This window comes from Cyanistes caeruleus, chromosome 3 (genome assembly GCF_971803275.1).
Source record: "Cyanistes caeruleus chromosome 3, bCyaCae1.hap1.1, whole genome shotgun sequence".
Lineage (NCBI taxonomy): Eukaryota > Metazoa > Chordata > Aves > Passeriformes > Paridae > Cyanistes > Cyanistes caeruleus.
Window position 1 is genome coordinate 71653429 of NC_141703.1, and position 112516 is coordinate 71765944.

Consider the following 112516-nt stretch of genomic DNA (forward strand, 5'->3'; position numbering starts at 1 on the left):
ACAAACCATTAGTTAGAACTCTAAAGAACAGCAATAAAGTTATTAATTAAAGTGATCTTTTCAAGGCATTATACTTCACAAACCATTAGAAACGTTGTAGCAACAGATCATAGTCCATTACCAAGCAAATGTACTTTCTGGTTGCTCTGGTGAGCAAGTGATGTATTAAACAGATCTAATACTTAACAAATGTGAACTATGCCTCTGTTTTTATTCCACACTAAAAGCTCAGGCTAGAACTCTGTATTTTAAAATCATACCATTCCTTTATTTCCTCCAAGGAGGAATTCACATCTTCTTCATGTTCCATGTCCCCATGGCTCAGAGTTAGTGAGATTTATTTCTCCTTGCTTATTACACAACCCTTTTGTACCATCCTGCTTCTCCCCTGCCGTAAATCCACCCCTCTGTGGCCAGTAGCAGATGTCAGCTCTACCCGTGGGACAGCAAAGGAGCACATGGGACAGCAAAGAAGCACGCTTCATAGAGACTAAAAACATAGAGGGATCAACTGTGCAGCTCCCAACATGAGTCAAATCTGCCTCTGTGCCTGTTTGGCTTTGAAGAAAGAATATATATGCTGTTGAGTGCATATTTGCTCCACCTGGGCATCTCCTGCTGCCAGTACAAGCCCTACTTTTCATTGCCATGGAGCCCAAGTCCTTTCACCATGTTATTGTTTGGTTATGGTTTTTGATGTTTCTGGGCTTACAGCACCTTCTGTCCTTCCCATGTGAATTGCAGAAGGAGGAGAATCACTGTCCCTGACTTGCGGAGGCTGCAAGAACTGGGCCTAAAACTCTCATGGCATTACACAAAAATTAAACTTGTACTTTGTTTTTTAAATCATATTTTCTTCCCTTGACTTACATTTCTGTTTAATTATCTATATTTTCCTTTCTTCTTGCAAACTTCTCTCTCCTCTTTTGATCTAGTTTGGACTTTATCAGTGTGTCTGATCACTGTGGGTGCTGGGGAATATGGCTGTAGTCATGACTTAATTTTGATTAAGTAATGCAGAGCTATAGGGCTTTGTCACTAATATATGGATAATAATTACAACAACAACAATAACAACAATAATAATATAGTTCAGGTTTCATTGCCATAGACTTGTTTTGTTCATCCCCAGAACTAAAAGGCCCTGTAATTGTTTTTATCACAGCTGTGATTAGCTCTCAAACACTTGCAGTAACATCCCCAATTCTCTGAATCCATTTGTAGATCTGCAATGGCTTTTTTCTCTTGGTCTATTGCTGATGACAAATAAGGTATAAATACAAGTCTCAGGAGGTCAAAGACTATTAAAATAACTGATAAGTACTTCTAAATGGAAGTGATGGTAAAGTTGTTCTGAAGACCATTTTTCTCAAGCCCAGGTGACATTACTTTCATGTTCTAGGAACTTACAATTTTTTTCTTTGAAGTAAAAACCTGAGTTCACAAAGTAAGTATATATTGTTCGCTTCAGTTATGCTCTGGCTATACAAAGGTATTTGTGTTTAGAACGTGTGCCAAGTCATGCCATTTTGAATTAGTCTTCAAAGAAGCAAAATTGGTACTTGCTATAACCTTATGATGCTGCTTTCTATAGCAGCCTACACAAGCTCTGAGCAGCAGAACTGGTACAGCATCTGATACTCTTCTGTCCCACTGCCTTAAATCTTCCCATGGCCCAGTTTACTGCCATTTTGCTCTGCTAGCTGGCATATCTCAGGTTACATGGGTGGTGTTAAGGTCAAGAAGCCAAAGAGATAATAGTCTGGTTTTCTGCCTGCTATCTCGAGCAGTCTTCATGAAACCTTTAGGAATATATAATTTTGTCTTCTCCATCTCGTTGTTGAATGTGATTGGAATTAGCAAATTCCAATTTGAAGATGAACAGATGAACCAAAATTATTATGTTGGTCGTATTTTGTTTATTTATTTATTTATTTATTTTGAAAGTAGAAGAAATTACAAGCTGAACAAAATTTCAAACGATAGCCAAACAAAGGTTCACTGAACTCCATCAGTAACTATCAAACCTTTATTCTGGGATCAAATTCATTGCTTTTCGACTGTTTGAAGTTTTTTGCAGAAAGACAAGAAAACTTAAAAGTATTTCTTGGATATTTCAAGAGTACAGTAATACACTCTTTGGTATTAATTAAGCATTTAAAATGTTACGTTTTCTCTCCGTGCTCGGGGAGCGGCGGGGGCGGGACCCGGGGGCTGCGGCCGTGGGAGCCGCCCCGGCCCCGCCCCCGCCCCGCCCCTGCCGCGGTCAGGCCCCGCCCCCAGTCCAGCCCAGGCCCCGCCCCCAGCCCAGCCCAGGCCCCGCCCTCAGGGAGGCGGCGGCCGCGGAGCCAATGGGCGGCCGTGACATGGCGGGAGCCGCGGGCGGGGCGGGTCCGCACAGGGCAGAGGTGGCTGATCCCGCTGCCCATCCCGCATCTGCCGGTCGCGGCCCCCGCAGCCATGGAGCCCTCGCAGGTTGCCATCATCGGCAGGTAAAGCCTCTGGTCGCCCGCGGGCGGGGGCAGAGCCCCAGGGAGGAGGTGCCAGCCCGGCGCGGCGCCTGTAGGACGGATGCCCGCGGCGTGCGAAGGGGCTTGGGCGCCGTCTCCCGGCTCGGCCCGGCCTGCGGGGAGGGGGTTTGGGGACTCGGTGTCGGACACGGCCCTGCCTCAGCTGTCGCCACTGCTGCAGCCGTCGGAGGTGTCAGCGAGCTGCTGGCTCGGGGCAGGCGATGGGTTTTGTCCAGCTGCGGGGGCTCGCTGCTGCTGGATCTCGGGAAGTGGGGGGGATGCACCTGCTTGGCTCTAGAGTGCCTTTGTTTAAGCCCCTGACAGCTCTGTGCTGCTTTAAAACAAACAGCAAACAAACATCTTTACCGAAGTATGTCACCCTTTAGGGCTGAAAGACTGCTGTCCCTTTTCATTGCACTGCATTGCTCTGTGTAAGTGCAGGAGGAGTGGAGAAATACAAGCACAGTTTAATGTCCTGTTCGGCAGCTGTGTCGGGAAACTCCTAAGTTAGTCTTGGACACTCCTGAAGTAATACTGACTTGCCACAAAAGTCAGCAGTATTTCTGGCTTGCGTGGGAATGCATGGTTTCGTCCTCTCATTGAGCTTACCCTAAAGCTCTTTGCTTAAACAAGAATCTGGAGGGGAGAGAAAATATGTGCCAGATAGTACCAGTCCCTTGTGCACCACTGTACCTTGGTGCTGCAAGTGTGGGCTGCAGCAAACTCTGTTAGCAAGACTGCTTGAAGCCTCAGGATGGGAGTTTCAGTGCTGCTGTGTGACACTGACCAAACTGGCTCCTGCTGCTGCTACTCAGAGAAATTTTACTAACACTAGGTGTGTCTGAAGGGTCTGGAGAGTTGGGCTCCTGCCTGCTGTGGCTTCTGTGTGTTATAAATACATGTTATAATATTGGCTTTTGGCAAGTATTAAGATGAATGCTATATGTGTAATGTTAAAATGGCTTTGCTGTAATAGTTGATATATGTGTGTTTGAAATGGCTGCTTAGTTAGGATAACCTCCAGTGAACAGATGATGGGGACCCTGCTGATTATCAACACTCACCTGTAGAAAGAAAGAGCCAAGGCTGAAATTAAAAGGTGATAAGAAGAAAATTAAAGCCACAAGGCAAGAAACATGCATGCTCTAAAAAGGTGGACCCAAGGAGTGGCCATGCCTAAAAGTTCCTGGAAAATATAAACTAGTTAATAGAAAAGTTTGAATATGCATAAAATCTGTGAATATGCATCAAGTTGATGCATATAAGCGCCACAGATTGCATATAGATTTCTATTGATGCAATAGAAATGGTATATGAAGGATGTTTCCAAAATACCTGGTGTGCTCTTGGCAGAGTGCCAAGCACTCAGCTATTTTAACCCTTTGCTTTATTGTCGTTGTCTCCTATTGTCCTTTTTTCTTTTTTTTTATTAAACCTTTTAAAATTTACCAGAACACTGAACATAGTTTTTCACATGTGGCATTACTGCAGGTTTTGCTAGCACCTGCAGAAGTGAGCAGATCTGGTTGTTAATACTTTATCTATCACTGGGCCAAAATGACAGCGTGTCAAAAAGCACTGTCTTGGGGTCAAATATGCCAACATCAGGTTGTAATGATGCTGTCATGTACAATGCAGTAATGGTGCAGGCCTGATACCTACCATGGACTTTGTGTGCTCTGTGGTTCAAAAGAAAAACCCCACAATCCTAAAAACCTGTATTAAAGTGAGAAATTTTTTTGTGCACTTTAAGGAAATTTAATTTAAAAGTGCAGTTTAGAGGGGTTATGCTACTTTGTAAAGATACTGGTGGCTCAGATATGCTTATGTCAGATTGGAGTGATTCAAACGCTTTTATTTTATAAATGCTTGTTAGCCAGGAGGCTACAGTAGCTAGCAAACCTTGACCATTCCTATTCTGTAAGTTTGTTCTGTTGCTTGCCTCAGAACTGATGAATTCTGGGCTTACTACAGAGTAGTTGTTTATTTTTACTTTTAAATGGTAGGTTTTGAGTGAGACCTTACTGTCTGCTTAACAGCACTAAATGCAAAGGTTCACTTTTTTTTGTCCCAGTTATTTCCACTGATTCCTGCTATTTCCTGAAACTTCCTGTTTTAATCATTTTTAAAAATATGTAGTTCAACCAAAGGCTGAGCATGTTCCTGTTTTTTTCTTCCTTCTTTTCTCATCTGCCCTATTACTTTATCTCTGACTTTTGCTCCCCTTTTAATCTTTTATTGATGCCCTAATGGTCTTGAGTTTTTCAGTTGCCAGAGATCAGTAAAGTTTAATGCTGCAAATACAGACCTTGGAAGTGAGAGGAAATGCAAATTTGTAATGTTATGCCATGTAATTATCAAAACCCCCACTGTAGCTGTCATGGATATGGAGTTCTGGTCTTGTCTCTGTTAGGATTTTTTTTCCTAATGTTTTTTGTGATTTCAGGTTATTTAATCTTGTGATACTATGCCTTGGTGCTTCCATTTGAAAAGATTGCTGCCTGCTACACATCTAATGAAGTTAAAACCTGCATTGCTTTAAGAGAGATTATAAAATTGTCCGTTACTACAGATTTCCTCCATGTATTGCTCAGTAATATGATTTCACCGAAAGATGTAGGCAGGCTGTTCCTGTGTATATCCAGCATGATGAAACGCTTCATCTAAAAATAAAGGTAGTGCTAGAGATGCCTAGGTGGAAAAATAGTATCAAAACCAATGCTCAGTTGAGGTTGTTCTTTCCCTTTTCATGTGCTTGTGGTACTTTCTGAATTGCTGAGGACCTGTGACTTCAGTAACTGGGTCCTGGGTTTTTGATCACCTGTGAAGCAGGATCCTGCGCTCTGGGATCAGAGGACTGCTGCCTGTCTTCAGTCTATGAACCAAACAAAAACTTTTTTTTTTTCAATCTCTTTAATATAAATGCATTAACCAACTCCAGGTTAAGATTGTGGCTGACAAAACTGTTGGTGATCAAGTCCAATATGCCAAAGTAATGGTTCCTCCTATTTGAATTCTGCTCTCCTTTTTCTGTTTTGTTTTGAGTTTTTTCTTCCTCATTATTATCAAATATCAAAGAGTCCATGCTCTGGTTTGGTTTTTGCAATGCTTTCAAGATCTCCTTCTCCCTGTTAAATGCTGGTTTATTAATTGGCTGTTTTGGGTGTTTTTTTCCAGTGGACTGATTGGTCGCAGCTGGGCCATGGTGTTTGCTGCTGGAGGCTTCAAAGTGAAACTTTATGATATTGCACAACAGCAGCTAACAAGTGCACTGGAAAATATTCGGTAGGTAACCTGACTGGAAATACCTGGGGTTGGAATGAAACTGTGGGATTTTTGTAATTATGAATGAATAGCCATATCTTGTTATTTCAGGGAGCATAGATTTTAGGCTTTGAAGAAGGCTTTAAATCAGAAGTACAGGTTAAGATCAGAAGATGTTTGCTTCCAAGTGTCACTGACACTTCTAAAGAGAAATTTAATTTTAATTTATTCAGGATCTTAAGTTTTTGGTTTTTTTTTTTAAATAATGCATATCACCTTTCCTAGATAATATCATATCACCTAGGTTATTTATAGGTTGGGTTTAGAGTATATGAACGTAAGAGTTTTTGCACAGAAAGGCAACAAAGACCCTTTCAAAGTGGAGGTAGGTTAAGATGGATTGCTGAGAAGCCCTGCTACAATTCTTAGCATTTTATAATTAGTTTTTAATCTCTTAAACTGGTGTTTTCGAGTCCTAGAAGAACAAGTTGCTAGTGTCATTGATCAGTTATAGTTGAGGTAGGAAACATCTTTAGAAGGAGTGCCAGTTTGAGGGTGTGATCGTGACATCACTCGCACCAGTTGAGTCCAGGAGGCCTCCAGCCCTCTTCTGTTGCTCATGGCACGGTGGCTAAAGCCTCATGCTTCTGGTACTTGGTACTACAAGAGCTACAAGTTCAAGTCTTGCCTGTCTGCTCCCTTCCCCCAGCCTTCTGTGCCAACAAGTTAATTATCTGTTCAGTCACTCTTAACTGGATTTCTTCCAGTATTTCTCTAACCTTCCCTTGAACTGATATAAATCCTTCTGCGGCTTCCTTACCAAAGGACTTTGTGTTGTGCAGATTTACTGCTCACTGTGTGAGGAGCCATTCCCTTGTGTTTGTTTTCAACCTGGCTCCTAAGTAACTTTGATTGACCCCTAGTTCTTGTGTTAGAAGGAACATGTCCTCTTGGTCCTATGCACCCTCTTCTTTCTGGGCCTGAAAATACATCTTTTATCGGCATTTAATGCTGGACTTCAGATGACTTCACAATTAGCATCAACCTAAATGCATCACCTCTCCCTTCATGATGCCTTGGAGTGATATAATGTCAGCTTTTGTGTCAGCTGTATGGGGTGTAAGGTGCACCTGAAAAAAGGTTGTGTGTTGCATCCCAATTGCTTTCTGTAACAAGCCTTAAAGCAAACAAGAGTGACTTCAGGAACCCCTTGTAGATTGATTCAGTTGTTAAGAGTTCAGAAGTTAAACAATATGTGATGTGTAGTGAGATCTGCTTAAAAAGACTTGGTAACAAAAGAGTGGGAAAATCTATCTCCTCTTATTTTTCTTTTCAGCTAGATGTTAGACCAAGTATCTCTGTTGCATCACCTAGATGACACAAACTTCTGCTTTTTTTCAGTTTCTTGGTCTTGGTAGCCACTATGAAATTCTGGATTATTAGGTGGCAGTTTTGTGGTGTTCATTACTAAAGCCATCACTTGCCCCAGATTTTTTCTAAAGCAGGATGAGGATGTTAGCCTTCCAAGGTTTTCAGCTTGAGAACATGAAGCATAGAATGTCACATGTAATAGGATAAAGTGCTATTTGAGTGGGTCTGTACTGTCATGTGCCTGCATGTGTTCTCCTGTAGTAGTTCACCGAATCACTGAATGGGTAGTGTTGGAAGGGAGCACTGGAGATCATCCCATCCAACCTCCCTGCTCAAGCAGCATTTTCTAAAGCTCCTTGTATCTAGGCAGCTTTTGAATAGCCCCAGGAAAGAGACCCTACAATCTCTCTGGGCAAGCTGTTCCAGTGTTTAGTTACTCTCACAGTAAAGAAGCTCTTCCTCTTGTTCAGGTGGAACTTGCTGTCTTCCGGTTTCTGCCTGTTGCCTCATCCTATTGCTTGGCACCACTGAGAAGAGCCTGGATATATTTGTTGAAACCCACCTTTCAGATGCTTATTAGACATTGTTGAGGTCCCCTGTGTTGTCTCTTCTCAAGGCTGAACAGGCCCAACTCCATCAGCCTTTTCTTGTAGGAGAGATGCTCTGGCACCTTAATCATCTTCATAACCCTCTGCTGGACCCCCTCCAGGAGCTCTGTGTCTTTGTCCATGTACTGAGGAGCCCAGAACTGGACACAGCACTCCAGATGTGGCCTCACCAGGGCAGAGTAGAAGATCAGGATCTCCTCCCTCAGCCCGCTGGCACTGCTCTTCCTAGTGCACCTCAGGATCCCACTGGCCTTGGTCACATGGACACTGCTGGCTCATGGACAGCTTGCTGTCCACCAGGCCCCTCAGGTCCTTCTCTGCAGAGCAGCTTTGCAGCAGGTCAGCCCCAGCCTGTGCTGGTGCCTGGGGTTATTCCTCCTCAGAGCAGAACTCCACATTTGCCTTTGTTGAATTCCAGTTCTTCTCTGCCCATCTCTCCAGCCATCGAGGTCCTTCTGAAGGGCTGCACTGACCTCTGGTATCGGCCATTCCTCCCAGTTTAGTATCATCAGTGAAGTTGCTGAGGAGGCACCTGCTCCTTCATCCAAGTCATTGATAAGTTCAAGGCAAGTTCAGCTGAGTTCAAGGCAGGTTTTGCCTTTTACATAAGATGTTCTTAACTTATAATTAACTTGTGTATTTTGGTTATTGTAACACTAGTTAAAAAGCCTAGTTTCAGGAAAACAGTTTTTATGACAAGAATATAAGCTACACAGTTTCTTCAACCACTATTTTAATGAGTGTATCTATCAAAATATGATCAAACTTCTCTGCACTCATTTCATAGCACACAACCTGCAGTAAATCACAAGGAGTTATTGATGTGATACTTATGTAAGAAGAGTTGGAGCTTGAGCAGGTAATGTGTGTGCACAAGAGAGCAGCAAGGGAATGATTGTCTGATAGCTGGTGAATGGTTCTGTAAATTTGATGTGGTTTGCTTTCCTTTTTCCCTCCAAATAGCAAATATTTTTAGGGAAGTTTTTAGACTTAGGGGTTTTGTGGTTTACTTTGTCGTAGTATTGGAACATATTTATTCCACTCTAGTCTGCAGCCCACAAACTTCTAGTGTATGGAGGTACTACTTATTAGGGAGAAACTAAAGTGTACAGATGACCATTTGCAGTTCCCTTTTCCAATTAAAACTGGGATTTGAGTAGTAAGCAACTCACTTTACTTCTAAAGGAGATGATACTTCTTTGATGGCAGATATGAATCTTAATTATGTTGTTGCTCTTTAATCTGTTGATCTATAACTCATTGCCTTTTATATAAATTCAGAATATCTCAGAGTCTGCTCTAATGGAACAACATTTTGTTCTGCTGAAGACACAAACTGATGAACACCCTTATTCCACACTGGACCTGCTGAATGGATGCTTTAGTAGCCTGCCTTGGGAAATGTAATTTTTCATATCCAGCATGCTTTTTTTCTGCATCGGTGTGATTCTGGTTTGAATGCAAGGTTGCTAAATTTTGAAACTACGAGACTTAGAAAAACAAGTAGTATCCTATTCCTCAAAGTAGTCCTAAAACATAGGATGCAGAAATGCTTTAGTGCATGCCCCTCTGCCAAAAAATAATTTTTTTCTTGTAATATGTAAACTTTTCCAAGTATACAATACTGTGCTGTTGTTCTCAACATAATTATTTTGCTGATAAAGATTGATTAATTACCTAGCTTACTGGCTTAGTCTTCTGGTCTGTCTTATGTACTGCTTTGTTGTATTGGTACTGTATATATCAAGGGCAAAATGCAGCTTGGCTTAGTCATTCTTTGATAGTTTTATGTATCTCCTTTGAGGGGAGAACTTCTAACTAGATGATTCTTTTCAGAACACAGTTCCATATTGAGTTCCTTAATATCTCCACAGTGAGATATTAAGTTTGTGCTAAATTGTCGGCTTGATTCTACCTTTTATATCTGCCCGCCCACCATGCCCAAAAATTAACTGCAATTAAGTAACCAGGCAAAACTGCTTTACTTGCAGAACTAACTAGAGAACATATTGATAGGCTTTGGAAGGGGATAGACTCCACCTTTACAAAGGTTCTGTCTGACTGAGTTGAAAACATCTCCAAAAGGAAATGTTGTCTTTTCACCTCATTCCTCTGTGGTAGCCAGTCCCCTGGGCAGCTGGAATATACGATTTCAATAAGGGTGGTTTGTGTAATTACTAAGGTTGTGTTTTGAGGACAGTTATGGTGCTCACATTTGTTTGGTATGCAGAGTAACAGGTTGTCTGTCCAAGGGTTTGATGAGATCTCCTTTCCTGAAAACTTTCAAGCTAGGCCACACAAAACCTACTTGGTCTGTTCTGACTCAGGCTAAATATATGGGACTGGCAATGCTTTGGTTTGTTGGTTTGTTTTTGCCATGCCAACTACCCTTTCCTTTATCAGATAGCATTAGATGGTAGTGCTTTGACTGGTGAATAGTTCTAGTCTTTGTGCAACAGCAGCTGGCTGAACTTGTGAAGAACAGGGCTGGTGTTTTCTTCTCTTCCTTCCCTTCTTGTTAGTGTGGGCAATATAGTAATGATTAAGCAGTCTTAATTCTAGTAAGTATTTGCTGGTTGTAATAGTATCTGCTGAATACAACTGCTAAGTAGTGGCTGTGGATAAAGGTAAAGCAAGTGGGGTGTGAACAAGATGAGTTAAGTGTTAGCATTGCTTTCAGGATCCTTCTGTAAAGACTTTTAGAGTAGGTTTTCCTGCTCTAAAAGTCCCATAGATTGGATACCTTATCCTGAAGCAAATACTAGTCCAGTTCCCAGAATAGTGCAGACAGGTTCAACAGTAAAAATCTGGAGGTATGTGAAGCATAAGCTGAAAGAGGAAGTAGTATTTTCTTATGGATGTAAGTTCTTCATTCTTCAAAGACCTTACAGGTATTGAGTGGAACTCTCTGCACTACGCACACAATGCAGCTGCAGAGTGAAGCTGTGGACATGGCTGCAATGATTGCAGCGTCATCCTAGGGTCATCCTAGGGATGATCCCCTAAAAATTTAAACTGTCTTCATTAAAAAGTCATCCAGTAGAGGTCAGTGGTGCACTGCTGTATGTACAAACCTTTGTGTCTTAACGCAAGGTAGGTATCAGGGAGCGCTGGTTTCCCACAGTTCTGTAGCAATCTAATACGCCGTGGGAATATAAAGATAGTTTAGCGTTTAAAAGACTAAAATTTATTTATGGAACAAAACAACCAGAATGGCAATAAGTAGATTGGCAAAAGGTGCAAAAAATGAAAATTTCCCAGGAGGGAAAGCCAAAATTAAGGTAAGGCAAATATTTCCTACTCCCATGTTTTAACTGACTTAAATGCATGGGTAACATGAAGATTGGTTATGTTAAAAAGAATGGTTTTTGTTTAGGAGAAAAAAAAAAAAAATCAATCCAGCCTCAAATTCCAAAGATGAAGATGGTGGTTTTGAAGGTTAACTAAGAAATGGTATTCTGAGTGCACAGTGTATTGTTAGTGGTTTATGACAAAAAAGCAGAAATGTGGGATGGTTGTCAATGGCAGAGGAGAAAAGATATGAAATAGGAAGTGGATGCTGCAAGCTTCTGTAAGAGCTTGGGGAAGAAAAATAGAAGCTAGATCTGTTAGTCTATGACTCTAGCTTTCTTTGAATCCCTCAGTCACCAGTTATGTACTGTAATTTTGGATGACCTGGGAGGATGAAACAAATGTAGTGTTGCAATGAGAGTGAACAAGAACTTCACCCTCTTCTTCAAAGAAGGAAGTAATTCCCATATGATCTCTTCAAATGTAACTTTTTTGTTGTTTTTGTTTTGTGTGTGTTTTTAGTTTGGTTTGCGGTTTTTTAAGCATATGAGCAAGAGTATGTTGGATCTGGGCAAGAGCAGCTGGGAAATGAACTTCTAATGAATGGATAGTAAAGACCTTTTGAAATATTCATCTTGCCTCACAGGGGGTGAGGGAGCCAAAAGTTTTGATTCTCTGGCTTAGGGCACCTGTTTCTTTCCACCTTTTTAGTGCTAGGCACCATAAGTGTTGGATGAAGTTTCTGCCTAGCACGCTGTATATTCCTTGGGAGAGGAAGATCCCTGTTTCCTATTCTTTGCCATAAATTGCTTAAGAAGTAGAAGTCTGTGCTTTTCAGCCATCCATTTGGTGTGTCCTTAATTAAGCTGTTAGGAAGAATAAAGGATTTTTTTTTTCCCCTGCTGCTATTCATTAGGTCAATTTCCTCATGTCTTAACAAGGATGAGCAGTTTTTTCTGAATAATAACCAAAGGCTCAGAAGAGTTCTGTCTTGATGAAACTGATGAAAACTGAACCAATTTAACCATGATAAGGACTACATCAAAGAGCTTCAGGTTGATTATGATCAGACAGTTAAATTCCACCTAATTTCTGTGGCCATCGTTCCTCTAAGTGGCTTATAATGGTTTTGAAAAATGGCTTTCTTGTTCTGTATGTTTGAGGACTTCGAACTGGAGAGAACTTTTCTGAAGAAGTCCAATCCCAGCCATTCATTTTAAGTTTAGTAACTATTTGAATTTTTTGACACTTGTTCTATAGTCATTAAGAAAAACCCAAAATGTAGTGGCATGGTTTTTAGAAAGGACTCTTGTCTGTATCAAATGTATTTATTTATTTATTTCTATACTGGTAAAGAGGTGCTCCTACAGTGAGGCTTTGTAGCAAAAGAGCTGTTTGTAAAACTAGATTAAATATATTAAAGGGACCTTGCTTCCCATTAAATATGAGCAAAAAAAACCTCTTTCTGGTTGTACACCAGTTAAAACAAATTTGAAGTGGTGACAATCTTGCATTTAGGCATAGATCTTGGAGCTGTCTGTGCTTGAAGAGAGGCAAAACCTTTGATAAGATGGGGAGGAAGGAGAAATGACTGAAATTAACCTTTATATTTTTGAATATAAATATGTGCAGTGGCATGAGCAATAGTATAGTACATGGTTTGTTAAGAAGGGTTTTTTAAAAATTGATAGTGGCTTAACAATGATAAAGTGTTTAAATGTGTCTATGTTGTTTCTGTCAGCAAACAAATGAAAGAGATGGAGAAGTCGGGAGTCCTGAAAGGAGCTTTGAGTGCAGAACAGCAGCTGGCTCTCATTAGCGTTTGTACAGACCTGAAGGCAGCAGTAGAGGGTGCTACTTTCATTCAGGTAAGCAAAGATTTGCCAACTCCTAGCAAACGGTTCAGAAAGGTGATTAAAAGCTGTGCTATGCAGTAGGTGGGCACTGGAGAGTTCAACATCCTGACCCCATAAGGATATAGTCATGCTTGTTAAAGTTCTTTCTAGCCTGGTATCCTGATGAGGGAGATCATGCCTCTTTGCAGAATTTCCTACACTAGAGTCCTTGCAAGTTTATTCTGAGTTATAGGGGGAGAGACTGGCAGGTAAGCTGAGAGGGAATTGCTGACCTCCATGTTTAAAAAGGACACATTTGAAAGATGAATGTGAGCTGAAGGTTGGCAGGAGATTTTTGGGGGACAGATTATCTCTTAGGGAATGCCACACATTCTAGAGTTGGGTCTAAAATGTGTTTTTTCCTCTCCAGGTACCTACTGAAGGCAGGGATGACATATGGGGGGACTATTCTCACTGTGAGGGAGTGCTGTAGCCAAACACAACTATCCCAGAGTGTTGGATTATTAAAACCTGGGTTGATACATATGTTTGAAATCTGTTTTGCTAAAATTGGAATGGGGAACAAGCTGAACTACTAGATCTGATAGTTTGTGGCTGCTTAGTTACTAATATGCTTGCTTATTTGGACATAGTTATTAATATGCACTTATTAATATTAATACCACTGGATTGGACATAGTGCAAAGAATGGGCTAATCTGGGACCATTTCTGGGATAGAGGATAAATGAGTTTTCATTAGGATTGGCATCTTCTACCCTATATGGCTCCCCAGTATTATTCCAATGTTGTACCATTAGCTGTCTCTACATGTATTTTGTGCTGCACTTGAGTTTACGTCTTACACTGTTTCAGGCTGTAAATTCCCAGCTGATCAGCTGCAGCACAACCCTCATAACAAATTGCACTGAAGGAGCACAGACTTCCAGACCTTTTATTCCTCCCAATCTGGTCTAGGAGGAGAGAGTGGGAGGCAGGGTGAAACCTCACACAGAAGTCAAGGTGTGGATGTACTTTAGATTTTTACAGTGGTATACTGTTTTGTGTTCACTTTTTTTCTTCATAGCATGAAACTATATATTGTCACCCCCAGTATCTTACTCTTTCATCACTAATGAGCTTGGAACTTGTTAGTTCATGGTATTGTGTTCATGCATGTATTGCCTTCTACTGAGTTTAATTTGCAAATTTATTGTCTAATCACTCAGTCTTGTAAAGTCCTTCTGCAAATGTTTGTGGTTGTAATAATGATGGCCAATTTAAATTTCATGAGCTAACTTTCAGGTCATTTATGAATGGATGTAACAGGGGACACAGCTATCTGTGAAACAGCACTGGCCAGCCTATTCCAGTGAGTAAGAACTGACTGTATTTCCTACCTTCTGCTTGTGAAAGCTGCTTTCTTGTTTCCAGTATTCTCATAGTTCTTGTTTTCTTTTGCTGTTTCAACCATTCCTTACCACCTGGTATATTTGTATAGTGTCCTTACTTTGTCCCTATGCTACTTGCAAGGATCTGATCCTTCTTAGTTCCAGCTTTGTATCTCTTTAGCATTCTGACTTCTATTTTACCATCTTCTTTTGAAGCTGAGCATAGCTGTGATGGAGTTCTTGGGCCTTGTTGCTCTGGCAGGGATGTTGAGTTTTGGTATGCTATCGGTCCCATGAGAGAGGATTTTTGGCAAAATCTCAAGATTTTTGAGAAAGGTCTTGTATGCCAAGTCTGATTAAATCAAGGGCTGCATCCTTCCCCACCACTATCAGTTCATTTACAAAATGGGCATTGGGCAAATGTTGCAAAATCAAAGTAATTTTCTGTTAGGAGGAACCTGTGGAAGTCATCTGGCCCAACCCATTGCAGGACGAACTTGCATCAACTTGCACAGAATTTGTGCAGTTGAGTTTTGGATAAACATTTCTTTTCTCTTTGGATAACTTGTTAAAATGTTTGCTGTCATTGTGCAACTTTTCCCTATCATCAAACTGGAAGTTTCTTCTTGCAACTTCAGTCTCTTACCTCCTGTCCTACCAGCCTGCGCCTCAGAGAACCTGTTCCTTTCAGATAGCTGAAGACAGTGGTGTTGTATTGGTAGTCTCCAAACAGCAACAGTGTACCTGGGGTAACTCCAGCTTTCTGGCACTGTTTTATGTTCCCTTAACCCTCTTGGTGTCTCTGAACATGTAGTTGTTTAGTGTATCAATAATAATAAGCTAAATAGCTGAAGTATGCTCATGGATAACAAGTCATTTGTGTGAAACACAGTTGACACTATTTGTGTCAGCTCTCCAACCTATAGCATTAAAGTTGTTTGATTCAAAGAGTTAACAAATGCATAGTGGAATTGGGGAGGCGACTTATTTGAAATAGAGCTTAATTTTCTCTTGAAGGAGGGTGGTGGAATAGAATGAGACAGTGTAGGCTCACAGCTTTATTCCAGCAGTGAGCAGACTACTTTGTAACTGAACCATATTAAATTTAAGAAATGCTGCTTAGTGCAGCTTTGAATGTGGAAAGACAAAATGTACAAATTGTAATTTATGAGCAAAAGTGTTCTGACTTTTAGTTACTTAAAAAATAAAATATTGATTGCATTAATCTTAGTAGAATAGAGAGGACTCAATTTTCGTGCTGAATGATATAACCTACTAATTAGTTTATTTCAAAATTTTCATGAGAACTGCATTTCTTTACCCTGGATTTTAGTTGGTTACATTTTAACTTCTTTTCAAATCTGGTCTTTGTAGAATAAATTCACTTAAAGCTTTAAAAAACTTCTTGATGTTTGCCCTCTGTGAGTAAATTCTTCAGACAATTGCCTTCTCTGTAGTTTTCATAGGACATAATAAAACAGATGGGATAAAGTAGTAAAAAATGGAACTTCCTAAGTTATATCAGTGAAGATACAAAAGGGAAAAAGATGCAAGAGACAATTAGAAGGATTGAGAAGAAAATTTATAACAGTAATGTCTTGAACCTTTTAAAAGGTTATATATTCTCTCTCCTGAGCATTTTCATGAAGTAACTTGTGATTAGTGTGCTTTATATCAACTTCAGAAGGAAATCAGTCCATGTTTTGCTCTCAACCTGAGTTTTCACACAAGTTGACTTCTTAGAACTTTCCTATGCTACTTGGAATAAGTGCATGTAGGTAAATGTACACTGCAAGTTTTTGTATCACTAAAAGCTTTAATTCTGAACTAACTTCTCCATTAGCTGAAAACTCCATGGAGATAAATTAATGCATATGTTTGTTCTATAATGTTCCTGGCATGGAACTCTCATAGGTGAATTAAATGTTTCTTACTTTTGTGGTCTTGGCTTTCCTGCATAAATGCATGATGACTTTTGTCTTCTGTCTTTATGAGACTGTTGGATATTGAACATCTTAGTATTCCCTTGAATATTAAACCCAGATTTTAGTGGATATGTGTGTAGTTCATAAATAATACAAATTGAACAGAAATCAGTGCAGCACTTGTATGATCTCTTCCCACAACACTTGTAAAACAAAACCAAAGATTTTAAATTGAACAATTTACTAACTGAACAATAAGGTTTACTAGCTTTCAGAGGAAGAGAAAATGGCTGACTATTGCTAAGATCTTATTCTTGACATCTGAGCTGCTGTGTATTTTGGTGATTTGTCAGGGCTGTCTGGGCTGGTTGAAGACGGACACAAAAGGTGATTGAGAGGTGATCTCTGAACCCATCTGATCTTCTGTGGCATTGAACAGAGCAGACTGAGCAAGGGGATGAAGTTAAGCTTTTAACTTACACCTTATGTTCTTGAAATATTTATCATTTTTACTTTTAAAAGAGCTCTGCCTAAAAGCCTTAGAACAGTATCTTCATTTCCTGCCCACCCCTTTAAAAAGAGAGGGTGTTCTGCCCCCTCTCCTACTCCCCCCCCATTACACCTGCACAGACTGTTGAGCTGGTGATAACGACACTAAAAGATTTTCAACCTGGTATCTTTCAGATCTTGCTGGTTCCTTCATCTTTTCCAGTTAGACATATTTTTAAAAAACAGTGTTAACAGCTTTCAAAAAGCCTGGTGGTGCCTTCAGGGTGCAAAACCAGCATTGGCTTTGGAGCTTTGACAACAGGTGTCTTGTGTCTCTGGTCATAAAAAATAGTTTTTGACTGTCTCTTACCAGTTTGTACTCGTAGCTTTTGTTTGACTTTCCTAATGGCTTTCAAGAACCCTTTTACTTCTGGGGATGAGGGAATGTCTGCAGACAGTGGGTGAAGATATCTTCAGCTGCCCTGAGCTCATAGGCTGGAGGACCATACCGTTTTGGAGGCTCTGTTAGTCACAGACCTCTGTGAAAACAAAACTGCTGGCAGGCAGAGTGTGCAAGCATTGCAGTACCATGGTTTCTCCTGAACTGAGCCCTGGATGGACAAACATCAGTATGTTTGTTCTCAGCTAGGCAAATATAACCTTAGGCCTAACCTCTGTAGGTTAAGCCTGCAGAGCTTAAACACTGGCCTGAGGCACCAGAAGTTGCATTTTGGCTTTTGAGGGAACAGGTTTTAGGCATGGGACCCGACTTGCTGTCTTTGTAGAAGTTTTGAGAAAATTCTTTCCAATTTTAAGGATTGAAATGATCAGATCTTAAAGACTTGCTGCAAAACATTTTATGAAGTCAGTGTCTGAGTTGAACTGAAAGATGTTTAGGTAAACAGCTTGCCAGTGTCACTGCAGTGGTGCTGCTGCTGAATGGATTTAACCAAATGTTTAAACATTTCTAATGTCCTTCCAAATTTTCTAACATTTATTTCCCATCTATTCAGTCCATAAAACAGCTGGTGTAATCAACCATTATAGTCTTGAATATGGTTTTGGTCCCTGTTTCAGGAGGTTGTCATTGCCAAAACTGTCATCCTGCCTGATACCCCTGGTCCCTTTTCTGGGGTGGTATTGTGTTTCCATTGCCTTTCCTAGATCACTTTCCCTATTTTTCAGGGTGGATGAGATCAGGGTAGAGGAAAACAGGGAAAAACTTGTACTTTGGGAGAAGAGGTAGGGAGGAGGATGTCAATCAACTAGTTTGAGGTCTTATTGTCCTTTCCTGAGGGAGCAAAAAAGATCTTCATCTGTAGCAGCCTGATCAGCTTGTCTGTCTTTTGAAAGTTTTGTAGGACATGTGAACATCATGGAAAATGCTGGAACTTTTCATGCCATGATGCTCACAGGACAAGAAGCAAACTTGTCTTCATTTGCTGTATTTGTTTTAAACAACAAAAAAGAAAACAGCCAAAAAAGTCCCTCACAGAACCCCTCAAGTCTCAAATTTGCAAGTCTGATTTTAGAAAATGTGATTCTGAAAACTAGTGCCTCTGCAAATCCTGTTTTTTTCTACTAAAGGTTGAAAGTACACTTGTATTTCAGTCATTTATTCTGAACAGTGTGGCAGTAATTTGATATTTTTATTGGTCAGATTCTTTAACAGAGTATGTTTATGAAACGTAGGAAAGTACAAAATGTTTCCATGCAAGTGCTGGATTTCACCTCAGTGTTGTTTAATTGAATAGTATCTTGCAGTTAACAGTCTTTTATGTCACTCAAGTGGTAGTGATTTATGAAGCATCAGATTTCACACTTGTATGAGCTCATATGTTCAAGGAAAATAAGAAATTATCACTCTAGATCTAAAGTGATTTATAACGCTAAATTATCTTTTAAGATTAGATTAGCCTGAAAGTGCTGGTGCTCTACCCGATCTTTTATGACAGCTTTTACAATAAGCTTCTTTATCTAGTGATGACACCAAAGGCAGGCAGGATCAGTCATACCTAGACAACTCTGTGAAAAATATGTTAGCCTGTTCTTAAAATTCTCTTGTGCTGTGATTCCTTCTCCTCCCATGTTTAGCATTTTGCTCCAGTGAATACATAACCCATAGAAAGTCTATAACTGAAGCCCTGGGATGTGAAACTCACATGCCTGTACTTTTTTCATATTTTTTTTAATTGTGTCACATGGTGATAATGTGCCCTCCCATTCCTAACAAACAGCCACTCTGCTTTTCTGTTAAAGGAGCTGCTGCCCTTATTATGCCTTTTTTACCCTTATTATGCCTTTTTACCCTTGGCTTACTACCCTTAGTAAGATAGTTCAGGTCCAAAATAAAAGTCTTGACTGCCAAGGTTGTGTGCCTTGTTTCGGACTAAATAGAGTTGGTTTACACCTAAGATGGATTTTGTTGCAAACAATATTTTTTGTTAATGATTTAGTTTTTGTTCACGAGCTTGAAACCATCTTGGAAGGAAGTTGTGTACCCATTTAGTGGAATGAGTATCTGCTGTGGGAAAGGGGCAGACAGTCTGATGAGCTCCTCTTCCCTGTGCGTATCCCACTGGGTTGGGCTTCTGACTCAGGGTTTTTGTGGTGGTTTGTTTCGGGGTTTTTTTCCTCCTTCTACCTCATTTTAACTGATCAGAATCCTGACACTGCACTGAAAGGTGTGCAACAGCCTGGTGTGTGTGTGTCTCATCCCAAAGCCATGCAGAAGTGTGTGTGCCTCCTACCCAGCTGCTGGCCCTGCCTTTGTCCTCAAGGAGGAGAGCAACACTTTACAAAAAGAGACTGAAGTTAATGTGCTATCCCCTTGCCATCTTTGAAATAATGAATTTTTGTTTGTCACCTTGTCTTGATAATGTCTTGGTATACTGTTAGATGCACATATTATCCATCTCTAAAGTGCCTCAAAATATGCATCTTAAACTATTTTTGAGGGGAACTTAGATGGAAAAGTCCAAAATACTTGAAGTCAAGTATTTACATTTGAATATGTAATGGTTTTGAATTTTGTGAAATTACCAAACCTATTCAGTGTATGAAAAAATAGGTATTTGAGCTAAGTTCTATTGGTTAACATAATATCAGAAGCAAAATTGATACTCTGATTTAATAATTTGTTCTGATATTAAATGTCTCTGCTTGTTTCACTAGCTGAACTCCCAGCCTCTGCAGTCAAAATGTCACATTTTTTAATTGCAGATGGCGTAGTTCCCCAGGTTCATATGTGTGACTCTTGTCTACTGACTAGAGTGCACTTTAGTGTCTGACATGGAAAACAATAGAAAAAACCTGAAGCTTCCTTAATAGAAGGTGCATCTTCAGTCTTCCAGAATGGAAATACACACATGAGCCCTGCAGGAACGGAACAAACCAGCATGTCAACACAAAAGCCTAAATAGAAATTATAATAATTAGGACTGAAATACTAATGATAGTAGTGCACATTTTAAACACTCTTTTGCTTAAAATATAATTTGATGTGGATTCAATGAAATGGTGACTGAAACACAGCAGTCTATATGCAAGATGGAGCAAATAGATGGAATTTTGCTTTGGTAACTTCAGCAACCTGCAGTTTTCCAGTGATGTTGGGAGAAACAGAACTGTTTGTCAAATGGCAGGGTTTAATTTGCAGACAGCTTATTTTAGCATATATATTTTTTTCAAAGAGGCTTTTACAAGAATCCTTTATAATATTATTTAGATGTGGTAAAATTCTATGGAATAATTGTATTTGACTGTACAGTTGCTATCTATAGATGGTGATTTGAAATCTCTTATTTCATTAAATTTCCAGGTCTCCTTTTCAGGTATTTTTAATGTCTGTCTTAAACAGCATTCAGGTTATGTGTATAAAAATTCGCAGGCCAAAACTTTTTGTAGGTTTGTATTAATCAGGGTTTGTTTTAGAAAGAAAACATTCTCAAGTGACTTGTTAGATTGAAAGTAAAACAATTATGGCTGTCTTTTCTGTGAAGTTCTTTTTCTAGTGGATTCTAACTATAAAATATAATGGAAGTATTTGTAGAAATGTATTAGGCACCAAGCTTTCAGAAAAGCTAATTTTCTGACATGCAGAACTCTTTGTCTCTCAATCCTGTGAAGTTCTTTATATTCCCACAAAAAGCTGGACATAATGTGGTTCCTGTTGCAGGAGTGCTGACAGTCTGCGTCCAACTTGTGGGATAGTTCTGTGCTTTGAAAGCTGCTGCTATGGCCTCATTCTGTGAGAGGAGAGGATTGCTGTCACTTGACTCTGGGAACTGTTCTACAGGAGTGCCTTAAAAATGTCAGCTAAATCACAGCACTGACAAGCTGAGGCTTCTTAAAATGCTGTTAAGTTTTATATGTGTGTAAATAGAACAGGGGCTTGTGGCACGTTTGGAGATCCTCACTTAACTGCAGAAGATGGGGAACATTCTTGTTGCAGTCAAAGTGGTCATGGCTTCTAAACAATCTACCAGCTGCTTAAAATCTTACTGAATTTACTGGGAAAGGGGAAGCTGCAGAACTCTAGAAAATAATTTTCTACCTTAGTTACGGCTGGGCAAGGACACAGGGTGCTCTTGCTATAGCAGCTGTGGCATGGCAGTGAAATGCAACTCTTGGGAGTTAGGTGGTACAAGACAAAGGTGAATAGTTGTAGAGGAAAATAGCTGTGGGAGAGGAATAGGGTGTTTCTTGCTCTCCCTTGATATGATTGAGGAGCCAGTTGAGAAAGTATGGGTCAAGATTAGCAGGACCACCAATATGGGTGATGTTGTGGCAGATGTCTGCTACGGGCCACTTGATCAGGAAGAAAAGGCCTTCTTCAGAAGCCCCACATTCTTCATACACAGAAGCGTATGTCTTCATGGTGGGGCTTCAACCCACCATGAAGACATGGTGGAGGGACAGCACAGGAGAGCACAAAGAATTCAGAAAGATTGTGGAATGCATTCATGGTAACTTTAACACAGTTGGCTGAGGATTTGAAGAGAGGACGTGTTGTGCTGGACCTCACAAACAATGTAAAACTGGTTGGAGATGTGAAGGTCAGGAGGAAGTCTTGGCTGTAGTGACCATGAGATGGTGAAGTTGAGGATCTGAGAAGAGGAGCAAGACAAAAACTGGGATTACAGCCCTAAACTTCAGGAGGGACAACTTTGGTCTGTTGGGCCAAAATCTACTTAGAAGAATCCCATGCTATGCGATACACTCCTTCCGTGAAGATGGGTCTAGGAGAGCTCAGGACAGATCTATCTTCACTTGCAGGAATGTATATATTATCATAAACCTTCATATTAAGATTGCCAGGGAAAAAACATGTTCTTGTTTATGTTTTGATTTTGCAGCAGACAGCATCTAGTCAGCAGGTAGGAATTCACTGTTGTGCAGCTGTAGCTTTCAAACTTCCTTATTCAGCAGTTCCTAATGCTGGTGACTACCATCAGACTCCACACTTGTTATTGGGAAGGCTTGATGCTGCTCCCTGTGACAGCATCTCCAGATGATCTTACAGAAAGTGGCTTGCTTGTTGCTGAGTGGTTGCTAATCTAATTCTGCAAGCTAGTTTAAATATCTGGCTTTCATCTTATACTGCTTGTGTAGGATGTTTACTTATTTTAGGACCATACCACTGTGTTGCAGGGCTTTGCTTCAGGCCATATGTTGTTTATTTTGCCTTCCAGTACTAATAAATTGCTCAGCAGCAATTATCATTGATAGTATAAAGAAAAGGTATTTTGTAAGATAGTGTTTTGGGGAGTGTTTTTCTAGAAGTTAGAAAGGAGTTGCTACCTTGGCATATTTGAGGCTGGATGGGAAGAACCTGGGGAGATGCCAGTATTTAAATACAGAAAAATGAAATTGTGCATTTAGATGAGTTGGATGTATGTGGGAGAACAGATGGTGGATGGCATGGTGAGAAAGGCCTATACAAAAACACAGAGACACTGGATTTAAACAGGTAAAACTCACTGGCTTTCTATGTACTGGCGCTTCAGGGGTTGTGTCATGTCAGCTTCTTAATTAGGGGCAACTAGACCTCAATCATCATGTGATGTATCAGTTAGCTAGGGAGGGAGTCTAGCATGTGTTTATCTTTGTGTAGGTCTTTAAGAGTTCATAAACTGGTTCAAATAGCTGCTGCATGTTCTGTGAACACGTATTTGAATAATGTAATCCCTATTACATCTAAGCCTTTGATTCCATACAACACTTCCAGGAGATGGGTTTTAAAAATTAACAGCTGTCATGTTCTGATCAGGCTCTTAAGAGATGTCTAATTAAGTTTAAATTGGAAGCCAGATTTGTAGCAACCTTGTTTAGGTGACTAGGTCTTGAAATAAAGGTTTACTGTTCACTGCAAATGAGAAGCATGATCTTCCCTAAGAAAAGGGCACAGAAATATACAGTGTCACTTAAAATGCATAGTGGTGCGTGCTAACCTTTTTGCACTGGTTCTTTGAGAGAAACTGTGGTAGCTTTAAACCCGTATCTTATCTGCTCTCTGTTTGATCTTCTCTTTCTCATGGCAAATAGAATAGCTTCAGACCTCTCCAGGCTCCATAACTGACAGCAAGTGAGGTTCCTGTTCAATGGATTGTTTAGAGCTTAATTTTCCCCCTGTTCTTCAGGGAGTTGGTGTCTCTGAGAAAATAATTGCATACTTGAGAACAGAAACTTTATTGCAGTGGTCCAACTACCTGAATACAATTGTGACACTATACAAGAAACTCCAAGCAAATGGCCCATTCAGAAACCTTACGTAACCATGGCAGGTTTGAGTTTCCAGCAGATTTGAGTTTGCCTTTTTGATTATCATCTGATGTGAGAGCAGGCTTAGAGTTTCAAGTTCACAAACCTATTCAGAGCAGCTCTTTTATTAGCTTGAACAGTATCTGCAGAGTTCTCGTCATCTTTGGCTTCACTAAAAGAAACTATTTAAACTTAACCAACAAGCAGGGATTCTGAACTATGAGCAGAGTATCATTTTGTTTTGATAAGGCTGCCTAATACTTTGGGCTCTATCTGGAGTTCTTAAATGACCCTGTTTATCTCTTTTGGATCATGGAACTTTTAGTACTGTTCCATGCAACTTATTTTTTAAGACTTCAAATTACTTTTAACCCATTTTTTGGTTTAAAAACTCTGGCCCTGGGCATTCTTGCCACAGACTCTGTCTGAAGCAGCAGATGTTAAATGTAATTTTTTGATTATGTCAAATGTGTAGCCTTTTCCCCTAACCTTGCCATGTGTAATTGAGCATAACAGAAAGGACAGAATGAAGTACTGACAGGTGAGAGAAGGTTAGAGTTGGAAAAGAGCAGTTCTTTTCTGTGTGTTTTGAGGGCAAAGGCTGAGGTTTTGCAAAATTTGGGTCCTGTTTGGATTTTTTTAAACTCTTCCAAAAGCCCTTGAAAACAGGCTGGCCTTCTTCCTCCATTTTCTTCTCGTAGGCTGAAGACTTTTCTGTTGCTTGTGGGATCCACTGTAGCTGTTATTCCAAATCCTTCTCCTCCCAGACTAGTGGATCTTTGCATGCTCTCCTTCAGGCATCTCCTGGAGATAACTTTGGAAGTCTAGTGACTGTGGGTTGTGGCTCTTGGCTCACACATGAAGTTTGCCACAGTAGTGTAGAGCTGAATACACTCAGTAGCTTTGGGAGAAGTTTTGGTAGCATTCATTCTACTTCAGACGGCCTTCAGAAGTCTTTCTCAGTGACCCTCACACTTAAAATGCTCAAGTATCTTTATTAATTTCAACTCTAGGAATTATTTACAGAGCTGTACCTTGGAATCTCCTGCCATAGTTCTGGAGAAAGTAATTTTGTCTTCTTTTGAGACACACCTGTTCATTTCCATCTTGTCTGAGAGAGAATATTGACTTCTATCATGTGAGATTCTCTTAAAAAAATAGTAGAGACCAGGTCTTAGTCCTCTGTATTGCATTATCTCCCTGTGTGAGTTAAAGTCTCTATTTTAGACAAAGCAAAATATTTTCTTTTGCACTAAATCTCCTGTAGGATGTGGTGGTCCATCTTCTGCTGTACATAAACTCTTGGGTTTTCCATTTCTTTAACTGTGGTAAAGTTGTAGTGACTCACTGGTATATCCAGCTGATTAAAATAGATGGTCTGTGCTGAATTCCTAGGTGTTAACCTAGGATGGGATCAGTGAAGTCTGAGATGTATGGATAGATACACTATTGAACTACATGACTTCTAATACTGTTTTTTGGTTTTATTCTAGGAATGTACTCCAGAGAACCTGGAACTGAAAAAGAAGATTTTCAGTCAGTTGGATCTTATTGTGGGTGACAATGTTATCTTGAGCAGCTCGACCTCTTGTCTCTTACCCAGCAAATTGTTCACTGGCCTTAAACGTGTTAAGCAGTGCATTGTGTCACATCCTGTAAGTACGATGGCATGTATCCTTTTTGTGTAAACTGCATCCCAAACTCCTTCCTGCAGACTGAAAGACTCAGAATGGTGTTTGGGGCTCTTGTGTGCCATTGTTAGGCCAAACTTTCCCAAAAAGCTGTAGTTTGGTTATTCTGTGGGCGGCAGCACTAATCTATGAAATTGAGAGGATGTAGCATGTTATTGCTGCATACTGTTAGCTCAAGATATGTTCTGTGTGAGCTGTTGTGCTCATATTGTGTGTTTTTCAATCTACTAGCTTTCAAAATGTAAGAATTCTATGTTCTAGGTGCAAACTCGTAACATTGCTACTTTCTTCTTGTGTCATTGTTAGTCTTTTCTAGGATCCTTTTTTAGCTTCTGTTGGGTAACAGGAAGAATCCAAACACTGAGCTGCATGTGCTTGTCAGTCTATATTGATAAAAGATGGGAAATTTAGACACCAGTTTCTTCCGACATGTGATGCAGAAGCAGTATTCCTTAATTCCTGAAAGATTATATGTGATTATATGGAGCAAATGGGACTTGGAGCTGAATTTGCATGCTTCTTGACCGACTGGGACAGGGCAGTGACGCAAAAATGGAGTGACTAAAGGTTGCAGCAGAACCTCAAAATGGTCAAAGGCACTTGTGAGCTTCTGTAGGTGTTTGTTTGGAGCTGCCAGACAGCAGTTTACCGCATCCTCAGCATGGAAGAGCGTTTTATCTTGATCATCACTGGGATTCTTACTGCTTCTGTATTCCACTATTCAAATGAATTTGTTAAGCCAATGTTAGTCTGGTGGTCAGCTGATCAGTTAAGAGGACTGCTGTCATGAAGAAAGGTGCTGCCCTGGTCTCTGCAGTTTGGTAACTACATGGTGTCTCTCCAGAGCATCCCTCAGAGTGTAAAGTAAATGTCAATTCTCTGGGCATGCTCAAGAGTACAACAATACAGCACTGCTTTTCTGTAGTGTCTCTACAGCTACCTGTAGCCCAGTGCTGTAGCGTCAAAGCATTTGGTCAGTGCCTTTCTGACTCCACTACTGCCATTGTGCCTTGGGGTGCCTGGGTGGCAAGGGAAACAAAAGGCTTGGTTTGGTTTGTTTTGTATAATAAGTTTTCAATCCCTTTTAATTATTAAAAAAGTAACATTTCAAAATATCTATCTGTGCCTAGATCTAGCCTTTCTCCAGTCTAAAATTCAATAGTTCCTTATCTCTTATTTCCAGGGTTGTAATTTTTTCTAGTGCAAGAGAAGAGATAATGCCTCTTTAACATTTCTATATTAAGTAACTATACAATTTCTTTTTTTTTTTTTTTTTTAACCAGTTTATGGCTGCCTGACTGTTTGTCAGTCTTTGATTTTACTGTACTCTTTCTTACTGTTTTCCCGAGTTGGTCTGTACCAGTTGACTTTATTTAGTCTGAACTGCAGTCTTCATAGGAGCCACTCCTGAAACGAGGTTTTATCAGATCTGGAAGAGTAGTTAGCCTCTGCATAAACATTTTCTACATTTCTGTTGTAAGGATATGTATTTTGTCAAAGCGAATGCTCTGTAGTACCTTAAAATGTCTTATAGTTCCCAAATGGCTTTGCAGTCCAAATGAGACTGTTTTCTTAGTAATCTCAGCTTTACTGAGTGTACCAAAGAAGCTGTAAACCAGTGTACTCTTCCAGGGGCCTTTCTGCATCAGGAAACATGCTTGCTTTGTAGTAGTCGTTGGCTTTGGGTGTTTTCTTTTGTTTTGTTTTATTTTTGACAAAGATCTTGAACAAAATGGTAGGATTTGGTGGCTGCAGGAAGCAAACAGCTCTGCAAGACACTAAAAACAAGTGTGGAATTTGATATACCAGGAAAATTAAAAGCTAAAGTTGTAGAGCCTCTGGCATGCATGAGGGTGTTGAGCTTAAATGAAATGAAGTGCCCAAAGGGCAAAAGCAGCTCATCCCTTTGCTTAACATGGTTCAGTAATTAAAATAAAATAAAATAAAAATCCCACAGCACAGCTGTATGATAGAAATGCACACAATACTTATGTTATGATACAAAACAGGTACAGCTGTTCTCTGAAAGCAGTTCCAGGCAGTGGGTCAGTAGAGGTGTGGTTCTCTTCTCATGTCCTGTATATGCCTGCTAGGTCACACAACTAGAAATACAGGGCTAGAGGAGACTGTGCCATTGAGTGAAGTCCCCTGTTGCACAGGAAACCCTGCAATCAACTTGAAAACTGCATTAAACTCTCTCAGATTTATTTCTTTAATTCCACTACTTCCGTTAGAAATTGTTTGTGTCTTCTAATTTTTGTTCCAATCTTACTACTGGTCCATTAAAATTAATATTTATGTTTGTTGACAGCTTTTGTGTAACTTAATTCTTTTCAGTGTTTTCTTTGTCATCTCCTTTCTTAGCTGTCACTTCGTTAACTAAGGTGACCTTCTGTTCCCTGAAATACTTCTCATTTTTAGAAACTTTCCCCCATTCCCTATTTCATCTATGTTCTACCACTTTCAGTTTTTACCAATATTTGCTATCTCACTTCTGAAAAATTGTCTTCCTGTGTCTCCTGAATGTGCTCCTGAACACACCCATATGCTCTCTGTGCCAAGTTCATGAAATGGAATACTTCAGTAAGATCACTGTCAACACTAATCTTCAAAGAAATTTTTCATAGCCTTAGTCTCTCTCAACAATTAACTTGTCCTCTTTCTAATTGGAACCTGTGATACACTTAAGGGTTAGAAAAGCCTCAGAGAATGTCTTGATGCTTGTAGTGTTTTGGGTCTTGCTCAATTGCCTGGCAGCACTGGACAGTGTCCATCCACCACACCACAGCACTGGTGGTGACACTGCCAAAGATACAGATGTGAGAGAGGCCATGTTGGGACACAAGGCCCTCAAAAAGGAATGAAGTATGTTACATCAGTAGTTAGAGCAGATGTCAGACCCTGCAGGAAAGGGAACTGTGTAAATACTGAAAAGAACGAACATGCGTGGAGGAAAGGCACACAGCACGTTCCTGTGACTAAATCCTGTACTTGCATTTACAGGAGCACAGTTAAGAGTAGCTGGCTATAACGGAGCATGATGAAAGAATCAGTACTTAATTTCCATCCTCTAAATGTCAGTGTTATTCCTGGTAGTAATATTTTATATGTTAGCTCCTTCTATTGCCTGGAACTAGATGGAGAGCTAAATTTAACACCTTTTAGAGTACAGCTGAAGGACTGTTACTTTGGAAAGAGCATTCATGCAGTGTTACTGTCTGTTACACTATGACCTGAAGAACTTTTAGCTGTTTCCAGGATGTTCTTTAGGATTTTTTATTTTTTAACTTCAAAAATACATAACACAAAGGTCTTGACTTGATGAGAAACTGCATTTGGGAAGAGTCAGGGAGAGGTAATTTATTTTTTTCTAAATACAGTGTTTGAAGGTAACCTGTTCTGCAACATTTTCAAAGTATGTTTTATGTGATCTGTTACTGTATTTAGCATGTATTTACAGGCTGGGGCCAGTAGCTGCTTATCTGTTAAGTGTTGCATCTTACAGGTAGTGTTTTGCAATACTTTTGTTATAAAGTTCCTGACTGTCTAAAAGGAAATGTGTTGCTTCACTTCTAAAGACAGGTGGTGACCATATATCTTACAACAACAAGCAGCCTGAATATTGAGCAAACAGTTCCTCAAGTCAGAATAAAGTCTTCTAGTATTGTTTGAGTGCTGTCATCTCTGGTGTAGCCCCATTAATTTTGCTGGGGTTAAACAGAGTTTGATTTAGTGCAAGTTTAATTATTTATTTTATTTTTAATTAATGCACCAGCTTTTATTGGATTGGTGGAGTCTTTCAGGGTCTGAATGTCAGGCTTGCTGTGTTCGCTGGAAATTATCCAAGCTAGTGCCAGCTATAAAGATGCTTTATATTAACTTGTTCTGTTGGTGACTAATGATCTTCTTTTGTTTCTTCTTGAGGTAAATCCACCTTACTTTGTGCCGTTGGTTGAAATTGTTCCTCATCCAGAAACAGATCCTTCTACGACAGAGAGAACATACGCCCTGATGAAGAAGATTGGTCAGTCTCCTGTCAAACTAAACAGAGAAATTGAGGGGTTTGTTCTGAATCGACTACAGTATGCAGTGATAAGTGAAGCTTGGAGACTTGTGGGTGTATGTATATCCTTTTCTTCAGTACTTGGTCAGTAGATGTGATAAGTGAGATTGTATATTTAAGCTTCCTTTAAATTTGTGTCATCTTAGTTCAGCTGTCCCTTATGAACATAAAATGTATATTTAAATGTAAATTAACCCCAGTTAGAAGTGATGTCGGTTATAAAAAGCAAAGACTGACAAAAACAAGGTGTTCTGCAATGGTAAAAATTATTCTTTATCCTGCTTTCTTTTTTCAGAATACTGTTATTTTAAGGGCAATCAAAAGAATAATTTTAAAAGCACAGGAATCAAAATACCAATTTTTCCTTTTGTAGGCTTCTCATCATTTCCTGTTAGGTTTTTTGTAGTGTTCTTGGCCTGCTGTACAGTGGTCATGAAAATATTCTAAATGGTTTTCTCTTTGGCCTTTCAGGAGCTGCACTTGTAGGTTTAACTGCTACTTGATACTTGTAGGTAAAGACAGATTTCTCCTCCTCCTGCCCATTCAGACTTCTAGCTGAGAATCATTTGTTTGTGTGCCTTCAGCTTTTCCCACAGTTAACTGTTCTGTGCTGAAAAGTCTGATCTTTCATCAGCAGGAGCTATGAGTCTGTTGCTATTCTCTTGAGAAGAGTTTCAACTGGGATTTAATAGGACTTTTTTTTTGTGGACTGTTTTGATTTTTCAAGCTGTTTAAAACAACCATGCACACAAATACAGGTGAAAGATCTTAAAACTAAGGTAATATTACTGTAAACAAAGCAAATATTTTTACAAATAAGTATTTAAATGTAGTTGCTGAACTGATTTTGCTTACCTGTGGCTGGCTTTCTCTAGCAACATAATACAACAATATAAAGGAGGTGGTGAATAACAGTAAGCAAAACAGTGTTGTGAGGAAGGAACTGATCTACTACTGGAGATGTTTATTTAAATTTTTTAAATGGCTTCTGTTGTTAAACCTTTAATACAAAGTCTCAAGTTTATGATAGGCAAAACACCTTCAGAAAGCTATAGTCGTGTTGGAAAACATAGGATAGAAAAGACAGTAACATACAATCACAGAATAGTTTGGGTTGGAAGGGACATCTGGAGATCATCTAGTCCCACCCCCCTACTACAGTAGGTTGCACCAGGATCATGTCTAGCTTATTTCTATAAAGAAACTAGTGGAAGTTTCTCTGGTAGAGCTGCTAATGTCCTGTTAAAGTCATTGGTGATAGGACAGACATGCAGTACAGCTGTACATACAACATTTATCTTGAATACTTTATAATAAGTAGGCTGAGTAGTTTGCAGGATATGTTTTAGTTCCCACATCTATCTGGGAAACTGACAACCTGCCAGTCTTTCTCTTTTCTTTAGCAGTTCTGTGTTGGGATGGATGAGACATGGGTGAGTAATCGTGATGGGAGAAAGGCTCTGGTACAGAGCATGGAAGTAAAGATGCAGCTGTGTAGAAAGAAATGTGGTAAAGATACTGTTTGCTGAATGTTTTGTGGAGCTCGCTGACTTCTGCTGTGTGGATCCAAGAGCAGGACACACTTTTAACACAGCCAGAAATCTGAGATAAGGCTCTGCCAGCACATTGGGTGCAGGCTCAAGACTCCACATGGTGCTCAAATTGCATGTGGCATGGATGCCAGAACACAGAGAGAAGCATAATTCAGGGCAAAGAGATTAAAGGAGCAATGAGAAACCTGAGTATTCGCATAAGTTTGTCTTTGCCAAATGTGCTGGGGTCCCCAGCTGCGCACACAGGGAGGCTGGGATTTTACAGCTGGGCACAAAACGAGCGCTGTGAATGCCGGACTAGACTGAATGTGGGAGTGGGAAGTGTGGTGGTAAAGTGGTAAAAAATTAATAGGCTTGCAAATTCAGATCCAGTTTGTAGGAAAGTAGGAGAAAGAAAACTCATTTGGAGATGTACAGTTTAATGCTGAGAACTTTTGCTTATGTGGATAATTAAGAAAGTAGATTACAGAATGCAGGAGTTTGACTTTACAAGAACTTATAAGCAAAGACCATTTATGTAGTTTGAGCAAGTGCTTCTCTTTGAGGCAAGAGTGCTACGAAGAGATGTTTGATTTTGGGTCTGAGTAAGTCTTTTTGTGACAAGATGTTTTTTCAAAGATTGCTTTGACTTGCAAGTCACAAGCATTTGGGCAATGCAGGTGTTTGTGGCAGGAAATTTTTGTATCAGTTATCTCTGTCTCCTTGTGCTTCATATTTATTCCATGGTAAAGCAGATACTGGGAGCACTCCTGTCTGTCTCGTTTAAGATCATGTGTCTGAGAACTTTCTGTAGGACCTCATAGCCTGTCTGAGACTGGCATTCATGTAGGTTTCTTACTTATGTATTCAGTTGTTACAGCTCTGGTAGAAATGTTTCAAAGGTGATAATGATGAGAGAAAAGTACTGTGAGATGTTGAGGCCGAAGATCCTTATTCCTCTCTTATCAACCCTAAATTTTTATATTACCAATTTGGAATCATTAGAATAAACATTAGCCAGTAACAGGAAAAATACCTCAAACTGCTTACTCTGTTATTCTCTGCTACCATTTATTTACTGTCTTACATCTCCACTGACAGTGGTTACTGGTGTGTCTGATTTAGTTCATAACTCCTGGAGCAGAAGCTTACTGCCTTTATTTGCCTGAGAAGCACACTATGCACTGTAGACATCATTACTTCTGTACTTTTACTGGCCAATACATTTTAGAGTAGTTTAGGATTATGTTGCAAAGGGTATTAATTAAATAGCTTGATTTTATCTTGTTCTGAAAGTAAAATTTTTGTTAACATAATCCAGAAAATAACAACCAAACAGTTTCACCAACACTTCAGTTCAGAAGTCTCAAGTCTTACTCCGAGTAGCTATGATTGTCATTTAACTGTGGATCACTGAGTGAAATCTTACCTTTTTGAAATATTTTCCTAAGCATCACCTAGAATTTGCAAGGAGTTCATAAAATACAGCAGCAGAGGTAGCAAGTGGAGCATGACAGTTTTTTAATCTTGATATAATTTAGGAGTTTCAGCTGCATTTAGGAACATATTGAAACTATTACAGGATAGTTTGTATAAGTACTGTACTTACCTCTGTAAAAGATTTTAATACTGTCTTAATGTGGTTTTTTTTTTCTTTAAAAGTGGATTTTCTTTTATGTTAAAGTCATTGTAAAACATGAGAAGAATGGGCAGCTCTTCAATTTTTATTAATCTTTTGGAAAATAAAGTCATGGTTTGGCTGTGTCCATTTTAGCTTGTTTTTGTGGCAATCAGGTGCATTGGCTTCAGTCATTAATTTATGCACCTCTCCCTTCTCAAGTGACTAGGTTAGCAGACTTTAAATGCTAGCAAGACTTTTGAAGTTCAAATTCCTTACTATTATTTATATTACAGTGTTATTCAGAGGACTTTTCCAAAAGATAGAAGATAAGGTATAGGATTAAGCATTTAGTTACAGTGCCCCATAAAAGGGGGAATATAATAAAAAGAGATTTTAAAGGCACAGGAAGAAAAATGGTATTGATACTAGGTGTTTCTTACAGGGTGAGGTGAATGAGAGTGCCATGGAAGAAGGAAGATAAAGGCCAGCAAAGCAAGAAGATGTGAAGTGTGTAGGACAACAAGTTTCTTAAACATTATGAAATGAAAAGATGTGGAGGGATATAGGAGAGAAGTCATATGCTCAAAATCACAGGACTGGAAAAAGATCCCATCAGGGTGTGGAGGGAAGGGACTTGATTGAAGTGATAGCGAAGAGGAGGGTGTAACAAGTACTGCTGAGACAGAATGCATATATTAATGGCAATCGGGAAAAAAAAAAAAAGAATACTGGATTTGGGAAATCCAGAGGATGAAGTGGCAGATTTGGAAACAGAAGGTATGTGGTCCAGGAGGCAGTAAAGTCCAAAATAACTCTATTATGGACTGGAATGAATAGGAGAGCATGATGAATTGGTGGAATCAGAAAGATTGTGATGTTTTTTGGCCATTACACAAACTAAGTCTGTGACAGAAGTTGCAATGTGGGTGTGACTCAGAGATGGGAAGAAAGACTGCTGATTAAAACCAAGCAGGTTGGGTCAGAGTGTAGTGCTGGAGACTGCAGAACCACCACAGATTTCTGGAAAGGTGAAAAGGGTCCCTGCATAGGGGGAAGCCCTAATAAAGTACCAAAGGCTCATTAGGATAATGCTGTGATGTCACTGGAGTTTAAAATGTCTACGAAAATTAAATTGTGATATATAAATGTTGTCATAAGAAATGTGGAGGATTCTGAGATAGTCTAGATTTTGAAATTTGACTGGCCATTGGGATCACTGAGGATTTTGGTGGAGTTTATTTAAAATCTTAATTCTGTAGTTGTCAGAGCTTCTAGTGAACTCTTAACATACTTCCTCTTCCCTCTGACAAGTGCTGGAGGCAGAGGCTTACCAGAAGGGTAATCCAAGATGAAAAATCCCCTTGGGAAGATTAATTCACACCTACACTTCGTGAAACCGGATAGGAGCTCTTTCTTGTTTAGTTCATAGCATAAACACCAATCCTTGTGGAAGACACCTTGCAGACCTTGCAGCGTGGTGAATCATCCCACCAATTTATGATCTCCTTATCATAAATGGGAGTAGGGTTATTCCCTAGGGTAGGAAGGTCTAACTTGTTTATCATTTTTGTGTTTTTAATTTATGAAGAGAAGAAGTAAAAAGCTTTTCTTCAGGAGGGTCTTTTTGACAGGGAGAAGCTGAACTCATTTGTTTAGAACACTGTATACCTCAGCTGAAGGGATCTGTCATGGTTTCCTTCTGGTAGCAACAATTTTTGCCTTTTAGCATCTGTAAACATCAAATTGCAGCTATAGTCAAAAGGCCAAGAGCAAAGCACTCATCTCATGATTCTGAGGGCACCTGGTCTTCAACTATCAGTATAATAGCTGAGGACTATGATATGCAAAGAAAGTAAGCTATTAATTTGGAAATTAATTTGCGATGATTCTGAAGTGCTTCAAGAGCTTGTTAACTCTTCTAACATTGTTTACAGGTTTCAACTGCTGCTGTGGTTCAAATGCTTGTCTGGACTTTGTGGTTAGTCTTTTGTCCACAAATCCATGTCAAGCAGGGGGGGCAGGGGGGAGCCACTCATCAAGCACAGCTTTACCAGCACAACTCATTGTTTGGATGAAGCACTCCCAACAGAGGAACACTTTTGTTGACTTTGCTGATGTTGTTCAGAGAAGTTGTGTTGCCATGTCAGGGGAAAAATCTTGCACAGAACGTATGGTGCCTGTGTTAGTTACTCTGATGCTGGTCTGTAATCTGAATTCTGTCTGAATTTCTGTCTTTTTGTTTAGTCCTGTCTTTATGCAGACTTTTCTGTCTGCCTCTAGGAGTTACTTTAACATGTCTATGCTTTACCTTTAATTTGAAGAAAATAATGCTTTCTTATCCCTGCCATTGTATGGCTAATTGTTAGGAGAACTGTGCGTTCCATATGTGGTACACAGATCTTAATTATTCTCTCAGTGTTTCCTTTTCAATGTAGAGTTCTGCAACAGGGATTCAGACAGGCTTGGTTTTGATAGGAACAAAGCCTACTAACAGGTTGAGTCTTGAGGTTGTCTTATAAAAGTCTCAGTTTAAGCCTGAGATGATGAAACTCAATGTCTGTGGCTAGCTGTAGAAGTTATGTTGATTTGTGTCTTTTAAGTTTCTTTTAAAGTAGCAGTGGATGATGTAAATGATGGACACAGGAAGACACTGTGGGTGAGATTCAGCTCATTTAAGATGGGATATAGAAAATGAAGACAGTGATATCTGAGCTTCTTATTCATCTTTTAATCAGTGAGAATTAGGGCCTTTTAGGACACAACTCATCTTACGTACTCTAGATGCCTTCTTTAGGATGCTGATTTACTTTTTCTCCCTGGTGATTATAAGGAGAGTCTAGATGTCTAGCTCAGATGTCAAAGTCTACTACAGATCAGAAGAGCTGTCCTGTGTGCCCGTAACTCTAGCCCACGGCTGCACAATACAAAGGGACATTCAGACAGGGCCCTGCAAGAGAGAAGTTTAACAGAAAATTAAGGGATTTGTGAAAGCAGATGAGTATATGACTGTGAGTATTCTGAAGCTTAAAGGTGCATGTTAAGGAAAGGGCACTGAGTAGGCTGAGCTCCTCAGAGTGGGGTGAAAAGAAAAATTAGAATCAGTTCAGCATCTCTTCCACCTTCATACCCAGAAGGAAATGTTTTCATGTCTCTGGGAATAAAGAGGACAAGTTCCTGGAACCAAGCTTTATCTGATGAAAGTGGTTAGAACAAGTCTTCATTAATTCATGTCTTTCTAGTAGGTGGAAAACAACCTCATGTAATAAATAGTATTCTTCTCAAGTAAATCTGTTCAGGTAAAGAGCTATAAATCCTTTTTTACAAGCCTTTCTGTGCTTGCCCCAACCCGATGGAGGCATTGACTTTCTTGTAAGTGCTACAGGTGGGTGGAATAGCAATGCTCAACTTTTAACATGAGAAATGCTTGTTTTGCTTGCTCCATATTCTGCCAGCTCTAGAGATGTGAGTCTGGCAAAGATCTTGAGAACCCTGGGCAGGTTGAGGCTGGGTAGGTTGAAATTTTGGTGAGTTTTGTGGGAGGGAGTGGCAACTGCATTGCCTACATGTTAGGCCTCAGCCTTTTTGCAGGTGGTCTCAGGAGCAGTGCCCACTGGTGCACCACCATTCTGCTAATTGGGATTCTGCCCAAAAATTCAGAACTAAGAGACTATGAAGGTGGATGTAGCATTTAGCCAAAATTCCTGTATTTAAAAGGGTTGGTATAGTACTTGAATTTGATATAAACTCTTCTGGCCTTGTGCTATTAAGAGTGTCATGCTTGCTTTCCGATTCTCAGTTTCTGGGACTATGAAATACAGTCCTAGAGATATGAATGACTGCTTATGCTGAACCATAGGAAGGCTTGCATAATAGATGGACATTTCTGGCAAACAGTTGTGTTTTTCTCTTTGCAATTTCAACTGTTATTTCTAGCCTTAGTTTTTATTACTGCCCTAATTCTTTAATTATATACAAAAAAATGTGAAATTCTGCATTAAAAGCAAACATTCACCAGTCTTCCTTCCTGTTGTACTTTTGCTGCTTAGGAAGGAGTAATATCTCCTACTGATCTAGACCTTGTGATGTCTGATGGATTGGGAATGCGATACGCATTTATTGGACCTCTGGAAACCATGCATCTTAATGCAGAAGGTAGGTAGTGTAAAATGTTATGAATATGAAGGGAAAGCTTGCTTTGCACAAAACTCTGGAAAATGTTATGTAACAAACCAGGTTAGGATTTCTGCAACTGTGACTTGTCTCTTTTTTTAATGTAACGGTAAGGAAAACGTATTTAAAACGTGAGGTCAATGGAAGGAAAGGGATATTGATTATCCTGTTACAAATGATCACATGAAAGATGACAAGTTATTAAAACTCCACCCGTGTAATAATTTTTTTCCAAGGTTCATCCCATCATACTTAGATAAGATTGCTGTAGCCATAGTTCAGAACTGAGTGTCAGGTGAAAAAACTGTTGAAAAAGTTTAGCTGATAATGCAGTCTCAACAGAAAATCACTTTCCATAGATGAGTACCCCCTGCTGCTGAATTTGTAGCAAAACCACCATATAAACATCCCTGGAGTTGCTATGCTTTGAGCTTATATCCTGGGTGAAACAAAATTCCTTTTGTCAGCAAAATCCTGTGCATACAAAGCTGACTTGACAAAGCAGTCAAGTAACAGTTTGACATCTGTCTTGCGTAATTAATACAGATTTTTAGATGTTTTTGGAATAGTATATGTGAATCCCAAGTAAATAAAAAGTGAATTGTGTAAAATGAAGTAAAACTTATGGATCAGCATCACAAAGGTTTGAGCAAAGACTTTAAGAAAACACAAAAACTTCAAAAAGTTAAGATCAACTAAATGCTAGCCCTTTATATTATGGGCTGTGTCTTCATTTTGCTTTTGTACTGTCCCTTACATGGTAGGCTCCTGCTCTGCTGCTGGATCTTTTAGGCAATGCTGCAGTACACTTGTGCACTGAACTACTTCTACAACAGCACCTTGTTGGTTCAGTAATTTGGATTACGAGAAGTATTGCCTCACGCCTGCACTTGCAGATACATTGTCTCTGAATCAGAATCTCTGAATCAGTTTAAGTCAAAATTGCTGATGTCAGGACATGTGATGGCTTATGTTCGTAGTTCCATGCCAGTGCCAATATCTCTTTGGTTGCCCAGTGTTGCTTCATATAACATGGAATAATATGGACCTTCTCTTCATTGCCAAGGATTTGCTTGACTAACCTGATCTCCTTCTAAAGCAAGATGATCTGCTTAGTGGATGAGGAAAAAGATATTGTCTACCTGGATTTCAGTTAAGCCTTTGGAACGTTGTCCGCAGCATTCTCCTAGAGAAACAGGCTGCTCACTGGGTAAAAGACTGTCTGGATGGCTGGGCCCAGAGAGTGGTGAGGAGTGGAATTACATTCAGCTGGGGGCTGATCACAAGTGATTTCCCCCAGGGTTCAGTGTTGGCCCAATCCTGTTTAATATCTTCATTGATGATCTGGATGAAGGGATCAAGTGTGCCCTTACTAAATTTGCGGATGACACCAAGTTGGGTGGGAGTGTTGATTTGCTGGAGGGCAGGAGGGCTCTGCAGAGGGATCTGGACAGGCTGGATTGATGGGTCAAGACCAATTGTATGAGGTTCAACGAGGCCAAGAGCCAGGTCCTGCCCTAGGGTCACAACAACCCCGGGCAGTGCCACAGGCTGGGGGCAGTGACTGGAAAGCTGCCTGGTGGAAAAGGACCTGGGGGTGCTGGTGACAGCAGCTGAACGTGATCCAGCAGTGCCCAGGTGGCCAAGAAGGCCGATGGCATCCTGGCCTGGATCAGCAGTGGTGTGGCCAGCAGGAGCAGGGCAGTGACCGTCCCCCTGGACTCGGCACTGCTGAGGCCACACCTCAAATGCTGTGCTCAGTTCTGGGCCCCTCAGTGCAAGAAAGACATTGAGGGGCTGGAGCGTGTCCAGAGAAGGGCAGCGGAGCTGGGGAAGGCTCTGGGGCACAAGTGCTGTGAGGAGCAGCTGAGGGAGCTGGGGGTGTTTAGCCTGGAGAAAAGGAGCCTCAGGGGGGACCTCATCACTCTCTGGAACTGCCTGAAAGGAGGGTGCAGCCAGGTGGGGTTGGCCTCTTCTTAGAGGTAACAAGTGATAGGACAAGATGGCCTCAAGATGCACCAGGGGAGGTTTAGATTGAATATTAGGGAAAAATTCTTCATGGAAGGGGTTGTTAAGCATTGGAACAGTTTGCCTAGGGAAGTGGTTATGTCACTATCCCTGGAGATATTGAAAAGACTTGTAGATGTGACAGTTAGGGACATAGTTTGGTGGTGAACTTGGCAGTGCTGGGTTAACAGATTTGATCTTAGAAGTCTTTTCCAACCTAAACAACTTTATGATTCTATGACAGCCATCTCTGATGCATTGTACTAATACTGTGGGGTTTTTTATTAGTGGAAGGAAGTGGAGGTAGATACAAGAAACTGCCTCTATCCTTTTCATTAGCCTAACAGCTTCACCAGCTTCACAGCAGCTGCCTTTTTGTACAGCTGTAAGATATTAGTTGCCCATAGTCATAAACTCTTTTTTAATCAGTGAGGAAGGATGAAGGAAACACATGAGAGAAAATAGTGTTATTTGTGGGAGAGTCTTTTGTTTTATTTTGTTTTGGTGATGTGACATTGTTTGGATTTGAATAAATTTATTCCAATTATTTTTTCTGAGATCAGTGTTTCTTCTTTCCCTGTGGGATATATACATCAAGATCTTCCCATCAACTTCCTATGGGCTAATGTCACTTTTTGCCTCTGTTAGTTCTTACATCCTTTCCTCCATATTCATAAATGATCCTATCAAACCTATTATCTAAGCCACTTTAGGTTACCATTTAATCAATGCATGAATATTAGGAATGCTGACTATATGGCAGTGAGCCAACAGCCTTGAACATGGAATAAAATGACAGTATCAAGTCATTAGAAGAAGCAGAGACAACAACAGTGTGAGGACTGAATTGCAAGAGACAGGAAGGAAACTGCTTTGGGGAGGAAAAAAGCATATCCAAATTGCACAATAATATAAAATTGATTGTTGATTTCAGCAAATAAAATTAATGTTGATATCTGTTTCAGATTTTGAGTTTGTCCTCTTATGATTTCACATACCAGCATCACAACAAATGCTGTTAAGTCTTTTACAAGGAAGATCAGTAGACTTCACTACAGTCACTTTGCCTGTTTACTATTGTGAGATTATGTTAGCAGACACAACATCCCACCTGTGCGTGTACTGGGCCGTATGTGAGTATAGTGAAGATGGTCCAGCCTCAGTGAGGTTGTACCTCCTAATCTCTTGTTTCTTGAGAAATCTAGTTTCCTCTCTTTTTTAAAGCCCTGGCAAGCAAGCATCTGCAGAAGCAGAGGCTGGGCTATCATATCCTGTGTTTTAAAGTTTGCAGCAAAAGTTCTTCATATGTATTTCACAATTGGCTCAGATCAGTTATTTTATTAGTAGGTTATTTAGTGACCTATAATTAGAATTTGATCTAAACTGACAGTATTAGTGGAAGAACTGGATGGGGGGAAGTTGAAGGATCTTTGTCTGTCACTCACTGAGGTGTATATATACAGGTGTCTATAGGTGTTAGGTTGAAATTAGGGCTGATGTACTTTATGATCCCCATAAAGTACAAATATCCGGTAAGCTAGAAATGAGTCTTCGTGATCAAAATTGTGTTTCTCTTACAGAAACTGGGAATACTTGCTCATCTTAGAAGCACCTGCTAGGTGAATTGGTTTTGGATTATAGGAGCAGAATGATTGTGCTGTGTGAAAAGCACAAAATATGGAAAGAGTGAAGAATCATAAGTAATAGTTCAAAGGGAGGAAATTTTACTTGTTTTGTTGAGCAAGACATAGCCAAATGTGGTTTCTAAGAATTACTCTAAACAGATATGCTGGCTGGTTCAAGATTAGAGATTATTTCCATTGCTATGGCCACTACTTCAGTGCTGCTGTACAGGGAGCAAACCAAGCTTTAACCCAGTTCAGGAGCTTTTGTACTGCAAGCTGGTCAGCAGGTGTGAGAACCTCTAAGGTAGTAACATCTAAGAAAAGGAAGATTGCCTTCTTTTCTGTCCAGTCTATGTCTTATGTTTTAGGATAATAAAGTACCTCTACCCAATTCAGGATACTTGTAAGAGGGTACTACTGAGATGAGGTATCACAGTAGTATATAAAAGTAGTATATAATCATACAAACCCTTTTAATTTTCATAAACCTACCATATGTTTCATACATGTTTACATGCATTCAGTTCCCTTCCCAATAGGCTGAAAAAGCAGTTTACAGCCCTTCTAGAACTGCTGTTTGCCTCTGTGGAGCTGCAGGGCTTTTCTGTATAAAAGTGTTTATATGCAGTAAGTCAAGATGTGAATTTTTCAGGATACTGGCTGCTATGCACCAGTTTATTTCTACGATCTCTTAGGTGTAAAGTAGTTCCCTCTGCTTTCTGAAAGGAACACATGGCTTTGCACAGGAATTCTTTATGCTTTATTCCTCAAGTCATTATAGATGGTTCCCAAAGAACACATCCCATTGCATTAATGAAAGAATGTGTATGATCACCAAGTGGCTCAGATTGAGGAGTTCACAAGTTTGAAATTGATGTAACAAAACAAGCAGTTCATAATGACACAGTTTAATTCCTTAATCCAGTTTACAGCAGGTCTGCAAAAATACTTACGTGTTGCTGTTGAGATGGTAACACTGGCACAACGAGAATAAAACTTTTTTTGGTGCTACCACTGTTTCACTGTAGTTCCAAGTATTTGTGTGACTAGAGCCATAAGTGAATTCATAAGGCAATTAATGTAGTGTACAAAACATGCAGTGAATTCACACCCTAACTCAGAGCATGCATCTGTGTTGAGACACACCCTTGATGAAGATAGGATTACATTTAGAAAGTTGCCCTTGGAGCTGTAATGTCTAGAAATGTAATCCCTCTATCATTAAAAAAGTTTGACATTTATTTCTCTGAATATAATCAAAACATGTCAGATTCCTCCATGACATTCCCTTTTTTCTGTTAAAATATGCCTTTTTTTCTGTTGCCATCCATACTTATCTTTCACTACAGTCTCTTCTTAGGTTTTGTGTGCTAAAGCCAACCCCACCCCAGTCTTTTCAAGTTGTTGATGCTATTGCATCAGAGGCTTGACCATCGTGTCTCCTCTCTTTGAGTCATTACAGTATCTTAATATGCTGCTCATCAGGTTGAAAGACATCAGGTTAATACTCAGTATGGTGGAGCACCCTCTCTTTGGCATGTTCCCTGTCCATTCCAGTGACACTTGCTCCTGACTCTCATTCTCTCTCACAAGTGTCTCAGTGCCTTGCCAGGCTGGTTTGCCAAGTTTGCTTGCTTGTATCACTCAGCCCTCATGCCAGTTGTCTTTCTTGTGAAGAGACACAAGAAGCTGATACTTTAAGATGCTTACAAACTATAATGTCTTAATATACATTTTATACTGTTGTGTTTTCACTTCTCTGTTCCTACTACTACACTCATTGTCCTCTTCATGAACTTCACTTGTGTCTTCTCTCATGGCACATGAGAAACATGCCTGTTGCCAAGCTAAATATCTGTCCTGAGTTCCTTTTCCTTTATCAATACTGTGTTCATCATGGTGATGCAACTAGAGTCATTGCAGCAGTAACCATGTTTGCACCACACCAGTGCAAGTTTTCAGGTAAGGATCTGCAAACCTTAAGTGTGTTTATTAGAACAAATTCTTGTGGGACAGTTCATTAGCCGTTTTGGAAACTCCCTGGACTCTCATCAAAACTATATAAGTAGCAGCTTATTCCATTATTGGAGTCTTGTGTGTCCTGGATACATATGGGCAGCTGAAAGGCCTTGAATCAATGCCTTTGTCTAGCTTGTGGTAACATTTTCTTGTAACTAGACTGTAGAAGTCAGCAATGCTGAAAGAGATTGGGATTTTCAAGGAAGATAGAATATTCCCCTTTTCAACTCTATAATCTTGCATATACTGCCCCCTTAGAACTTTTTGTAACTCATTCCTCTTCTTTCACTCCATGCCATAGCTGTGACTAAGTGGTGGAAGGAAGATTCAGGAAACTCCTACCTTCCCTGGAGGTGTTGCTGTTTTGTGTCCATAGTTCTTAGTTGGCTGCTGCAACATCTGCCTCCTCCCATGGCCTCTTTCCTCCAACATTGACAGAGTGAGTGTGTGCAAGAAAGGTGAAGCTTTAGACAGGAGCCAGCAAACCACACAGACAAGAGGAAGCTATCATCCTCTTCCTCCCTTGCAGATGTATCTTGTGTCATTCTTGTTCTCCAGTTGGAGATAGCGAGGCACAGCATGGACACAGCAGTGACACACAGAGATGGTTGTTTTTATCAACCCCATTTACCATCTAGTTGTTTTTCCATCTCCCAGGTGCTCTTGTCTGTTTCACACTGTTTGCCAGTGCTAATTCTTCAGGTTTAAGCTGCTCCCTGGGTAGTATCAACAAGGATTAAAGAGATTCTATCATATTTGTTTTCGTTCTTGTCCCTGTGCTCCAGCCAAGGGTGCTTCTCATCCATCTTTGCAATAGCCCTGATCCTTGAACCAAAGGACTCCTAAGTCTAAAGGCCTGGAGTCAAATATTTGCTGTGAGTTAGCAGCTGAAAAGCAAAGTGATTTTTTCAGCAATATTCCCCATTGCTCAAGTGCCAGCTTCAAGAAGGCATTCAATCACTTGATTCTGATTACTGGAATCAAGTTAAAATTGCATTTCACACTGGGAGAACCATCTTGAGTTATTAATTTTGAACTATTGATTTTTTTAATCCTTGAATGAGATTGTGTGTGTATTCTAACTTTTGGTCTATTGACTTCACTTGAGACTTGAAAGATTTTTCAGTGCCCACTCCCTGCTTGGCATGCAACATATGTGCCTGCATGTAACCATGTCAGCCACTGTTGAGATCAGCTGTACTAATGTTACTGCTCTTTTCTAGACCCCTAACTCTTTTTTCACTTTTTCCTGTTTTGCTGACATTTTGTAAGGCTTCTTTTTATTCATACATTACACGCAGTGGGTGAATTGTGTTACCCAGCCTGCATTTGGCACGTCTCTGCTGCATTGATGAGCTACACCCACCCAGAAATTGTTCTGATTCATTCAAGCAGTAGGTGAACTGCGAGTAGGAGCTTGATTTCCAGGTCTAGCTGGCTGAGTGAGCCTTAAATGCCATGTCCAGCTCAGGAATTCATACTCAGCAGGTAAATGGTTTAGCCATATCCAAGCAGTCAGCTTTCCCAAGATACTAATGCACTTTAGGCTTGTGGAAAAGATTTCTGGTGCACAGTCCTCTGTTGTATCTTCTCATGACTGCCACAATCAAAACTACTCAGATCTATGGTATTATTGCACAAGCTTGCAATAATGTTTGAAAGGTTCCAGATGACTTTTGGAAAAGCACCAAATCTAAACTCTTTGGTCTAGGTGTCATAGACCTGTGTCAGCTGGGTAAACACCAGAATAACTGGTAACTGACACTGCTTAGTTTACCATTCCTTCTGTTGCCAGTTGCTCATGGGGATTTGCTTGAATTGCTTGAATTGCTATATTCAACTGAGTTGCCTTTTCTATTTTGTCATTGTCCAACTGGCAACAGCTGCTGGCAGAATAGATCTGCACTCTTCAGCCTCATCATTTCTATTTCTGCATCTGGGAACATTCTGTGATGTTGCATGATGTGGGAACATTTTTGCTCAGACTCCTATTAGGCTATTACCAGACTCCACTATTGGAAGACAAAGCTCACATGAGCAAGTTGCATGTAACTATCTTTGTGTTGTGGCTGGTGTGTGAGTCTGTTACAGCATTGTCTTGGGTTCCCAGGATTGCTCACGTGGATAGCATACCCCCAGTAGGTCAGTCTGGGTTGGCTTCAGGTGCCAGAGTTAGTGAGGATAGCTGTTAAAATGTAATAGGCAAGCACTTAAGCTAATGGCAGGGTATGGTCAGAAAACCCTGATAACTAGTGGTCCTTTCCAGAGTGCTTTTGGATGTGGATGGTGGTCTCTGCTTGTTCCCCCAATGAAGAGATATGATGATATCACAGCCTGTTCCACATCCCACAGTAATGCTTCTCTTCCTGAATCTCACTTCCTGCCAGAGATGTTTTGAAGCCCGCTAGGCAATCTGGAGGTTTTTGGCTGTGTGTCAGTCAAGAAAATTGAGCAAAATACTAATTTTATGTGTAATTAGAAAACCAATATACCTGTATGACTAGCTGGCATTCCTTCTTGTGTTGGAGAAAGCCAGAACATGCCAGGTTGTATTCTAGGAATGCATATGCTCCATGAGTAAATAACACAAGGAAACAAACTTAATGCTCATTGTTACACTCTTGGCACCAAATATAGGTTCAAGCTATTTAACAAAGATGTTGCTTCCCTCAGATACTGGAGAATGTTTCTAGTCCATTTTTAAAAGAGTAGAATACTCTCAGATCTCCCCACGTTACTCTTACGCAATGGACATACTCTCCTGTTCTCTCCTTTCAGTTGTTTAGCTGATGGTCATCATGACTTCAGAGTGCTGAAGGAAATTAAATACTTTGTTGAGGCTTTGTCCTTTGTCCTTTTGTCCTGTCTTCTTTGGCCCAGAAACAAGAGTGTTCTCCATCCTCCTACAGAACTCAGAGGCCCTTCAGAAACCCTGTACTTCAGCGATTTCAGGCGTGTTGAGCAGTCTAAGTGGTGTGATTTATGATACATAGCTGGCAGTAGTCAGAGGTTTCCATTCATTCATTCCAACCTCAGCAATTTTAGGGTTAGACAGGTGTGACTTCTAAGGTATTGATATTGTACAGTATTGCATTCCAGGGAGCTCTTGAGGAAAGAGATCACTTAATGACTCTTGACCTGATTTGCATTCTTTTGTGTGATAGTCAGGCCTACCCACTTATATTTCCTGCATTTTGTGGTTTGATAAGACAATGAACAGTTCTTGTTCATACTTCTCAGTCTGTCCTGAGTCTTCAAGGAAGAGTTGGTAACTGTAACTGCTTGCCTTTTGCACGTTTCTCCTCTTTGCTTTGATAAGCAGGTAATGAAAATAAAATTAAGTATGCAAATTCTTCAGTCTCTGTGGTTCTCAGAAGACTTCAGTGGATGTCCAGAACTTCTCAGATCTGGGGTGATCATTAGGATAATCCACATAGGTGTGATAGGTTGGACTAAGTGATCTCAAAGTCTTTTCCAACCTACTTGATTCTGTGTTTCTGTGATTTTATCAGTATCAGCTGCTTACTGCCAGACAAGCAGTGCTCATTTACTGTTGTGGTGTAGTTCCTGACATCCTGATTGGGAAAGGCTGCCTTATGCTTTCTTGATTATGTGGTAGTTAATAGCATTAAAATATCTACTAGACATGTATGGCTAAGTGACTAACTTCTCTTTTTGGTGCACGTACGATTTCATACTCTCTAGTGCATCAACAATAATTGTTTTGATATACCTACTGAAGCTGATGGAAGCTGGACCTTTCTGTAATTCAGCTAAGGTCTACTTGACTGCCATTTTACCTGTTATTACCAGTTAGCTGGTTCTCAGGTTCTCTCATTTGTTTAAGAGTTTCACAGATCCTGTGTGAAGGTCCTGAGGTCAGACCAAGCTCTCAGGGTTTCATACAGTCTTCAAAAACCCCAGAGGTGGAGACTGCACAACCTCTGTGGGCAAACCTGTGCCAGTGCTTGAGTGTCTAGTCTGAACCCCTCATATCAAATTGTGCCTGTTATCCCTCGTCCTTCTGCTGTCCAACAACCATAAAGAGCCTGGCTCTGATCAGTGTGCTCACTGACCTCCCCACAGGCTTTGCTGCAGCACTGGGGAGCTGCTGGTAGGTTCCCCTAAAGCCATCTCTCCTGCAGGCTGGACGAACTCAGATCCCCCAGCCTCTTCTCACAGGACAAGTGCTACTGGCCCAACTGTTTTGGTGGCTTCTGCTGAAGTTGTTCTTTTTTGTCAGTGTTTTTTTTGTACTGGGGAGTTCCAAACTGAATGCACTATTCTGGATGCAGTCTAATGAGTGCTGAGTAAAGGTAGTTAATCGCTTCCTTCAGTCTGCTGTTAATTCACTTCAATCTGTTGATAAAGTCTAGGCCCTCTTTACTGGCAGGGCACACTGTTGGTTCACGTGCAGCTTGCTGCCTGCCACTACCAAGAGTTCTTGGATTTCACAAGCCTGTGTTGTTACAAGGAGCTCTTCCTTCTGAGGTGCAGTATCTTGTTTGTCCTTGTTAAAGTTTTATATTGGCTCATTCCTCCAATCTTTCTAAGGGCAGTCCTGCCCTTCAATGTATCAGCTGGTCAATGCCCCTCTAGCTCCCACTCTTACCCAATTTGATACTATTCACAAATGTGAAAAAGTGTTTTGTTAAGCAGTACAGGTCTCAGGACAGGTTCCTGCAATACTCCATTTTTGCTGTCCTGCAGTGCTTAATCCATTAACCACTACCTCTGAGCCTATGTGTCCAACATATTTTTTGTCCATCTAGTTATCCAAACAGATAGACCCTAATGTCCTAACTTTGATACAAGAATGTCGTGAAAGACCATGTCAAATGCCTTTCTAAAGTTGAGGTAAATTATATCTACTACTTTTCTGTTTTTCACAAACAATTATTTAATCACAGAAGGCAACAAGGTCAGTTAGATATGATTTACACCATGGTGTACCCACTGGAGACGATGTGCTGATTGTCACAATTACACTCTAATTCCTGTGTCCAGGAATTTCTTTCAAGAGGTCTTGCTCCTTGATTTTCTCAGGGACAGAAGAGAGATTGACTGACCTGTAGTATCCCAGATTTTTTTTTTTTTACCTTTTTAAAAGATGGGTGCAATATTTGCCTTCAGTCATCTGAAGATCTCATGATGACATTGGTGCATTGACTGACTTAATGTTTGAAGTACTGTAGAAAGCAGACTTGCAAGGGCATGCTAGTAACAATAAGGGCTATTACTAACAGTAGAAGTCCTTCTTGTTGCCCTTGACATCCTTGCAAGTTTCAACTGGAGCTGATCTTTGGTTTTCCTGACACCATTCCTACATGCCTAGGTGGTGTTTTTTAATTTCTTCTTTACAGCCTGTCCCTGCTTCCACTGCTGTATGACACCTTTTGGCACTGGAGTTCTTCCAAGCAAATCTCTTGATACATGTGCTTGTCTCCCTGAATATCAGGATGGACTGTTCCTGCCCTTGGAGGATGCTGTGCTTTACAGGCCTGTCCACAGGCTCTCACTCAGCCAGTCACCCTTCCCATGGAATAGCTCCACAGATCTGAGCTGCCCCATTATAGAGATAATAAATAGACATAATAGAGATAAAGCCTCTTCCTTGTCTTTCCTGCAGTGTGTATCTCTTCAGTTGTGTGAGCCATCCCCACATCCCCACACACCACAGTTTACATCCTGATGTAAAGTTTTTCTCTCCAGATGGGCCTGGCTTTTGTCAAAGATGCCTTTTCTCTGCTTTGTCAGGTGAATCCTGTCTCCCCCTAGAAGTGCTCAACCATCAGAGGGGGTTATAAAAGCCAAATCTCTGTCTCTAACCACAGTTTGGGGTTGCAAGATACTGATCTGCAAGATCCATCTCTTCCTCCTTTAGCCTTTTTCCTTCACTGGGGGCCACCTGTGTCTCCATGCCTTTGACACTTTCCCCCAAGCCATGTTGTTCTTCATACACTCCAGGTTAATAAATAAAAATGATGACAGGAATGCTTCAAGATACAACACACACTGCTTGGGAGGAGAGGTGAGAGCACTCTCCTCATGGACCCTGGTCAGGGAAGCTTTCTGGTCACAAGTAGCAAAGCAGATTTATTTGTGGTTGTGCACTACACCCTCACACAGCATTGCCTGCTGGTGTGTGACATTTGTTCATTTTACAATGCAGCTGCATCCTAAATAATTTTTTCATGAACCTAAATGGAAATGGGGTGGATAGAATCCATTTTTCCTTGATGACAATTAGGTATCTTAATCATAAGAGCAGACTATTTTTTTGGGTCTCTGATTTAAAACAATGCTTAAGCACAGGCAGCCTTACTGACTTAAGCTAGGAATTTCTGTTGAAATGTAACTTTTCACTCTTATTTTCAGGTATTTCAAATTATTGTGAAAGATATGCTGGAGGAATGAGACTTGTTCTGAACACCTTTGGGCCAGTTCCAGAATTTTCAGGTGAAACTGTGCAGAAAGTCAATCAGGTAAATATGGAGTTGATAAAAACAGCGACATTCAGAACAAAAAACGTTAGTTTTTATTTTAACATTTGTATTTCAGTTTACTGCTGGAGGTATCTGTAGTCTGTATTTATTGTGTGAATGTGTACTTTAAGGGAAAAAATCAGTACAGCATGCCTGTGAGTCCCTTTTGAAAGCACTTGGACATCATGGGAAAATGACGTAGCAGTCACATTATTGCCAGTAACATTATTACTAAACAGTGGAGTCAGCTGCTAACAGCTGTGGGTTATTAGCTTTTAATCCTCGATACTATTCCTTACCACTTCCCTTCTCTCATTGTATTGTGCTCAGCCTCCTTTCTTACATGAATATTCATCCTGTGTCTTCCTCCTGCTCCGTCTTCCTGCATAAGCTTGTAGCTTTTTTTCTTCTGGGTGTTCTTTTTATACTTTACAAACCAGAGTTCCAGTTTTCAATGTGTGCAAACACACATTTAAGATAAGCATGTGGGCAGTCCAGTAAGGTTACTTGCATGTTTAAAGATAAAATGTGTTTAAGTGCTGTTCTAGATTGGGATCTAGTTTATGCATTAACATTTCTAAGCCCACAATTTGTTTATATTCACTATGTAGTCAATTTGAATTGACAGGAATCAACTGAAGTATTGTCATTTCCTAACTCTGCCTTTTCAAATTATTCCTCTGCCTTTTTTAATTATTCCTGAAGAACAAGTGTAGAGGTTGAATAATTTCTGATCAGCTGTCAGAGATTAATTCCAAGTATGGAGGCAGTCTGTCTGGAAGACAGCATTTTGTGTTCCTGTTTATGTTAATGCATTTTGAGCAAATAGATTCTTCTATGCTTAAACAACATAGACTGCTTATAATAATGATCAATAATAATTTTGGAGTCATTCACAATCAGAAGCTTTTAATTGGTATGAAACAATTTGGCTTTCTTTACAGAAGGCTGGATTTCACTGCAACATCTGCTTCTGTGTCTCTTTATTATCTTCAGTCTTCAGTGGCAAATTTGGGCTTGCAGAGATGCTGTGTTAAAGTAAATCATTAAACACAAATTTCTTATCTTATTCCTCCATCCCTCCCTCTGATTTTTTTCTGGAGTGACTGCAGCTTGCCAGTTGTTAGTAGTAGGTCCAGGTTTTACCCAGTTTCTCAACACTTGCCTTTTAAGCCTGAGACCTCAGGTCCTATTTTGGCAAAGATGACCTTATGGTGTCTATCTGCACTCTCAAAACAACTTTTTTTCCCTTGGCACTTCTAAGACAACTTCTATTGTTCGCTCAGAAATCCTTTTTTTCCCCTGGGTTTGCTATATGTCTTCCCCTGTCACTTTTACTATAACTGGTATTCTTAACACAAAATGTTTTTATAAACATGAGATCACTCACTGCATTTATGGGGAACCACACAAAAGAATCTGGTTCAGAACACGTTTTCAGCAACATAAATGGCCAGGTAGTCTCCTTTCTACTTACTAAAAGATTATCATCAGAGACTGGACAGTGAGTGGGTGGAGCAAAATGAGGGAAGAGGCTGATTCTTTGTTTTTTCTGTAGTCATGTTCATTGCCACATTCAGGATAACCTTATCCAAGTGGGAGCATTTTTATTCCCATACAGGTTGGTTCCTTTCCAGTTGCTCATGTACAGAATTGGTGAAATTAGTGACTTATTTCTTGTGATAGCCTAAATTATAGGTTGTGTGGACAGTGACTTTAGTCATGTTAAATTTTCTCTTCCAGGCACTGTCTGAAAAAATTCCAGTTGTTCCAAAGGCCCTGGATGCCAGGAGAAAATGGAGAGATGAATGTCTCACTGGTCTTGCCAAACTGAAAACACAAATGAAATCTGACTGAGGTGCACCTTATCTAACAGGAGAGACCAAATGAAGAGCGGATTTCCATAAAAAAACATAAATTTTTGGTCATGCAGAAGAAGAGACTGAATGGGCAACCAATGATATAGACACATGGAGACCAATGAAACATTTGGTCCAAATTTGCCAAATTCATGAATGACTAGAAACAGTTATTAAAAAGTTCAGTTAAAATTTATCAAATGACTATACAAATGCATTAGATGTGTAAGCATTAAGTAGCTTTAGCGACATTGATACTGTGCAATGCAGGAACACAATTACGTTTTAAATAATGCATTTTTCAGCTTGCTTAGGAATTCAGCACTTGAACAATATTTGCTAACACAGGGATCTGAAACAGGCAAACATCAGCTGTTTGTCACTGGAGAAAATAAGCCCTCCCCCGCTGCCAGTCACTGTGACAGTGAGGTTAATTTGTAAAGCAGTGAGTGCTGATAGCAGAAGGTTGTATTGAGCAAAGCGTGGATTCACCCCACAGTGAGCTGAGACCTCAGCAGTAGTTAAGGGTCACTTCAGTTCATATCTGTTACTGTTTCCCAATGCAGGGGAAAGAACTGCTCCTCCTTTCCCTCCCCTTGGCACTTCTGTACCTGTATGGTGATCTAAATGTGAGTAAATAGAGCAGAATTCCCCCTTCATCCTCTTGCCCTGGTTCTGTAAGACTTACCAGAGATCTACTTGGTCTTCAAGACCATGCACTTGCTCACTGATGTTTGGTGCTGGCTCTCGGCATTGCTGCATAAGTATGTGCCCAAGTTTATGACCTGTCTGTGAGAAATAAAGAGATCTGGATTTAGTAGCTGGTTTGGGAGACAGTATGGTGTAATGCATCTGTCTGGGCTTTCTCCACGACCTTCCGAATGATCTTGGAAAACCACTTCAGCTCTCTGCTGCTACGTGTGTTTTATACATTGGTTGAAGCAAGATTTGCTTCTTTAGGACTCAGCTGTAGTGAATGTAACAGCTGTAGCTGAAGGAACCCAGATATCTGAGTTGGAGCTACATGATCTTTAAGGTCCCTTCCAACCCAAGCCAATTGATGATTCTACAGTCTGCTCTTCTGGTCCCCTACAGAGGGAAAGATGCAGTGGCTAAGATGGAGCATTTATGCTTTGCTGCTGCCCTTCCCTCAGGAGATACAACATCTCCACACAGAAAAACACAGGATACACCTGGAAGTAGGATCAACCTCAGGGGCTGCAGTGGCACGTTTTGCAAAGTACACTATGGTGCACATAGGTCCACTGCAAAGTGTTACTATGAACATCTGTACTCTGTAATATAGTTGGACTTTGATCTTAGCTGGAACCTTGGAGCATTACTGTTAATGCAGATGGTAGGAATAACTTGAAACAGGGCATTGCACTCAGCCTGCCTGAGTTATGCAGTTCTGGATTTGTGCTAGCTGGTCGTGTAACTTCACAGTACACATGCAGAAGTTTTAAGCTGTCATTCTGCTAATTCTCATGTGTGTTTTACAGAGGATGCAGTACACAAACAAGCTGTTCTTTAGTAAAGCTGTAACTTTACTAGTTACCATTTTGAGCTTAGCAGAAATGTCTGCATGAACATACCAAGCCCACTTATTTGTGCTTAGGTCACAGTAAAAGAGACTTAAGATAATTTGTATAGCTTGACACAAGTGCTGGGCCAATAACATCTCTGGATGTAAAACATAGGATGGGAGGCATAGTGCAGAGATTGTCCTGTGCTTCTTTCTAACCAGTGGAGTGAACAGGAAATTTGTAAGCTCAAATAATTACTTTATCCCAATACAGACTTAAAATTTTCATGTTTCTTCTCTTGTTTTTTATTGCCACAGTGACTGGCTCAACCTGCATTTTGATGTCTGAGAGGTCAGACCTCATTCCTGAGGCCTTACTAAGCAATAGTAAATTAATTATGAGGTCGATTTCCTCATTTTGTGTATGGTTTTGCATTTCAGACAAGGCTGAAGAAGGTTCTGATTACTTTAAAGATTTGACCTGTTTTCTTGTGGGCATATCACATTGTTATAACTAATTAGCTTGCAGTGCTTTTGTTTACTCTGAGATTTTTTAAAAACTTGATCATGTCATGAAATATTTGCTTCTGTCTTTATTATTTGCTTATTAATAAATATTTTAATGAGGAAGGTATTTACTTGTGTGCTCCAGTGTGATTGATGCTTTAGAGACAGAGCATTTCTGTACAGTGAGCTCCACAGGGTTACAGCAGATCTCACCTTGGAGCATCAGCTCCCACACAGGTTTACAGCTGTAAGTTGAGGAGGGTGAAGGTTCTTGATAAAAAGTGTATTTGAGCTGACATTTGCATAGGAGTTCCAGCCTCCAGGAGACACCTTTTGCCTCATGAGGATTAGTCAGGCAGAGGTTGTCAAGAGAGGTGGTGTAGTCTTCCAACCTGCAGGTTTTCAAGTCCTGACTGGATGATGCCCTGAGTAGCCTGGTCTGACCTCAAAGCTGACTTGCTGTGAGCAGGAGGTTACAGCAGAGACCTCCTAAGCTTCCTCCTGGTTTGAATTTCCTGATTTCAAGTTTTATTTGATTCTGGATAATTTTGCATTAGAAATGTTGTTCCAGATGCAGTCAAATATTTAATTTGTTTGTCTGTCAATAGAATGAGCAGTAGTTAAATGTTCAAGTAACTATTTTATGGTAAACTATAAGTTGTTTTGGAATAATTTATCTTGTGGTTTCATTTTTACACAATTGCATATTTTAAAATCCTGTATTTTTTTATTCAGATTACACCTATAGAATTTTCTAAGGCTGTCTTTGTTGCACTGTGTTTTTCTCTGTTTCACCAATTTGATATTTATTATTTTCCTCATTGTATGTATTTTTCTGTAAGTTACTGCTGCTTATTGGAAGCAGTGTCCAATAGGTTCATACCAAAGCCTTCGATTTAATGCCATTAAAAAGAAACCATCTACAGATAGGAAGAAAAAACAGATGCAGGGAGATACTCAATTGCTTCACTGAGAGAAGTCTCCAATACCTCTATTTCCTAAATCTTTGAGTATAATGGAGTAGTGTGCAGCTTGCAAAGCAGCTATATTAATTTACTTTCCCTATTCTGTTGTTGTTTCCCTATTCATCTGTTAAGTCATGATAAGTTTGAAAGTTAAAATGTGAGCATTTTTCTGATTGTATTCTTATCTAGTTGGAATGGTATTAAACTGTGTTATCCTATATAGACAAGCTTTTAGGCAAAGAGTGAACTGTGCTTCATTGGGGAAGCAGGAGAAGTGCTTGTGGTGCTTGTATAAAAACAGAAAAAAATAATTTTGAGACGAAGTGATGTCATTGTCAGTCTCAGTTTCTCAAAAGATGAGATCTGCTGCCAGTGCTATGTATAGTTCCATGTCAGGATTGCATTGCCATAGTATGGAATTATAAAAAGGTGTTTGAGAACCTTTCTAACTGTGGTGCCTTTGCAGGGATGAAGATATGGAGGACAGGAGCTCTCTGTGAGGAGCCCAGCAGATGTGAACCTAACAATTATTGCAAGTATCAGGAGGAAAACTAAATGGTCTTCTGCTTTCAGCAGCCCACCAGGCCCAAAGGGAATGTTTCACAAATTAATTTGGATCTAGTTAGAACAAACAAGTGTAAATGAGTATGTTTGCTCCAGCTGCCTGCTCATCTGCTTGGTTCCCTCAAGCTTCAGTGTGAGTGTGTGTGTGGTGTCATGCATGTGTGGGTGTTATTGCAGAGTGGAAAGACAAAAACTGACCCCAGGGAAAAACTCACATTTGATTTGGCAAGGCTTTGTATGTACCAGGCAAAAAAACAAGTATTTTTTTCTGTTATTTTCTGTGATTTCAGAAAGAGAAAGGAGTTCCTTCCTTCGGCATGTTATTCAGAGCTAAGCAGGGGTGCAGCTTAGAGTACATCACTTACAGGAAGTTACCTATGAACTGGTATCTGTTCTAGTTAACTTTTGGGTAGAACCTTCTTTAAAAAGGCTACACAAATCTCTTGCTTATATTACAAATGGGTGGTCATAAGAAACTAGCAGTGTTCTAGTTTTCTATGGAGCAGTATAATTTATTTTCTTAACATATTCCAAGAAATGCTCTTAAAAAGGGGCTGGAAGGATGGATTGCTCTCCATCAGACATTTAAATGGAAAGATGCTTGGAAGAAAACAGCACTCAGTGTGTATGAGATTTCTTCTTGAATGTGGGTGTGAAATGGAGATTTTAACATGTGGTTTGGTAGACTCCTTCCAGCTACTTCGATTTCACATCTGTTTTCACAAGAAGCAGAGATGTGTAAGCTGCAGAATCATCCAGAAACCTATTTCTGTTTATCTGTGGGTAGAATATAATCTAACATGGAGAAGTTAACTTAAGATTCCATAGTTTTATGTGGATACAGGAAAGCTTTATGCTGAACTTACTTTTTTTAGAAGATTCTATACAATAAGAGCTGTAAATTTGCCCTAAATTGGATACTTGATCTGTTTAGCTTAAGCCTAGATAATGACACTGTTGTAGTTTCAACAGGCTGCCCAAAGCCTCCACAAGGGTCCAACATCTCTGTGTCATCATAATGGAGATGTTTGCCAGTAGAAAACATTAAAAAGGCTCTGTTATTTTAAAACGCTATGAAAACCCTTCTTCCCATTTGCATTGTGTTTAAACTTTACCATTAGATCTTGCTCTAACTTTTCCAATACCATAACGGTACCTACTTTCCACATCAAGCCATGGTTGCTTGTTCTTGATCTGCTTAAACAGGTAATGCTCCTAAGGAATACAATGGAGGCATTTTTTGGCAGCCCAAGGAGAAAGTGATGAGGCTGGAAAATCCTCTCAGTAACTCTGATATTGCTGAAAGAATGAGGTTGTTGTTTATGAGTCAGCTTTATTGCAAGCTGTGTTGATGTGGAGCTTGTTGGTTTTTTTTTTTAATAAGCCCTAGTTAATGGGGTGAAATTGCATAGTAAATCCTTGGTAGTAATTTAGAAAGTATTTCTGTGCAGTTAAAAACATATTTCTGGAATTGCCAGTATAACACAAGGGCAGCAGTCACAGAAGCGTGTAGTTTTCCACATTCCAGAGCACCTTGCAACCACAAAACCAGATTTTCTGATATTACTCAGCAATGCCATTTCAAAGCCATGTGGTAATGGAAAGATGTAATCGTGCCATTAATGGAAAGATGTAATTGTGCCATTTCAAACACACGGGCTACTGGAGACAGCAAATTGCATAGCCAGGTGATTTCATGGAACGAGCAGTGCTTGTTGTCCATGTTGTACTGAAGTTTACAGAGTAGCTTAAAGTCACATTTTGTATTTCTACAAACCATAAATGTTTCCATTTGCTTTTGATTTTCCTTCTTTAGAAAGAAAAGTTAACTACAAACATCATCTCCCCTCTATCAGTATCTGTATCACTGCATAGTAAAGGGTGATTACAGAAGTCTGAATAATAGCTTCAACTGCTGAGACATCTCATACTACTCCAGTGTGTTGTTTACAAAACAAAAGCTATTAAAAATAAGGATAAAACTGCAGAGAAAAAAATTGCAATTTTTTTATGAAGATGCAGGTATTATTTATATTATGACAAATAAAATCAGATTTAATCTGATCTTAGTGTCCTAATAGTTTATTATAAGGGAAAACCAGTAAGTAGGGATTAATGCAAATATATTTAATCATCAGTAAAAGTGAGGTAGGTGCATGTTTGTTGCACTACGTAAACAGTGCTTACTGCATCTGAATATAGCTTTTGGTTTCAAGTATCTTCTTAAAAAACTAGTCCAGACTCCTCTGGAGTGTGCTGCTATAAAACATACTGTAACAACTGCCCAGACAGTGGTCACTGGCTGTAGCCTAAGGTAGTTACTGTCATGTCCACCCTGTTGGCAGTCGTGTCCCCAAGCCTATAAAGAGCAAAACAAAGTGTCGTTTCCAGCTGCCACCTCTCCTGTGAGCTGTGGGTGAGTTTGTCACCAAAAGCACTCTGCTCCGACACGCTGCTGCTTGCCGTGCTGGTGACCGTGCTGGTCAGTAAACAGGCAACGTGGGAAGCCTCGCTCACAGTCCTGGGGTTTGTTCTGTTTCTTAGGCCAGGTCATTCTGTGCTGGCCTCCAGCATGGCTTGCTGCCCTGTTTCAGTAGCAAAGGGCTTTTGGCTGTACTGCCAGTATAGGCCAGTCTGCCCAGCTCCTGGGAAGGCAGCCACAACCTGTTGCAGAGCTGGAAATGGATGTTAATAGCTCATTCTCATTTACCCATTTTCCAGGATAGCAAACTTGGACTATTCACCTATAAAATCAATTTTTTCCTTCCAAGATAGTTTACCTGTGATAGCTGATACCCATCTGCCATGGTGCTGTACTGGTCCATGCTCTTTTCTGTGATCCCCGCAGCAGCTTTTCTGATTTTTGCTGATGTGGGTTACTGCCAGCTGCCATCTACCTGATGGCATTACTTCAGTCTGAGGAAAGCTGGAGAGCTTTCCATGACGTAAATTTTGATCTGTCAGCAGCACGGGGGCTCTTTGCCAAGACGTGTGTAGTTGCAGGACCTTCCTCTGGTGGTCGTGTCAGAGGTTCTGAAATTTGTGTTGAAAGGTAGAGGTGATCACCACTGGCTGTTAGAGCCTACAAGGAGGGCTTTAACATGACCATACTCATGATTTATGAGTCATTTAAAAACCAGATAATTTGTAAGCTGCCTAATTAAAGCAATGTTGAAACACTTCTAGAACACATGATCATCTTGTTTATAAGAGGACAGCACAAAGACCAGAACTGAATAAAACCCAGCTAACATGGGAAGACTGGTTTGTTTAGCATTAACACCACTTAAGTAAGCTGTCCCTTACTTTTGGCAACACTCAGTGAGCTTATTTTCAATAGTGGCACTGGAACAGTGTTATTCTCATTTCTTCTCATCCTTTTAGTGTGCATTTCCTCAAGAAGTTTCTCTGAGGGAAGAAAAACTTTGTATTTACCAGCCATTTTTTTTAAATTTATGATACTTTGCATGATTTCCATGCAAAGTAGCCATATGGGTATATTCTGTACTTCGTTGTATTTATTTTTCCTTTTTTTTAGGAAAAATAAATACAACTTCCTTTGAATTGTCTGTTCACCATTCAGCTCTCTTTCCACATTAGTTTCTTCTGTGGCCCTTTATTACTGATGCTTTTCAGCTGCTGAGAGGATCATCTTTAATTTCAAAGCTACACATGGGGATTAAATGCTACCCAGATGTTGTACCAACCTCCCACTCCAGCCTCTACAAGCAAACCCTTTGTGATGAATACTGATTATTTTCACTCAGTAGGTTGGATCCAAACTCTAGATCTGGCCATCTCAGTAGGTTGGATCCAAACTCTAGATCTGGCCATCTGGACCCTGTTTCATCATGGCTGGTGTCTCAAGGGTGTGTTTTGGACATTCCCATTGCAGTTCCCCAGGCACAGCCCAGCTGCCCATTGGCAGAATCTCCTCTGACTCACATTTCTCCTAGGACAGTGCTGTGTGCTGCAGGTGCAGGAGTGCCAAGCACAGCCTTTTTCTAATCCTCTCTGTTGACAGCAATGTTTAACTTCTCCAATTTAACCTCATGATAGGTTCCAAGATGAAGCTGCTCCCTATTTTATATCTGACTCAGTATTTCTCTGTCAACTTGCTGAGATCATTGGTGATCAACTACTGGTTGATCCTTAAAACAAAGTTATTGGCAGAAGGCCTTTTTAGACCATAGGGATTTCCAGGACCTGGAAGGCACAGGGCAGTAGAAGCAGGACCCTTGTGGTCAGCACAGTCCCTGTAATGTGGGACATTATATTCCTTTTTCAGCCTCACAGGGCAGCTCTTCCAACCCTTGGCTCCTGCCTGTTGCCTTTTCAACTCCTTGCATCCTCCCTGAGAAGCAGAGACCCCACGCAGGTGATGTGTGTTGGATGTACCAGTGCTCACTGATGTAGCTTTTCTGCACCCTCATTGCCTCCAGCTCTCACTTCATATTCTTTCTTTCTATTCCCTAGCAATGAAATACATTTTTGCTTGTTTCCAGGCCTGTTTGGCCTTACAGACTCTTACAGTCATGGTTTTCTCAAGGAGACCTTACTATTTTTGTTACTTGAACTATTATTTTCACGTATTTTTAGTGGTATATCCAAAAATTTTGCCTGGAGGAAGCTCTTGTGGCAAATCTGCGACAGCTCTTCCTTTTTCTTTATTCCTTTTATGAGGAAATTATGAAATGCCTAATACATGCTTCTACTTTTGTTAAGGTTTGGAATGGAACCAGCTACAGTTCACACAATTCCACCCTTGGCTAAAATCCCCAGTTTACTTACCTGGGAAAACCACAGTAACTGGGTGGAGAAAGTATAGTCTCTACAATTAAAATGCAAGCTGACTTAATGAAGGGATATTTATTAGGGAAGAATTTTATGACAGTATATTTTCACCTTGGGCAATAATCTCATATACAGCACAAGAGATAGCACAGGGCTGAACAACACCGTGAGCACAGCCCAGACTGAGGGAAGCTGAACTGGGGGCTCCTCAGATCTGTGTCAGCATCTCCCTTCATGGCCCAGGAAGACAGGCAATGGTCCTGGCTCGCTCAGTTTATTTTTACTCTGTGCCTTTTCCTAGCAGCCCTTTTTGGTGTTATTTTTGCATTTGTACCTTTATACAGTTCCTGCCCTTCTACCCCATATTTCTAATTTTGTTAATCCATGCTTGTTTGGAGGTCCCTTACAGTCTCCCTCATTTTCCAGCCTACTTAATGCTCAGCTGCATCTTTGCATTCCCATTTTTCCCTCAGTGGAGGCTGGCAGTGCTGTGGGTCAGGCCCCCTCCCAGGGGAGGAGGATTGGGGATGGCAGAGGGAATGGCTGCAAGAGCTACACAGGAACCTGATTTGAGGGTGGCACCTTGCTCAAGCCATGTTCTCAGCCCTGGGCATGGCAAGTTAAAAAATCTTGACTGGGATCTGATCGATCCCCTGTCAGCCCAAGACCAGGATTTATCACCTGCTGCTCAGCCTTCCACATCTTTTCCTTCTGATGCCCATGATTTTGGCTGACAGTTATTTTAACTGTTTGCTTGGTCTTGAGCTTTGTTCCTTTTGTGGCCATGGAGACCATCTTCACATACTTATCTGCACTCTTGGGCTCACTGCTTATGAAATAGATTAAATAATATTTTTGCAAGCTTTTACGAGGTTGTATGAGGCTCAGCCTAGCTGCAAATACAAGTATACAAGTTTGATCCACAGCTTATATTTTTTTTAAAAAGTCTTCCTGAGTGTAAGTTAAGCAACTGAACAAGTTACTTAGAGCAGTTGCAGAGGTCTTTGAGTTCTCTTAGGAAAGGATTGCTACACATCTCTTGGAGATGATGCAGATATAATTAGTACAAATCAGAAATCCTTGATCCCTACAAACATGCAAATTAGAAACATTTAAAATACACAACATGGCCTAATGCTTCATACAAGCATACGCCCAATGCTCATGCAGACACAAATTAATTTATCTAAAGAGACCTGAGAGGAAGATGAAGAAAAAGGTAGGGTGACACTTGATCACTATAAGTAGTCTAGCTCTGAGAATGCAGTTTCCAAAGGGTTATTTTGGGAGCATTTTAGGTCATTGTACAATGGAAAAAAAAAGAAAAATAACAACAAACTAACCAAAACCACAAAAAAATCCAACCCCAAATTTACTGTAAAGAACAAGATAAATATTCAAGGAAGCAATCCAAGATAGAGTGGTGGAGGGCACTTTGGCAACATGGGAAAGCTACACAAACAATACATAATATGATAATTTCCAGAAGGGTATGAGCAAGTCAGAGCTTCTGGGACATCCCCGTTGCACAAGTAATGAAGAAATCACAAGAACAGGCACTCCTAACTTTTAGAAAGGGGAAGCTGTAGAGGAAATAAAGTTAAGACACAGGCATGTTGATATAACCAGGGAAGGACAAATCACTGTCAGCGCTGCGGCAGTTGACAGATGAGAGAACGGAAGAGGGAAACAGGACATGGATGTGAAACTAGTGGGGAAAGGCTGCTGGAACATCAGAAAGAACGTGCAAAACCAGGAGAGTGTAAATAGGTACCGACTAGCAGGTGTTATTGCCTTCTCCTGATTTTATGGAAGGTCACCTCAATGCTTCCTTAGAGATATGGGAGTCAGTATTGGAAGCAGCCTTGGTGAAAGCTGCTGTCAGTGGATTCACATCACTTTAAAGGCAGCAGTGAGTAAGGAGGAGCCAGTCAATCCCAACAGTTGGGCAGAGAGCTGGGGATGCCATGGGCTGGTCATGCTCATTCCTTTCAAGAGACATCTGCTTCAGGAGGTAGCATTTTATAGGGTAAACAATGTCATGCAGACACATAAAAAAACCCCACACTGTAATAAAATGAAATTAAGGTTTCAACAAGATTGTTGATAGTTTTTCAAGAATTAGTGAACCTTTGGGCCATTGTCTGAGGCAAGTACTAATGGAGCCAAGGAGTTGTGGAGCTCCTGTGCTTCTCATCTCCCTGAGCAGCAATTTGGCATTTAGGGGCTGGGAGAGATATTCCAAGGAAGATCTGAATGTTCCTTGGTGACTGCATGTAAGACAGTATAAATAGCAGATATATTTAAATTAGTGACAACACTCTCCATTGTCCTGCAAGCATCAGTCCTTCCATCTTAGATTCACAGCTTCTCCTCTCCAGTGTCTTCATCTAAGGCAAAGGGCAGAATGCTGCCATGCAGGAATTAATAATTAACAGATAGGTACTATGTTTGCAGGAGATGGACTCTGCACCACTAAGTCCTCCATGGATGACAACAAATGGAGCTTTGTTCAGCCACTGGTGTTGGACAGTACACTGGCACTGGAACCATTCTTTGAACCTCTCTTTGGTGTCTGAGTGCAAATGTCTCTGATCCTGCGTGTCCATGGAATGGGTGTCATTCCATGGAGTGAGGGTGGCTACAGCAGGCAAAAGGCTGGGTAAATTAAAGATGTAAATTTGAAAAAAATGGGCAGATTAAAAGGATTGGCTGTAAAACAAAGTGAGTATGCCATGAGATAAAGGTACATATTGGGCTGCAGCTGAAAAGATTATAGTAGTGATATATAAAGAATGTCTTGAATTAATCACTTCCTTTGTGAAAGTATTTATGTTTTGCAAATCATTATCACTTAGCAACCTACACTGTCATTTTTACTTTTTACAAACTTAAACTGTTTCCTGGGGGTATTATCTCTGTCTGGCTCAGCAAAATTAAAACAGTAGCTCACTTAACACTGTCTATAAGTAGATGGAAATAGCTGGCTCCAGATGTGTTATGAATTGTGCTTAGAGAATTAACATGGTTTAGATCATAGAAAGTGAGACATATTTGCTGTTCAACACTTTCTTATAGAGCAGTAATCTGTGTTTAGCTTTATGGATCTTATCAAATGCTTGTTCAAGCCAAGTCGCAACTCTTGCCAAGAATACTTAATGCCACGTTTGAGACGATGAAATGTAAATCATGAGGGGAGCTGGCAGGGTTGCTGGGTTCCCTCTCTGCACTGAGACACCCCGCTGCCAGGGAGCCCTGCTGGACCCCCCACCACAGGCACTCAGTGCAGGGAAACATTACAGCGAGGTTTCTCTAAGGACTCCTGAAAAACCTTTCTGGAAAGGGATTCTGCAGCCTCTCCCCACACTCCACACCTGGTACATCTTGGAAATGTTCCCTAGTAGGTTGTCAAAGCACTCTTTGTTGCAGAAGGAAAATTGATTTCTTCATGTCTTTGTCTACACAGATAATATAAAACAATCATCTCCTCAAGAAAGATTTATGTGTTGGGGGATTGTTTCCGTCTCTGTTCCTAATATTCTTATCTTAGACTAAATGAGCCATGTTTTTCATTTTGAATCCTTTGGTGTATAATTCTCTTGATTCTTGTGCTCCTTGAATGCTTCTCATTTTGTCCAGGTCTGTAAGTACCATGTCCAGACCAGGACCCTGCACTCCAGTTAATTCATCTTTACCCTCTATTAAATCACACCATATGAATGCTCACTTCTGTTTTAAGATGAGTGAAGATAATGCATGTCTTTTCCCAGTCCTCAGACTCATTTGCTTCTATGCCAGAGCAGCCCACACTATGCTCAGTGGTGATCCCAGCCGAACTCTGGCACGCTCAGACCTCCCACCTGGGCTGCCTGTACCTCTTGCCCTTCCTTTTGCATTTTGTTATTTTCAGCCCTGTCTAGATGAGCAAAGAGTGAATCAGTGGAGAACACAAGAGTGGATGATGAGTGGCTTTGTCCTTCTCTTCCTCCCTGAAAACTGCTGCCCAGCACTTGTAGCTGGCAGGGAGGGAGGACTGGGCTGGGTTGTGAGTCATCCTCCACTCCCTACTCTCTTCCTAAGCCAGGACCTGTGTGTTCCCTGCCAGCTGCAAGCTATGGCCAAGACCCTGGCCCCATGTTTGTAAGGAAAACTTCACTCCCTGTGCATATCCACTGCTGCGGCACAAACACGTCCCCATTTAGAGCAGCACTCCCCTTTGCTCTGGTGGATAAGCCCTGCACTCCTCTGTGTCACTGCTGGCAGCAGATGCTGTCATCAATGGCCTCACCATAAAGAATAAAGCCTAAAAAAGAGTCCAAAAGGCTGAAAAAACCCAGCAGTTGTCCCATAACATCTTAACACCTGATGGAGAGTGAGATATTATGGATCCACAATTGTGAGTGTTTACAGTTCCTGAGCTGATTGATAGCAAGGAAAGTTTAAACACTTGAACAATAGCTGCATTAATGCCAGAGGTACAGACCTGAAGGGAGAGGTGAACTGAGGGGTTAAACATTAAGTAGCTTTCAACTTTTAAAAATAACATGTCTATGGGCATAGCTTTCTACTGGGAGTTCCCTTTGACACATGAGCCTCTCAAACTCATAAAATATCCACAAGAGATGCTCTCCATCAGGGCCTGTGCACACTCCAGCTCTTGTGGGGCAGGACAGATTCTGCCTGGGCTAGGCTGCAGAAGCCATGTGATGGGAAAGCTAATGCTCACACCTAGCACTGCTCCAGTACTGCCAGCATCTGGGAGTCAGAGGTCTGGGATAAAAAATCATGGAAGCTTTCATTGTCAAGAACACTTTCTATTTGTTGTAAATAGTTTGGGAGGGCTTTTTAATTAGTTCTTTATATTAGAGCATTTGGCTCTAATATAAAGTCATTAATATGACTTTTTATTAATAAAGCACTGTGGGAGTTGGTTTTGATTTGACCTCTTCTGCTTGCCTGTGCTGTTTGCAGAGATCTTCACACTCTCCAGGTGACACAGCCCTGACTTTTAAAAGAGGGTATCTATCATCAGTCAACACTCATAAAATCCTGCAAATCCATGTTCAGCATTGCATAGCTGTGCCTTCAACTTTGCTTGGTATTTTTAAATAATTTTTAAGAAGGTTCTATATGAAGGTGCTGTGGAAGAAGTGCAAGAAGTGCTGGATTGCATGCTGCAGCAGTATTTTCTGATTATCTCTTTCTTGTGAAATCTAAGCCCTCCTCACCTATGAATGGGTGAACCCTACTGAGCATCTTTGAGTGAGGGGAGGTTTTTTCAGCTGCCCTCCACACCAGGAGAAGGTTCTCTCCTTCTCTCCTGGCCCTTCTCTCCTGTCCATCAATGCTGTGGGGACCCACCAGAGCAGCAGATAGCGAAGCCACCCCAGCTCTAAGTAGGCCAGTGTGGGGCCATTAGTCATCCACTCACGGCATGCCTCACTGCCTGGGCCCAGAGCAGACGTGTTCCACTGCCTTTATGTAACCCCCAGTGGGCTGGCTGCTGCCAGGGGCAGCCACCACCCCCAATGCCACCAGCACCCAGCAGCAACCTTGTGCTGCGGGTGACACTGAAGCCTGCCATGAAGAGGCAGAGGTGCCCCTGAGTCAGGTGCTGCAACAGTGCCAGCCCTGAGGTGAAAAGCCCACCTGGGGCAAAACCCCTCGTCCTGGCTGGTAAGGCTGACCCTCTGTTCCCACTCTCCCAGCTGGGAGTGCACCATTGGGATAGAGGGTCACCATCAACTTTTGTGATAAAAGACACATGAGGCTCAGACCCCCCTTCAGCTCAGCCCCATCTCAAGCCAACAGTCCTGGTGGATTTTTAACAAGTGTGAAGGATTGGTTTTGTCTAATCCTGTGTGTGCAACCATCAGGCAAGTTCTTATCTTGACTTAACCTACAGGTAGAACGACTCTGGTCATACTGCCAGCATATTTCAGGGGTTTATGTCCACACCCCTGTGGTGTGTGCACTCCGATATCCCTCAGGTCGTCTTTCATCATCAGTTACGCTTCAAGGCTCTGCAATCAGATACAGATATCTGAGCAATAGGGAGAAATATTTACCAAAATAAAATTTAGATGGGAAAATGGGAAAGAAAGAATAAAGGGAGGAGAAAAGAACTAAAGGTGAAAACTCAGTGTTGTTTGAAATTTGCACTGATGTTTGTTAGAAAATGGTTTCACTTTTGCACACTGGCAGCTCTATACAAGATTTATCTCATGCAATATATTCTTTGCCTTCCAGTTTGCACAGCAATTTGATTTTTGATATATTTGGTGTTTTTCTTTCCCACACATTTAGCTCCTGCTAATGCTGAGAGAGCTTGTTGGTGGTGATCTCAAGAGAAATTGGATTGTGATGAGCCAGGGATGTTGAAAGTCCAGTTCTAGATAATGTTTCTACATTTCTACTGTTCTTCTGTACATCCATTAATTTTTTTCCCAGAATTTCCTGTTATGGGATGCTGTCTTGCTTATAATCAACAGGGGATGGCTGAGATATGGATACAGATTGCTGAGCTAAGGTGTTGCAGCACCTGTGTGCAGGTGACCAATCCAAGTACCATTCACCTGCCAAAGCAACCCATTGGGCCAAGGAAGACCCCTGCCTTGGGACTCTTCAGTCCTTGTATGAAAGAACAACCTTGGCTACTCCTGTGGCCATGACTGGTCAGAGCAGCTTAGTGACCTTGTGTCCTTCTACCAAACTCTTTGGGGATGGCTGGCAATGTCATTTTCCCCCCCGGTGTCCTGACTATGGAGAAGTGCTAAAAACAACAGCTTCGTAGACCATCTATTGCCATCTCTGCATGTGAGCATTGGCAAGGAAATCAGGTGGAATAGACTCCACTCTGGTCTCCTGCAGCACACAGCTCTGGAACGACAGACAGCGGCAGAATTTATAATCACATTTTGCTTGTAACTGGGAAACAAAGAAAAGGAATTGTGATAAAACCAGAGCGGTCTTGTGGTAAAGGTGCCCTTAAGCCTGTCTCCTTGTCCTGTGCTTAGAGGTGCTTGATGTTAGGGCACTCAGGTTGCCTTCTCCATGCTCCAAAATATAAATTTCTGCCTCCTGATGGCAGATTTAGCTGGTTAATCACCATTAGCTTCTTTAAGTTCCAGAAATGGAAAGCTGCATCTAAACTCAGTGCTGTTACCACAGGTACGGCCCACAGCCCTGTGGGGTTCAAATGGGATTCCAGCTCTTTGCAGTTGTTCATCTGGCTGTTCTGGACACACCCTGACTTTTGACTGCCATCTCAGCACTTAATTAAGGGGTTAATGGACATCTCCTCCTGCTTCTTGCTCATTGTGGTTGTAATGGCAGCCTCGACCCCTCAGGGAGGGAGAGCAGGAATGGGTCTCCTCTGGGATCTTTACCACACTAAAATGTATTCCCATATCATGCTGTTGCCATGTGAATATCTGATGTGGCTTGGGTTACAGAGACATCTTTATGGACATGAAAAGTGTTAAAATGTACCTATTTACTTTGTTGCAAATGCCAGGCATTGCAAACCTAGGAAAGTATCTTGGGCAGCATGAACTTTGCCCTTAAGCACTAAGTAATGTGTGAATTACTACTTAAAATTAGTATCCTGTACTTGTTAGGATTTGTTTCTTCAATAAGTTCCTTTGCTCCTTCCTCACTATGCATATGTCTGATGCGTGCCATTATTCTTTCAATTACTGCACACTTTCCACCAGGCCCACAGGTATTAGGGTGCTCTGTGCCAAGGTTTTACCTTGGGAGACTGTGACCTGCAGGACAAGGGCTGTGGACAAGAACTTGGAGTGCTCCAGAGCAGTCTAGACGCCTGTAGGTACAAGCTGAGTGGCACAACCAGCCCCCAACCAGCCAATGCCGAGAATAAGTACCACCCTGACTTTGGAAAGGGGAAAGAGGACAGATCAAGGTCACATATAAGTAGCTCACTTAAAGTTTGCTTTCTCAGATCATGCCACAGGGTCCCCCAAGGAAAAGTCCCAGGGAACACTTGTCCTCTGGGGTTAGGCTGTGAAACTGAGCAGGAAGCCAAGTGGATGTGTGATTTCCCAGAAGGGTTTGGAAGACCTCTGCATTCCCAATGGGGTTGATAAAAGGGAGGTGATCTGTGTCACAACAAAGCCACTGAAGAACAGGAAACAAAAGCTGATCTGATTCTGTCTCTGAGCTCTACTACATGGTGATGAGATGGACTCAGAGCCCCAGTGCTTAGCATAGGGAGCACCTGAATGCCCTCAGAGATGGGGGGAAATTCTGACTTTTCAACTAAAGCTTGGGCTTTAGTTGGATTGTATCCACTTCAGTAAGGCTGTTTTCAGGACAATTCTTTTTTTTTTTTTTCCCCCTTTTTTTTTTTTTTTTAATAGGAAAGGAAAATAAAATAGGCCCCTTGAGGAAAAAGCAGAAGCGGAAAGGTAGGTCTTGGCACTATTTGACAGAGCAAGAAGACTCTAGATAGCAAACCATGAAGATGAGAAAATATTTTCTACTCCTGCATAGCTTGTGGTATGGTCCATGGCACAGGTTTTAGAGGCACAAATTTCAGTCCTTTTGCTGACCCAGCAACTACCTGTGTCAGCCATGGCTCTGCACCCCAGAAGAAGGCAGAGTCTCTCCTGGAGGTGAGACTCTCAAGTGGTTGCAGCAGCTGGGTCTTCGGCTGCTGGGTAAGGATGGTCCTGGTAGGGTATGGGCCATGCTGGGAAACATCACAGAAGCACCCAACAACCCAAAATCCTCTGGATGTCTGTGCCTTGCAGCTCTCCTTCCTGCTTACAGCTTGGACGTGGATTTTATGTGCAAGACTCACCCCACATAAAAACAGGGAAAGAGCAGCTATTTAGCTCTGCCTTATACTCTGGTTTTGCAAATTTACTATTAGTTTTATAGGTAGGTAATGACTTTTATTTTCTCATTGGTGTGGTTATTTCATAGCTGAAAAAGAAGCAGAGTTGTATATGAAGTACTGGGTAAAGAAGAAGTCCCTCATGTTCAAGGCCCTGAGGATATAAAATGTACTCAGAAAACTCCTCTGCTCGCATAAAATACAGAAGGCTTAAACAAAAAAGTCTCGTGTTTCCCTTTTAAAAATTCAGAGTCTCTTAAACCAAGAAAAATGCATCCATGGGAAGGGAGTGCCAGTAATTATAGTCCTACTCTCACATCCACTGCAAAGAGAGAAACAAGCAGTAGTTTCTCCTGAGGGAAGAGAGATTCTGGAAGTTAAACAGAAATGTTTATGCTTGTGAAGAGTTAAAAGACTTCAGAGGCACCCTGCTTCCCCCTCATATCCTGAGCACTTCAGGGCAATACATCAGCCCTGCAGCACAGGGCAACAGCCCAGAAAAGAGCTTGCTTTCAGTAGCCCCATCTTCTGCAAGAGGTTGAGGAAACACCAGAACAGGGATGTGGCTAAGTGTCAGCAGACCTTGCCCACCAAAATTCTCAGTGGGGACTATTTACATATTCATTCTGTGCAGGAGACTACTGGTTTTTCAATAGCTGAAGCCTTCACCTGTTCGGGTTGAAAACTACTGTTAGAGGATTTTCTTCCTTAAATTTAAGGCAACTGACATAAAAAAGGAAGCAGTCTGAATTAGACGTGAATCATCCTTTACGCACCGATCAACCTTCCTGTTCTCATTTCTGCATTTAAATAATTTTGTTAAGCTTGCATTTAAAACCTTTCCATAATGTGGCTTTTGGCTTGGCACAAAATCGAAATAATTATCCTGCTCTATTAACATCTATATTCTGTGAGAACTCCTCCTGCAAATGTGCCACATAATCTACACAGGCATCGATCCTAAATTAAAAGACAGCAGCAAAATCTGAGTCAGCTCTTCTACACATTATTAAGTGTCCATTTCAGTTATGCTGTTGATGGTTGCCAATCCAATTTCATACCTGCCTGTCCCTTTTGTCTTGTCTTCCTATCCTGCTGGCAGAAGACCATACAGATAACCAGAGCACAGTATAACATATCTTTGCATCTGCCTTTCGCTAGGCTTTCATATGGATTTTGTCTCATGTTTTATGTCAGGAGCACTTTGGTGATTCCCCTCTCTCCTATCTCTCCTATCCCAGCCAAGATGAGTAGCTGCAAATCTTGTACAGAGAAGCTGAACTCCATAGTCCAGAACAAATTTCCTGGCTGTGTTCACTAGGTGGAGAATAATCTACAACCAAAGCATGGCTAAAAAGACAAATCTTTCCTGCTCTGCAGCCACAGGACATCTTGGCAATGGTGGAAGGACAGCAATTTTACTGCATGCAGTGAGGGAAGGAAGAACAGAAGGCAGTTTCCAAAAGGTGACCTACTTTCTTCACTCTACACAGCCGGAAGATCCCACAGTGGGAGGACAACCATGAGGCTGGAGGTTTGCAGCCATAGGAGATCATAGCCAGGCCGTGTTATCTCATCCAAAAAAACAATCCAGAACATCCAAACTGCTGAGTACCAGAATTTCAGAGATGTTAGCCACTAGCACACAACAAAGGGGACAGCTGTCATGACAAAGTAAGCAGGAGTCCATTCATCATTTGGGAGAAGGTTGGATAAATGGGAAGAGCTTAGGAGAAAATCTGGTTTGCTGAAGGGTGAAGAAAGAGGCTCCCCTGTAACCTTAACGTATTTACCACAGACTCAGTGGGGACCTTTAAGAGTCATAGGACAAGGCTTCCCACGACCTGAGTCAGTTTGGTAATCCCCACACTGCAGATTACCACATAGTCATGCACCCATGCACCCAAAGCAGAATAAAAAATTGGAGATTGCATCCCTCATGAACCACAGGTGCTCCCCAGATCTTCCTGCTGCCCCAGAAAATGACATCATCATGCAAAACCAGGCAAAGCAGAGGGTGTGACTGTCCTGCATTGCCCAACCTCTGCCCACTCAGCTGCTATCTCCCTGGCCACACTGGTGAAGAAGAGAGAGCTGGATGGGCACCTGTAGAGGGGGAGCACGTTGGCATGTTAGCCCGTGGTTACCTAGCAACAACTGTGGAATTTTGTGGTTTCTGATGGGATAGGCTGTCCCTAAATCTAATCCTAACTGCAGTGTCTGACAGGAGACACTGGCTAAGCAGAGACCATCCCATTCTGCTGAGCAGGAGTTAGATGACTGGCCACTGAAAGTCAATAGTGTTGGCTGAATGAAAACACTTAGGTAATACTGATGGGTTCAGCAGGCCAGAAGGGTGCTAATAGTTGCTGGCTGATCTCAGCACCATGTCTCTCACAGCAGCCCAAGCACTTCAGGGGATAGAGAACACCCTGTGGAATTACTGTAATCATGTCCTGTGGGGCAAAGGATATATTTCTTACTTCTTCAGGTAGGATCTCATACAGGCCATGAGGTATGAGTTGTACCTGACCAAATTAAGGAAAGGCTGTGATTTGAACTGGGACTATGCTGAAAAAACTGGCTTGACTACTTTGACCTATACATCCAGGGATCCTGGCACTAGAGGAAAAATTATCTCAGTGGCTCCAATTGATGGTAACTGAGAGTTATTGCAGGAGGGATGAAAGCTGGGAAGATCCCTTCCTCCTTTCTCTTTCTGCAGGGACTAGCAGCCTAACTTAGTGGTTCTCTCCTGAAAGAAAGAGGGCAGGTTTATCAAGGCCTTCTTTAGTCACTCCATCTCTATAACTAAATTCTTTCAAAAATTTGGCAAGTTCTGGGGCTGGGGACAATAGTGCTTGAGCAGGAAGATGCTGCTAGCTTTCTGCTCATGTTGCAGAGTCCAGTTTACTCAGCTTGCGTGAGGAGTGATTAAAGCGTTTGGCATTTGAGATGCTCCTGTGGGCAGGTGCTGGGAATGACTCCTATTCTAATCCAGGAGCTGACATAGCAAAATCTTGCACTCCATTGTTGCAAATCATTAAATCAAAGCTACAATCCATTTGGAGTAACTCATGGAAAGTCATTATTATTTTGCCACTGCTTGCTGAACTGCTTAGATAATCAAAATACTTGTGAGAACATGGGAAAAAAAATCTTACTCTCAGCCTAGAAGGTGCAAAGAGCAGTGACACAACCCAACTGAGATGCAGCAGGATGTGTGGGAGCAGAGAAAGAGGACTTGGGAGGATATGAGCCATGAGACCCCCTGGAGTTCCATGGACCTCATCACAGTTAAACATAATGCTTTCAAAGGCAGGCTCTTACCTGCTCTCTCATTTCATCCATAAGGTGCAAGGGAGGTAAGGAGGAAGGTAATATGAATTTCTTCTTTTAAATAGCCAGTAAGGGAAAAGTTGCCATGTTCTGGAAGCCCAGCATTCCTTAAGGTAGAGACAACATAGGATACTTGGCACAGTTGTCTGGGGAGACATGGGAAGCTCTAGGAGAGCCTGCTCCTTCTTCAACTTGGAAGTCTGGGAGTGGGCAGCAAATTGATGGAAAATGTTTCCTTTAAGTCATGAGGAAAATGTGAATTACTGCTGAGGTTTCCATTCTGTACCAGCAGGAAGTCATTCTTCCACTCTGGCCAAAGATGTTAAAGAATATCTGGTACATGAGGACAGCACTGACACTGCATTTCTATCACATGGACTTGAGATTGATGCCATTTACCCATTAAGGCTTGCTTCTGCAAACATGTAGGTAGGTTGCCTGCTTCATCAATGGTGCCTGAGAATGATTTTGTGGATTTATGGAAATATCCATGTCAGACTCTCACAGCCCCAGAGGCATCAAGGAAAATGTACACCTGGAGCTCTGAAGATTGACATTAGTTGTGACACTTCCAATAGGACAACATTTCTCAGACATGATCATTTACAAAGTGAAAATGTCAATAATATTGAAGCTATTTTCTCATGACTAATTATCCGTCTGATCTGCAGTTACCAAGTGATGGGGCTAAGTCAAAGACCCATAAAGGCACTTTAACCATGATCATCCTTTTTGCCAATAGAAACCATGGCCTTCCACAGCTGAAGTGTATAAAAAAGCATAAAGAATATACGAAAACAGTGACACTATGGAATTATGAAGGTTCTAAACAATCATAGAAGAAGAGGGCAAATTATTTAAAGGAGACAAGTCATTTGAGAACTTGGCAGCTAATTAATTTTTGTGTTGCATTTCTTAAGTTCCCACACATTGTGGTTCTAAGGCTAAATCCTGTAGGCCTTTATCAACACACATTTAAGAGTTAATTTACAGAGCCTCTGTCCTGCAGAACATGATTCCTTGTTCTTTGCACAGCTGCATAAAACATTGTAAACACTCTTTAGCAAAAAGTGTTGGAGTAGAAAATAAAAGGCAAGTCTTAAATGGTGATTAAAAAATCACCACTTTTTTAGTGGTGAGTCTGGATCCTGTGAGAGTGAAGTAGCTGAACTAGAGGCTTATATATATTTACACTACCTGACTGAGCCAGTAAGGCAAATGGACAACTTGTGTGTTTATATAGCTTTGTATTTATATATTCTTTCCCAAATTCATGTCTCTTACTGGCTGTGAAATAGAAGCAGGTACAAATGGTTAAACACCTTTGTCCAAATTCTGCTCTTACCTGTATTCATTAATTTCTATGACCTATGCAGAACCCCCTGACCTAGCCCCTAAAATGTGGCCTCTACAAGATGCCCCTTGTGAGGTGCCTCTTGCTTCTTGGAAGTTGATCTTCTTTCAGAAGAGTCTAACAAATACTTTCCAAATTAGGGCTATTCAACCATCCCTGCCCAGAGTCACAGAACATAATTACCAACATGATTTATCTGAAGAATTTTCAACTCTTGAACGAACTGTGGTGACATTTGCTGATGGTATTCTTAGCATGCACAGGAGGAACAGGGCTTTTTGTTAACATGTATCTCTAAGGTGATGTGTGTAGGATATGGACTTTCCAGCTCCCTGTACTAATGTTAACTATGGGTTGGCATGTTAGAAGTCATCCTCTGTTTATAAAAAGTATATTGCAAAGACATTAGGAAGGAAACCCAGAAGGATGCTGAGGCAGAAAATTAAGTTCTTGGCTAAAATTTGTTGCAATGTTGCTGACACTGCTTAGCATGAGGGGAACCCCCACAGCTCTGGAGACATGGGGTGAAGCCACACACTGACCCAATAATCCTGACTCCCATCAGCACAATCCAGATAAACACCTTGTCCTTCACCACAGCTCTATAATTTGCTATGCAGAGGAAGATCTATGGGATTAAGACAGAGTAGGACAGAAAATTCTTCAGATTTCCAAATGTGGAGAAAAGAGACCTCAGCTATCTCCCAGTGCATAACCAGTTCTGCCTTTCGAGACTGCACCATGACAAGCATCTCACAATGCCCTGCAATTCTTCCCTGCATGCAAGTGCATCAAAATGGCTACACACCTGATTTTGTGTTTCTCAATTTTTGAGAAAACCACTTGCATAAATAAGCTTGTAAAACTTTTGGGGTTTTTATCTCTTGTATTTATTAGAGCATACTGACACCACGATAATTATATCACTGCAATGACACCAACTGAAAGTTCTGATGAAACAACTCACACAGATCCAACTTCATTTCTGAAGGAAGTGTGCTTGATATCAATGTTTTCCCAAAGGGCAGAATTATCTGAAGTGCAGGGTGGGGCTGAAAAAGGGAACAGCTTCAGTGAGTCATTAACATTTTAGAAAAAGACAAAATGCTTCACACAAAGGTAAAAGGACACATGTAGTGTTTAACCATCTATGCAGCATTGGTTTTGCCATGGGAGTGCTTTGCAATTACAAATGGAAAGGCAGACTGTACATTGAAGGGCAGTCCTCAATTTTTCTTAACATGTGCTCCACACTATGAAAAGCCTGGAGCATTCATATTTTGTATATATTAGCTCCATGAATGCAATCACTATCAGCAAAATGTCTTACCAAACACACAAGATGGAAGATAACAGGAAGAGTCTGGCACCTGCTAATTCTGTTTCTAATTTTAATGTTATTTTAATTGCCATCACAGAGAATGGAATGAAGATTCTACGGTCCAGTCCTTTTCTCATAACATTTTTGGGAGGTTTGGCACCAGCTGTCATGGGAACAGGACTGGGCGTTGTACCTTCATATCCCAGTAATGTGAGAGGGATTGCCAGTATCTGTATCATCTGCAAAGTCTGAAGGCCTCTGTAAATTAGCAAATGTGCAGAAACCAACAACAGGAGAGGAACTGCAAAGATGAATTCAAAGAGAATTGCCTATAGAGGGGAGAGAATGGATGTTAGAGCAGCAGAAATATGGCTGAGTTGCATTAACTAGGGTACAAAAAAGCTGATAATTCTGCCTACCATGCTGGAAGAAACTTAAGAGAACTGGACTCAGCTTTAGGAGACTGTAAGAAAAAGAAATAAACTGAAATGTGACTGAATTAAAAAAATAAAAGAAACCATAATACATCAACAAAAAAACAAGCCCCAAAACCCAAAGACTGAGCTCTCCTAAAGCCTCTTCCACGGCTTTTAGGTACTTGAAATTAAATGTCATCTGCCATATGAAACCCAGAAAGGTTTGAACAAAAATGCCCTAGGAATACAGTGGCTTTTACATGCATGAAAAAAAGGCAGATAGATTAACTCACTGCAAGTGACTTGGAAGACCCTCAGCCATGCAGTGTAGGTTTCTTCACTGAAAGGGTGGTCAGGCACTGGAACAGCTGCCCAAGGAGGTGGTGAAGTCACCATCCCTAGAAGTGCTCAAGAAACAACAGGACATAGCACAGAGTGCTATGGCTTAGTTGACAAAGTGGTGTTCAGTCAAAGGTTGAACTTGATGACCTTGGAGGTCTTTTCCAACCTAAACAATTCTGTGATTCTGTGAGTGCAGGTTCCTTAAAGACTTGAGGGGGAGAGAGGTGTCTTTGTAGACAATGAGATTTTCTCTTCAAGAAAACATTAACGCACCAGTGAAAAAGAGAGAGCCAGAGGAAGGAGCGGAAGCACACCCCATATCTGTTCCCAGAATACAGAAGCCAAATGTCAGCTGGCAACTGAATGATGGTGCATACACTGGAGAGACAAGCACTCATTCCTGGACTTTCTTCCGATACATAAGACTGAAAAATGGATAGAGAGAGTGCAGATGAACAGGAAGTACATCATGCCAATAAGGTCTGGATAATGCAAAGCCAGGAGGGATATCTGTTCACACAAGATATTGTGCATACTGCACTGACAGCACAGGCAAAGCTGACCTCACCTGTATGCACTGAACTGGTCATGGAGAAGTCTGGGCTCATGTTGATCATTCATATAAATTCAGACTTAGACCTTGACACAATGACTTTGGAGAAGAGTAATTCCCTGCATAAACAAGTGCACGTTTACTCCCAGACCAACATCAGATGGAATGTGGAGCAGAAAAGCAGAGAAAAGAGGACAAGATCTACCTATATCTCATGTTTCTGCTGAATGGAGACAGTGAAACACAGAAAGATAAATGAAAGAGGTCAGAGGAGATTGGGGAATGAAGTAAGGGCCAGAAAGTAGAGAGTCAGCAAGAAACCTGAACCACCATCAGAACATCTTAGGTGAAAACAACAGGCTAAAGAGAAGGAGCAGTCAGGGAAGATATTCTTATCGTGGACACAGAAATCTCAAAGCAAGTGAATGGATCTGGGGCAGGGAATGGCTTAAAAGCAGCCAAGAGCCCAGAGGAAGCTAGATAACACGAAACAAGAGGAGGGAGGTGCTTATAGATGATACCTTAAAGGAAGAAAAAAATGGGTGCAGGAAATAATGGTAATGAAGGAAAGGAAGAGAGCACTGGACAAGTGCCGATGCCTATGTAGGATTCCTGGGCAGAATAGGATACAAAAAAAAACACTAAAGGAAGGACAATCTGTCATGCATGAAACAAGTTAAATGAAAAGCTTTCAGGGGAACTCAGGTGCAGCTTTAGAGGAAACAAAGCAGGGAAGGTTACTGTAAGACATAGTGGTGAGAACTCCAGGAGGAAAAGTGGAGACAGTCCCAGGGCTAAAGACAGGAAAAAGCAGAGGACAATGGAAAGAAGAATTAGAGGGTGAGTGAGAGGAACTCTTCGGGTAGGGGACAAACTACAGGAATGGAAAAGGGAAGCAGGAAGGTAACAGAGGATGTGGCTAGAATAGAACAGAGAACAGGTCCCAGGAGCAGTGCAGGTTGCTATAGGACAAGCGACTGAGGTAGACAGCACGGATTAGAAGCCATGAGCCGTGCTGGCAGCTGGCAGCAGGAGCTTGCTTATTCAGCAAGTCAGGCAGCAATTAATTAAATCAAGTCAGGCAGCAATCAGTCAGTTAAATCGGGTAACAATGACTCAATTAAGTTGAACTGGGGAACAATGAATTTATTACATCAAACCAGGGAACAATGAACCAATTAAATCAGCTGGAAGCCTCCACGGGTCCATCCAGAGCCTGGGCTAGGTGCCACCGGGGTGGGGGACTTGCTGCAGCCGCCTGCTCCAGGAGAAACATCACCACAGCAACTGAGCATCGCTGCTGACAGCCTTGCTTGTCCCCCTCTGCCCAGGGCAGGGAAGGACATGGCAGTCTACAGCCGGTCTGATGAAATGCTTGTAATAAACCAAAGGGGTGGGGAGATGGAAACTGTCAGCTTCCAAATTAGCAATAGCGGTGGAGAAATTACTGGGCTGCCTAAGGATGAAGAAAGCTCTGCCTTTCAAATCAGGCTGATGCTGGATATCCGGAGCTGTCAGCTTATGAAATGGAGAGGCTTTGATGGGTGCCTGACAATGGGTTAGTCTATCCTAACTAGCAGGCAGGAGAGGTACACTTTCCAAGGCCATCCTGGAAGAGCATGGCTACACTAAAACAGCTGCCCATGCCCATTTTGACATTAAAAAGTGCAAATTATATGGATTGGTGTGAGTCAGGCTGGTAATGTACTGGCAGTGCTAAGAACCATTTTCATCCCCTTTCATTGGTTCCCCTATCATTTGGGATTGAGGGGATTTTGGGGTTTTTGTTGTTGGTTTGGTTTTTTTGTTCTCTCCTGTTCCTTCTTCTATCTCCACAAGCAGGGGGCATCACTAAGATCACCAAGCTACCTTAGCAGGAAAGTAGCCAGTATGTTTCTCTTGGGACTTTTTATGCATATCTGTAAACTGAAAATAAAAAAGGGAAGGTCTCATTGATGAGGACTACCTGAGGTCAAAAAGATGAGGGAGACAGGTATCTGCCCATTATTTAAGAGAAGTGCAATCATAATCGTTCTCTCAGACACCTGTAAGGCCCCTGCAGGTGAAAAAATCCATACTGCTTTTCAAGCCAGTACAAATGCTTGACATGCTGCAATCATTAATAAACAGGGATATTACATGGGCAGCCTTTATCATACTACACATTGTCATTAAAGTAATTATATTGAAAAGGAAATGAGACTTTGGTGATGAGGTCCTGGGATTTGCCCAGAGTGTGTAAATCAGGGCCAACACAATCCTTGTAGAAATGCTGACCAGTAAATTAAACTGAAAATGAAAGCTGAAGGAGAACAGCTTCCTGAGCAGAACACAATAAAGATGGGCTTGGTCCAAGGCTTAGTATATATTATCAGTACCATATGTTTGTTGCCCCTAATGAATGTGCCACAGGACAGAAAGAACTTTAGACACACTGGAATGATAGTTTCACACTGAAGGACTGGATATAATTTTCTTTTCCCACCTCTGAACTGCTAAATAGTCAGAAGGCAAAAAGAATCTAATTAGGGATGTGAAGGTTTGGAAAGGAACCAGAAATTTTCAAGAAGAAAAACCTCCTGCTTCCAGTCTGCACCACAGTGTTTGAGCCGCCGTCTGCCATGGAAAAATGGAAAAGAAACTTCCTGGGGTTTGTTTTTTTCTCCTCTTTTATCCCTTCTGAATAATATTGAGAAGGAGCAGTTGGACTTGTTCTTGTTCAATTCTCAAGTCTAATGAAGTACATAAAAATCAGGTTAAAATTTCAGTCAACAGTTTTAGTAGTTTCAGACTCTGGTTTATTAGTGCTCAGAAGAAAAACTTGACCTATACCAATATTTCAAAAAGTGTTATCTAAATGCTCTACAGGTCAGTCAGTGACTGTGATTATGACCTTCTAAATGAATGACATGCACTATCAAAGAGGCTGGCCTTATCCTAAATTTGGGCTTTATATCTAAAGCTACTTTTGGTCAATAGGATGTTATGACAACTCTCTTAAAAAAAAAAAAAATTGCATTATCTTGTGAGGTATCTAGTGACACAAAATTTCTGAACTCTACAACTATAATTTTCCTTTTTGCTTATTTGTCAGTAATGGATGGGATTTATGTTTATCCATCCCATTCTTCTCACTTTTTACCTTAAAATCGTGTCAATAAACAAAATGTCATGTCAATCATGTCAATAAACAAAACATTTATAAATATATTATAGTGCACTGCAGGAGAAGGGGCTGTCATAATTCAAAGTAATCAATTGACATGCATTTATTTCACAGTTTTATCAACCATTAAGTTTTATATGCTACCTAAATAATACACTATATTTTTATATGCCAGCTAAATAAAAGATTCCTCATCTGTACAGGAATAAACACAATTTAATTCTGTTTACTAAGTCAATTACTAAATATATTAGTAAATATAGTAAATAAATTAGTAAATAATCTCATAAATAAAGATAAAACACCGTGATTAAGACTAGGAGTTCCAGTCCTTAAATTCCCAGCACTGACATATGTCCCCCTTTTTTTTTTTCTAGTGTCCCTTGAATCATCATTTGTAATCAAAGAGGGTGCTACTGGGTCAGAGAAATATCATTCAACAGATGAGAGATGAAAAAAATTACCCAGTAAAGGAGAACCTAGTCTGCTTCTCCCTGCCACTCATTCACCCAGTGATCCTCTCTATCTAGGGAATAGATAGTTTGATATTATCTAATTTTGGAAACACAGATTATCATTTACGACCTTTTTTTTCTGTCAAAACTGTGTGCTTCTGCCTTGGAGAAACACCAGGTGTTGGTCCCCAACTGTGACACTCCTGAAGGCAGTGCAGTAATGATACAAGGCAGCACAGAGAGCTCCACACTCTGTCCATGGCTTACCTCCTTTAGACTTGTCTGCCTTTAGGCAACAGTGAGACCCATAGGGCCTCGCTTCCACTAGCTTTTCATGGAAAAGACCTTCACAATCATTGAGTTCAACCTTTGACCATCACCATGCCAGCTGAACCATATCACTAAGTGCCATGTCCATCGTTTCTTGAACACTTCTAGGGGTGGTGACTCCACCACTTCTCTGGGCAGCCTCTTCCAGTGTCTGGCCACCCTTTCAATGAATAAATTCTTCCTGATGCCCAACCTCAATATCCCCTGGTGCAGCTTGAGGCTATGTTTTCTTCTCCAGTTATTGGCTGCCTGGGAGAAGAGGCCCCACCTCACTATAACCTCCTTTCAGGCAGTTGTACAGAACAGTAAGGTCTCCCCTGAGCCTCCTGTTCTCCAAGCTAAACACCCCTCATCTCAAGCTGTTCCTCATAGGACTTAAATTTTTGATTTATATTTGCATTATATTTCTCCTAGTGCAAAACAAAACAAAAACAAAACAAACAACAACAACAAAAAAACCCCAAACCAAAACCCAAAAACAAGCCAAAAGTAAACAAGCAAAAAAAACCCCAAAACCTCTTTTTGGTGGCAAACACAGCCTTGAAAAAACAGCACAAAATTTAAAATCCTCTGCTGCAAGTAAATATAACCAATTTTTAATACATTTTGGACCTTAAAATGATACATTTCACTTTTTCAAGTTCATTGAATCAAACTGGAAGGTGACTAGAGCGATAACAACTGTTCCAGATGTCTCTTATAAAATTTTTCCTCCATTAGGAGATAGGCTTTCCCTTTTGCAAAGTGCAGATGCATGGCCAGGCCCAGAGCCACCTCCCTTCCTCACACACGCCATTCACAGGGACCTTGAACGTCATCTGAACACACAACTCCCACAGAAGTCAGCGAGCACAGGTAAACTCAGCCCACAAGTATTTATTGCACATCTAGCTCAGCATCACATCATGTGCCTTGGGCCTTGTCCTACAGCTGCTGCAGTAGGAACCAACTTCCCATGGTTCCCCCTGGATGGTGTATAACTAATGAAGGCTCCCAGAGCTGATCCAGCTTTGACCAATAGGTTGGATTACAAGCCTCCTCAGATCTCTTCCAACATACATTTTCCTACGGTCCTAATGTACAGGTTCCATAGATCTAACTGCAAGGGTAAGAAAAGGTGTGAGGAAAGATGAACAGTAGAGAGAGAAAGGCTAACATTTAAACCACAGCTGATGACGATTTATCTTTCAAGTATTAGAATGTTTGTGCTAAACAGTCCTACCTCTTCTACATAAATATGAAATAAAAATCAAGTAACCGATTTTTGCTTAATATTTTCCTGGGGATTATTCGTATTCTAGAAGGAGGAAAGACAAGGCAGTAGAATTTTGTTGGAAATCATTTATCATTTGAGTCCACCAAAGATGCACAAACACTTGAGTTTTTCACCCAAAGTCTGAGCAAATGTCCTGTTTGACCATTTGTGGTGTACACTTTCTTCAGAAATTCAGTTAAGAGGTTACAAACCATTTATTGAGTTTGATGTGCCTGTGTGCAAAAGAGGGTACATAGTTTTGGGCAGGGATTTTTGAACCTAAAGTGAATTGTTCCCTCAGCAACTGTATTCCTTGGAAACAGAAAACTTTCCAAAATAGGTCTCTGCTCTGGCAAAGACGCATAGCTCCGTGAAAGCCTGTGAGTCCTCAGGGCACTGCTGTAGCATTTCAATAGCACTTGGAAAACAAACCTCAAAAAGCCAGAGACTACTGGCTCTTCCCTCTGTGTTTGGCCAGTAGCTCTTTTAATGATTTCCAGGAGAAAAGACCTGGCTTTTTTCTGTCCCGAGGCCCTTCTGAATACCTGGATTCCTCAATGTGGGAAAACGACCCTGTTATCTTAAACAGATAGGCATTTCCCCTGAAAAAAAACCAGTATCTGCTCTTACCTTGATCTCCCTTCCCCTCAGGGTCTCCCCCTACAACCCCAAAGGAGCCCCTTCGCGGCGGGAAGGGGCCCCGGGGCAGACACAAGCCCTTCCTAGCCCTTCTTTTGGCTCTTTCCTCCTCACCTCGGCAGCCCCGCTGGCCACAGGCCCCGCTGGCCACAGGCCCCTCGGCGGGGACGGGCGGCCGGCCCCGCCCCGGGCTCCCACCGCCGCCTCAGCGGGCGGCCGGAGGAGCGGGGCGCGGGCGGGGGCGGGGGAAGGGCGGGTTAAAAGCGGCGGCAGGTGAACGGGGAGGGACCTTAAAGCTCCGGGGCGGCGAGGCTGGGGCCGCCCGCTCCGCAGTCACCGGCGGAGCCACGCTGATCGGCGCAGCCCGGCCGCGGCGCCGGGAGCTCCCGGCGGGCTGAGCGCCCCTCAGCAGCGGCCGCCGCTGAGGCAGGTGAGGGGCGCGGCAGGGAAAGGAGGGACGGAGGGAAGACAGGAAGGGGTGCGGCGGGGCAGGGCAGGTGCCCCCGGGCAGGTCCCAGCGGGCAGCTGAGGCCGCACTTGTTGCGCTCCAGCGCGGGGCCGGGGCCGCGGTAGCGCAGCCCGGAGCTCTGGTGGCGCTGCCCGCCGGGGAGGGAGCGGGGCTGGGTGCGGAGCCGCCGTGTGCGCTGCCCACCCTGCCCCGGCAGGATTTATCCTGCCCCGGCAGGATTTACCCTGCTCGTCATGGGCGCTCTCCGCTTCCCGTCCCTGGCTTCAGCGTCACGGGGAGTGCTCTCAACCCTGCGAACAGTTTTGTTTGGGAATGCTGGTGTCTCTGTTGGTTACGTGTTTAACTTACAGCGAAATCTTTATTCGTCTCCCAGCAGCTCTCTGTAAGCGCGTTATGTGAAGTACGTACGGCTAGCTACGACACTAAGCAAAATCAAGGCTCCTGCAATTACAGGTAATTTGCGACACGCCTACAGATGTGAAGAGAGCTGCGGGAAGGTAAACAGCTTGCATCAGTAAAACTGACAGGTCCTGTAAGTGTCTGATCACACGCTGGAAACATTCCTTAGAATTACAGGGAGAATAGGAAATGAGGTGTGAGTCAGAAATAAATGTATTTCTGAGTATCGGGGCTGGATAAGATCGCACAAAGAATGAGTACTTATGGCCTTAAATAAATCACAAAGGACATGCTGGAGTAAGGGCAGGAGTGCTTGCTTAGTTCCTGGCACTAGCTAGTAGCCGGGCATGTTCTGGGCATGACCGGCTTTTCCGTCATCAGGTTTTCCTAGATTGGGTGTTTCTTTTGCCGTCTCTCATGTTGAAGAATCTCTCCCCCTTTCTCAGCAGAGGAAATGATTTTTTTTTTCTTGCACCCTATTCGTTTTCACCATGTAGTCTGGAAAGTCTCAAGACAACAGGCAGAGGGTTGCAAGAAGGAAGTCACCTTTTGTCATAAGCATGCTCTTACATATCCAGGTTTTATAACTTTACTGATTAATGGCTGTGTCCTGTATAAAATACTGTGAGGGTTTGGGTCTGGATTTGGTCTGAGATCACCACAGGATACGTGTGTACACTGAGTCAAAAGCGTAATAAAATATATTTTCTTCCATGATTTTGTTGAGGGGTTATGTAATTTTTAATGTTTCTTGGCCTCCATGTCTCAGCCTGGAAACTACTTGCCAGATACATCCTTGGAAGAGCCCTAGAGAAGAGACAGTAGGCAACAGGATGTTTTTGTGATTGGGTTAGATCTGCATTAGAGAACAAGGCAATGGTGGGACAAGCCTCAGCCTGGAAGAAGGCGGTACCTCCATGTGTCAACTAGGCATTGTAATGTAAATTTCCAGGTGGGCTTTTCAGCACATTTCCAGAGCCATGAGATTACATCTATTCTGCATGTATCATATGTACATGAAGGAGACTTCAGATGGTCCCCAGAATTGTCAGTCTCATAATTGGTAGGATTACATATCTCAGAGCTTAAAAATGGAACAGTAAAACCCCATGAATTAGCATGCTTCTCTAGAGAGATTGATTCTGTCTTGACAGGGCTAATTCTCTCAATTTGCTGAAGCTGGGCCTCTGGGGCCTCTGACAGTTTTGCTGTTTTGCATCCCTTGATGCACAGCCCAGGTAGATTGTTTGGGCAGCCTCATTTATTTTGTGCAAAAAAAGTAGTTGTGCATTGAAAAATTTACAGCAGACTTTCTTAGTAGCTGGAAAGATAACAGCACTTAGAGTTATACATGCAAGCTCATAACAGTTGCTGCAAAACCTCAGTGGGTACTTGTGAGTAAAGAGGATGCTTTTGCAAGTTGATTCCTGTGAACAGTTCCAGTTAAATCAGTGGTCCCAGACACTGCATGAAATAGGAGCGTGGGTTGAAGCTGTTTTTTTCTTTTGATGTTTCCCCTTGTTCTGTTCCTTGCTGATTTTAATTGTTACTTAATGATGACTGATGAGGTATCTGAAAGGAGAACTGTGACTCTTGCCTGGCTAAACACCAGTTTGTGTAAAGAAAAGCTTGAAGTGATAATATATGAGGTGATATAATGTGCTGTCAAAACAACAGGAATGTGGAAAAAGAGAAGCCCATCTCCTATTAGTTGATAAAAGAATGTGGAAACTAATTATATTCCTTATCTCGCACCTGCATTTCTTCCTGTAACAGTTTTAAAAAGAAAAAAAGTTGCTTTTGACTTTATTCTTGATAAATGAAATAACAAAATACATGTTCAAGGAAAAGCTGCAGTGCAGTGTAAGACGATAGTGTTTATAAGTTTAATTAGTGTTTCCAAAAGGGTATGAGTTCTGTGTGTGAAAGAAAACAGCCTTATTAATTTTAGAGGAAAGGAGAGACTTGCAGAGAGGATTGTAGACATTTGCCTAGGTGTAGGAGGATGGAAATAGGAATTAGGTAACAGGCTTTAAAAAAAGAAAATAAAAAGTAACATTAAAAAGTTACTCTGATGGTCAGATGTGGGGCACAATATCTCTAAAACTTTAAGATATGGAAAATAGGACACTTGTATCAGTGGAGACATGGTCCTTGGGAATTTGACTTTCTTCCAAAGAAGCGTAAATCACACTTTGAAGGAAAGGTTTACAGGGGAAAATGGCTGAGACAGGCTAAACTCTAATAGGACTTGTGCCATCTCGTTATATCATCAAGTGTGACCTCTGATTTCCTGTTCTGTACGAGTGGAATGAATTTTGTGCAGAGAACATTCTGAAGAATAGTAATCTCCAGTTACACTTGCAGGTTGGTGAAATAGGTATGGATGTTTCCAAGCATCCTTTGAAAATGACTTAAAACTTGCATGAGGGCACGAATATGGGACAGTCATAAGGGTGTTGTGGGCAAAAACTGAACCCTTAAATAGTCTTCATGTTTAAGTAGCATAATTTTTAAGTAACATTTAACTACATACAAATTGGGTCCTAATCTGTTGGGTTTCTCTGGATTTCATGCTTTTTATTTTTTAATTTTAATTTTTTTTTTTAATTAGAGCAAAGAATGCCTCCTGTTTTCCTAAACTTGAGTAGAAGGAAAGAACAATGCTTGCAGTGTTCAGACCTGCAACTGTCAGAGGTTTCCTGTTCCCGATTAGTCTTTGCCTGCTCTTGTGTCAAATCAGATATACTGTAATCCCTCTGTCATGACTCTTCTCCTCTCTAGTTTCCACTCTGATCTGGAGATAGGTGTTCAGAACAAAGTTTGAGAGCTACTAGAGAGACACAGACTTTTGTGGTTGTTAGGCTGCTCCTTTGATCTTTTTCAGCTTTTTAGGAAAGGAGTTGATGGTATTCCAGAGTCATCCAGCTGTATACTCCTTTAAGCTTTTAATATGCTGCTGTAAATTTAAAATAGCTGGAAGCTACCCATTAAAGGATTTTAGTTGCCAAGGCCTAAGTTCAAAGCTTTGTCTTCTTGCATTTTGAACTCTGTATTAAAGCTATAGCAATGTAGGGAGCTGTGTTCTTTTTCAGATGTCAGAAATATCCTGGATGATTGAACTAAAGCTCTGTGCTTCTAGCTTTGAGCTGCTACTTACCTGTCTTGGTCCATTGAGCCTCTGAAGCTTGTAATTGCAGTGGAGCATTTCAGGAGAATAGCCCTGTGAGATGGTGAGATTTTTGTTATCTCTAGTGTAATGTCTGGGAAACTGAGGCATGGGGCAGACTGACAAATTAGGTAGGAAGTCTGAGCAAATTAGCAAGTGCTTGCTGTAGCCTGTGTACCAGCCTTTCTTGGTGAAATAAAAGGATGCTGTCTTTTGGAAGATGTTAATCTGTATTTATTAGAAGCTTCCTTGCTTCAGCCTTGGCAGTGCTGCTGCTCTTGTAGTACAGAACCAAAACTAACTTAGCAATAGGAAAAACAAAATTTACACACTGGCAATTAAGTGCTTGCTGTAAACTAGATGCCAGGTTGGCAGGGTGGAGGCATGTTAATGCAAAACTGCTGAAACCCAGACTAGTGTGTTCCTCAGATCTGAGTAATGACACGGCATTATGCAGCTCTAGGACAGCTCGATGCTGGTTATTGGCTCCCCCCGCTGCGAGCCACTGCTCCAGTGCAGCTATTGAGATCAACACCTGAAGGGGAAGTTGTCTCAGCAGCACATTTGAATGCATGTTGGACCTCAACATGCAGCAGTACTTACTGTGCTAAGTTGTGTTATAAAATAATTTTGGTAATAATTTTGCATCTGTTAGTTTAGATGTTCTGAAGCTTTTCTATGGCAAAAGTTCTGCGTAAAACTGGTACTCCTGGGTACGTGAGCTACCTTTGTCCCCAACTTGGAGGGCAGGGAGGGACACTTGAGACCAGTGCTTTTTTGCTTAAAGATTGTCTTGGTTAACACATTTCCCACATGGGATAAAGTGACTTTTGTCTTGGCAGTCAGCTGATCTTTTATCAGTATCCGGAGGCACTGCTGAAAGTGATGGAATGTCACACCAAACTCCTGGTACACTGTACACCAAAATTCTTATAGAAGTGGAGTCATTGCAAACACACTCTAAATTTCTGTGTAAATCCAGTACAGTAAATAAATTGGTATCCAAATTGAAGGTGAGAATGGTTTAATGTTGGTCTGAATTTATGCATAAATTAGGGGTCTGTGGACCTCTTCTTGAATGGGACTCTTAGATGTTCCTGCAGCATAAACAGGTATTGTAATACTTGGTTATGGCTACTTTTTTTTTGTTTGATAATATAGTATCATACAATATTTGAAACTATAGCACAAGTAGCATATATGTATGTGATAGAGATGTATCTTCTGTTGTTTTTACACCTTCACTGTATTCCAGCTGTGGATTTAGCCAGTGAGTAATGATTTTCCAGTATAACAATCTTTAACAAAGGAAAAAGGTGTCTGTTAACAAGCCAGCTGTACTCATAAACAGGGGAGCTCAGTGATGATTGTCCTTGGTGTTGTGAATTGCAGGGATTTTCATTGGGCGTATGCACTGTGCTGTGATTGCGGTTTAATGTAGGCTTACAGGAGCTAGCTTTAAAGTAGAAGGCAGTCTAGCCATGGCAGCACAGAGCTCAAAATACTGCTCATAAGCTGGAGAACTACAGAAGGAGTTAAGCTGTAGTTCTTCTCTTGCTGCTGTCTAGCTTACTAGTGGAAAAAAGCCCACAAACCAACAAGAAGGAAAAACAAACCCCAACTGAAACACCTGCTTATGTGGCTATGTTGTGTGATCAAACGGAACTGTATGATCAATTTTCTCTTGTAACTTAACTTTTTAGTCAAGCATGGTGATCTTTTATGATTGTTTTTAACTGTGAACTGTAACAACCATATCCCTCTGTAGTCCTGTAAATGTTGAAATGAAACAGAAGGTGCTGGTGGTAGTAGAACAGATATCTATGTGGAGGCTTGGAAAAGCTTATTTTCTTGCCCAGTTGCAAGTTTTGTGAAGGAGAATTTAACATTTAATCCACTCCCCTGTAAGAAATTATTCTAAATGCCTAGTTACTCAACCTTGCTAACTTCAACTGTCTTCTGTTCTCCCAAGTTCCTTCCTTTATAACCAATCCCTATCCTCATTGCTACTTTACATTTTTTCCCCAAAATTCACCTAAGCTTTCATGTCTTTAATGTGTTCTTGTAATGTTCCAGCAAAAATGTACCAGCAAACTAGAGAAGTCATTGGCTGTCTACATACTATTATTTCTGTAAGCATTTGGCAGGATTTGCTCACATAGTATAAGATTTGCTCACATAGTATAAGATTTGCTCATGTAGAAATAGTATCTGGACTGGCTCTATATAAATAGGACTCACCAATCCATTAAGGGGGTGTGATTTTCCTGCTTTCTTCTCCTTTGGTCAGCAAGACAGTTAATATTTTACTTGCTAGTGAAAAGGGAAGCAAGTATTTGAAAGAAAGATAATGTGTGATCAAGGCTCTAGCTTTTGAGTGAGTAAAGAGTAAATGAGCCATCATATCAGTACAGGTAGCCCTGACTGAGTGTTTAGTTGGAGTGATCTGAACTGGTGGCTTTAATACTGTGAAGGGCCATACTTGGCTACCTTAAATTCTTCTTGGGTCACTGTGTCTGTGTGTGTGTTGGAGAGTGGTGGACATTTTGGCAGTGTCTGAATTGCCTTCATTGGATCCTCTAAATCTCATTGAGGAGAACTGTATAAAGCCAGCTAGTAGGAAACACTGTGGCCAAAGTATTTGGATGGCATTCAGGCTGCCTGGGTACGGCACTACAATCTTAGAAGTGCCATCTTTCAGGGAGAAGATAGTGAGCTTTCAGTGGTGTCTTATCAGTGCCTGTAGCACTTTGGAGTAGACCAGAAGTTATATAACTCTCTATGAATGTCAAAACAAGCCTGAGAGGCCGTGAGCAAGAAGGAGCAAAGGTTGGTGACTTGCTCAGTAGGCAGTGGTAAGAGCAGTGGCAGGAGGAGCTGAAAAGATAGCTGGAAGATTTGGTAAGGTATGTGGGAAGGGTGAAGGGAGGAATGTTTGGGCAGATGTGAACGACTTTTTTGGAAAGGAGAGGAGATGTCACCAAGAGACTCTGGGCAAAAGACTGCCTCTTCAAAGTGTGGTGGCTTTTTCTTCTTTCTTGATCCAGATACAGCTATGTCTTTGCTAGAACTGAAGCACAGTTTTTTGACTTAACTAGCAAATATACTCCCAGAGTAGATGGAGCAAGTCAGATGAAGAGGAGTGTTTATTATATTCAGCATTAAAGCTTTTCCAACCCCTCTTTCCTACTGACGGCTCATACTTACCCATGCTTTGCAATTTGCAACCTGGGGTTCTTTTAGTGGTGGTTTCATTGTTTGCTATTTTTTACTGAAGCTGTCCTTTTCAGATGATTTGTGGGTCTGTGCTGATAAGCTGATGGATGAAATAGATCAGGTTTTAGAAAAGCAAACCAACCAAAACATACTACTCCTGGGAAGAATTTACGGACAAGTTGCCTGTTTTATAATGTGCCTTCATGAAGTCACAGGAGATGAACTGTAGGAGAACCTTAAGAGAAAACAGGACTAGGGGAGCTTCTTGAGCTAACTACACACTGGTGAACTTGTATTTTGAATCTCCTTCTGCACAGGGAGGAGGAAACAAATCCATGTTAAGCTATAACAAAATGGTAGCATTACTGGTGTGCAATGAGATGTGAAGCTAAGAAACAGGGTTTATGAGGAGCAGATACACAGGTTTCACTTCAGTCTTTTTGCTCTAAGAAGATGGTTGACAGACAGGGAGAAGATGGAATGACTGGGAAGAAAGTAAGGACTCTGGTAGAGTTACAGGATAGTGTGTGTAATATCACAGTTTGCATGGTGCCAGTCTTCTACAGGATTCATTTTCAAATGTTCATAAGTATTTCTAGTTGTAATACTTGGTTGTATTGTCATTTTATAAGTAGTGTAATTGCCATATGTGTATAATAGTAACAGAATGCTAAGAAGTTGTAACTGTCTCTCTGTTTAAAACAGCAATAATTGCCAGGGCAAATTCTGAAAGAATTTTCATCAATCAGACAACAGAAAAAGGGGTGGAAACAGTTAAAAGTCCAGTTGATATGTTTAGTATTAAAGGTCTTTCCTGTGTCCTCATAGGGTTGTTATCCTACAGAGACTCTGTAACTGTATGCTAATGAAAAAAGACTCTTTATTCTTAGAAAAAGTAACCTAGCAGGATAGCAAGGTAAGTCTGTTTCAGGACTGGTTTCAGTCACATACAGAGGAAATGGCCCGTACAGATTGTGCATCCTGAAGGAGGCTCAGGAAAAGTTCTTTCCAGTCTGAAGGAGATCTTGGATCTCCCCCTCGATTTTCACCTCCTGGAGTATAACCCCACACAGTCAACCAGCAGGATCTGAGGGAAATGTAATTTAAGGAACTAGTGAAGGGAGATTACATTTAAATCCCAGTAACTCAAGGAAAAGACCCCATTGTGTTGTGTAACAATTAAGTGTCCTCATTTTCTCTGGGCTGTTGTGTACTTTGACTGATACTCAGTCAATGTGGCCTACTGACTATATGTAACTCACTGTGAACCAGGAAGCTTTTTGACATTACTCAGAATGGGAGTGTGACGTGGAAGACAACTACAGAATAGTGTCGTCATTTTCTTCCTCACACAGTGTGATCCAGCTCACAGTCAGGAAAATCTTGTGATTGATATGACAACCTTTTTGCCAGTAGCTGGTCTTTAAAGCAACTTTGAAAAAACGATTTTGCTTATTGGTGCCTTGTGCTGTAAATGCCAAAGAAATATGGGCTCTGAGATACAAACAAGTTAACAAAGTTGTGAAATAAAATCCTTCATGAGCAGTTTCAGAGCCAGGAGATCTGTGAGCACTCTTAGAGGGTCCTAGCTGATAGGCACAAGAAATGCCAATTTCTTGCATACAGAGTTAGCTTGCAAACTAACTTGTAAATCTATCTGAAGTGGAAGGGTGTGGGGAGATGGGCTGAAATGCGTCTGAATGCTCTCTGTGGAAAAGCTGTTCATGGAAGCTGTGAAAACCCAGACAGTTGTGGTGTTCCGGAGGAGACCAAAAAGTGAAATCCTTAATTTGTTACAGTCATAGTACTTTGAAACTCACCTGCTGGAAAACTATATGATTCTGTTGAAAAGGTCTCTGAGCTACTTCTGGCTTGTCTGAACTCTTCAAATGTTGACCATAGCATTCGGCCAGCCTCTGAAATGTCTCCCCTAATCTAGGACTAATGAAGTCTGTGCTGTGAGGGGTGGAAAAAGCCCAACCTGACAGGTATTCACAATGGAGTCTTTATCCAGTTACCCTAGGCCCTTTCTGTAGTTAGTGTAAAGAAAAACAATTTTGGTATGAATCTTAAGCATTGATTTAAAATGTCCAACTCGAGATGGATAATGACCAAAATTTTACCTTCTTTGCTTCAAGCTAGTGTAGAGTTTGCTTTGACTAAGAATGCAGTCACACTTTTTAAACTCAAGGTCTGTCTTTACTGTTATGTACAAATAATCATTAATTACACTATAAAGAAAAGGATAAACTAATTTGCCTTGATTTATATAGGAAGTCAGTTTAACACATTATTTTTTAACATATCTACCTTACTTTTGATTGACATCTATTATTTTGTTACTGTTATCAAGCTACTAGAAGTTGTATCTTTTCATTTAAGGCTGTGTGTGTTTATCACTTTCCCACCTGTCTTCCTTACTTAATGTGTCATTGGCAAATACACCTAGGAGTCAAATGAATGTGGTGCCATGTGTGTAATCCAGTATGAAATATTACCTGCTGATATGTGATTAGGTTATCATTTATGACTAGTTGTAGGTAAGCCCACTGCGTCAACAAAATGTTACCACATCCAGTGAATATGCTACAATTATGATACTGCCTTTGTTTTAAACGATATGCTTGCTGGTATTTGTTTCCTGTCTTGATTAATCTTAGTTTTGTTTACTTGTCTTGTCTTAGGTCAGAGGATTGAAACAAGACAATGGATTGGGGAGCTCTGCATACCATTTTGGGAGGTGTAAATAAGCACTCCACCAGTATCGGGAAGATATGGCTCACAGTCCTCTTCATCTTCCGTATCATGATCCTGGTTGTGGCTGCAGAGAGAGTCTGGGGAGATGAGCAAGATGACTTTGTCTGCAACACGCTTCAGCCTGGCTGCAGAAATGTTTGCTATGATCACTTTTTCCCCATCTCTCACATCAGACTCTGGGCCCTGCAGCTGATCTTTGTCTCCACACCTGCGCTGCTGGTGGCCATGCATGTGGCTTACAGGAGGCATGAGAAGAAAAGGCAGTTCAGAAAAGGAGACCAGAAATGTGAATTCAAGGACATAGAGGAAATCAGGAAACAGAGGTTTCGTATTGAGGGCTCCTTGTGGTGGACGTACACCAGCAGCATCTTTTTCAGACTGATCTTCGAAGCCGTCTTCATGTACGCGTTTTATTTCATGTACGATGGGTTCCGAATGCCTCGCTTAATGAAGTGTAATGCCTGGCCCTGCCCCAACACTGTAGACTGCTTTGTTTCCCGACCTACTGAAAAGACGGTGTTCACCATTTTCATGATTGCCGTGTCCAGCATTTGCATTCTTTTAAATGTGGCTGAATTGTGTTACTTACTGACAAAGTTTTTCCTCAGAAGGTCTAAAAAAGCTGGAAATTCAAAACAGCAACCCAACCATGAGAATAAGGAAGAAACCAAACAAAATGAAATGAATGAGTTAATATCTGATAGCTGCCAGAACACAGTTATAGGGTTTTCAAGTAGCTAAGGTGGTGTCAATGCTGATGTTCACTCTTTTTGGAGTGAATGTTTTATTTAAAGGCTGCAAATGAAATTTGTTGTAAGAAACAAAGTTGGGTGAGATTTTGATGCATAGTGTCAGATGTCGAGTATGTACATGTCTGGGAAAGTCAGGGCAGCCAGCCTAAGCATGTGAAACTTGTGTGAGGATTAAATAGGAAGATGCACTTTCCTATGAGTACCCTTACAAGCTGACTATGACAAGTGGGAAAGCCCACTGCTACCTTCATGCTGACACAGCCCCTGAAAACTAAATGCAACAGCAATAAGAACAAAACTCTTTCCAAGCTAGGTATTGTAGTATTACAAGATGTTTTGTAATAGCGATAGTTTTTACTTGTGAACTGATGATTAAAATATTTTTCTAAAATCTAAGATTCCATATGTTACTTAAGGTGTTATAGTACACAACTGACTCTGTTTTATTTCTTAACCAGGCATATGCAGACAAACCCTGTAATATCATATTCATAGAGAAGAGACAGTAATAGGCTACATACATCTTCACAGCTTTGCAAGTGCTGCTTGAGTGGGCAGGTAGCTGGAGGCGCTTGCATACGTGCTGCTGGCTGTAGGGGAATTGTATGAAAGCCCACCAGTGTGGATAATTGAGGTAGCTAGATTCTGAGTGCAAACTCATGCCTAAAACCAGCACAAGAATATAGTTACAGCCTGTGTAGGCTTTTTTAAACATCTAGCAGACCTGGTAATCTTACCAATCTCTTCATTGCATACTGCCAGTTTTATAGCAACTTACTTGAGTTTATGTAGATGTTTATTTCTCCAATGTATTAGCTGTATTTGTTTCTTTATACTGTATCACATCATGGAACTTTTTTGGTTTTGATTTGTTTGCTTTTTTTGTAGTAGACTGATGGTGCTGTTACGAGACTAGAGTCTGTCTGGTTTCAAGGACATGGAAAAGTATTACTGGAAATGGAGCAAGTCTTCTGAATAAAAGGCAAACACTTTAACTGTTCTTAGTGAAGTGAGAGTCTATATGTGAATGCTAGGCAAGATTTTAAGTAGGAACTTAGAAAAACATTTTCAAGTAGAGAGTCTGCATCCAAAGTGCACATAACTCCTAGACAGCTCTCATTCCCATCCAGGGCACTGATGCCCTAGCTCTGTTGTCCATACTCTAATGGAGATACACAGGTAACTCTTGAGTGCATGGCAGTATGTGGCTGTGGGAGGGGTGTGCTTGTGAAAGCAGGGGAACCTGAAAGTCAGAGGTGGGTGCAATGTCTTGTGTGCTTCCTGTTTTGGGCCACTTCTTACCACCATGGATACACTGACCTCGGTAGAGCTAAGTTTTGGGAGTTGGTTTGTTTGTTTGTTGTAATCCATTTCACATATGGATTAACCTCACTGTATTTTGTATAATGGAGCTACTCTTCCTAGGTGCAGAACAAAGAGCAGGTATCCTTAGAAGCAGATACTGCAGAGTGCTGTTTTGCTCATGCTGTTGTATCACACTTCTTACAGGTGCTGGCACAGCTCTGTGTGTTCATGTTGTAAGAGAGCTTGGGTGGGTTGGTGGTTTTATGTGTGACTAGTAAAACCCTAACAGGGAGCAGGGACAAGCCATGGGAGAGGCAAAATACCTAGAGTCAGCTCTGTCCCTGCATGAGGGCCTGAGCTGAGCCCTGTCATTTATCTATTCTCTTACACTGGCAAACTCCTGATCTTTCCTGCCTTCACAGCACATTTTCTTTTTTAATCACTGTTGTGAAAAGAAATTACTACTAGTCTTCTGGATGTGTCTACCAGCAAGCTCGAGGAAAAGGTATGCACAACTATAGTATATTAGTGTATCTTATTCTCTCTGCAGTTTTAAAGAAGCTGTTCCTTTAGGGTCAGGAAGGTGGGTGCTCAGACTGTACCTTGCTGTATCAACCCACAGTCTGCCCAGGGCCACAAGCAGAGTGATGGTTCCAGAGTGTGGAGATACAGCTGCTCCTCTTCCAGGGCTCTGTTTCATAGAACACCTTGAGACTTGACTTTCATTTGGGACATCTGTGGATCACATACCATATATGAATGGAGATCAGTTAACAATTATGCTTGATTGGGTCTTACCTCCTTGGTTATCAATTTGAAATAGCCCTATGCTGAATGCCAATAAACCTATGAAATACTTTGAGGGAGGTAAGTTTTCCTCAAATGGAGGAGGGGTAGTTTTGCTTGGTCTATGATAAAATCCAGGCCTGCAAAACCCCAGGCTCTCTGTGGTTTTTCTTTTCCTCCTCACAAGTTTTCAGTTAGTTCTAGTCCAGCAGTTAGTTTTTTCTAGAACATCAGTTCCATGACTGTTTTTCTTTTCATCGTGGGTAAGTGGGCAAAGTTTCAATGAAGAAATCGGTTGTCTGCGGTCCTTTGTAGGCCAGCACAACTCTGTGTGTGGCCATGCTGTAAATGAATCCCAGTTGGCTGAACATTTCCTGCATTGTAGCAGGACCTGGTAAGGTGCAGTCTGGCAACACTGCCCTGTTGCTGGTGTCCTGGCAGCCAGATGGGTTGGGAACAAATGTGCCAGTCCCTGTCCAATCTGCACCAAGGGCAGCTGTAAATCAAAGAGCCGGAGCTGATCCAAGGCTTCACTAGCACTAAGCTATTGATTGTCTCAGCAGGCAAGACCAGCTGTGACTGATGTGTTTGGCTGAAATATTTGTTCTCATTCTATGTACAGCCCTCATTATGAACACTCTCCTCTGAAATATCCCTGCTGCATATTGTGGCCTCAGCAGAGGAGGCAGCTGTGTTTTGTAGGGTCACAGCTAACCCTTTCTGCAGGGAAAAGCCGAGCTGCTTTTCTTGGTTTCCAACTTCCTGTGCCTTCCCAAACTGGTTGGGGCTGCTCTGAACTGCAAAGCATGCCCATCCCTGGATGTCCTCTGTGCTTGCTCTTGTTCCTGCCCTGCAGCCTGGGAGAGGGTCTCCCCAGCCCTCCAAGTCTCTGACTTACTGGTGACCAGTTTGTACTGTATTGGCACCACCATCCTCCCATGGTAGTTTAGCCAGTTTTCTCTGATGGCAGCTGGCTCAGTTGTCTCTGCCCATCCCTGCTGCAGTTCCCCACCCTGTGATTTCTCCTTTGTTATGCCTAGGGCAGAGATTGCTTAAATTGGTTTTGATGCCAACAATTAATCAGAGCCTCTGGAAAAGCTCCCTTGCAAATTCCCTGTATCCCCTCCCACCTTCTTGTGTTGCTGTCCTTTCAAGCAGGCAGGAGCCTTGATGGCCTACAAGTGCACAGTACGGGCTGCTGGACTTTATTCCTGTTATGCATCATGGCCCTTGACTCCAGCACCACTGCACACCCTCTACCATCCTTCTCTCTTCCTCTCAGCTCAGCCCCATTGCAACTTTGACTCTGGTTTTCTATTGACCTGGGCCCATCCCAGCAGCCCTGCATTCCAAAGATCTAAAATACATGAGACCAGCTGTGGGATGGTCTGAACCCATCCTCCTTTTGCACATTCAAGCTGCCTCCCCTATGCCAGGTGCTGCAGCCATGAGCTCTTTGCTGCCAGGTTAGAGTCACTTTGGCTCCCCAACCCTTTCCATGGTGTATGTTGTGTCAGCCTAGTGCCTCACCCACCCTTACTCTGCAAGAATGTGCTGGAAAGCTTTGCCACAGCCAACATGAGGCAGACCTCTGCTCCAAACTGCCTAGTATTGTTTTTCTATTGCCACTGTTATCTGTATTCCCCTTACTGAGCCAAAGCTGTATTATAATCCTGCTGAAAAAAATCTATTTCATAGAATCATAGAATAGTTTGGGTTGGAAAAGACCTTGAGAGGTCATCTAGTACACCCTTGCAATGAGCAGGGTCTTCATCTAGATCAAGTTGCTCAGTCCCATCCATTGTAACCCTGAATCTTTCTAGTGGTGGGGTGTGTACCATCTCTCTGAGCAGCCTGTTCCAGTGTTTCACCACCCTCATTGTAAAAAATGTCATCCTTTTATCTATCAAGTCTGAATCTACCCTCCTTTAATTTAAAAACATTACCCTTGTCCTATTGTAAGTGGTCCTGCTAAAAAGTTCATCAACATCTTTCTTATAGGCCCCTTTTAACTACTAAAAGGCTGCAAAGAGGTCTTGGAGCCTTCCCTTCTCCAGGCTGAACAACCTTAATTCTCCCAGCCTGTCTTCACAGGAGAGATCTTCCATTCCTCTGATTGTTTCTGTGGCCCTCCTCTGGACACAGTACAACAGGTCCACACTTTTCTGTTCTGAAAACTTCAGAGCTGCTGCAGCCCTGCAGGTGGGGTCTGAGCAGAGCAGAGGGGCAGAATCCCCTCCCTGGCCCTGCTGCCCACGCTGCTCTGGATGCAGCCCAGAACACCTTTGGCTTTCTGGGCTGGGAGTGCACACTGACAGCTCATGGCCAGCCTCTCACCCACCAGCACCACCAAGTCCTCTGCAGGGCTGCTCTCAATCCCTTCATCCTATTGATACTTAGGGTTGCCCTGACCCAGGTGCAGCACCTTGCATTTGTCTTTGTTGAACCTCATGAGGTTCCCATGGGCCTACTTCTTGAGCTTGTCCAGGTCCCTCAGGCGTGTCATTTGAAAACTTGAGTTTTCACTTGATCCCACTGTGTATATCTGATATCACTGATGCAGATATTACAGAATATTCTGAGTTGGAAGAGACCCACAAGGACCATGAAGTGCAACTCTTAAGTGAAGGGTCCCATATGGGACAAACACACCACCTTGGTGTTATTAGCACTGTACTCTAGCCAACTGAGATAATCTCAGTGGCTCAAATTTAAGGTCATATGGTTTGAAACCACCTGCCATGGCAGAGGAAAGGGGATATTAAACAGTCTGGTCCCAGTATGGAGGTGGTCCCTGAGGGACACCACTTTTTGCCAATCTCTATTGGGACCTTCAGCCACTGACCACTCCTTTTTGGATATAACCATCCCAACTTATTCCTCACCTACTGAACAGCATACTTATCAAATCCATCTCTACATTTCAGAGAGAAGGATGCTGTGAGTGGACTGTGCCAAAGGCCTTACAGAAATGCAGGTAAATGATGCCTGTAGCCCTTCCCTTGCCTGCTGCTGTAGTCACCCCATCACAGAAGGCCACTGGGTTGGTTAGGCAGGACTGGCCTTTGGTGAAGCTGTGCTGGCTGTTCCAAATCACCTCCCTGTCCTCCATGTGCCTTAGCCTCTGTGCTCAGAAAGCATGGCTCTGAAGCCAGAGGGACTGTTAGGATGAGACCCTACGCCACACTGGCCACTACTGTCCCCTCAGGTGGGCCCATGGGCAGAGACCATCTCCACCTCAGCAAACTTCCTCATAGGGACATTGCATTGGGCTGCAGCGGGAGCATGACTGGTGTGGCAGCCTTTGCCCTGCCAGAGGCAGTGTGTACACCCATTTCCCGGAACAGCCCTGTGACGTCAGGCTTGTATTTCTCCGCTTCGGCATCTAAAGGTGAATGGCCTCCTCTTCAGCTTCAACAGAAGCTGAAAGTTGCCTTCACAAAAAAAGATGGTGGTGGGGGGGGGGGGGTGCAAATAACTTCTGCAGTTTCCCACCTGCTTGTCCCTGCACCCCTGATGATGTTTTGGAGTATGCAGAGCTGGGTGGCTCAGGTGGGCTTCTCCAGAAAGAAGCACCCAACACTGTGACTGACAATCATGGAGCAATGGACAGGTGGGTCCGTGGGAGGAAAAGACAGGGAGAGGTTCTTGCAGAGCCCTGACTCAGCCATCAAGTCCCAGCATGGGCCCCAGTCAGCACCTTGTTTCATCCCTGGCAGGAGGCATACGGATGGCAGTGCCGCTCCCTGCACCTCGTCACCACTGGCTACCACCTGCCTGAGCCCCTGGGACACCCATCAATGTCAGAATTTGGACTTCAGCCTCCCCACACCCACCAGTGCTCTCATCATCACGTTGGCCCTTTCTGCAAGCTTGCAGATATTTCAGGGCCAGATCCAAAGCTCCTCACTGTCACTCAGCAAATCCCTATTGATGCTAAGCAGGCTTGGGCTGGGCCCTTAGGAAGGGTGTAACTCCTTAAAAACACTGCAATACCACCCAGATGCTTTCTGCACTCCCCTTTTGCAACATCAGGTCCCATTTCACACAGCAGCTATTACCTCCCGGCCGCAGATCTCCACATTGGATACCTAATTCCTGGTTCAGGCCGTGCCCACCCATGGCCAGGAGTGATGGTGCCCCGGTGCTGTGCAGGCTGAAGAGCTACACTGATGTGTGGTCATGCTCTCACAGACATTTCAGCCACTTCCAGTTTCTGCTGGTGGCTGCAGAAAAGACTTTATTACTTAGAGGGGGAGAGGAGCTCTCTAGAATGTTCTGGTTTAACAAATCCAAGAGGTTTTTTGTTTTTCTTTTCTGTTGTTTTGGATGTTGGGAAGCCATTTATTTATGTATGAGCCCATGAATCAGAGAAGCTTGGGACAGCAAGATCAGTAAAGCAGGAAGGTTTTACACCTGCTGGCTCCCAACCCAACAGGACCTTCAGTCCATGGCAGTCAGGCAATTTGACTTCCTTCAGACCCAGAGGCAGAGCTGGCTGTCCTAACAATCCAGAGCAGTATGGTGCAGCCTTTCTATACTAGCCAAACCACAGTGGACTCCTGGCAAATCTAATTTCTCCCACTATTTTACACCACCATCCCCTTGTTATAATTCACATGATGCACCTCTCAGGCCAGTGACCCATCTCAGTGATGTCCTTGGGAGGTCTGGGAAATTTAGACAAGTATTAAACAGCAATGACATCGTATAAAGCATGGCAATGGCCCCAAGAAAGAATCCTTTGATGCCACCTAGGATATGTGAAAAGCTTGGAAAGAAAAGCAACCGGTGAACCCTGTGGCCCAGGCAAAACTCCCTGTATGTCCCTGGGGCTAAAGTTCACAACAGTGAACCTGGAATGGCTCTTGTAGCTTTTAGCCAGATGTGGGTGACACACGAAGGAGAATTTAATCCTGTTATTAGGGATGATTGCTTTGGTTTGATTAAAATATTGCCCAGGTAGGAACACACTGTGTGTTCAGCTGAGGATAACAAAAAAACGTTTGAAAACATCCAACAGAGGCTGTCAGAAAAAATTACCACACACAGTTATTTACTCAATTTTCAGTTTCTTATCTGGTAAAAATTTAACTAGTTCACCAGTCCCTGCAAAATTTCCCAGAGTAGATAAGGTTTGTGCAGTGAGCCAGAACACTCCTGTCTCCCACACCACAGCTGTCCAAATGGGGCTGAACTCAGCTCTGATTCCACAGTTCCAAAAGGAGGAATAATGAAAATAATAGTTTATATTGACACAGATAAGTGTAGCAAAATGTAGGATTCCCAGCAAATGTTTTAAAACCTGGGTTAAGGACTCAAGTTTTATTTTGGCATCCCTTATAATTATTTACATTTAAAGGGATATTTTCAGCAGAAGAGGCTGATAGAACATAAAATCTTTAGATGATGAGAGAGAATTAGTTTGAATCAGGAAAGAATTAAGGCACATTGGGGAAAGATCTTCTTAGCAGTAACACTATGGTAGGTGAAAAATAAAATTTCAAGGAAATATTTTAACTCCTCAACCAGTTCCCTGGTTTTCAGTGGCCTGAACAGCTTCAGGAACAAGAACTGTCTAGGCAGGCACTTCAGTCAGCTCTGCTCTGTGCCCTGAGGCGAAAGAGAAGGGGGGAAAAAAAAAAAAAAAGCAACCCCAAAAATATTTAGATGTGCAAAGAAAGAAATTTCTAATGAAATAGATAATTACATCACCCAGCTGTGCTGGAGGGTGGGAGGCAGGTTGGGCTGTCCTTGGGGATCAGAGACCTAAGGGTCTCTCCTAAAGACACAGGTGATTTCTGTCATTTCTCCACAGAGCTGGAAGGTGTGTCCACACCAAGCAGAGGTGAGCAGTGATGAGCAGAAACACCTTCCTTTTTCTTGGTCACTGTAAGGAAAAACAACAGCATCAATGGGAGTAACTTCTTCACTTGTTCACAGACACGAAACTGTTAACTGGACCTGCATTTACTGTGTATTAATTCGCAGGAATTAGAGATGAAAGGGGAATGCTGCATTCAGTTTTACCTCCTCAAAGCCAAGAGGAGGTTTTGATTCCAAGTTTATTTTTGTGTTTATCTCCTGCTTATTGTAAAAATTAAAGTTGTGCTGGGGCTTCCTCTGCAGGGAGAGCCTGACTTGCCAAGCTGCCACCCACACTTTCTCCCTCTGGCATTTCCCCTGTTCTTCCCAGCACCGAGGTGGGGTTGATATGGAAGTTACATGGGTTTATATGGGGTTACATGGAGACACCCCTTGTCCACCCCTCTGGTCCCTCCAGTGACACCAGAGAGAGGAGTTGTGGATGAACTTAAGAGGTGACAGTGGAAGCCACCCAGTGAATTTAAGTGCCTGGAGGGCTGGGAGGCAGCTGGATGGGGGTTTCCTTTATTACAGCTCTGAACTGAGTAGGTGTCTGACATAGGTTGAAATCCTATTAAGTATAGTCTCTTGGATCTCATCCCAAAACCTATCTAACCCCTTTATCGCTGTGTAGGGAAAACCCTGATTAGCAGTCAAAGGTTTTGGCAGTCAAAGACATCCTATCAGCTAATCACCAAGCAAAGGGAACACTTCACAGCCTCTGGAGACCCGACCTGTACAGCTTTATGCCCCGATGGTCTTGCTTGGTTCACACACAATTCACCAGCTTAATTTATTCCTCAGCAAGCTAACTCTCACTTTCTTTTTTCTATTTTTTTTTCTTTTTTTAACAGTTCTGGTATTTTACAGCATCGTTCACCAAAGAGCTGGGACTATTATCCAATCGACCACTGAAGAACAGCCAGCTATTAAACATGATTAAAAGCCAGCAGAAAATGCATTGTTTCTTGATGGATATGTCAGAAAGATAGGAAGAAATGTTACTTTTTTACACACTTACTAACCAATGAAAAAAGGTAAATATTAGAAATAAGATGTCACAATCTGCAAGTCTGAAGCAGAATCAAATTCACCTAGATCATACTTGAGGTGTATTTGACTTGAAGAATGCTTGAAGAATAATCTGAAGATGCTTGAAGACCTGACATTGCTTGAGCATTTCCTATATCAGAAAGGCTGCTTTGATTAATTAAATTAATTTTATATTTATCTTCATAAATTCCTGGAAAATTCCTGTGGTAGGAAGATTAATACTTCATTAATACTTCAATTAATCTAAACCTTGGATACATTATTTTGGCTTATTTTGGTAAACTGTCAGTGCTGTGAAACCAATTAGAAGTTCGGGTAAATTCTCAGCACTAGCCAAGCCCAGCAGTACTGACAGCAAAAGCCTGAATATTTGTTATTTTGGGGTTTAACTATAATTTTCAGAGGGTGGAGGACACCTCTGAGGACTGAAACATGCTGCTGAAGTGATTCCTTTAGACTGCAGGGTTCAAACCCACATCTCCATCTAACCTCTGAGAGAGAGGTGGCACTACCTCCCCTGCCACTGGCACAGCTCACAAGCCCTCACTAGCTGTCCTGGGCTGTGGTATAGAAATGTAAAGCTTTCCAGAAAGTGGTGGCTTTCAGAAATCTGGCCAGTAACTTCTAGGCCTAATTGGATAAATTCTTTAGACAACTTTCCCCATCTCTTCCTTTGCCCTCTGGAATTACAAAACGAGCACAAGTAGCTTTATTCCTGAAGCCACAACTCTGTCATAGCACATGTCAAATAAGCAAAAGCAAAAATAATAATTAATTTAGCTATTTTTAGAGATCATGCTGTGATTTTTACATCAGCAGGAAGTGCTATTACATTACTAGGTAGTGCTGGAAGTGTACTGAGTGCCACAGAAAAAGAGATGCAAACACAATTAACCGGGCCAAGTGGAGCTATGCATAGCTAAAAGGGCATGAACAATCTTGTTTTTTACACCCTTATGTTTTTTATTTCATGTCTCTGAAGTTAGAGACAGGCATGTGAATTTTGCTGACTTACAGGCAAAATACCTGTTCCCAGGACATACAATGGTCTGCACAAAAATGCAACATGTCTTGACATAAGGAAGAATGACCTCACCTGGGGCTGTGGGTTGCAGTTTAGAAATAAAATGTTTCAACAGCAATTGCAATCCCTGGCAGGAGCTGAAAACTCTGCGCATTCTGATCTTGAATGGAATTTCCTTGTGGCTTCGCATAAATGCTGTCAATCCAAATAATTTCCAGTAGATTCCATCTCTTTTGAAATAATAGAAACTACTGCAAGTGATTTATGAGCACACTTGCGTGATCCTCTACCCATAATGATAAAATATCTAGCAGTAAAACACCTGGTGTGGTTTAGACCTGATTTATTTTACACTTCTTCCACAAACTAGACATGTACAGAGTTGCTGTAAGGTTGTTTTAATCCCATTTCTCTGGTGTCCAGACAACATTCCCTGCACAACTCAGGCCATCAGCCAGCCCACACCAGCCAAATGCCAGCAGGAGCACTGTGCTCCTTCCCCACACTGGTCCCAAGAGGCAAACCCCGCTGTGAATACCTCCTGGTCTCGTTTTGGTTTGGAGCCTCACAGCCTGTGGGTCACCAAGATCTGAAATTTGTCTCTCTTTCCATCCTCTCCATTTTCTCTGAAACCCCAACGTATTTGGGGAGACACTTTTTCCTGCTATTTGCATTTGTACATTTAGCTATGTGCCAAGACAGCCCAACACCCAGTTCTTCTGTGCTGCCTTGACCACGAAAGACATCCCAGTCCTTCACAGTGCCAGACTGAGAAGGGACTGCACACCTAGGTTGGAGAGAAGAGAGAAGCTGAGGTGTGAGCAGGAGAGGTACACCAAAGCCTGTGGCTGCTGCTGAGATCAGACACAGCATCATGGGGAAAAAGTGGTCTGCCAAAAGTGTTGGGAGTTACACTGGGGGTCTCTTGGAGGGGTGTCCTAGCACAGATAAAGGGGCTCTGGTAAGGAAGCCACTGCTAACACAACTCAGCAAGCACTTAATGTGTGGGGTTTGGGCACTTCCCCTTGAGCATGCCTCTAGCAATTCCAACCTCTTTTTCAGAATGCTACCCTTTTATGTAGTCAAATAACAAAGGAACAGATTTATTTTTTTCCCCATGGTCAGTTTATTCTGCCACCCACCATTTACTCATAAAAATGTCAGTTCAAACAGAAAGCACCTAGCAGCAGGCATGTGATGGTGCTGAGAGAAAGCACCATCACATGAAAGAATCAGAAAGAATCTCAAATAAGGAGCAACAACCTGGCAAAACATCATTTCTTAGCAAAAGAAATTATCTACTGACCCATTAAATTATACCAGCAAGTCACCAAGCAACTGTTCAGCTGGAGCCCTTGACTTCATGCCAGATTTTAAGTACTGAGGATACATGGATAATGCAAACATTGCAAAAGACAGTAGTTTTGTTGGATGTCCACCTTTCCCTGCCTGAAGCAAATCTCTTTATGGTGTACTTGAATAAAATGAAGAGCAGAGATAGAAACATTTGTGACCCAAAGGGATTTGGTTTTACTTCTTTTGGGGTGCTGGTTGAAAGGGTTATTTCTTGTGTTTACCTGGAGTTTTTGTAATCCTGAATGCCTACATTTCTTAGGAATAAGCTCAGTGACCTTTCCGAGGAGAAGCTGTGTGGATCTTTGCAATTTCTTGGCATAATATTTCTGTTTCTGCCATGTTTACAAGATCCCACAGATCTCTGCAGTGGGCTCTGCTGGGACTTCTGTGGTTATCAGTATGATGACAAGCAAGGAAGAGAGACACTGGTACCTGGAACATTATCTTCCCTGGAACTCCACCACCCTTTGGAGATAGAAATCAAGGACTCCTTCAACATATTAATTTAGCAATAATTGCTGATCCAGTTCTAAATTATCTGGTCCCTCTGGCTTGTTCCAAGTCCAGCTGATTCAGTCTGTGTGTAGACTTAACCACCTGAGCTCCTTTCCCTGGTTCTGTGTAGAACCTGCAGCTGCAGAGAAATCCATGAGATCTTTCAGGGAACCTCCTGGACATTTGCAGCTTACTTTCTTTTCAGATCTGCCAGTACAAGTCTCCTGAAAGAGCTTGAAAGTCACCTTCCACCACCCAATCAGACCCAGGGAAAAGCCTTTCTTCTCTCTGGGACTATTCTGAACACCAGAGATTTTTTGGTACCCAACAAAAACACAGGAGTGAGACAAGTTCTCAGTTTTTCCAGCCTGTGGCAGCTGCTGGCAAAAAAACTGGGGAGCATAACAGGGCTGGAAAGGCACTGTCCTTTGGGCAACGAAAAGGGGATATTAGAAAAGTCATGACTGGAAAGAGCACATGTAAAGTAAGGATGTCAGGGAGAGCCTAAAATAGCAGACAGATAATTCAGAGTACTGGGGCAAGAGTTCCAAGGATTTCTTCATCTTTTGTACCCCAGGGATACAGTCATGTTCAAAGTGTTCTCCACCTCTTATTGCACAAAGCAGGGGAAGAGCCAACATCCTTATTCCTTTCCAACCTGCTACAGACAAGAGCTATGAAACTGACGAACACAAAACCAGCACTTTACCCTTCCCATAATTATTCAAAATAATTTATGCTGTCATAAATTATTGACTCTTTTAATTAAATACAGGTTCAGTCCCTAGTTGTTATCTCCACCTGTCATCCCAATTTATCAGGATCATAAAATATAAGCATTACTTAAAAATCAGAAATTATTCTATTTATACCTAACATTTGTTTATCAGCTATAGAAAATGCAGGAAAGGAACATAACAAACCAGAAACATTTGGGCAAGAAAAGGGTCACACTCACCCATGAACTTTTTATTCAGCTGCACAATAATTACTTTAGTAAAAAAGTTGTTGGGATTTGTAGCCCTGAGAATCAGACCTTTCAATATTGTTTTCATAATTTCTAGCCACTTTCCCAGGAAAGTAGCTATAAACATAGGTGTTTATACATTCCATTAAAGATATGCCTTTTGATGGACGTCACTCAGCGCCAGTGTGGTTGGGAAAGTGGTAACCTGACTATCCAATCCCTGGTCGCTGTCAAAAACCTATGAATACTGAAAGAACAAAAAAACTTCCTTCTTCTTTCATCTCACTTTGAGCTGCATCTGTGTGAATCATTTAGTGTCTGACAGTGACAGGGATTTTTTGTTGTTGTTTTTTAATGTTAGCAAGGCATCTAACATTTCCTCTGGCTTAACTAATGCATTTATTTCTGTTGTTTTACATAGCAAATACACTATCTGAGACTTGTGCTGCTGGTCTGGAGTTTGTCTATACCACAGAACTGAGAAGAGTCCTTCTAGGCATCAATGCTATGCTGTAGTCCAGCCCACATCCCCCAAACCCCAGAGAAGCATCATCTGCCTTCCTCTGACAAAGGAAACTGCCCTCAGCACTTTTGTGTACTTTGCTGTTTGGTTTTGTGTCTGGTTGTTTCAAGTCAGCAGAATCATTCCAGCAAGCTGACCACTCCCCGCTCTGCTGGTAACATTCAGGGGTATAACCTGGATGTGTACCCTTTTTTATTACATTCTTAGTGGCCCTTGGCCAAACAAGTCTTCCTGAAGCCTACTTCAGCTTCCTTTATTATTTCCTGCACAGAGCAGAGCCTCACAGTTTTGCATAATTTCTGTTAACTTTACAGCTCCAAATTGTTGCCCATTGACCAACAGCAGTCAAGCTTGAGCACGCAGCTGTGTGCTTGGTTCCTGTCAGGACAGGAGCTCTCCTAATGTTGTTTTTGCACGGGGGCACCAGTGCCATCTTTGCACACAGCTTTGTGAGCTTCGGTGCCCAAGGGCTCTTCAGGTGCTGCAGATTTTGCCCCATCAGCAAAACAATCTTAATCTGTCACTTTGTGTTCTTTTTTTCATCTCCTGCACTGAATGTAGACGGCTGCTGAAAGTCAGCAGATTTCGAGCATATGTGCATAGCCCCCTTGCAATGTGCTGCATTTTTTCCAGCTCTCAGGGGCAGTGGAGCCCTTGTTCTTAGATACCCACAAAGGAAGAGAAAGCCACGTGGCTTTGACACATGAAGGAGCCATCTGATGGGATATGTGGCAGGTGTTTCACAAGAAGTTGAATTTACCAGGAAAAAACTTTTAAAGTGGGAAATGAAAACCTAGGGAACGAGAAAACAGGGAGTGGGCATTTGAGAATTTGACTTGTCCATACATCCTGGGGCAACAACCTGGATACATCTCAGACAGCTTCACAAGCCTGTTCTCGTGGGCATTGCTCCAGGGAATAGCATGGGGATAGCACCCAAAGGGCCCTGGGATTGTTGCTGACTGGGAGCACTACACAGACACATGACCTCCAGGGCACAGCTCTAACCCAGCACAGATCTGTTGAAAGAACATGTTGGTGTGAGCTTGGCTGTAGTTTCTGCAAAAGCTCTTTTTAATAGTCACTGCTTTTCTTAACATTCTTAATCTTGTTAACAGCATAAGATTTTAACTGTGTCCCTTTAGTTCATCATGACTCTTCCTTCCCGACTCCTTTCAACTCCCAACTCAACTCCTTTATCTCTGAATAGTTTAGCAAGAGGAAATGCTTCCCATTATATATTTGCATGCAAGAAATGACTTGGTTAATATGATGCATACATAGGTGCAACCAGCAACCAGGTAGTTATTGAATCATCCTATTCTTGTTTTTAATCTGATTCAGGACACGAATTTCAGACCTTGGCAAACTGCTGGATCAGTCACGTAGTCAACGATTTGAATATTGACAAAGGGAGCAAGAGAATGTACTTTATTCCGACTAAATTAAAAAAATGCAAAAGATGTGAATCCACCCAATTTCCACGGAGGAATCATACATCATTCTCAGATACTTCCTGCTTCCCCACCATTTCCCTCGAGTTCCTATCACATGGTCCAACACCTCACACCAGAAATTTTAAACACAAGGCTTCCCACCCACATCTTCCCCTTATCTTTGTGGGGTGTGAAGAATCAGATCTTTTCCCACTGTTAGCCTCCAGCCTCTCCTCAGTCTTCACCGGCACTATCCTTTGTATTTTGCAGCTTTTATAGGTGTCCATAAAAGCTCCATCATCCCAGCTTTTAGCAATGTCTCTCCCCAGCCTCCTGTATTTGTCACTGATATCTCTCATTGTCTTCTTCTCACCCTTATCTGTGAAAAAGAAAAGTAATGCGGGTTTCTTCTATTCTCTATGTTCTCCAAGAGATAGAGAAGGACAAACCCTCCATAGATAAGCATCAAAGATTAAAAGTATTCCTGGCAAACCTGAGAAGTCTGCCTGAGCTCTAATAGTGCATTTACAGACATGGAATATGCATGGCAAAGGGTGGGAATCAGTCAAACCTAAGATCTGCCCCAGCTCTGGCTGTGCCCTACACCCCTCCACCCCTCCTTTGGGGAGAGATTATTTCTGAGAGACAGTGGAAAGCGTCTCCCCAGATGCAAAGAAAATCACAAAGCTCCGTTTTTGTTTTTTTTTTTGGTGGTGGGGGAAGAGGTAGGACATAGGGCTCCCACCCACTGACTCTGCCTTACCCATGCAGGGGTTTGAGCCTTCGTGCCCAAGCAGGGCCAGAGGCTGTGGAGCTGAGGGCAGTGGAGACCCTGGGAGCTGCAAGGCCAGCTGGGCCAGCCAGATGCCCCCCTGAGGGGACAGGTGTGACCCTGTGAACGTGTCTCTGGAGCTGCTGGGCTTGGACAAAAGACCTGAGAAGTTGAAGCATACTTATCTATTCTAAATAGAGAGGAAAGGCAAACAGCTACTACAAAGAAAATTCTGGTTGCCACAGGGGGTTGAAACAAAGGATCAGGCAGCTTTTAACACTCTAAAATGTGTCACTTAAGTGTTGTGTTAAAGTGTCTTTTTTACGGCTGGATGAAATGATGAAACCTGTTTAACTTCCTTGTTATCCTGGACAGCCAAGGGATAAGGCAGAACCCATGCTGCTTTATGAAATTAATTTGGAATTTGATTTTGAGGAACTTCTGGAAGAGAGCTTTTGCTCAGAGAAGTAAACCAGGTGCTGTGTCCCCCTCCAGAAGTCTCCTGAATTGTTTGAACTAGGTAGCAAACTTAAAAGAAGGTTGATGTCTTCTGTGCTGCCTTCTTTTATTAGGGGTCTTAGGCTTTGTCTGGCAGAGAAGCCTTTGGAGACTGTAATGATCATGGAATTGATGCCAGTGGCCAGAGAACAGAGTCACCTCAGCAATATTGACATAAACCAGCATCTTTGCAGCCCTTATGTCAAGTTGACTTTACAGAGAACATCAAGTGCTGTTTTCACACACAGAGCAGCCTCTCAATCCCTGATCCTCCTCCTCCATAAACTACAGCAGTATTTTTATCACATTAATATTTTACTGTAAAAAATCTGAAAGATGACAAAGTAACAAAGTAATTATGTCAAACAACAAAAGTTTGTTCTTTGTAAATAAAATGTTCCCTGAAAATGACATATGAGCCCATTACTTCTGTGTGGGGAGAGAGGAGGCAGAGCTGTGCCTGACATGGTGGCTCTGTAAACGTTAAAAATTCAATGTTGTGTAATAGACATGGAAGCTACAGCTGTATGGATTTGAGCTCCCACAACCCTGTATTAGCCAGACCTTGCCAACAGTACTTCAGGCACTTTTCCATAAAATAAGAGATTTACTTTTTAAAAGACTGGGAGGGCAATTAAAGTGAACATAATAAAAATTACTGGGTATTTATTTCAGACACTTATATACATGTAAAGATAATGAAGGAGACAAAATTATTTGCTCAATGGCTAAGAAAGTATGGTATTTTTGGTCATATAATGAATAAAATGAGTGTTTAAAGAGCAGAGGTAAACTGGTTACACATGCTGAGTTGAACTAGGAAGGTGCTTTTATTGCTGATGTTAGTGCAAAAATGCCATGTGTTACATCTTTAATCCAGCCTCAAAGAAATGTAAACTATTTCCAAAGTGTGGTCTGAGTCTATAGCTGCATTTCCAGTTGATTAATGACAACTGTGCATAACAAGTAGTGAGTAAGATACTAGGTGTTGAAAGAGCCACTTTTGAAGCAAGAGTGGTGAATAAGGAGGTTGCTACATGCATGAAACAGCAAAAATGAAAATCTTTGTGCATGATAGAAGTGGTGCTTTGTGGTACTCAAAACTAAACCTGACCATGAGGAATAGCAGATCTTACCCAGTCTAACAGGATAATGAAATTGCAAGCGAAACTGGGCATCTGCCGTTGCAAACTAATACACAGTGTGAAAATTAGTTCAAAGTACACCTATTAAAGTTTATGGGCCTATATGTAGCCCAGGAGGTACTGTTCTAATTTTTAGCAATGCTTGCGAAAGAATCTTGGACTGATATGAAAAAATCGACTGATTGCTATAATGTGTCTGAAAAATGAAAGCAAGTAAATAGGAATTACTAGAAAATGATGGTGAATGCTACAGGAAGCATTGCTCTGTGAATTTATAAATTGTGCAGGTACTTGGACTGCTCTTGTAAAAATGACACACATCACAAGTTGTGGTAAGAATAAAAAAGATATATAACAGGTCTTGCATGGAGCTTCAACAAATTAGGCCTTTCAGCAGAATAAAAAGGATGGAGAGAGGGTATGACAGAAGTTTATGCACTCTTAAAGGAGATGACCAGGGAAAGACAATCAGCTATTACTCCCAAGGGTGTAAAGGAATGTCCCATGACATTCTAATTAGCTAAGAGCAAGTTTTCAGGAAATGAAATTTTTTTCTCTTTCACCACACATAATTAAGCTATTGAGTTAGTTACTCTAGGATCATGTGGATTTATATATATGTATATATATTTATGGGATAAATATTAAATATGTATACAAGCCATATAGAGGTGACATCAAAACACAGTTAGGCAAAGCAGAGAGTAAAACAAATGCTATTAAGAATATTAAAAGTATGGACCCAGACAGAGCCTCTGGAGATGCCTGGGGGCTGTTGAATGCAGAGATGAAGACACAGTCTTTGGAATGCCAGAGGGCATTACTGGGAGATGATGCCAAGATTTCTGCTATTCTGAGATAAGCCAAAACCTGTTTCTGAGTTGAGGAAGTTACAACAGTATTTATTTTCCTATTTTTATAAAGCTTTTATTTCCGTATTACTTTATGACCTGCAAGAAACAATGTTCTGTATATACACCAATACTTGGTAGCATTTACCAACTTCAACACTACCCCTTCCTTACAGATGAACCTTTATAGATTCCAGAGTTGTTAAAACTTGTCTCTTGCACCTCCTGCCAATGAGACAGGTGTTAAGAAAAGTGTATGCAACAAACCCACAACCCCATCAGAATTCCTTGCTAGGATTTCCCTCTCCTTCCCAAATAAAGCAAACAAAAATCAAGGAAACTAAAAATAGCACTCAGTTTTAACATAGAATTTGTTTGGTTGTAAATGAAAAATGCTGTGGCAGTACAGAGCAACACGGGCTGTGAATTTCTTCCAAGTATTTACAATTACTGTGTACCAAGCCTGGGTATCATTTCATGAAACATAGTTAACTATTCAAGATCTTTCTTTTTAGATTATTTAAAGGTCTTAGATTTCAGTGAAGCTTTTCATTTTCTCACAGCGCCCTTCCAGACAAGATGTCCAGCACACAGCTGGATAAACATGTCATGCAAACATGGTGAGCAACTGGCTCGTGGGCTGGGCACAAAGGGTTTCAGTGAATGGGGTGACATCAGATTGGTGACCTGTCACTACTGGGGTTCCACAGGGCTCCATCTCAGGTCCTGTGCCCTTCAGGCATCTTCATAAATTACTTGGATGCAGGACTCAAAGATATACTAAGTTCACCAATGATAGTAAATAGGGAGGAGCTGTCGACACCCCTGAGGGCAGGGAGGCCGTGCAGAGAGGCCTGGACAAATCAGAGGGCTGGGCAATCACCAACCAGATGAAGTTCAAGAAGGGAAGGTGCTGGATTCTGCACCTGGGATGGGGCAGCCCTGGATGTACTGGGGGATGAGATGCAGGAGAGCAACGCTGCACAAAGGGACCTGGGGGTCCTGGCTGGCAGAAGGTTGAACATGAGGCAGCAGTGCCCTGGCAGCCAGGAGGGCCAACCCTGTCCTGGGGGGCATCAGGCACAGCATCACAGCCGGGCAAGGGAGGGGATTGTCCTGCTCTGCTCTGGGCTGGGGCGGCCTCACCTCAGTGCTGGGGCCAGTTCTGGGTGCCACAGTATAAAAAAGACATTAAACTATTGGAGAGTGTCCAAAGGAGGGCAACAAAGATGAAGGGCTTGAGAGGAAGCCATAGGAGGAGCAGCTGGTGTAACTTGGTCTGTTCAGCCTAGAGAAGACTGAGGGGAGACCTCACTGCAGTCTGCAGCTTCCTTATCAGGTGAAGAAAGGAGCAGGCACTGATCTCTTCTCTGTGGTGAGCAGTGACAGGACCTGAGTGAATGGCCTTGAGTTGTATCAAGGGAGGTTTAGGCTGGATACTAGAAAAGGCTCTTCACCCAGAGGGTGTTTGGGCACTGGAACAGGCTCCCCAGGGAAGTGGTCACTGCACCAGCCTGGCAGAGTTTAAGAAGTGTTTAGACAATGTTCTCAGGCACAGGGTGTGATTGTTGGGGTGTCCTGTGCAGGGCCAGTAGATGGACTTGATGGCCATCATGGGTCCGTTCCAACTCAGAATATTCTACGAAGTTCAACTTAATTTTCTAAACCTCTGAGAGCAAAGCCAAATTAATTTGTCATTTTGCAGACACACACACAAGTTTCTAGTAATTGCTATCTATACAAATTACTAGATCAAGTTTAAATATTATTCAAGTTCCTAGTGATGAAAGCATTTCTACTTCCAGAGACATGTCACAAAACCAGGCTCAGTAGTAACATACAGAGCTTTACTTCAATATACAGTGACAAACAGCATTTTCAGCAGAACTTTTTTATACTCAGACAAATATTTATTATTTTTCCTACACATCCTTTTTAACACAGCATTCATTTCTGGTAGGAATTTTTGTCAGTGTTTTGAAAAGCCAAGACTCTTTACTAAGTTGTAATCAAGCATCATTTAATTGAAGTCATACTTGTTTGGATGCTTTGGGTGAAGTGCAGACTGTGTGAGGCTAACCTGAGCCTGAGAGCAACACTAGGTTTACTTTATACATTACAAGCAAAGCCCAAGCTAAGGGCTTCTAGTGCTGATGCAAGTAATTCGTGCCTGGCTGGCTTGGACTTCATCCACAAAACCTTTCCTTGTAGGTGGATCTTAAAATAATAAGAAGAAACTTTTCTTATTTTTTTAATTGTGAACAACAGAGCTCAATCGCCAGACAAATAACACCTAGTGACAGATCTTCACATGGCAAGTAACTCTGATTTGAGTCACTCTTTATACTTCCTGCTAGATTACTTTCTCTCACAAAACCAACTTTAACCCCCACTCCCTTTGTGCAGTAGCAGCGAAATCAAGGCTGTGCACCCTAGTGGAGGAATTTATTTCCAAAGGAAAACCAAGCATCTTACTTCTATCCCGCTCTTAGCTGCCTGATGCCCTTGCTATCCCTACATCTGGCTACCCAGGTGAAAGTTTTGTTATCAGTTCATTAGCTAGTTTACCTTTTCCTTGTCTTCCAAACTCAGGCTTTCTAAGGTCCCTGAGGTTTTGTTCTCACCCTAGAGAAAACCTATGCGAGCTGCGTTTTATCTGACCGTTTTCCGAACTTTCTCAACGTGACGATTTTGTCCGGCTGCCACGGCTCAGGGGCACTTTCAGGGTATCCCGCGGGACTGATTTCCCTCCGGGACACGTTTTCTACCAACACTTG

General features: G+C 41.6%; 2 protein-coding genes and 1 long non-coding RNA gene across 15 annotated transcripts; 2 read left to right on the forward strand and 1 right to left on the reverse strand.

Annotated features, from left to right (window-relative positions):
* Window positions 1–2310: 2310 nt before the first annotated feature.
* Window positions 2311–52675, forward strand: CRYL1 (crystallin lambda 1). Its single transcript, XM_086881893.1, has 8 exons — window positions 2311–2492; window positions 5688–5795; window positions 12786–12912; window positions 24938–25099; window positions 29060–29254; window positions 36398–36503; window positions 48551–48657; window positions 50401–52675. The coding sequence occupies exons 1-8, from the start codon at window positions 2461–2463 to the stop codon at window positions 50512–50514; spliced, it is 951 nt and encodes a 316-aa protein (XP_086738019.1). The 5' UTR covers window positions 2311–2460; the 3' UTR covers window positions 50515–52675.
* Window positions 49077–81119, reverse strand: LOC111923799 (uncharacterized). 2 transcript variants are annotated; one of them, XR_002861303.2, is made up of 3 exons: window positions 81016–81119; window positions 56858–57110; window positions 49077–51305 (listed from the first exon to the last, which is right to left on the reverse strand). It is a non-coding gene; the product is annotated as an uncharacterized LOC111923799 (long non-coding RNA). The 2 variants fall into 2 exon arrangements; XR_002861304.2 differs by having other exon boundaries at window positions 80893–81084.
* LOC111923806 (gap junction beta-6 protein) lies at window positions 81085–92663 on the forward strand. 12 transcript variants are annotated; one of them, XR_015284760.1, is made up of 3 exons: window positions 81085–81331; window positions 81744–81902; window positions 90839–92663. XR_015284760.1 is itself a non-coding variant. In XM_023919741.2 (2 exons), the coding sequence occupies exon 2, from the start codon at window positions 90861–90863 to the stop codon at window positions 91650–91652; it is 792 nt and encodes a 263-aa protein (XP_023775509.1). In that variant the 5' UTR covers window positions 81741–81823; window positions 90839–90860; the 3' UTR covers window positions 91653–92663. The 12 variants fall into 12 exon arrangements, 4 of the variants coding, with proteins under 4 accessions (XP_023775509.1, XP_023775514.1, XP_023775520.1 ...); XR_015284756.1 differs by having other exon boundaries at window positions 81090–81331; window positions 81744–81823; XR_015284758.1 differs by having other exon boundaries at window positions 81090–81327; window positions 81747–81823.
* Window positions 92664–112516: the final 19853 nt, after the last annotated feature.

Coding starts and splice junctions, on each gene's coding strand:
- LOC111923806 (XM_023919741.2), top strand. CDS start 90,861: ATGGATTGGGGAGCTCTGCATACCATTTTGGGAGGTGTAAATAAGCAC.
- CRYL1 (XM_086881893.1), top strand. CDS start 2,461: ATGGAGCCCTCGCAGGTTGCCATCATCGGCAG. Junction 12,913..24,937: donor AGGGTGCTACTTTCATTCAG/GTAAGCAAAGAT, acceptor GTTTTATTCTAG/GAATGTACTCCAGAGAACCT. Junction 25,100..29,059: donor AGTGCATTGTGTCACATCCT/GTAAGTACGATG, acceptor TTTCTTCTTGAG/GTAAATCCACCTTACTTTGT.